Source organism: Mytilus californianus, unplaced genomic scaffold, assembly GCF_021869535.1.
Source record: "Mytilus californianus isolate M0D057914Y unplaced genomic scaffold, xbMytCali1.0.p SCAF_2, whole genome shotgun sequence".
NCBI classification, from domain to species: Eukaryota; Metazoa; Mollusca; class Bivalvia; order Mytilida; family Mytilidae; genus Mytilus; species Mytilus californianus.
Window position 1 is genome coordinate 27,387,443 of NW_026262668.1, and position 144,179 is coordinate 27,531,621.

Sequence of the window (144,179 nt, forward strand, 5' to 3'; positions counted from 1 at the left end):
ACAAGTTTGACTACACCAAGCATTGAATTAAGGAATTACATTTTTTTTAAGTTTAAAAAGTCAAAAGCAGAAAAGGTAGAAAATTAACTTTCATACTGCTTTATAAAAACTATGTACTGGGGAGTTTTTGGAATGACTTTTGACATCATTCAGATAAAATCTTAGGAGGTTTGGAGAACATTGAATTGTACAAAAATGGATTGTGCAATGAAGGTTTTAGTCCTAAGCTATTAGGTAATAGGCTGTACTTAACTGTATGTCTTTGGTTTTCAAATATAAACGGATATATGCTAGAAGATATGATCTAATCATCTACTAGTACAAGCTAATGCTAACAGTTAACCTACATTAGCACAAAGATTGTCCTAAGTTAGTGACAGACTGTCAAAAAAAATAAATTAGTGTCTACTGACTCGATTAAAGGGGCGTTCTGTAGTCTTGGGGGTAATTGTCTCATACTTAATATTACAGTTTTTTGGAACATATTTATAGGAATATCAAGTTCATCTAAATAAAATATTAAATATATGGTGAAAAATGAAATTATATTCAATATTGTTGAAGAAAGAGTTTTTGTTTATGTTTATGTCTTCATATGACAGCTGTGCATATTTAATATGGTCAGATGTATTGAAAAGAATTTTTTTTTATGATTAACTTCTCAACCCCAATTTAGAGTAAATTTCTAGCTTATTTAATGCATTCTGTTTTTGTTTTGATTCACAGAGCAATCGAGAACATCAGCATAAAGAAGGCAATCAAATGAACTATTTGATAACAATACTAGTACACAGGTTTCATCTTATACAGTTCTAATTTTTTTTTTATAGAATTGTAAGGAGACTAGGGCTTTATCCCCTTCTCATACACCAGTAAATGATCAAAAGTCGGATATTAACATGTTGAGTGTTTTATTAAAAAAAAGAGATGATACCAAGCCAACATTTAAAGCTCACAAGTCTAGAGAAACTGAAACGCAATGGCAAACGTCGAAAACGACAAACAGATCCACAAAACACTGCATAGAAATTGAGACTGAGCAACACAAACCCAACCAGAAGACTAGAAGTGGTCTCATGTGCGTTAGTAGGATCCTGCCCCACTAGTGACATCCTTCATGTTGCTCATGGCGATTTTACCACATCTTCTTATCTTTATAAAAATATGGGTGATGTCACAATCGAGTTTAAGAGAAGGGGTTGTGATTACGAAATTTGATATACTGTAAATTCAGAAATTATTGCGTGCATTTATTATTGCGATTTTGTCATTTTAGACTAAAATGCGATTTTAATTTTTGCGATATCGAGAAAAATCGTGTTTAATTCATATAAAAAATTTCAAAATGCGAGTTTAAATTATTGCGATTATAACCCTGTCGCATTTGTTGCAATTATAAAAACATCGCAATAATTTCTGAATTTACAGTATAACCGTGGTCATCTGTGGCACAGATATTCAATAACGGTCATCCAACTCGTGATGGCGTCCGTAAAACATTTCGAAAGAATGACTTCAACCTTACCACTTGGAACCCTTTGCTTAATAGCTGCCTTCTGAACAGCAACCATGACCAAGGACACTGTGAAAGTAAATGAAAACACTGAAATATTGCACCTACAGGGAGATTTATACTCCATATGCAGGCGCTGCTGGAATGTTGTTTTTAATAAAGTTCACAATTTGGAATCTGAAATTACCTCTATTGTCGTCAAGATTTTTTTCCTTATTGTCAATTAATATCTTTCTAGTCAAAATATGGGATGGTGACCGTAATCTTTAGGCATTGTCGATTTCAGTCGATCTTCTTCATAACTCTGTTGGTTATTTTTTGTGTAAGGAACACAAATGTCTACGTCATACGAAGTGGTACATGGTATGTTACTGCTGAGAAATGGAAAGTTGACGATTGGAAAGTTGAAAGCATCACGTTTTTATAGATTATAGTTTGAAGTCGAAGGTTATTGAGTGACAGGATATCATCAATATATCTAAATGTGAAATAACGAACTTTATAAGAAGTGTTTTGTCTACTTCATATGAGTACAAAAGCAGGTCGGCCAGTAGGGGTGCACAATAAGTAACCATTTAAATACTGTCTGTCTGTTTGAATATCAATCCATCAAACTCAACAACTATGTTGTTGATATAAAAAAAATAAAAATAACAAAAATACCGAACTCCAAGGAAAAATCAAATCGGAAAGTCATTTATTAAATAAAACATTCAAACACATCAAACGAATCGAAAACAACTGTCATATTTATGACTTGGTACAGGCATTTCCTTATGTAGAAAATGGTGGATTAAACCTGGTTTTACAGCTGACCAAACCTGACACTTGTATGACAGTCGCATAGAATTCCATTATATTGACAACAAAACAAACAGACATAATAGTTAAAAATGTCAAAAATAGGGGTACAGCAGTCAACATTGTGTAATAATCTTAATCACTATAAAACAAACAAATATGTCAATAATGAAAAAACAAAATGGCATATAAACAAAAATGAAAGACAAGAATACAAAAATTACCACAGCACAACAACACATTCGCGGAATGCATAAGTACCCATCCACGCTAAAAGGATACATATAAACGTTCAACCTTTTATCAAATTGTACAAATACCCTATATATTGAAATGTAGAAAAATATTTATTTATAAGATAAGGATGTCTCTCTTGTATGTATTCTGAAATATAAATTAAATCTATATTAAGGATAGTTAATTTTCAATATTCAGAAATAAATTTGATTTTCTTTTAACTATTTCACACTAGGTATGCAGTACCACTTATTCAATAAACACAAGGTTTAACACTAATTTCACAGAAAATGAAATACCTCCTTTATGAAAAACCAAAAAAAAAAAATACCAAGGGGAAATTTAAAACTCATACCTTTCACCTAAGGAAAAAGTTAATAACACATAAACATTGAGAAACGTAAAGAAATCAATAACAAAATCTACTTTCTTTTAAAAATTATCTTAAAAATTACGCAACCGATTATCCACGATCATGTGGCATCAATATGGCATTGCAAGCAAAAATCATAAACCATAACGTGGATCGTGAAACTTACTTGTCCAGCCCTAATGATGATGGCAATGACAAGTATTATTGTTACATGTACCAATATGAGGACTGCAATGTGCCGCACACTCTGCATTATTATGACACATAACTTGTCTTTTTCTACAAAATAAAAAAAGGTTAACAGCACAATTTAAAAACTTGGTATCTTTGATGGGTTTTTGTGTCCACATTTTTTTTTATGTAGGAATGTTCTTGTCGGTATTTAGGAATGTGTACTAACATGAGATCTGATCTGATTAGCCTACCAGAACACCCGAGATCACTCCATGTTTTAGTGTGGTTTGTGTTGCTCACTTTTAGTTTTCTATATTGTGTTTATTATACTGTTCTTTTCGTCGTTTTTCGTTGTCAGGTTGTCTTCGACTTAACAGTTTGAATATCCCTTCGATATCTCCCACCTCACTTTGAAGTATTTTTACTATACATGTTTGATTGATTTAAGTCTTTTTAAGATGCTAGGCATCTGGATTCTGTTTCACAAAAAAACTTACGAATAAGATTGATCGTAAGTATACTGAATTGTTCATGACTTACGATCAATCTTAGTCGTAAGTTTTTTGCGAAACCGACTCCTGATCATCTGTTAGTATCATAAATGTCAATAATATGCAAGATGATTTGTAAGAAATTTATATTTGGAAAAGGCGAAAATGTGCATCTGAAATTTGCTTCAGGGCTGTATTTGAAATGAAAAGATACATTTATGTCTAAATTGACTTTCTTTCCGGTACTTCTCAACCCTCGTCCATCATCTGTCTGTCGTGAAACATTTTCAGGAATCGCTTTTCATATCATATGGTCTATTTGTACATGATTTGCGAATTTCAAATTGTTTTGGTGTACGCAAATATACATCAACTCAACGACCCAGTTCACGTTTGTTTACCTTTTCGTTTACCACGGTTTTCCCTCGGACGTGCGCTTTGTGGTTGCCGAATTTCTAAGGAGAGGTCTTGTGGTTCAAGTCATTTCATAAGGAAAAGCTTTCTGCGAATTAGAGTACGGGAGTACATTTATCCAATAGCAATACATTTCTGACGATTTTGATAACAAAGGATTTCGTTTTACGATAACAACTATGTACACTTGTTTTACAGTAAAACTTAGCCATTTAAGTATATGAAACATATTCAACTTAAATTTGAAGTATCATATAACTTTTACTGTCGTCCTAATGTAAAAGAATGGCAACTTCGTATATTTTTTTTTGAATTTTTTAAACTTACAATATTTAAGAAATTTGAACGAGGGGATATGAAACAAATTAAGAAAGCAAAACAAATTTAAGAAGAACAGACAAATGCAAGCTCATCAGTGTATGGCTAATGAGAAAGAAAGTCGCAATTTTCATGAGAAAGAGAAATAAACATGAAAATCGTTATTTGGAGAAACAGTGAATCAGCATTAAAATCATGCTTTTTTACATGTTTTTCATATTTAATGAAATTAGATCTCGAGGGTGGGAGGACGTGGGTTTGATCCCCGACCGGGTCAAACCAAATACTTGAGAATAAGTAGTTTCTGCTTCTCAGCTAAGCATATGCATTTATGATTAAACGCAGAGACTGATCGGCTCGATTTCTGAATAATGTATTCAAGAAATGTTTTCCTTTGAAATGCTACTTTGTGAACTAGCACATTAAAAATACAGCTCATCGTGTCGATCTAGTACAAAACAGGGTTCATATTCATATTACATTAACATGTTCCCATCCTAAATATGCATCTAATTTACCTCTGGACGTAAAGCAGTCATCTACTACCAACACTTGCCGAACTTAAGATAAGGATAGCTGTCACTGGTGTTATATATAGAGGTTCGTGAATTAAATATCACAATGAAATTATTCTAAATGTGTCGTACTATGTCAATGAATGAAATGAGAGCTTTGCATAATCTATACTATTAAATGAGAAGACCTCATTTTGTGTGTCGCATCTCTTCCTTCCACAATAAATTAATCATCATGCCTCTGTGTCCTATAGGTACCATGCATAGTTGCATTTGTCATCCTCGCTTTTGATTACTTATGATTATTCAGTTTGGGTTATTTGGGAGGAAAACGAAAATTAAAGGTATCCGGATATTGTTTCCGTCATCGGACAGACTTTTAAGTCATAGACAAGACTTCTGTTTAGAACTGTTTTAAAATTACACATAATTTTCATAAGTACTTGGGAACAGGAAAATTATTTTCGCGTTTTTCTGTATATTATGATCATACATATACTATAAATAAAGTGTATTTGCTATTTACTATCAATTCCAAGTTTACTATCAGTGGCGGATCCAGAAATTTTCATAAGGGGCGGCCCACTGACTGCCTAAGAGGGAACCCGCTCCAGTCATGCTTAAGTGATTTCCTAAATAATCAAGCAAATTTTTCCCACAAAATGGGGGCCCTGGCCCCCTGAAAAACCTTCTAAATCTAATATCTAAATAGTCTATCCACGGCGGTCACTGATATATTATATAGAGAGTCTCTATGGATAGTAAACTTGGAATTGATAGTTAATGGCAAATATACTTTATTTATAGTATATGTATGTATATAGTATACAGAAAAACAAAAAACAAAAAATAACGGACTTTGGAAAAAAGGGGAGGGCTAAAAAAAATTGTCCTATCACCAAGTTCCTGTGACTTTTGATACCTTTCCTGAAATTCTCCAGTCATAAATTCTTTTACAAAAATTCATCCTACAACAGTTTATATACTTTCAATCACGCTCTAAATGCCCGCGATTTCGCGGGTATGTTCTAGTAGAGATTTAAAGAAGGTTGGTTGAAAATACAATTGAATGTATAATATGTGTCGATAAGGGCTGAACTCTCTCAAATAAAATGAATTAAATTCAAATAGTTTTAAAAGAATGTTTAAAATACATATGTGCGGATTACATAAGTGGATTACATCTTCGTCTACATCTGAACTTACCCTACTGGGTGACCATGGTCATGTCTACATTGACACTGATGGTGTGCATCACATTCTGCTATTGTTCCATGAGGACAGCTCACACAGTCAACATCACTCGTGCAAGCTGCTCTGCGTGCTCTACATGTATATATAAAACAACGTAAGTTTGAGTATAGTTATGTAATTTATTACTGGTTGAGATTAGGTAGATAAGTTTATAACTGCTGAAACTAGTTATGTAATTTCATAAATGGTTGAGTTTAGGTATGTAATTTTATTACTGGTTGAGATCAGTTCTTTAGTTTTAAAACTGGTTGAGATAAGTTATGTAGTTTTATAACTGGTTGAAATAAGTTATGTAGTTTTTTTAACTGGTTGAGTTTAGGTATGTAGTTTTATGTTTCATATTAGTTTTTTTATGTAGTTTGGTTGAGATCAGTTATGCAGTTTTATAACTGGTTGAGATAAGTTGCAAGGCACTATAGCATTAATTTTATTTTTCAAACTTTAATACATAACTAAACATATATTGCTATCCAGTTATTTAACTCTAATGATCATGTCGACACTTTTAATTTGGCATTGTACAAAGTAATGCTTTTCCCTGATTTTTGTGTCTTTACTCCCAATCCGTATGCTGATTGGTATTAATATCTGGGAAACATGGTTAGTTGATTTTGGACTTTGAATAAGCTGTAAGTAACTGCGAGTATTCTTAGATCAGTATTTTGTGTCTTTTTTATTTGGTTAGTTGCTTCATTTTTTAAGTTGAACTGATGTGACTATTGCCTATTCGACTGATTTTGACAGTTTGTTCTATTGGTATACTGGTAAATCACTGCCCACGGTTAGTGAATTTAAGCGCTCACAAACATGTTTAACGCCGCCACATTTTTTATGTCCCTTTCCCAAGCCAGGAGCATTTAAATCAGTGGTTGTTGTTGGTTGCTGTCTGTCATAATTGTTTTTTGTTTATTGATGTTTGCATAAATGATGTTGTTGGCTTTCTCTTTTGAATTGTTTAACATTGTGTCATCTCGGGGACAGTATGGGCTTTATTTATATAAACATGATGACCTTTTGCTGTTGAAATTCTTGTCCTTTAGTCTTTGGTGGATTGTTGTCTCAATGGCAAGCATAACACATCTCTTTTTAATTACTTTTATAACAAAGTTATTGTGTAAACGCATCTTCGCGCGTCTCTAAAATGCTAACTTACGAATGCTCATGATGACAGTGGCACTTGTCATGTTTACATTCACCAATGTTCGGGGCACAATGAGTGTCACAAGTTGTTGCATTAGTACAGGCAACATTTTCCCTTTTCCTAAATATAAGCGAAATTTTATGTAATGATATATTCACGATATCGATAGCAACAGAAAATTCCCCTTCCTTTACAATGATTTGAATATCCTCTGCCATATTAAAAAAGGGATATAAAAAATAGTCCTCCAGAAATGAAACATTCAGCTTATGTCCTTTGTCCTAACATACGATTTCTCTTTTTCATTAAAACCGATCTATTTAAAATATATCGAACAATAGGTGAAAAACTATAAACAATTTGCTGATTGATATACAACTCATTCGGGCTATGAATTATTAATAAAAAGCATTACTGCTTATTAAATTGAGAAAGCCGTAAAATGTCCAGCACACTGTACAGATCTGCTATTGAAAAGTATATTCAGTTATATAACATCAAATGTTTCATTGTTTTTATTGTAACAAGGATATGTTTAAAAACTAATTTCATTGGACACATAATAATGACACGTGTTTTTGTGAGTCATGAAGAAACATCGAGTGTTAGATTAAAAAAAAAGTATTAACTAGTAAATGTGGAGTACTGTATCCAAAATTATGCGTGCAATGTCAGTGTGCATGAGAACACTGGGCGGTTTCATCTGCTCCACATATGCAGTCTGCTTCAGAAGTGCAAGTTATTTTAATGAATTCCGATCAATGTTTTGATTTTTTATCACTACTAAACAAACAGATACGGACTACTGGGATAATAAGATAAACAAATTGAAGTATTTAAAAACATTTAGTACCTTAACTTAAAAAATTACAATAAGTTTTGAAACTTTGAGTTTCGTATAATAAACAATATAACTTGAATTGTCTTACAAGTGAAACTTCTTATCATCAAGCTCTTAAAATTAACTATTTTGTTATTTGATTGTTATTAGACATATTTTTGTCTGTTAAAAAATCTGCCCAAAGATTACACTTTTTTCTTCAAATTCAAAGGCGTAATTATCTGTCTCTTTTGTAATACATAACGTAAAAGGAATGACAGTGTTTGTTACATAAACAATTCATGGTACTATTTAGATATATCATGCCATTTGATGCCATTTCTGATTTATTAATAGTCTATTTCATTTTTTTCTAATAAGGTGCGACCCGAGGAAGCCTTTAAAATCTCACGCCTGGCTGTTGTAAACTTTTCCAGAGGCAATACAAAGCTCAGAAACAGTACAATGTAAACTTACCCAACAACTCCATGATCGTGTGAACATTGACACATATGGTGGTTACAAGATGCAATTTCTCCATGGTTAGGACATGTGCAGTCAGCGTCTACATGACATTCAACAGCTTGTCGACTTAAATTACACCAAATAAGATATATATATCAAAATATTTTGAAAACATTAAGTACCTACACTTAGAAATCTGCAATAGTATAGTATTGTGTTGTGTCGTAAAATCAACAATAAAACTGAATTGTCCTGCATTGGACCTTCATATGCTATCAAGCTCAATAAAATATCATATTTTGATATTTTATAGTCTTTTCAGATAGTGTTGTCTTCTAAATAATCTGCACCAAAATAAGAATTCTTTCTTACAAATCATAGGTGTAATAATTTGCAGCAATTTTAATTCATCATGTAAATGGAATGACAATGCTTATAACATTAACAATTCATGGTACTATATAGATATCACATGTCATTTGATGGCATTTCCATGATCAAAATTCATCATGATCATATGGTTTATAAGTCTGTTCCAATTTTTAATATGGTGTGACCCGGGCAAGCCTTTAAAATCACAAGTCCTGCTGTTTTAAATCTTTTCAAGAGACAAGACAAACCTGCGAAACAGCATAATGTAAACTTACCCTTGACCTCCGTGATCATGTGTACATTCACACATATGGTGGTTACAAGATGCAATTTCTCCATGGTTAGGACATGTGCAGTCAGCGTCTACATGACATTGAACAGCTTGTCGACTAAAATTACACCAAATAAGATAAAAAAAAATGAAGTATTTTAAAACATTAAGTACATACATTAAGAAAGGTACAGTAGTATGTTAATGTTTTGAAATTTCAAGTTTTGTAAAATGAACAATAGAACTTGCATTGTCTTCCATTAGAAACTTTGTGCTATCAGACTCAATAAAACAAAGAGATATTCTTATCTTTTGTAAACAATCTGCCCTACAACGCACTCTTATAATTCAAAGGCGTAATACTAGTAATCTGTTTCTTTTTTAATTCATAAAGTAAAAGGAATGACAGTGCTTTATACATCAAATTCATGATACTATTTAGATATTTCATCCCATTTTGGTGTCCTTTCTGATATCAAAATTCCTACAGTTGATAAGTATGTGTCAATTTTCGAATATGGTGTGATCCGAACAAGTCTATACAATCACAAGTCCGGCTGTTGTAAACTTGTCCAGAAGAAAACTGTACAATGTAAACTTACCCACCACCTCCATGATCGTGTGAACATTGACACATATGTTGGTTACAAGATGCAATTTCTCCATGGTTAGGACATGTGCAGTCCGCGTCTACATGACATTCAACAGCACGTCGACTAAAATTACACAAAATAAGATAAATAATATAACAGCTTAAAAACTAATGCTTAACTATCATTTTTTTTTAAACTGCAACGAAACGAGGTATAGTGAGTGTATGTCTTCATATATCAATTTCGAGTCAACATTGAAAATTATAAATAAAATAATGCTTTTATACAAAGAAATCATTCGGACTTCTTTTTTCCATTTATCTACGTTTGTTTCGTTCTTTACTCTGCTGTACTCGTGGTGGTTTTTTTATTGTTGTTGAGAAAAATTAAAGCATGATACTAAAACTTTGTTTTAATTGTAGTCTGTTTTCACTATTTATAATATAATAAAATTTTGTTTTTTTCACGAATTTATAACCAAAAAAATAACCTTGCAGAGAGCAAACCATACATTAAAGACTTCCGTTTGCCAGGGCGATAGTTTTCAACTGTTAGATGATAAGAAAGACATCTTAAAATCGTTGTATGAAACTTTATCATCGTTTACGACTTTTCGTTGTAGTTAAACATTGGTGACGCGATGGAGTTTTATCAGTGGAGCAGGAACTGCTTACCCTTCCGGAGAACCCACATATTTTGTTAAAGTTTGAGTTTTTTTATCTTTAGTTTTCTGTGTAGTGTTAATGACTGATATTTTTCTATTCGTCGCTCTTTTCGGTTGCGGTGGTGTTGTTTTTCCTTCTGCAACGTATTTATTGTCCTTATTTTCAGATGCTTCCTTTTATTACTTATTCACTTTTTATAAACAGTATTGTTCCTGTTCTGTCTAACGTCACTTTGAGTATGGTTGTTTTTACCATAGCCAAAAATTCCTACAGAGCAGACACATCACGATTTAACTAAAAATATCAAAGTATGTCGAATTCAAAAAAGTAAGGCCAATTTAACTTATAGCCTGAAAGTGATCAAAACTCCTGGAATTTGTATATTGGCGAGTCTATATTAAACAATTTAATGAGCTTTAAATAATTTAACACATTTCCACGCATTCAAAACGTAATTACTTAGGGCTACATCCTGCTTTTGAAGAGATTTTAGACAGCTAATGTTACATGTTTCCGCTCAATCGAAAGAAATCTTTAACCAATTAATTATTTGATATGTATCTGCAAGACAATATGATGATTTCAATAGAATTTAGGTGTTTGTTATGAATGTCTGTCTTATACATTTTAAAAACTTATCAAAATTGCAGTTATAGCCAAGTCAAGCAATTTATAATTTGGTCATATATAAGAAATAAGCTTTACTATTGTGATAACATAACCTCTTTTTAAATACATAAAGCTGTTAGTCAACATAAAATGTTTAGTCAACCATGCATCATTATGGACAGCCTTTATTAATATTCATATACCTATAAAACCAAGCTAATATTGTATGCATACCTTCCCTCAGCAAATGCGACAGCAACTACAAACAAAAATTAAAGAAACTTTTAAAACAAAATAATGTGGTACTCAGATAATAGTAATATTGAATATTCGATAACTATGGTTCTATGTGCTTAAGTTCTAAGATATATAATACATTTGTAAAATAAGAATTGAACATAGAAAAAAAATCGGAATCCTACCACAGCAAGCAAGTATGATCCACTTCATGGTGCAACGAAGAGACTATCAACTAGATTAACCTTCAGAAATCTATCAATTTATATTTATACATTGTCCAACCATGCAGTTCAGTCGAAACATACAAAATCGTGATTTTCATTTGAGAAACATGTAGGGCATGGTTCCAATATGATCAAAATTCAGATCTATCTTGAATCGCTTACTCGTAAAAGCATATAAGTAATAAACATAGCGAAATCACAGATCTAATTTTAATTAGATTGTTCATGGTTAATAGATATGCAAAAAAGAATACTGAAATGGTTAAATGACAATCTTCACTTTAGGCCATATATGGCCTTGATTTTCAACTTTATCATAAAAGAGCAAAAAGGTCATACTTTAGTACTTACATGGATCTATTTCAAAAGCCTTATTACTAGAATGAACAAATCTTTTCATAAGAGTAGATGTTATGATTTAAAAGCGGGATATTTTTGATATATTGTCAAAATACGATGATTTTGTGTATTTTTAGGACCTAAAAGCTTGAGGAAACCCTGGTTCTCAACCTACAACCCAAAATGTTCTGTAACCAAAAGATTTAAATGATCATATTAAATCCATAAACACAAACACTTTCTAGATCAGGGGTGGCGGCCAAAGTAAATTATGCTAAAAACTGTTAAGAATTATTGAATAATTTGACCAAAACTGACGTTACAACACAAATAATGCATAATTAAAGGGTCACTTCTTCGTCACTTGTAATGTGATTTGCCAAAAAGAAGTTATTTAAGGAATGATTGTAACATTTGTTCTGTCTATGAAGAAATAACATCAAAAATGTGGTGCAAACTGAATAACCTGTGAAGCGGGTTATTTAAAAGTGTGCGCCACATTTTTGAGGTTATTTCGAATAGGCAGAAAAAATATTACAGTCTTTCCTTATAATTTAATTCTAATTCCAAGGAGTAAATCATGAAAAAACTTTGATGACGTCACTATCACATGACAAAATTATGTCTATGAGCTGATAGACAAACAACTTTCAGTCATAATCAGAAGACGTGTTACATCCAAAATTAAATTATTTTGTATTAATTGTAATATAACAACTATCTCTATGTGAAAGTTGTAGTATTTTGACCTGATTAAAAAAAAACATCACAATCTACGGACTAATTATAATCCTTCGTGAACTTACTTCTTTGTATTAGCTGTATAAGGATTTGCTTAATGATTATTTTTTTGGAGGCTAGATTTTTAGTCGTACTTTTGAGGGTTTACATCTTCATCGTAGTTTTTGTGCTTGTGATGGAAAGAAGTTTTCATCAGTTCAAGTATCATTTAATAATGCCAACATTCAGCAGTTCTTTGATCCAAATAGTTAATCTATCAAGTTTGAATTTCGCCATTACCTTGAAAATTTACTTACAAATTATTTAATCATATTTAAATAAAAACGTAAGCATATCATTTTTATTTTACTTGAAAATGCAAGAAATGTGATAATTAATATTACAATCATTTCTCATTTCCTGATGATTTAAACTAGTCAACAAAAGTAACGTTACACAAGATTGAACCCAAAGGAGAAGGTTCAAGAAGGGCTATTATTGTTGACCCTTATATTTTTATGTTGTTTTTTTTCAATCAGGCCAAAATAATACAAATTTAACAAAGACTTAGTTGTTATAGTATTACTATTCGTTTAAAAAAAATCTTTTTGGCACCTCACATTATTAATTACGAAGTAATGATTAAAAGCCTGATAAGTGTTGTAACTTTAGTTTTTGTCTTTTTAGCAAAATTTACTTTGGCCGCCAATCCCGGTTCGAAGTCTTTTTGTGTCGAAGTATTCACCATTAATATTGGTACCTTTTGGCTACAGAACATTTCAGAACGTGGGTTGTGGCCAAGGTTTCCCTAAAGCCTTTAGGTCCGAAAAATGCACAAAATCATCGTATCTTGACAAGATCTCCAAAATGTGCTGACCATAGAATCTATAATGTTATATAATGTAGAAATGTGTTAACTTAGAAATAAGGCATTCGAAATAGGTGTATGTTAGAACAACATTGGGACCTTTTGGATATTTTATGATAAATATGAAATTCAAGGCCATATAGAATGTCAAAAATGCATTGTCCTTTACCATACGATATGATAAATAAGAAAAACTATTCAAGCATCCAATGAAAAGCATGCATTTGATGATTCAGAAAATCTTTTCAAGCATCCAATGAAAAACATTCATTTCTGATGATTCAGAAAATTTTATCAAGGCGGAAAGTATACGGTGTAAGTATAAGTGTAAGTGTTATTGGATAATGGGGTAAAATTCATTTCGGAAAATGATGAAAAAATCGGAATATAATTTCGAAAAAGTTTGCGTATACAAATATCTGCCAATGAATTAAAAAAATTTATGAGACCGTGTTCGTGTTATTGTTTTTTTTTAAATTTTGAGTGAGAAAAAACATGAAATCAATTAATTACGTATAAAATGTTTCGAATTTTTTGCATTAAATCAACGACTTTGACGAAGAAACATCACTCTGTATAAACATTAGACAAATTGAGCAATTTTCAGCTTGGTACCACGTATGCAATTTCATCATAAAAGGAATATGCATTTTCATGTATCGTTTCTTTTGTTCACTAGTATATTTAAAGGAAAAGTACGCCTCGGTCTTTTTCACCATGATAGGTTGAACATGTTTTGTTCTTTGTTAAACGCCCGCTTGCTGGTAATTTTTGATAAACAAACACGAGAAATATTTTAGAAAATTAAGAAATTGAAACTTTAAGCACTGTTCTAGGTAAGGGCAGGGTTGAGCGCTCACAAACATGTTTAACCCCGCCACATTATATATGTGCCTCTCCCAAGTCAGGAGCCTGTAATTCACGGTTGTCGTTGGTTGCCGTCTGTCATATTTTTTTTTCGTTTATTGCTTTTTCATAAATCTTAACTTTTTTTTGTGTTTTAATTGTTTCACATTTTGTCATGTCGGGGCCTTTATAATAGTTGACTATATGCTAATGGTTTTGTTCATTGTTGAAGGCCGTGCAGTGATATATAGTTGCTTAGACAAATACATCCACATCATTTGGTCTCTGTTGGATATGTGTCTCATTAGCAATCATACCTCATCTCCTTATTTCATATCTAACCATATGTATGTCCTAAATCATTATTGATTTCAAGATAAAAGCATTGTATGCTTATGTGTAGCTTAATTACTGGTTAATATAATTGAACATTAATGATTTTGATGCTCAAAATGATGTCAAGCTGTATGACATGTCTAGTCTATTATGGGTGTGTTTTAATTTTTGTGTGTGTTTACTTTCAGGCTTGCTGATAGTTTATTTTACTTGACGCGAAACAAATTAAAAAATCCAGTCATGGCCTTATCTACAGAGCTTAAATTCAACACTATACGATCAACTTCGTGATATAGATATGTAAACCATGCATACATGACATCGCATGAAATTTCATGTCCTAAAATGGAAATGATTTCCGATATTTAGATAGGCCATTGAATTGTTTTAGATTTTGTCATACCAAGGCCTCTTATAAGGTACTATACAAGGTACGTCTTTTGATTATCATAGTCATTGAAGGTCGTTCAATGCCTTATATACATGTACGGTTGTTTATTTCCTCGTTCTTTGGTCTCAGCTGGATAGTTGTCTCATTGATAATTATATCATATTTCCTTATCTGTAAATAAACTGAATATTATCAATGCGTTACCTACCATCGAGACAGACGAGGCTGTAAATTTAAACTTTTTTTCTCTCCAGGAAAGAAGATGTTGTCAAAGACATTTGGTATATTAAATCTTCGGAAATCAGTCCTGTTTTTCAATTCGAAATTATGTTCTAGAAATTCATATATTGTTTTCAATTTAGACTTGTATATTTATATATATACATGACTGATCATTTCTTGGATCATTATATCTATTCTTACACCACAACCCTTCCAATAATAAATTAGACAAATTGTATAAATACCGGTATTGTTTTGAAGACCGTAACTATAAAAATTATGTTGAAATCTAGTTGTCTTTTAGTTTTAGTTGTTACGTTGCTGTCTCGTTGATTTTATATACCCAGCATCCTCTGCTGAATTAAAAAAAAAAGGTTGAGGCTAGTCAAGTTGTTGTTTTATATACTGATATCTTCTTTATTCGTATGAATTAAAGTGCATCATACGACTTCTTGCGTTTGATATGGTCCCAATGAATTGAATGAAGAATGTTGTTCCTATACCAAATTAGATTTCAATAAAAAAAACTTTCTGTGTAGACAAATAATAAAAAACAAACAACAAATACCTCAATCATTTCATTTTGTGTGTATTAATTGGGATAAGGAGTAAGTAACTCATACTACTTCCCTTGATAAACGACCATTCCAATGTGAAAGCAATTGCAGAAAAAAAAAACACGTAAACAGTTAACTTTTTTTCAAACTTAGATCTACAATAAATAATGACATGGTTTAACAAGCTTAACAAACACATAAACGAAATGTGCAAATCAGCATACAAAGGCAACTGGCACAGATGAAATATAATAATATTCTTTATTTACAGAGGGTAACCCAATATTAGTTTTCACTAATCTTACCGTTGGGGCCCTCATTAATCTTCGAAAGAATCGGAAACATTCTGCTCATTAAATTACAGAACTTCAAACAAATTAATAAGTTAATTATTCAGAACATTATTTTTATTCCAGTTAAGAACAAAGAGGTCACAAAAAACCAACACTCGGGTGCGGGACAATGTTTGTAAAATTCTAACAACGTCCGTTTCAGTCTAGGCTTTTGAAAATGACAGGTTTTAGGTTGCACCATTATCATCACAAGAAAACCCGCCATTTTTACAAATTTTTTTTAAAGACTGATTAGCGTCGAGAAAGTTCAACTTATCAGTTGTTCATCACTTGCATTAGTACTGTTAAAAACGTAAGCCTGAAATTTTGTGGTAGCTATAAAACTCATGTCATGCGAGACCGTAAACAAAATATGCTAAGGTCTTGACAGCACTCAGCAGGCAGCCTTTTCAGTTTAAAAATTTCAAACACCCAAATAATTTGAATAGTCCGACATAAAGCATTAAGGTTAATGACCCCTTCTGTAGGCTTGTGTATTACAAAATATTCAGAGTTCTACAATATCAAAACAGTAAAAATACAATATAAAAGTGACCTGCCATTTTGTACATTGATGTACAAATGTAGGATAACGTTGTTCAAAGCAATATACTGTTAAAATATTTCATTTCATTAATAGATATGGGGATTTGGTGGCAATTGTAGCCAAGATTTTTGCAAAAACCCACAGACTTTATTGCAAAGGTTTCATTGTAAAATTGTAAACATAGATTACTCACTTGTTTGTCTCACAGGCGCTTGGGTATATGATACAGAATATTTTTTTTTTTTTGTTGATTAAAATATTCAATTTTCTATATTTATACTACATATCTATCACTACTGCGCATGTCTCATCTAGTTTCGAGTGATTTTACCAACTTTGAGACAAACCCCCATTTTGTTTCTTAGTGAGTATAAGTGTGGATAGTAAAATGGGGGTTAAGTGTCTCAAAGTTGGTAAAATCACTCGAAACTAGGTGAGACATGCGCAGTAGTGATAGATATGTAGTATAAATATAGAAAATTGAATATTTTAATCAACAAAAAAAAATATAAAAAAATATTCTGTATCATATACCCAAGCGCCTGTGGTTTGTCTATGATGTGCTGGCGTTTATTGTCAACAAAAAGTCGTAAACAACCTTTACTATCCAAAAACCTTGAGCTGAATCACTAAAGTCGAGCATACCCTAGAAGGTGTACTTGAATAAATCCATTTATTACACTCGTTTTAGCCAATATCTTTATTTTAGGGAAATCATTGCTAGCACTGCATGCTACAATCCTCTATCTATTTAGAACTGATGATGACTTAATTGTCAAATATCATGAATATAGGAGTACAGTGGGAAAGGCTGCAGATTTTTTATACAATTTCCACAAGTTAAGCATTGAAACAACAAAAGGGTACATTATCCATGTTATCCTTTAAAGCCCCCGAGTGGGTTACTGACAATCCTTTCGATATAACTGTGCCGACAGCACTTGCCAAATCATACCCTGTTCTAACCAGAAAACATTGAAAAATATACCCTGTTCTAAACAGAAATATTGAAAAACATACCCTGTTCTAGACACGCTCAGAAAATGTAAACCATGGAATGATTCTGTTCTAGACTGTATAAAATAGATGCTGTTCTAGACCTGGGTTCTAGACTGTATCTTATAAACAGTTAAATAAGCGATCCTGTTTTAGACAAATACTTTGTTTAAAAAAAGTCCCTGTTCTCACCAGCAGGGCATGAAAAAGCTACCCTGTTCTAACCAGCAGGACATGAAAAAGGGACCTTGTTCTAACCAGCAGGGCATGAAAAAGCGACCCTGTTTTGCGACACACTTGTACCACTAAAAATATAGGAAGTAACCCCCCCGGGCCTTAAGCATGAAAGGTCTATTTAAATTCAGTGCATCATTAGCATATAAATTGATCACTCAAATACACATATTTGAAACAAAAACAAATAAATACAGTAAAGAAAAAAAGCAATAATAATGTTTACATTCAAATCATTGTGTATGTTTTATACAAATACACATAAATCTATTTATAGCCATGAAGTCAATCCTCAATCTTAAGGCCTGTTTGCACAAATTGTCTGTAATGTGCATGTTTACTCCTTTGTGCTTTATGCTCAAAATATTTTCAGATCATCAACATTTATATTTCCGTGTTTTGGCAGGTTTTGTTCATCTAATACTTAAATAACACCTATTTAACTTTCTACCAAGGTAGTTTTATTCATTGCATTATATTCTGAAATCCTTTTATAATAATTACTTAATTACATTTCTGCTTGACCAATTAAAGGCTTTCCGTTGATTGAAATATTCATTTTAATCTTAAAAGAGTAAGCTTAAGACTGTTTAAAATATTGGTTAATTAAATTGACCATATGACCATTGTGGAAAACTATTTCTTAATTTAATTGACCATTTGACTTGTGCGATGTTGTTGAAAATCCTCCATACGAAATGGCAGCTTTAACAGTATGCCAATGGGGAAAAATTTACTAGTCTCATGGGGATGACTACTTTGGATTCATTTGAAAAAACTCCCCGAAAAGTCCAACACTCCAATAGGCTGATAAAGTTGGGAAATAATATATTGACGTTTATATTTATACTCTTCACAGGATAGAGCGAGACCACTATGGTATCAGATAGTTCATTGGAATGATTTATAGGAAAAATCAGTTGCAGATTATTGAATTGTAGCTAGCCTAGGCTTTTCTCTGGCTGTTCTTTTATTCAAATTTGTACTATATTTTTTTTTTATGTAAGCTAAGCAAGCTCATGAAGCTTGTTTTATTACACTATTATAACCAACTTCTAACTTAAAAAAAAATGTTTTCTCTACAAAATTACCCTTATACATGTTATACGCACATGTTACAGTCATGACAGTAAATTCAGAAATTATTGCAAGGTTTTTATTAATGTGAATAATGCAACTGGGTGAGTATCGGAATAATAAGAACTCGCATTCTGATTTCGATGCATACGTCTGTATGCAGATTTTCTTGAAAGCGCAATAATTAATCTGGCATTGTTGTCCATTCTTCAAAAATCGCAATAATATTTGCATGCAATAATTTCTGAATTTACAGTAAACACTAATATTATTAGAGGTGTTCCTGTCCATAGGATGCTAATACAAAGAAGTTATTAAGAAAAAGCCTGAGGCATGGACCCCTTTATTTCTTTTTTTATATGGACATGGGGTTGAAATACAAAAGTGTAAAAGGAAAAGTTGCACAAAATGAATAAGCAAGACTAACAGCAGGTATATAATCCATCCACAAAAAAATCATCTTGCCCTCCCCTTCTTACAACCATTCTTTAATGATTTCCTAAAATGGCTAGGTCTAATCTTATTGGTTCATCAAATGTGTGTCAACAACTGAATGGGGCAATGTTTATTTAATATATAGTTAGAAAGGAAAAATAATCAGTCTACTAAGAATAAGTAAATTTTCAATGTTGTCACGGCTGATCATGTTGATTTATTGATAAAGAAATTAATTATATATAACATGTATGAATAAAATAAGAAAAAAATGGATTCATGACCAAGTGTAGGCAGGTAAGTGAGACAACCAACATAATAAAATACCCTTTATGAAAATTTTTGATAGCTATTATTGATTCATATTAGTATGAAAATGCTCTATTATTGTGATTTTGATATTAAAACAAATTTGTAAAGTAAAATGGATAATAAATTTTGAAACAACGAAAGTAAGTATGTGTTGTGTAGAACCAGAATACTCTGTAAAGACTACTGGCTTCTGTTGAAAAAAATTTACAATATAAATTCCAACATCTAATTTGTATGACATGAATTCATCATATAAATATGTATGTCTTAAAATATATCTTCAGAAAAAATTGAAAATGGAAAGAAATCTGTGTCGGTACTTTAACACAAAGAATGGCTGCAGAAATGGTGACAGCTGTCCTTACATTCATAGAAAGAGAAAAGTAGCAAATGTAGCAAGATGTAGATACCACAGGTACAGTATGATATACATATCTTGTATATACTACTTTTCCTCTGTCTGTCCGTCTGTTTGTCTTGTCATTGCTCCTGAAAGTTTTGTCTCATATTTTAAGAAACATTTCAAATCAGTACATGTGAGTGCTATATGGTGTGATGCATTTTCACATCCTTCAATTATTGATTTCTTGTTTTGTATTAAAACTTATTAGCTCACCTGACCCAAAGGGTCAAGTGAGCTTTTTTATCACTTAGGGTATGTCATCATCAGTTAACTTTTACCAAAATCTTCTTCTGTGAAACTACTGGGCGAAAGTTAATTAAACTTAGCCACTATCATCATAGGGGTATCTATTTATAAGAACATGAGTCTGCAAGACAAGATCTACAAATAAGTGCCTATTATCTTGAAAACTATAAAAGATAGATAGACACTTTATATCGCAAAAATGATCAACAAGACAAGATCTTCTAATAAGTCAAATCTTGATGAACTTGTTAGTAGACTTGTTATAGAGTGATTTCCCTGAAATGATGTTTTTTACCTTTTTTGTGTTTTGGGCAAAAACTAAAGAAGATAGAGAGAAACTTTAAACAGAAAAATTATCAGCAATACAAGATCATCAAAAAGAGATTTTTTGTCATGAATTCTATTCTAATCCACAATTTTGGAGAGTGTCTATTGTTGAAGATGCACATAGATCTAGGTGAGCGAAACAGGCTTTTTAGAGCCTCTAGTATATTCTTACACATAATGATCATTTGATGATGAAGCAAGAAATTTTCTTTGCATTTTTACCAGGAACTTCAAATCATAGCTTCCTGAAATTTGTGTTTCACATGTTTCAACTACATTTTTGTAAAATGATTTTACTCATTATAGAATATTGTTGAAAGGTTTACGAAAAATAATGTACTTCAATCACTTTTTAGGGGACCTGGAACATGTCGTTATGGAGACAAGTGCTTTTTTCGTCATGATGATACAGGACACAAAAATTCAACACATGTAACAAAGAAGCAGCAAACAGATTTGTCTGGTCCATTACCAGGCGATGTTGATGGGGGTGACAAGGACAATAAGTCTGTTGTATCTGGTCCATTGGATTCCTCTGAGGAAGATAAAGAAAATACAGCTACTGGCACTGTTAACAAGGGAGCAAGGTCAAAGAAAGGAAAGCATCATAGAAAATCACCTAAAAGTAAAGAAAAATATCTATCTGTTCAGGTAGGTAAGGATAGAAACTGCCAATAATTTCATCACGCTGACAGACGCACGTTTCGCCTACAAAAGACTTCTCAGTGACGCTCGAATGAAAAAAGTTAAAAAGGCCAAATAAAGTACGAAGTTTACGAACATTGAGGTCCCAAAATTTTGAAATATTTTACCATTAAACTTCTAATCTAGTACTTGTTGAAAAAAAAAGGCTACATAAGTATTACATGGTACTTAATAAAAGCACACATCGACCTAAATTTAAGTCTAAATCATCACTAGCCTTTGTTAAAAAGTTATTATTAAATCAATGAAATATATGTCTGAACATGATCAATATATTCTATAAAGATAGGTAAAAGTGATTAGAGATAATCATCCTAATATCCCTCAGTGGCATTAAAACAATAGCTTGGAGTGCCTGTGTATTACCTTACAATACTTAGTGGCATTTTTATTACTGAAATAGCATTTCAATCAGGAATTAGTAACTGATGACCAAAAAAATGTCATTTAATCCTGTAAAATGTAATAATTTATAGCTACCTCAAGCACCGAAAACCCAGATCAATACACTACTACACATACATGTATGATTAATGAATAAATGTATTCAGAATTGTTCCAACAGGAACTCTTCAAAAACACATATATTATGTTTTAAAAAAGCATTAAAAAAGATGCAAAAATTCTGGAAAGGTGAAAAATATGACAAGGTTTAAATAGATATCTTGTATATTTTAGATAAATAATAAAGTTAAAGATGATAGTACTCCCATAAAATCAGCAAAACAGAAGGTTGATAAAGTAACTGGAGATAGTAATAATAGTGCAATTACTGGCAGCATTGACGAAGCTGATCAGAGTACTGAAAATAAGACACTTACCTGTGGTTAGTACTTGAGATCGCTCTTTTTTTCTACGTCAGATTTCCTCCTGTGACCCAATACACTAATTTTTAACACTCATTTAAGTTTGATGAAAATATCTTAATGCGTTTAATGTCTGATATGGGTAAAGCCATAAAGGTGGTCTGGAAAGTGTGACATTAGGATATAAAATTGAAGTTTTTGATATCTCTATCAATTCACATTATTTTGTTAGCAACCATCTGTATCTTACTACCTCTTTTTATTTGAAACCCATGGTCTTGCTATGTTTTTGTAAAATTGACCTTCCTTGTATATTTTGTGTAAGTTATATTGACAATAGTGCAATCTTTTGTTTTAAATAGTTTCTTATGGAATTAATGAAATGTATCAATATTTAGCTGCACATAATATCTTTCAACATCATTATATCATAGACCAATTCACAGAGATATCCCTGATGTTCTGAAATGTCAGTGCTGAGCAAGATCAGTATGTTATAGATGTCCAAAATAATGTTTTCTTCTAGTAACTTGTGTAAAACGTTTTTTGAACAGCAATTATATTTGTAAACATAATTATTATATTTCAAATGAAATATTTTATGTAGTTGTTGTAAACCCAGATCTTCGTTGACATAATTAAATCCAAATTCAATGTATGTTATTTTGACAATAACCCTTTTTGATAGTTTTTCTGCCTTAATTTTAAAACAGGCTACTCAAAAAACAGGGGGGCAACACTAGCTGATTTTTTAAGTAGGGGAAAACTTATCCAATACAGCTTAATCTTCTAAATGAAGAAGATGACTATTAAATCTTGTATACCATATCTTACATGTAGGTTATATTGACGAATAGTGTTTAAATTTAACCTTTTTCAAAATCATTTTTTTAAAGATTTTTTTTCTACTATTGTCTAGGTAACTGATGGTTATTTTTCATTTTACCAAATTATGATTGAATGCTTATATTGCTCACAACACTACCATCTTTTGGTTGTTATATTGACACAATGTCAAGTAACTTACTGAAAAAAAACAGGAAATCTGGTGTAACATCTGAACACAAAGAGTTTGATCCATTATGTTTATTTTGATATAAACTTAATTCTTGAATGCATGCAGGGGTTCATATTCATTATTGTTCAGCTAATAATGAAGTCACAAGCTCATAACCAAAACTATCTGAGATCTATCAGATCAAAGTGATAACTATAGAATGCAAGAAAAATAAAGGTGCACTAATTCACAAATCCAAAAGGGGGAGGAGAAATCAAGATAAATAACAAGAAAAGAACAAACCTTAAATAACAACTCAAACCCAATTAAACTATCCGGTGCACTGCAAGAGTTAGCTTAGCCTGATGGTAAACAGACACTTAATGAGTTACTCACAGTATTTAGGGGAACATATTGTTTACTGTTGGTACTAAGGAGTATTGTTAATTAGGCTCACTTGAACTGACTTTGTACTTTGGTCAAAGGTTGCTCATTTAATATGTACAGTTATGATACTCTTGGCTGTGTCAGATGGTGACTTTATTGATCAACTGTTTTCAACAATTTTTTTTCAAGAGCTTATTAAATCAACACTTTTGAAAGTAAAGTATAAAACACTTTAATGTATGACAATACTAATAATTAAACCACTATTCAAGAATCAAACCATAAATCATTTATTTAAACAAATTAAAAACATTTTAAAGTTCATTCTGCTGTCTATTCCACTGTTCATACTCAGTTGATTTATCTCAAAGATCTGAAAAGCAATAAATAAAGTTAAAATAGTTTTATACATGATTTTGAATTGAAAAGAATGAAAATGTGAGTCAAGGCTCCATGTTGAAGGCCATAACGTGACCTTATAGGCTATAATTGTTTTTTTTTACTTCTTTAGGTCTTAGGTGGAGAGTTGTTTCTTTGGCAATAATACCACATCTTCTTATGTTTATGATGTTGTATGTTATCCATGTTGAAAACAGCATTGGAAATAAGTACCACTTCACATTGATTTGCATTGTGTCTACATTCATGTTTTTATTGTCGAAATCAAGGGTATGGGGAGGTTGAGTGCTTAAAAACAAACTTTTGGACCATGGTTATATTGACTTGCATCCTTAAGTCGTCAACTTATGCTCTATTTCAAAGAAGCAGGAAATATGCTTACAATTTCACTAAAAGGCTTAATTTTTTTATTGTAGAAGAGATTTGTAGGCTAAAAGCCAAAGTCAACATATTTCAGTAGTAATAGTAGCTTAAGGACTACTGTGGGAGTAGGAGTTATATTGACCCTAACATTAAGGTGTCAACTAACTCTCTTAATGACCATGGTTATATTGACTATGCATATAATTGTCAACTAACACCCTGTGAAAAAGCACTGAAAATTACTACACCCTTTTTAAATGTATATTAACTTTTCCCCTTTGTTATCTGTAAGTTGAAATAGAAGTTAAATGAAAAGAATGGTGCAGTATATCTCTACGAAGATCATCTACATCCTAGGTGTTATATTGACTGGCTTGACAAAATTGGTCAAGAAAAGGTCATATCGATGTTACCGTAAAAAGTGAACGAACGGTTTGACTTCGGTGTTTGAATGCGTTATTTTCATTAGTTCTTATCATTCTAAGCATATTATTTTGGCAAAAATTATATAAAACAGTGTCAATTTGACAGAATGGTTTGGTCGTTATACTTTGTTTGACGCCCTGGTCGTTATTAGTTTGACATTTTGCTCAAAACTTACCATCGAGTTCTTCTTCCATTTTCATCCATGAATGATAGCGATGCTGACATTTAGTTTCGTATATATAGCAATTTTGAAATGAAACAAAGTATTTTTTTCTCCCTGGATAAACTCTTTCCGTCAATAATAAGGAATAAACATTTACGTACGTTTAACGTTATTTTGACATTACAAACTTGCCATTCTATGCTTCTCATAAAACGGAATACGAAACCAAAACTAGAACTATTTGAAACAGCCGAGATACGACGGCGCATGAATATGACAGAAACCAATCAAATGTTCCGCAGATGACGATATCGCGGAAAACCCCGTGCGTTATTTTTACCATTGTAGTCTATTGTCAATATAACATTACTAACCCTGTCGAAATAATCGTTTATTTGATAATTTTACTGCATTTCACGCAAAACTTTGACGGAGTTATAGTGCAACAACACTTTTCTGACGATTTAACTTGCTTTCCGTTTTTCTTTTGCCCATAAAAACAACCAGGTATATTTTTTGTTAGAAGGGGGTTTCCATGTCACGCTTGGGACACAGGAACGTACAGATCTACGTTTGACAAACTTCAATAACAAGACACATTGAATTAGCTGATATTTGATATTTATCAAATCTTCTGCTTCATCATGGCACTGATGCACAATAACAAGTTGTAATCAAATAACATATATTAAATATTTTAAAATTGGGATTTAAGCTTCAGATGGTTATTTGACCAATTTGGAGCACCTTTTTGGCTTTACCCATATACATGTATGTACATTTCTCTAAAGAACTTTAAAAAGTCCTTGACATGAAATAATTTGATGGAAACTTTGTGTCTTTGTTACAGAATCATCTTGTATTTTGGGAATACACCCTATAGCTATTTTTCTGTCATCATATGGTCATTGCAGTACATATCAGAGTGTGTATAAAAAAAGGTCTATTGCCACTGTCTTAAAGTAATCGTTGAATGATTGAGTAGGTTTATCATCAGCAAAAGTTTGGGTGAAAAGGAAATATAAGGCAAAAGTGAGCAGAAGATAGGTAGGATTCAAATAACATGTATATAACAAAGTAAAATATCTTGTAGAACAGAATATTTGTTGTTAAATTGGACATAAACTCTTCTGTTGTTTTAAGTTTACAGTTTGAAGATTGTCACCTTGGTTATTTCATCTATACGTCAATTGATGACCAGTATTTTCAACAATTCTGAATTTTCCAGCTGGACAGCATTTTACCTGAACAAAATTTGAATTTGAAGGGCTGATATCTGGTAGTAAATTATAACACATTCTCATGTTGAGGTGCCTTCATTTAGTTGTGTTTATAGTGCACAGAAATACAATTCGTAATGAGAACCTTAAATGTGATGCCTTTTGTTGGAAGAGTGCCATGCTCTCTGCAAGCAATAGAGATATTGCTGTAATGTTAAGGAAATGTTGGGGGACATTAACATACATCTACCCCATTTTTCCAGTTCGCCCTTCTTCTGTTCTTCTCACTCAGCAAACTAAATAATTGGTTAATTGTTCATTTTGTCTCATCATAAAGTTGTAAAATATTTGCTACTTTGCCCAGCAATTCCCTTTCATTTCTTCTATTTATAAACTTGAGCATTAATATTTTAGGAGAGTGTGGAATTGTGTTGGAAGATGTGCCACTTGAAGACCATGAGCAACTAGATGAACTTGAGAAACATTATAAAGAAAAAGTACTGAAAATGGAGAAACACCACATAAAGTTCCTAGACAAAGATCAACGTTTCAAGTTTCCAACCTCTTGTGGTGTTTGTGCAAAGGACTTTTCTAGGTCTTATGGATTATTGAAACACATTACTGATAAAGTAAAATCGAAGAAAAATGATTGGAAACCACATGAAGAATTCTTAGAATCAGTTTTATCTGGATTGTGGGGTTAGTCTTGTTAGCTATGTAGGCTCATTAGTAAATTCATTGACCAAAATTTTGGTAAAATTATTTCATCTGCAACTTTAAATATTTTTATGCCACAGCATACAATATTTTAAGTGTACTGTAAGAGTGTCGTAATGGGGGTACCTTCATGACGAATAGTGGTAAAAATTCTTGCCAAATGACGTTTTTGGTAATTTTTGGTTCAGGACGATAAAATGTACACTTTCTTTTAGACGATAAAAAAATCAACTAATTTTGACGAATCACGTTAAATTTTTTCCAATAATAACCGTTAACGATAATTTTTTGAGACGATAAGGTTATTTTAACAAATCAAGGTAAAATTTTAACAAATTTGGCGCTAACGGTAGCCGAAAATGACTGTTTGACGCCTGACGGTAAAGGGCATTCCTACCCTCCTGTAAATTCAGAAATTATTGAGTGCATTTATTATTGTGATTTTTGAACATTGGACAAAAATGTGAAATTAAATATTGCAATTTCAGTCAAATCCGCTTACAGGTATATGTAGAATTTTTGTAAGATTTGCAAGTAAAATGAAAATTTTGTTTTATGGTGTTTGGGGTCTTAAAAAGTGCCTTCCATGCCCCCTATGCGTTAAATTCTGAAAAAGCCCTTATCAGATTGATTTGGGGACAGTCAGGGGTACTACTTGTACAAGTAATCTTTATTTACTTGAAGAAGTAAATAAAATATACTTCTATAAGTTAATTATAATGTTTGAATAATCTCCCCTTAATTTTCTAAAAAATTTACTTGTATAAGTAATTTTTTTTTACAATCCCAGAAAAATTCTCATGTTTTGAGATGTAAAAACATGCCTTTAACAATTTTTCTCAGGTAAGCTCATGATTTTTGATTAAAGTTCAATGTTTCGTCTCATTAATTCAACAAAGAAACTGATTGCGCAAAGATCTTAAGTATTTGTGCAAGGCCTTCAAAAATTGCCCCTTGGGGGCTTGTAAATGAGCAGTGTTCTGAAGATAACAGGCAAATGAGATTTTCATTGTCCATGAAATTACACTTACACTACAGACAATTAAAAATTATATTAGAGCAAAGAAGTCCTAAGAATTTAAGAAAAGAAGATAGGATGACTTTTTTACTTGTGTAAGTAAAAAAATCTGAATGTTTAAGGGACATAACTAAGCCGAATTATTTTTTACCTATACAAGTAAATAAAATACACTTGTATAAGTATCCTACAAATTTACCTATATAAATATATTAATATTTACTTCTTCAAGTAAATAAAAATTACTTGTACAAGTAGTACCCCTGGCTGGGAGAGGAAGAGGGTGGACACAAAACAAATCACAGACTTAGTCATTGCTAGAAATATGGAAGTTTGTCAATGCAAAATCTACTTAAGTTTGCATAACATTGAGTTAAACTAACTTCATCCACATTTAGCTGTACAACTTTGATTTCATTTTTTGTTTTATTGATTTTTTGAAGGATTTCCCATATCAGAACATGGACTTTGACCATTTATTCATATGAGAAATTTTGTTGATTCAAATATTGAAATGGTGAGACATATAATTTTTGTGTCAACATGCCTGTCAACCTCTTAAAGAGAAAATGTCTTAACTAAAGTGAAAATGTCTTAACTAAAGAGAAAATGTCTTAACTAAAGAGAAAATGTCTTAACTAAAGAGAAAATGTCTTAACTAAAGAGAAAATGTCTTAACTAAAGTGAAAATGTACATCATGATCTGCATTGAGTAAAAAATTATCTATGAACTTTTTGGGGCTGAAATTAGGTACTGCAAATTTATAAATTATTACCAAGTTTTAAGCTCACTGGGACGGGCCCCATGTGAGCTGATGCCATCACTTGGCGTCTGTCGTCGTCGTTGTATGTTGTCGTCGTCTGTCGTCGTAAACTATTTCAAAAATCTTCTCCTCTGAAACTACTGGGCCAAATACATTCAAACTTTAACTAAATGTTCCTTAGGGTATCTAGTTTATAAATTGTATCCGAAGTATTAATCCATCGACAAACATGGCCGCCATGGCTAAAAATAGAACATAGGGGTCAAATACAGTTTTTGGCTTATATCTCAAAAACTAAAGCTTTAAGAGCAAATCTGACATGGTAAAATTGTTCAATTGGTCAAGATCTATCAGCTCTGAAATTTTCAGACAAATCGAACAACCCATTGTTGGGTTGCTGCCACCGAATTGGTAGTTTTAACAAAATTTTGCAGTTTTTTGTTATTATTTTTAATATTATTATAGATATATATAAACTGTAAGCAGCAATAATGTTCAGCAAAGTAAGATCTACAAAAAAGTTAATGTGACCATAATTGTCAATTGACCCCTTAAGGAGTTATTGCCCTTTAAAGACAATTTTACACAATTTGTTCATCAAGTTTGCTAACATTTAAAAATCTTCTCCTCTGAAATACAGGTGAGCGATTCAGGCTCTTTAGAGCCTCTTGTTATTAATGCGAATAATGCAACTGGGTAAGTATTGAAAAAATAAGAACTCTTATTACGATATCTCAAACATGTAATTGTATAGAACTTTTCCTAATATCTCATTAATAAATGCCTCCAATAATTTCTGAATTGACAGTATTCAGAGATCACATTGATTATGATTTTAAAATATGTTTATTTCTTAAAATACTTTTTTTTTATATGACATGCAAAAAGCGGGTCAAAAATAACATGCACAAAATAATTTTTATCAATTTTTAGTTCCTTTGGATAAAGGATATCAGTGTTAATATTTCTGAATTTACAACAATAAAATAGATTATTTATAAATGTCCTAAAACAGATACAATATATTTCAGAAAGAGACCTTGGTTTGACTGATGAAAAAGAATGTATGGATTGGTTACTGATACATTTAGTAGAATCTTATGAAGGAGAAGATACAGACAGTGATGTTAGTGATGAGGAGGATGGAATGAATGCTTTGTTTGGGTAGGTAACAGTGTAAATGGAATGAATGCTCTGTTTGGGTAGGTAACAGTGTTAATGGAATGTATGCTCTGTTATGTAGGTAACAGAATTAATGGAATGAATGCTCTGTTTGTGTAGGTAACAGTGTTAATGGAATGAATGCTCTGTTTGGGTAGGTAACAGTGATAATGGAATGAATTCTCTGCTTGGGTAGTTAACAGTGAGAATGGAATGAATGCTCTGTTTGGTTAGGTAACTGTGATAATGGAATGAATGCTTTGTTTGGGTAGGTAACGGTGTTAATGGAATGAATGCTCTGTTTGGGTAGGTAACAGTGTTAATGGAATGTATGCTCTGTTATGTAGGTAGCAATGTTAATGGAATGAATGCTCTGTTTGTGTAGGTAACAGTGTTAATGGAATGAATTCTCTGCTTGGGTAGGTAACAGTGATAATGGAATGAATGCTCTGTTTGGTTAGGTAACTGTGATAATGGAATGAATGCTATGCTTGGGTAGGTAACAGTGATAATGGAATGAATGCTCTGTTTTGTTAGGTAACAGTGTTAATGGAATGCATGCTCTGATTGGTAGGTAACAGTGAAAATGGAATGCATGCTCTGTTTGGGTAGGTAAATGTGTTTATGGAATGAATGCTCTGTTTGGGTAGGTAACTGTGTTTATGGAATGAATGCTCTGTTTGGGTAGATAACAGTGTTCATGGAATGAATGCTCTGTTTGGGTAGGTAACTGTGTTCATGGAATGAATGCTCTGTTCAGTTAGGTAATAGTGATAATGGAATGCATGTTCTGTTTGGGTAGGTAACTGTGTTAATGGAATGAATGCTCTGTTTGGGTAGGTAACAGTGTTCATGGAATGAGTGCTCTGTTTGTGTAGGTTTAAACAGTGTTCATGGAATGAATGCTCTGTTTGGTTATGTAACAGTGATGATGGAATGCATGGTCTGTTTGGGTAGGTAACTGTTTTAATGGAATGAATGCTCTATTTGGGTAGGTAACTGTGTTAATGGAATGAATGCTCTGTTTGGGTAGGTACAGTGTTCATGGAATGAATGCTCTGTTTTTGGTTAGGTAACAGTGATAATGGAATGCATGCTCTGTTTGGGTAGGTAACAGTGTAAATGGAATGAATGCCCTGTTTGGGTAGGTAACAGTGTTAATGGAATGAATGCTTTGTTTATTTAGGTAACAGTGTTGAATGAATGAATGCTCTGTTTGGGTAGGTAATAGTATAAATGGAATGAATGCTCTGTTTGGGTAGGTAACTGTGTTAATAGGATGAATGCTCCGTTTGGGTTGGTAACTGTGTTAGTGGAATGAATACTCTGTTTGGGTAGGTAATTGTGTTAATGGAGTTAATGCATTGTTTGGGTAGGTAACTGTGTTAATGGAATTAATGCTTTGTTTTGGTTGGTATTAATGATGATATTTATGGCTTTATTTATAAAATTAAGAAGATGTGGTATGATTGCCAATGAAACAACTTTCCACAAGAGACCAAATGACACAGAAATTAACAATAATAGGTCACTGTACTGCCTTCAACAATGAGAAAAACCCATACGGCATAGTCAGCTATGCTTTGTTTGGATGGTACACAGTGTTTATGGTGATATTTATGACTTAAGTGCTCTGTTTAAATGGCTTACCATGTTTATTGTGAAATTTATGGCTGTAGTGCTCTGTGTGGATGGTTAACTGTTTATGGTGATATTTTTGGCTTTAGTGCTCTGTTTGGGTATGTTACAGTGTTAATGGTGATATTTTTTACTTCTGTGCTCTGTTTGGGTAGGTAACAGTGTTTTTGTCCTGTTATGGAAGGTTGCAGGGTTTATGGTGATATTTATGGCTTTTATGCTCTGTTTTGGTTGGTTGTAGTGTTAAATGTGATATTTATGGTTTTTATCTCGACCTGACAGAGTCAAAAAACGAGACATAGGTACAATGTATGCTGTTTCTGGCGGCGGTGTCAACAATGTATTAGTTTGTGATTATGTCTCGTTTATGGTGAACCACTAGGGTAGGTCAATGATATTTGGTATGCAGTTGTATTAGCATTGGCATATCTCATTTCCATTGAGATTATTTGGCCCCGCTCCCTCAGTCATGGTCTATTGACTTTGAAACTTTTGCTTAGTTTACATGTTGATGATGTATTAGTTTGTGATCAGGTCAGTTCAAAGGGAACCATTAGTGGTAGGCCAATGTTAATTGGTTTGCGTTGTATAAGCATTAGCACATTTCATTTCCATGGAGAATATTTGCCCCCCCCCCCCCCCTCTCAGTCATGGTCTATTGACTTTGAAACTTTTGCTTAGTTTACATGTATTAGTTTGTGATTAGATCAGTTAAAGATGAACCGCTAATGTTAAGTCAATGATATTTGGTATGCAAATTTATTGGCATTTGCAAATTTCGTTTCCATTGAGATTATATAGCCGTACCCCCTTATCATGGTTCATTGACTTTGAAACTTTACAAGTTAATGTTTGTGTTTAGGTTTGTTTAAAGGGGACAAATAATGATGTCAGTGGTATTTGGTATGCAGTTGTGTTAGCATTGGCACATCTCATTTCCATGGAGATTGTGTAGCCCTGTACCTTCAGTCATGATTCATTGACTTTGAATATTTGCATAACTTACATGTTAAAGTATTGCTATTTTAATTTCAACATTTGCATTATCAAAATTACAAAAAGGCGAGACATATCTCTGTGTTAACAGTTTATTATGTTCTGTTTGGGTAGGTAGCATTGTTAATGGGGATATTTATGGCTTTTGTGTCCTGATTGGGTAGGTAGCAGTGTTAATGGTGACATTTATGGATTTTATGCTGTTTCGGTTGGTTGCCGTGTTATTCATGGTAAATGGTGATATGCATGGCTTTTATGTCCTGTTTTGGTAAGTTGCAGTGTTAATGGTGATATTTATGACTTTTATGTCCTATTTTGGTAAGTTGCAGTGTTAATGGTGATATTTATGACTTTTATGTCCTGTTTTGGTAAGTTGCAGTGTTAATGGTGATATTTATGACTTTTATGTCCTGTTTTGATAGGTATTGGTGTTAATGGTGATATTTATGGCTTTTATGTCCTGTTTTGGTAGGTAGCATTGTTAATGGGAATATTTATGACATGTATGTCATGTTTTTTAGCAGTGCTTCAAAGACATTTATGATGCAATAAATGATTATTCTTCAATGTCACAAGTTGAGATGTTTACCTAGATTCAAGGTCTTTAACTAAATAAAAATATGCCTAAACTAGACATTGTATTTTAAATTACTATACAAAGGACCCTAAAAATTAGCAAAACTACCCTAAACACATCAAGTTTAGGTTTACTTGATATTTGTCTTGTAGTTTGCATATTTGTATTGTATTGTGAATTCTTTTGTCTTAGATTTGGCTTTAAATTGTGGTATTCATATGAAATTTCTTTATCTGCCTTTTTGAAAGTTTTTCACTTTTCCATATTTTATTCTAGATTTTGATGGTCTAATTGGGTTGATGTTTCATGCATAACATATTATTATATACATGTACAAATTTATGACTTCAGGTTGATGGCTTTGAGTAAGCATCTTCACGGGGGACCACATTTCCTCCATGATGATGATGACTCCTTAGACTCAGACGATGACTCTCCATACACTGTTAATTATGGTAACCTATGGGGTATGAATGACTATGATATTAATGAGCTGGCATGCCAGGGAATTATGCCATGGGATCCAGAGGCTGGTGCTGCCCTTGCAGTTTTGAATGGAGAAGATAACTATGATTACTTTGGTTAAAAAGGAGATATTTTGTGTTCAGTGTTTATTTAAAATGAGGATTATTATTAATTAATGGTGCTATGATGTCAATTAATGTATAGATTAACCAGGTTTGTTTTAATAACATACCTTACCTACCAATATTTTGGAGCTACAAAGTGGGAGATCTCCCCCCCCCCCCCCCCCCCCCCCCCTTTACAGCTTCACTAAGGGGGCAATGATGCATGATGACCTTATTTATAAAGTATAGTTAGATATAGTTTAACCTTTATCCATCATTCTGTCATTCAGCAACAAACAGTTATACAGTCTTTTTTTTCTAAAAGCCTTCACATATTGAGCTGATTTTTAGTATGTGAGTAAAAATGGCTTAAAGCATTTTTTGCAGAGCAGGGCCGTTCGTGTCATTCTGACACATCTAGTTTCATTCAAAATTTTGTATTAAGATGCAAAGTATTTTAACATTTAAGATCATTTTAAGGAAAACATTTAAATATCTATGCATGGATTTAAATACCGGTAGCTATATAGTTATTTATTAAAACAACATTTTTGATGAGCTCGGATGTCTTTTTACTATGAAAAGTAGAATTATTTTTGCAATACAGTGAAAATGAACAATAGAAAATACTATCAAAACAACTCAATGATGAAAGGGGGTATTAACAGAGTGATTTTTTTTTTTCAAAGATAGATTTTGACCACCCTCAGGTGACAGGTCCAAAAGGGAAGGTTTCAATTTTTTAAAGGAAAAAGAGGGAATTTCCCTTGTAGAACTGTTGTATTGGCAATTATGACATTCAGCAATGAGTCTATTCCACTTTTTAGCAGCTTTCTTTTATTGTCAGTTGGATTTTTCTATTATGATAAGTCAATGTGAGTTTTTGGCATCTCACGGTATAATCTATTTTCAGATCTGATGGGCAGTCATGATCACTCCACATATATTTGACAATACATTGTACTTTAAATTCTATTATTATGCATGTTATACCAACTATTATAAATTACAGAATTTTTTGTAACATTTTACTTAGCTTCTTTATTCAGGATCGATTTGATTTAGTTGTGAACTACTGAGCATGGAAATTTTGTCAATGTCAAATAAACATGTGGTATAATTTGCTGGACAAAATAATTTTTAATGTGAAGTTTATAAATAGACCAATATTTTGAAGGTTGTCTTATGAAAGTATTGATTTATGTTATTTTGATGGATAGAACATGTTCACTGCAGCTGAGGTGAATTTTGTCATTTCCAGTCAACATGATGGGGTTAAGGCACAGGGAAGGTAAAATTTCTTGATTGTTCCCTGTGTTCTCTGTATGGAGTGGATACCCCATTTTTTTCAATCATTAGAATTGAGATGTACACTACCTTGGAAAATGAGAAATTCTTTTTATATACAATATTTTTATGAAATCTAATGTTAGATTTGAGTAAACAAGAGTGATAAATACCTCTCAAATTCTAGTGTTAAATTTGATTTGGCAAGAGTGGGCTGTCCCACAGTAATGACAAACCAACTGAACTGTTGTGTTCATGATGCATGTTTCATTCTCACTCAGGGCAAGATGATTATTTAAAATTTGAGTTGATTGACATCTTATTGTATATATAGTTATGAAATATTGTATAAAATTACAAATAAACTATTCTGTGGTTAATTGTTATTTAAAAAAATAGTTATGTCTTCCTTTGAATTTTTTTTTTACTCTTTTTTTTTTTTTTCCTTGAAAAAAATACACCTTTTTTTTTTTTCATGAAAAAAAAAACACTGTTCAAAACTTTTTTTTTTACTGTGGGTAGTGTTTATATATGCCTATGAAAGACCAACATATACTTGTATACTATTTTCCTTCTAGCTGTACCTTGATTTATCCTACTGTCCTCTATTCATTCATGAAAACTAACGTTGGCTTTGCCCAGTCCTTAGTAATTTTTTACACAATGTTATGTTCTATGAAGACAAAATCTATAAAATATATAGGCTGAAATGTTGTCTTCTTACCATAACCATTATCTGTATTGTACGTTAAGCAAAAGATAACTGTTCTATCAGATCCTTGAAATATTATGAAGAGTTCACATGGCCTTGTACTTTTTGTCTCGCCTTTGACGAAATTTCACAGAACACAAGACAAAGGGATCCTTATCCAGCAGTGTAAACTATTTGTATAAAGCGTTATCTTTCAGAGGGTAAAAGACCTGGTTACATCATACCTTGAATATATAGTGGGGGCGGAAGGACCTTTTTTGGATGTTGGGATTGGGCCTTTATTTTTGCTGGAATTTGGGATTTACATTAAATGGGACTTGGGAATGGATGATTCAATTTTTTGGAATTCTCCATTCTGTTTATTTTTGCGGGAATTCAGGATTCAGTTTTTATTTTTGAGAGAAATTGGGTGGACACCCCTCCTACCCCCTGTATACAGTTGCTTTATGTTCTGAAGTTTCCTTCTGTCATATGTCAACTGCCTTTGTGGTCTCATGGCAGAGTGCTAGCCTAAAGTGCAGGTCATGGGTTCAATCTTATGGCTGGATCAAACCAGACTAAAATTGGTATTTACTGCTTCTCTTCTAAGCACATGGCATTAAGGAGGAAGAGCGAAACTGGTCATCCGGCAATCAGAATATTGTGTAATGTGACACATCTTCATGTGGACTGATGCCTAATGAACTACTTATAGCACTTTAATAAAACACAAAGCAGTGTTCATTTTCATATCACATCAACATTTTCTCTTCCTGAATTTGCATTTAATTTGGTACTGGATGTCAAACAACCAGTCATCCATTCATCTGTCCATTGTCCTTGACCTCATTTTCATGGTTCAGCAACTGCTTGAAAAATACATAGTTTATTATTAGTTTTTTATCAAGTGAATTTCTCAGTTATTATGAGCAATTTGATAACTATATTTGGTATAAATGGGATCCTTGCTTGTTCTTATAGACTGTCGGAGGATTCACCACATCTCGGATACTACAAGCAATAGATCAACTATATTTGACTGTCTCGGTGGTCTGATGAAAGTGTGTTCGCCTCGAGTGCTGGAGGTTATGGGTTCAAACCCCAGCCTGGACAAACCAAGGACTTTAAAATTGGTATTTGCTGCTTCTCCGCTGAGCACGTGGCATTAAGTAGTAAAAGCAAAGACTGGTCGGCCCAGTTTCAGAATAATGTGTCCTGGGAAGGTGACGTGTCTTCTTGTGGACTGTTACCTTGTGAACTAGCACGTTAAAAATCCGTCTCAGCGTGACGGTCTAGTACAAAGCAGGGTTAATATTCATATAACATTAACATGTTCTTTTCCTGAATATGCATATTAATTTTCCGCTGGACATTAAGCAGCCATCCTTCTTCAACTATATTTAGTGTATGGAATGGTTGTATGTTGTACATGTCGACCTGGCAGTGTTAATCTAACCTTGACCTCATTTTCTTGGTTGATTGGTCAAAGTGTTCATTTTTCAGATACTATAGGAAATATGTCAACTATATTTTGTGTATTGAATGATTGATTGTAAGGTGAAGATGTCCGTCAGCTGGTAGGGTTCTTCTAACCTTGACCTCATTTTTGTGGTATATTGAAAAGCTTGTTTTTTTATAGTCGTTTCTCAGTAATAGGTGTTTGTATTGTGGTTGCTAATCATTTTAAAGAACCCATGTCTATTTTGACATTTCAGCTGACCATGACCTCCTTTTCATGGTTTATTAATCCTTTTTTAGCTATTGTTGTTGGTATGAACTCACTGTTATTAGTAATAAGTCAACATGTATTAAAACTTTGATCTTGATGACTTTCATTCATAATCAATAAGCAGGATATTGAGTATGTCTTGTTATGACTTTATCTTATGCTAATAATGAAACTTGGGTGTTTAAAGAAATGGACATTTTTCAAGTCTGATGATAACTGTAAAGATAAGATGTGGCATGGTTGCCAATGAGACAACTCTCTACCAGAGACCATTTGATTTGTTTTGGTTTTAGTTTGATATTTGACTTTTATACACAGTACTTGTCATTGTATGCACTCAAAGATGGAAAGACATGTTATGCAAGACGGACATTTAATACACCAAATATGTATTTGTAGTGCTCCATCACTGATTGCCATTAAAAAAATTATAATTTCCAAGAATAAATGTATTTCTCCCTGGATAAACTTTTAATCTAACTTGCTATCAAACCATCATTTGGTTAATATAAAAAGGAGGATATACAATGAGAATGCATTGTTTTAAAGTCGGGATTTTTTTACTGGTTTTCCTTAAAAATAAGAGCAAATTGTAATCAATGGTCTGAAAGACTTGTCATTTTGAGGAATTTATGTCCCTTGGATTTGGTAAATTTTATGAAACTTTTATGAACAATTTTTGTCTAGCCTAAAAGAGGGACGAAAGACCAGAGGGACAGTCAAACTCATAGATCGAAAACAAACTGACAATGCCATGGCCAAAAATAAAAAGACAAACAGACAAATAATAGTACAGATGACACAACATAGAAAACTAAAGACTAAGCAACACGAACCCCACCAAAAACTGGGGGTGATCTCAGGTGCTCCGGAAGGGTAAGCAGATCCTGCTCCAAATTTCGCGAAAGCGATCCTAGATTTCGGCGTCAACATTTAGGTTCAGTCTGTGGTTAAAAGTTTTTTTTAGACACCAATAACTTTATCAAACCTTCATGGAATTTTATGAAATTTGGACAGAAGCTTGTTTTTGACCAAAATACAGTATCCAGAGCAAAATTTTGAAAATATTTTTCATTTTTCTGTATTTTACTGATAACTTGACTTATTTTTTTTTACAGTTATCATTCAGATTCAGTCTGAGGTTAAAGTTTTTCTGTCATCAATAACTTTGTCAAACCTTCATGGAATTTTATAAAATTTGGACAGAAGCTTGTTAATGACCAAAATACAGTATCCAGAGCAAAATTTTGAAAATATTTATTTTCATTTTTCAATATTTTAATGATAAATAAACTTAGTTTATTTTACAGTTAACAAGTAGATACAGTGTGGGGTTAGTTTGTTACACATCAAATACTTTGTCAAACCTTCATAGAATTTTATGAAACTTTGGCAGAAGCTTTTTTATGATTAAGAGATAATGTCTGATGCAAATTTAAGAAAATATATTTTCATTTTCAGTATTTTTCTGATAAATTGACTAATTAATTTTTTACATTAAATATTTACAGACAGTCTGAGATTAAATTTTTTTGACATAAGTTTGTAAACCTTCATGGATTGTTATGAAACTTAGACAGAAGCTAATCTTCAAGACAAAGAAATAGCATCTAAAGAAAAAAGTTTGAATTTTAAAAAAAATTCTGTATTTTACTGATAAATAGACTGACTTTTTAAGTCAACATTACACTTTTACACTGACCGCAGCAATCATAGGTGAGACACAGGGTTCTGCGGAACCCCTTATGAATATTTTATTGTAATGCTTGAAGATCTGGAGCTGATTTATGGTTCAAAGGAATCTATGCACTGCTAACACTACTGCATTTTCTTTAAAAAAAATCTTTGCACCCTTGCACAGAGAGGAAAACATAATGGTCCCCCAACTTTCATAGACATGGCATAAATTAATACATAATGAATTTTTTAGTTTCACAATATATTTTGCTGCAGGTAGAGCATTCACATCATATTGACAAATCTAGTTTATATATGATTGATTGGTGTTTAACGCCACTTTCAGTACTATTGTGCTATTTTGTGGCTGTCAGTTTTTATTGGTGGAGGAAGCTGGAGTGCCCGCAGAGAACCATGACCTTCGGTAGGCAAACTGACAATCCTAGTCAATTAAGATTGGAGTTGAACGAACCTGCCACGTGCGGGATTCAAACTCACAACTTCAGTGTTGACAGGCTAGTGATACAGTAGTTCAACTACCTGGACCACTCTGCCACTAAGGCCCCTCTAGTTTACATAACATTCTAGCACATCTGTTAAGTTTTAAGTTCATGACATATAATTCAAAAGCTGCTCCTTTAGAAAAGATTACTTAAAAATAAAAGAAAGAAAAAAAAACACAAAAAATTATATACTTTCTGCACATTTTCCCAGTATTTTGACAGTTATAAAAGATTATTTTGAATTAAAAGTGATACGTATAAGTCAATGAGACTGCAACAGACATAACAGTCTTCAAAAATAGAAAGGTGTCTTTACGAATTAGCAAGCTCTAAAAAGTCCAGAATCTAAAAACAGTAATGTTTAGGCATAAATAAAAGATATATAAAGATCAAGCATATTTATTTCACCATTAACAACACATTCAAACAACAAATAACATCATTCACTATCAGAAATACTACATTTTTACTATAAGGTGTACTAACTATATGGGCAGGAATTACCTTTAACATCAAGAGTCAATTGTGGCCTTTTGGATACAGTAAAAATAATTTTTTTTATGGTCAATTGTCACATCTGTCTATACAGATTTCTGGTAGACTGGAATCAGTGTAGACAGATTTAAGGTATATTGGGTTCAGTCTCATCTTCGCTAGCCAAGGGTTACGATCCACTTCCCTCCTCTCCACCCTTGGCAGATTGAGATAGAATTTCGGAGACACAAGGTAATGATTTTCATTGGTTGCAGTCAAAACTTGCTGCATCCAATCAAAAAACGCCTATAACATGATCACGTGTAAATGTAGAAAGTGTATGTAAACAATTGCCACGTGCTTATTGTGCAACAAGTCTTTACATCCCTAAACATGCGACTATATTTAGTGACATTTGAATGTTTTTAATCAATTAATAGAAGTTCCTGTATATGTTTCTTGCACAAATGCATGAATGTCAACGTATATTTCGTTTCCTGCTTTACCAAGTGTGTAGAATCTAGACGCTCCCGTGTTTTTACCTCCAAATTGAAGAGTTCATGTGCTACCATTGGTCAAGAATAATGTATTCGGAATGGGCGTGACTTTAATCTACCGATAGATGGCGCAACATTGTTATCACAAATGTTGGCTTAATCTGCCAAGGGTGGAGAGGAGGAAAGTGGCTTGTAACCCTTGGCTAGCGAAGATGGTTCAGTCTAGACAGATTTCACTGTTTTTGATTGTATCTCTTAAAATCTCAATTTCTGATTTGACTAGTATTGTAACCTTTGACTGAACTTCAAATAGTAGAAGGAGTGATTAATATGACATCGATCTATAAATATTTACTTTTTAATTATCTCTTTATGAAAAAATACTAATATCTTTTGTTATTTCAGTCCTGGAAAAGTATGAAGCACATAGGACTGAATTCTATATTGATAAGTAAAGATCAACAACATTGGACAACATTTATACAATTTTCACAGACAAAATTACTTGTTAAACTTTCTAAGAAATTCATAGTACCTTTTCAGAATTTATTTTACATAATATGTCCAAATGACAAATAGGTCAATTAATAAATTTATAAAAAAAAAATTTTAATCAAAAGTTGCTTCAACTATTCGAATTCATGTACTATCTGTAGGTCTACGTTTTATTGAAACGAGGTGTATTTTCTATTGGATAGTATACATACTTAATGATATCCTTACTAGTTTTCATATGGGAAGTATTAGTAAGCAAAAAAACCCTTACAAATTAATAAGATTAGTGTTTTTACAGTATTAGTAAGCAATAATCCATACACACTCATGAAAGATCTAATCTTTGAGGTAGACTAAGGATTTCTTCAAATCTTTGTTACAGCAGCTCTTATCAAACAGTATGCATATGTTCTTATCACTGGTAACATGTTTTATTTTTAATTAAAAAAAAAATGTCCACTAAGATATCCTTTGGTAAAATTATAAAAGAGAAAGTCATCTTTTAACAAATTTTTTTGCAGCTCTACTGTCAAATAGTGTTGCATTACAATAATGTTTATTATGCATTCTGAATGTTAGTGTATATACATACATGTTCTTAGTGAATACATATCGGTTATATCATGTACAGGTATATTAATTATTTTAAGTAAATATAGATTCTACCAGAGAGTAAAAGGAAGTGTGATAAGAGATATTATTTGGCCCCTAAAATGTCAAAAATACTAAACTTAATCAAGTCTTTCAAAATTATGTTAATTTTATTGATAAATGAACAAGTTTATATAATCTGGACACTTTAATGCAGAAGATCGCTTGTAATTATGTGACTTTTACATCATAAAGATGTAGCAATTTACAAATTTGATCTAATTTTATATATAGTTTTTTGGCCAATATATATAAGAGCAACAGCTTTACCCAATTTACACACTTTAACATCATGTAAAATACATTTCATAGCAAACTATCTTTTTGAGTAAAGCTGTTGCTCATATCTAAATACACCTTATCGCTATTTGGAAATCTGTGCCGGTTGACCTGGTAATCTGCGCTGCTTGAACTTTTGACGTCATACAACAATCACTTTTCCATTGTGGCGTCAAGATATTTTCTATTGTGACGTCAAAATTTTACAGGAACCTTTGTGATGTCCAGTAATGGAGGACAAATAGCGATAAGGTGTAAAGCAATGACAAGGCTATTTTGATAGGCTTTTTTCTTTGCACTAAATGTAAGAAGTTTGAAGCCCTGATACCAATACTTATGTCTTATCAACATCTGAAGGGTGTTATTTGATAGATTTATAAAACTTTTTTATTTTCGAAATTCATGAGGCAAAATAAGTGGCATTATTATACTTCTTTTCAAATGTTTCAAATTGTTTTATCAGATGTTACTATCACTCAAGGAAACCTTACAAAGACCTAAAGTACTCCGGTATTTCTAAATCACAGTTATTACATTATTCAACAATATCAATAAAGAACATCTACTTGGCTACTTTGTTGGTGCCAAAGTGATTCAAGATTGAAAAATTTCACTCAATTCATAAAATGAGTACTTCAAAAACTGTAAATTTCCTTTTTCAAAATACCATACATAAACACAATTGTCAAATACTAATTCAAACTATGACATAACTTTTTTTACCTTTCGTTCATAAACTCAATTTTTCACTGACACATATGATATAAAAGATTATAATAACACTTAAACACAACCACAAACTCTATATGTAAACAGTAATAATTTAGAGATAATTATTTACAACAACAAATAATTAAAAGAATAACAAATTGAGATTCAGTGTTAATCACATGATACTGATTGAGTCACATGATACCAATTAATATTAATCACCAAATAATGATTGAATCACATGATACTGATTGAATCACATGATACAAATGTTAATCGCATGAAAGTGACAGACAGCTGAAATCTACAAGTACTACTAAAATGTATATGTTGAAAATATTTTGCATCCTTTTGTCGAAAGATTTTAACATGAGCATTAGCCCACGGTCAAGCAAAACTGTGGTATGATTGGGTCTCTGTATCTGTCCAAAAGCTCTCTTAAAGAAATAAAATCTGAGTACAGAAAGCTAGAAATTATCTCCTGATAGATAGGATACTGAGGTATATAATATCAAAGTGGAAATTTACAGAGTTAAATTAGAAAAATCTGTTAAGTTATAATCATTATAATGAAATTTTGTATATAAAAGGCTCCCCATTCTTGTATCATTTTGTTGGTGTGAAAAATACTTGAATTTGATTGGTGACATCTTAATAGTACAAAATGGGTAATTTGCCCCAAGAAATTATTTATTTAATAACAGTCCTTGTGTGTAAAGTAATACAGTAAGTTATTATGCTTTATCTGATCTCAATAAATAAAAAGTGTATATTTCAAATAAATAAAAATTTATAGAAAGAAAGACCAGATACTTGAAACTGAGAGAAAAAACTTAAAATAACCAAAAGCAAATGCTGAACAAATGTCAACGTTTTAATATCTGCACACAATTTCAGTCCAACGATTGCATGTCCACGAATTATTTTGGTATACATTAAGCTATTAAAGCTGTAATGGTTTGGTGGGATGTTTTAATCTTCAACACTGTATTGGCTAAGGTCTTCAAATGTGAATGGTTGGAACTTCTCACCTTCTCCTTTGTAAAACTTGGATTGAAACTCAACCCTGAAATAGTTAAATTAATTTGTACATGTATTGTAAATGATTGGATCCTTTGTTAAAGAAGTAGGAACAATAAGTCCTGTTTTTGGTCGATAAAAATGAAGTTTTGAATATTTATAATATAGGGAAATGCATAAAATTAAGAATATAATTAAATTGATCAAGATTTTCAAACTCATGACATCATAATATATATCTAACCTGGGGTAATTTCACTTAATGAACAAATATGTTAATTTTATGCATTCCATCCACATGAAAACATCTTACACAATGAAGAAATAACAAAATTGTATAGCTATATGCATAATCTCACCAAAAATAAAGTTTTTTCTTGAAATAAAAAAAACACAAGAGTGCACACGCTGAAATGTATCGCCTTCTTTACTAATCATTGATATTAAGTTTATAGTCCTAAATATAAAGCTTTATTACAACTGTCACATAAACTTAACATTAACCAAGTAAACTAAACATTGACCAATGAACCATGAAAATGAGGTCAAGGTCAGATGAACCATGCTAGGCAGGCATGTACAGCTAACAATTCTTCCATACAACAAATATAGTTGACCTATTGCTTATAGTTTAAGAAAAACAGACCAAAACACCAAAAACTGAACACTGAGCAATGAACCTTGAAAATGAGGTCAAGGTCAAATAAAACCTGCGTGACTGACATATAGATCATAAAATATTTCCATACACCAAAAATAGTTGAACTTTTGCATATAGTATTAGAAAAAAAGACCAAAACTCAAAAACTTAACTTTGACCACTGAACCATGAAAATGAGGTCAAGGTCAGATGACACCTGCCAGTTGGACATGTACACCTTACAGTCCTTCCATACACCGAATATACTAGACCTATTGCTTATAGTATCTGAGACATGGACTTGACCACCAAAACTTAACCTTGTTCACTGATCCATGAAATGAGGTCGAGGTCAAGTGAAAACTGTATGACAGGCATGAGGATCTTGCAAGGTACGCACATACCAAATATAGTTATCCTATTACTTATAATAAGAGAGAATTTAACATTCCAAAAAAATCTTAACTTTTTTTTCAAGTAGTCACTGAACCATGAAAATGAGGTCAAGGACATTGGACATGTGACTGACGGAAACTTTGTAACATGAGGCATCCATATACAAAGTATGAAGCATCCAGGTCTTCCACCTTCTAAAATATGAAGCTTTTAAGAAGTTAGCTAACCCCGCCGCCGCCGGATCACTATCCCTATGTCGAGCTTTCTGCGACAAAAGTCGCAGGCTCAACAAAAAATCAAGATATTTAACAAAACATACAATTTTGTCATGGCAACTGGGCCTTATTGTCCCCACTTCTTTCGATTGAAATTCAAACTTGAAGTAATGCAAGGAACATGTTATTTTATTTTATGAGGGTACTTTTTTCATGGGCTAAGAAAATTTGTTCTTTAAACTTATGACTGAGAACATTCCTGAGTAAGTACAGAAAGCTCTTCCAGTACAGAAAATTAACACATTCCACTTATGTCTATATTACTCTTCTTCGTTGAATACATGATCCAATCTGATTAAAATACAGATCATTTGTCCATGCTTTGCTTACACTGACCTGACAACACACCATTCTTATATCTATTCTGGTAATTGTTACATCAGCCAATGAAATTCCTGCCTAAAATTTTTTTAAAGTGTGTATTATTATGACAAAACCAGAGGATCCTGAAGGTCTTTAGAACAGAAAGTATATAGGAGCATTATCAGCTAAGCGTGGACACATAATCTGTATTTTAATCAGATTGGTACACAATAACAAGGTACTTCTCTTTGAAAAGTGGAATTTTATGAATACTAACTGCATTTGATTTTTTGGTTTTTGGTTTTTGTCATACACTAATATGCAATTTTTGCATAAAGATAAGAAAAATATATACCTCAATATAAGTACAAAACAGTTATCATTGAGCTAAAAATGAAGTTAGGGGGACTTATAAACAAGGTACCATCTCTTAGAAATAATTCTGAAGGACAATATGCATAGAGGGGGTCATCTACATTAAGCTATAATAGGTTTAGTAGTCTCAGGGAAGAAATATCTTATTAAGTATGTAAGAAGTGCAATCAGACCCTCTTCATTATATAAAGCTACTAATAGAAGATTCTATCTATGCAAACTTTGCATTTAAAGTGTACAATTTATATTGTTAAGTGTGGGAAAAAAGAGAAGAAAAAATAAGAATTTTAATATTTGCAAAAGAATCTGTTTGTCTTGGATGTTTTTACTCAGATCTTTAAAAAAATAAATTTGGATGATGATGCCCCCGCTTGCATATCATATAGTTATAAAGGGACATAACTGAAGAAAGGTAAAAGTGACGCTACCCAAATTTGAACTTGATCTGAGTTTTGTGGTAATAAGCATTGTGTGTAAGTCTCATAAAATTTGGTTGAGGCTAACTTAAGTAGAGAACAGAAACTAAAAATTCAGCAATTTTTTCTACTTGTAAACACGCATAACTCTAGAACGGTTGTGAATAAGTTTTATAACATTTGGTTGAGACAAACTAAAGTTAGAGAACGGAAACAAAAAATTCAGCAATTTTTATGTTTATAAAGGGACATAACTCAAGAATGGTAAAAGTGACACCACCAAATTTCGTAATTAATCTGTATTATGTAGTAATAAGCATTGTGTATAAGTTTCATAACATTTGGTTGAGGCAAACTTAAGTAAGAGAACGGAACAAAACAATTGTACATTATCTTAGTTTTAAGGTAATGAATATTGTGTATAGGTTTCATAATGTTTGGTTGGGGCAAACTTAAGTTACAGAATGGAAACTAAAAATTTTGCAATTTTTCGATTTATAAAGGGGCATAACTCAATAATGGTTAAAGTGACACTACCCAAATTCAACTTGATCTGTGTTTTATCAGTGGAAGGCAAAATTAAACATTGCATTGTATAAAGCATTGATTGTAGTTGATTCAACTATAATCATGGACAAAGGAAGATAACTCTCATTTTAAAAATTACTTGAATAATGACATTGATATTTTTAGAAATTACATTTAGTTAAGACAAACTCAAATTAGAGAACGGAAACGAAAAATAAAGCAATTTTTTCATTTGTAAAGGGGCATAACCCTAGAACGGTAATCAAAGTGCTTGTAAGCACTGAATGGTAAAGATTGCTTTAATTTATCAGAAGGAAGTAAAATTGAATATTGCATTGTATAAAGCATTGGTTGTAGTTGATTCAACTACCATTATGCACAAAGAAGGATAACTCCAATTTTCAAAGAAGACTTTAAAATATTTTTAGAAATGAAGGGTAAAAATTGCTTTAATTTATCAGTGGAAGGCAAAATTAAACATTGCATTGTATAAAGCATTGATTGTAGTTGATTCAACTATAATCATGGACAAAGGAAGATAACTCCAATTTTAAAAATAACTTGATATTTAGAAAAAAAAAAGAAAAATTTAACAATTTTTCCATTTATAAAGGGCATAACTCTAGAACAGTAAAAGTGACGGCACTAAAATTCAGACTTGATCTGTATATTGTGGTAATAAGCATTGTGTATAAGTTTCATAACATTTGGTTGAGGCAAACTAAAATTAGAGAACGGAAACCAACTTTGGGACGTACGGACGTACAGACGGACAAGGGTAAAACTTATGGCGGGGGCATAAAAAGAACAAGATAACCTACCAATGCAATCTAATGGTGTGCAGGAAAGCAGACATCCCTTCCATCATTACCAGGACTACTACAGTTGCTCCTGCCCAGAATGCAAACAAGGGTACCAGTAAAAATACACCAATTGGAAATGCAAAATTCAGTCCGATTCGCATCACCATGGACCATAGCACTTCTGATAGCTCTAAAAAAAAATAAGAAGAAATTGAGTTCAACATCGTTTCAATACCTCATATTTTTGATAATACAACAACATGTACTGAAAAACTTTAACAAAGGGTAATCCCAAAACAATTTAATATGATGATTGTAAATTATGCATTTTCCCCCATCATTTATTAATTGAGCTTGTATTTCAAATTCCAGATCCTACAAGTTATAGGTGTAGGCTACAACTGAAAATATAAGGTTGAATGTGACCTACCGAATTAGACTTATCACCAGGTTTGTAATTACATGAGCAACATGACGGGTGCCACATGCTTACGGTACCCTTCTGGAACATCTGAGATCACCCCAGATTTTTGGTTGGGTTCTTGATGCATAGTCTTTATTTTTTATGTTGTGTCTTGTAGACTTGTTTGTCTTTTGGTCATTGTTTGACATGGCATTATCAGTATGTTTTTGACTTTTTAACTACTGTGGATTCATTATTATTCGAAGGATACCAGTTTTAGTGGGTATAGGTGAACCAAGAATTAAAATGTTCAACGAATTACCAATTTTCTATAGGCTTGTATGCAGACTGTGGCAAAACCACAACATCAAATATGTACAAAAATGCAAGTTTTCCTCAATCGACAAATATAAGTACCAAAGAAAATAAATAGATCCATAGAATCCCTTTGATATCTTCCACCTCTCTTTTTGAGATACAGATTCAATCATTTTCCAAAAGTGTATACAAAAGTATTACTACACTTTTGAAACAGAATTAAGATATATACATATTCATTTATGTACTTACGGGCATGAGCAAGACTAAGGGCCCACAATCGTAGATACGATGCAGTATGGGAAATACATCCTAGACAATACTCAATGGTATGAATAGACTGATGGATAAACGTATTGCCAAAATCAAACTCCTGGAAATAAAAAATACAAAGATTTCAAGTATGTAAAAATAAATACAAAAATCACTTTACTTTATCAATTTTTACTTATCTGACACACATATGCACACTTAAAAATGTGAGGCAAGACACATGCTACAAGAGATATTTTATTTTCATATATTATTTACGATAAATTCAAATAAAATCAATTGAATTTAATAATTTTGTTGCCAAAATGTAGTTTATATTATACTTTTTTCAAAAATTTACTTAAAAGTATGGATTGCAAGGCTTTTTTTTTTCAAAATTGTCAGATTCTTTAAGGATTATACATGGAAAACCAATTTTGTGTAAGAATGAATGAAAACTAAACAACAGAATTTTAAAACTAAAATATGAGAATTTAGCTATTATAATGTGCTTTCAGAAAATAAAAAGGAACATTTGGATCACTAAACTTAGTTTTTTTGCTACAAAACAAAATAGATCAATTTCCTATACATTCCATTATAAACTAAAATTATCTCTGACAGTTATATGGGTAAGTTCAAATTTTTTTTTTCATCAAACAAAAAATATTCCGACTTCCTTGATACAGTCGTAATAATGCATTAATAAAAGGAGTCACATCAATCAGACAACAGCAAGGCAGAGACACACAAAAAAAGCAAAGCCAACTTCAATCATTCAAAAGAATGATAAAAATGCAAATTCATTAAATATTACCTTACATTGTGAATAGTAATAAAAAAATCTGATGTAAGAAACAAGTTGAAGAAAATTCACAATATACAAGTTATCAACCATCAAAATTAACTTTGTCAACATAAAACCAAACTAATTAATACTTCATTTTTTATGTCTATTTTGTTGACTTCTGTTGTTGGGTATCTTTTTTACTGTCAGATATTTTCCTTTTTAATTTCAAACAATTTTTGCAATGACTCAAGAATAACAACTGTTTAGTTACCAGCAGTTTCATATGCTATGTTTTAGTTATGATCTTTTGTCTTTTGCTCAAGCAGTGAGGTGAGAAGCTGGGTAATAGTGTTGGGTTGTGTTAAAGGGTCAGTTAACATAAATTATTAATAACATTAATTTTTTTTTAACAACAGGGCAATAAAATGCATCAGAAAAGGTTTGTTTAAAATTTCATATATATATATATATATATATCTCATAACAAACAAACAAACAACATCAAACTAGGGTTTCAGTAAGAAAAATAGTGAATGACCAACAATAATGAAAAGGATTTTTTTTTCTCAAAAATGTTTATAACAGGTTAGTCAACTGTTGAAATATATTAATTAAGTAGATAATTATTTTTCTATTACCTAGAAACAAGCAAAATGTCAATTACATGCCTCGGTGAACTCATCACCACCTCAAGAGCAGGAGGTCATTTGCTTTAACCCCAATGCCTGGTCAAACAAAATACTTGAAAATCAGCATTTGCTGTGTCTAACTTCTAGTTACTTGATTCTTGTCAATTAGAACAAAAAGCATATGTCTGCATTTATGTTGTTTTTCAAAATGATGGCAAGACAGAATTTTCACGTCATTTAAAGGTAATAACATAAAAAATTTAAAAATATTTTACTATCCAACTGGTTTGTTTTGTTTTCAATCATCACTTTTTGGTAACAGATCATTCTTTCATAAAAGACAGGTACATTCTGAAGAGCATTTTTTTAAACATTTTTCAAGCATTAAAATATGTCAAAATGCATTCTTATCAATTATTTCATAAAACATAAAGCAAAAATATCCAAGGACAAAAGTAAATCTCTTAATCATTTGTGTTAATGCATAGTTGATTCCGTACATGCCCCAATTTATTTTTTTTTGTTAAATCATGCTTCCCTTAAATCTAGCTGTAAGCAAAATAAATAAAGGCTTGCTTAGTTAAAAAAATATAAAAAATTCTGTGTTCTTTCAAGAAGGCTTACATGATAAGACAAATAGTGAAACAAACTTCGTGCAGACTGAAAATGAAACAATCTAGCTATGCAACATTGTAAAACTATAGGTATGCATCATTGTAAAACTATAGATATACAACATCAAATCACCTCCTCAGGTACAGCAGGCGTCAACAGGTCACCGTCACCGTGGTGATTGACTTCAGGGTCATGACCCAGCACATCCCCGCTATTTACTGAAAGCTGATGATGCTTGAACTGAGATTTGAAAATAAGAAAAAAATATTCTGTATGAAATCAGCTGATTGTTTCAAGCAAATTTATAAATACAAAGTTTGGTTCCATGGTTTATACAAGGATTTTTTAATATGAATAAATAATAAAAGAATAATGTGTCTGAGGATACAAATGCCCCCGCTCAAACTTCAAACAAAGGAAAATGGGACGGACGGACGGTCAAGGGTAATACTTGGTGCCCCAGTCGCCTACGGCGGGGGCATAAAAAACCATAACGTATCTGATGGCATACTTTTGTTACAAGTTCAATTATCCCCTTTCCCTTTTTTCTACAATTTTTACAATTTTATGTAAATTGTCCTATTGTACATTGCCATGGAAACAAACTACCAACACAAATTTCAGGAAACTTAGAAGATATTTCTAAACTAATTCTTATCTTCTAAATTTCCCTCCAAATCCTGAAGTTAAAAATAAACATGATGAAATCATGTAATCACCTCTTCCTCATTGTCATCCGTGTGTTTTGTGTCAAATTCATCGTGGTAAATAACATCCTCATGTTCGTTGTCAATATCAATTAAGTTACCATTTTGTGTCGCAACAGGTCTGTACCGATACTGTAATACATTGTGTGTTAAAATGCAAAAATGTACAATTTTTAACTATTCTAGCTGTTTTGTAAGATTAATAAATGTTTCTGTTTTTTTATTATTTCTTGTTTTTTTAACACTGTTAACTTTTATACAATTTAAAATCTATTTTATTTTATGGTAAATTTCTGGTATCTTGCAAGCTATTCAACTATATGTACTTTTAAAGTTCCAGACTTTTTTCTTGTACATGGTCAGTTAAAAATAGCAGGAATTTAACCAAGGTTCTGCTCTCCCTTTGAAATTTTAAAGATGGGAAAATTCATTCAAATATGGTTGTTGTTGTTGTCAAAAGAAAACCTTGACAGGATAAACATTTTAACTTCAACATCAGTCATGTAATGTTTCTTAAACTGAAAAATTCATCAAAATTGGAACCATTTGATATCAGGGATGGGCACGATTACTGACAAATGTAATCGATTAATAATCGATTACATGAAGGATTTTTGTGTAATCGATTAATAATCGATTACTCTGATTTTTTTATGTAATCGATTGCAATCGATTACTTTATCAAAAGTAATTACATTACTTTTCGATTACTGTCAATTACATTTTACAAAATTACAAAACAAATAATAAAGTAAGTTAAAGTTAAACACAATTACGTTGCTCAACGTTTGTATAGTAAATATTTAGAAATTTACCAAAAACAGCATTTAGAGCATTGTTTTCAAATTTTAAGTTGACATTTTTTTTCTAGATGGAATCTCTTACTGAGGATCAGAAATAATCAAACATTCTTGAAATTTGGCTTTCAACATGAACGAGAGATGACATCGCATTGCATCAATTACTTATTTATATTGCAAGTTTTTTTTCAAAAATTTTGCTTTCATACTGACTTAGAGTAGCTTTTTTGTTTTTTACTCATTAAAAACAGGTATATTTTTATTCAACATAGTTAATTGCAATGTTGGAAGTTTTCCTCTGAAAAAAGTAGAATAATTAATTAGTTCAGCTAATTTCAAAGATCAATATTTATAATTATAATGTCATGCATGAATTAATCCTTTTGTTTGGATAACCACCCCAATTACAGGTTATAAAACTGCCAATGGAGTACAATTTATAACCTGGGGCAAAATAATGTAAATCTCCCTCTTAATTAGACATAATTGAAATGAAAACAAAGTCTACATCTTATTTATTAGAAGTCTTTTATCATCTGATTAGTAAAGACAAGAATTGTGTTTAGATTTTTTTATTCTCTAATCAAATTATAAACAATATATATTCATAGTGTCAAAATGGGAAACATGTATCTATTTCTCCAAAAGAATTTCAGTGCATAGCCAATGGTTCATTGTCGAAAGGATTTTGTGTACTTTTTGATATTTACATCATAACATTATAAGGAATCAACTGATTATCTATTCTAATCTAAAATTCCAACTCTTATTTAAAATTATGCTTTAAAGAATGTTAATACAAATAAGCTTACTACTTTAATGTAGTACAGTACTTAACTTAAGACTCATTTATTATTTTAAATCTATTTTCTTATTTCAAATCTATTTTCTTATTTTAATATATAAGGTCTTGAATTATTGACAAGCACATAAATCCATTTTTTTTTCAAAAGCTAGATATAAAGTAAAATTTGGTAGGGGATCTGGTTGGTCATAATGCAGCTTGTGACAATAGATAGATATAAAGCAGTTGATAAACTCTTAAATCATATTGATACATTCTGTTTAATACATACATACTTTCATTTAGAATAGGTTATATTTCATCAAACTATTTTACTAAAGTAATCAAAATGTAATCGAAAAGTAATCGATGATTACATCACAAATTTTGCTGTAATCGATTAAATTACGATTACATGTAATAGAAAATGTCTTCGATTACAGATTACTGTCGATTACTGGAAAAAATGTAATCAATTACAATCGATTACGATTACAGATTACGATTACCCCATCCCTGTTTGATATACTCTTTTGATTTTACTGTGTAATGTGGACTCATTTACATTTGTGGGTATCAATTTTGGTGGATTGAGGGAAATAATGTATTTTTGTTGATATATGATTTCAAGGTTTTGCCCAGGTCTGTATACAAGCCTATAGAAAATTAGAACTTCTTTATAAAAATAAGGAGATGTGGCATGATTGCCAATGAGACAATTATCCACCAAAGTTCAAATGAAGTGGATGTTAGCAATTATAGGCAACCGTACCGGCCTTCAACAATAAGAAAACTCCATACCGTATAGTCGGCTATAAAGGCCGTGACGTGACAAATATGAAACAATTCAATTGAGAAATTCTTTGACCATTAAAATTCATCGTTCACCTTCACTCAAGAAATCCATGATTGGTATCCCACGATCAATTAAGAATCAACAGTAATTTGAAATAACTAAGTGTATAGTTTTTCCTAGATAAATGTAACAGTCCAAATCAACTAAGGGCTATTCCATTAAAATGTATATATGTGGGAGGGTAGGAAGGGACTTTCAAAATATCCCTACAACCAAGGACCATTTTTTAGATAATTTTGCATAATGGTAATAGATGCATACTGAAAAAAGACCCATGACCCACATTCAATAATTCCACTTCCCTTCCTACCCTCCCACATACATTTTAATGGAATAGCCCTAAGCAGCTTAAACAAACATCTTCGTGGTGTTATTCCAAAGCATATTTACTTCTTTTAGATTATCTGAATACATCCTAAGATATTAAACTATTAGGACAGTTCCATTGTAACATTTATGGGACTCAAGGAAGACACTTTGAAAATACAGTAACCACTCATAGAACAATTTTAGAGACATAAAAACATTTCAAACTGGTACAACATAGTATTTCACATTCCATTGTGGGAAATTAAACTGCCTTCCCTGGGTCCCATGCATGTTTTTATGGAACAGCCCTTATTTGATTAGAAAGCATCAATTTAGAGATTCCTCATTACCACCATTTACCACAGATCTAAAAAATTGGAATATAAGTTTTTATTACTTATATGATTACTGTAAATTCAGAAATTATTGCTTGCATTTTTTATTGCAATTTTATGAAGAATGAAAACTAGAGGCTCTAAAGAGCCTGTGTCGCTCACCTTGGTCTATGTGCATTTTCAACAAAGGACACTCTCCAACATTGTAGACGGGAATAGAATTCATGACAAAATTCTGTTTTGTTGATCACTTAAGTCTGTTTAGTTTCTCTCGATATTCTTTAGTTTTTGCTCAAAACACAAAAGAGGGTAAACAAAATCCTCATTTAAAGGCAATCACTCCTATAAAGAGTGACAGTCTACTAATTATATCGGCAAAATTTGACTTGTTAGTAGATCTTGCCTTGCTGATCATTTTTGTGATTTAAAGTGTCTATTTATCTATTTTAATTTTTATCATATAAGGCAAAACGCAAAAAAAAAAAAAAAAAAAATCGTAATTAAAGGGCAATAACTACAATAAGGAGTAGTCAGACGATTTCCTCCATATTTGTCTTAATTGTAGATCTTGTTTTTCTGATCATTTTTGATTATTTAAGTTTCTATCTACTGTGTATTCATTTATTTTCGTGGATACCAATTTTCGTGGATTAAGAAAAACTTACATGTTCGTGGATATTTGATTTCGTGGTTTTGCCGAAGTCTGCTAACAAGCCTAAAGAAACTTTGTTATTTGTTGAACATTTAATTTTGTGGTTCACCTGTACCCACGAAATCCACGAAAATTGGTATCCAACGAATAATAATGAATCCACAGTATCTATTATAATTTTTAAGATATGACAAAAACGCAAAAAATTGGTAAAAATCATCATCAAAGAGCAATAACTCTAATAAGGAGTCGACTGACAATTTCGACCATTCAGACTTATTTGTGGAACTTGTCTTGCTGATCATTTTTGCAATTTAAAGTTTCTCTCTATCTATTATAGTTTTCAAGATAATAGGCAAAAATTAAAAAAAAGTAAAATTTGTCATTTAAGGGAAATAACTCCTATTAGAAGTCATCTGACATTTTTGGCGGGTACAGACAATAGGTAGAGCTCAACAGTCTCAATATTTTTGCTCATGTCTGATTTTCTCTATAACGGTTTTCAAAATAATAGACAAAACTTGCATTTTGCCCCTTTTGCCACTATGTTATATTTTAAGCCATGTCGGCCAACTTGGTTGTCAGGCGAGGTCATTGGACATATTTTTTAAACTAGATACCCCAATGATGATTGTGGCCCAATTTGATTTAATTTGGCTCAGTAGTTTCAGAGGAGAAGATTTTTGTAAAAGTAAACGACGAAGACGACGGACGCCAAGTGATGAGAAAAGCTCACTTGGCCTTTTAGGCCAGGTGAGCTAAAAATGTGAGTATAATTATTGCGATTTAGGAAAACTTCATACAGATATATGTATCAGGAATCAGAATGCGAGTTCTCATTATTGCAATACTCAGAGAGTTGCTTTATTTGCATTAATAAAAACCTCGCTATAATTTCTAAATTTACAGTAATTGTTTACCAACTACCCCATTAATAAGAGTCTCTATCGTAAGTACAGTTAACTTTAAATTCATTTTAATGAAGAACAAGCTTCCAAAATCCTCAGTATCTTTATGAAAGGTATTAGCTCTAACATGATCAGCTTGATAATATGCATCTGTGGTAGAAAGAAGCTTCGCTATGTGATTCTTAGATTATGCCAGAAAATTTTTGGAGTAAATAATTGAATGAAATTTAGAGAGAAAAAAAAAATTACTTAAGCTATATGTTTTAACTAAATCTGCAGTATCTGTTAATGCACAAATTAACACTTAAATTAAAGTGAGGTTTAACTTTATTGTTCAGTAACTTGGTTCTGATTATTTGTTTATTTTGATGGAAGACCAGAGAAATCTGATTATCCTTTGATTACTATTCAGTAATTATACTATTCAGTAATTACCTGTCCATATTTGTGTTGGTGTCTCAGCCACAAAGGTTTAGCTAGCCACATCCATGGAACACAGATAGCAGCCAGGAAAACTAAGAACTTCTCAAAGCCATACTGAAATGCAAGTTACAGTCATGTAAATAATTAATATAGGAATTTGAGTGGTTAAAAAAAAATTACATTTATTTTTCTTTGTTTTTTTATTTTTAGCTATTTAGAGACCTCTAGGTCAGTATTTTCTCTCTATTATGTAATATCATAAATTTCTTTTTTTTTAATCTGCAATTACCTGTTAAATTAGAAAGTATAGTCTATATGGACATTCCTCAACAATAAATTATACAATGCTAAATATGTACTATATACAATATCAATCTCAGTCAAATTTTCTTACAGATCTAATTAAAAAAGATTTCACAGTATTTTCCAATAGTATGGCATAGAATTATATATTTATTTCATAGCAACAGGTTAGAAAGTTAAAATGCTCTCTCAGTTTAAAATGAGAAATGTATTGCATATGAAATAAAAGTCACCTATTAAATGGCTGTTATGCTTACATTAGATGCGTTTTCACTTATATAGAAAAGAAGTAAGTTGCTACTGGTGACGGCATCTGTGTAGCATGGAATTTACATCTTATCATTAAAAGGCCACAATATTCATTTAAAAAGATGCAAATATGGCCAACAACTGCTGGCCCAACCAGAAGGTATGTATTTTAAACCAATTTTCATTGTTTTAGGGCCACAACTTTTGCAAAAATGGTCCTACCCCACACAAAACAATGGGAAAGTCTATGATTAGCCTTAGGGAAATTCAAAATAAAATTCTGATAGAAAAAAAAGTGCAAAATGGTATTATATGGTTAAGTTTCTGAGAAAGTGTTTTGGATGAGTTGCCAATACAAAATAAGTACTCCCAAGATGAAGAAGTGGCAAAGTGGAAATGGGAATCCTCAAAAATAATTTTGCATAAAAAAATCATAAATGGAGATACACAATGGCATTGTCTGGTGGAGATTTGGACTAAATTTCATTAAATTCTGATGAGGGGTTTAGGAAAAGATGCATATACATTTCAGATCAAGCTTACATTAAAAGGAATGTTAAAGTACACCCATTCATTAGTTAACAAGTGGCTAACCATGCTAACAGAGGATTAAAATCCCCTCACTATACTTAAGTCTTCACTGAGCATGGATCAACACTGATTCTGTAGATAAAACCTACCTGTCCGGGATACATAGGAACGTCTGTCTTTTTTCTTTGCATCAGAAACATGTTGATTAACCCTATCAAGGTAAATGATAACAACTATTATTCAGAGTATATATCTAGAACATGAATAGCTTACAACAATACAATATCTAGAATCTATAACTACTGTAAATTCAGCATTACTGCTAGATTTTTATTTATGCAAATAATGCAACTGGATGAGTATCACAATAATTAGAACTCACATTTTGTTATTTGATACATACATCTGTCATGTCTGTATGCAAATTTTTTAGAAATCGCAACAATTAAACTCACATTTTTGTCCATACTTCAAAAATCGTAACAATAAATGCATGCAATAATTTCTGAATTTACAGTACACTAAATGAGAAGACCTAATTTGTGTATGCCACTTCTCAAAATAAGAGATTTGATTAATCAATACGGCTATGTGTACTTTTTTTTGTTCATAAATATTCTATTAAGAGTCCATTGTTAAACAACTGTTGTAAGGAACAAGTTGTCTTATTTAGTCAAGCTGTTCAAGAGAAGTTTTCAATATTAAGGAGAAATCTTATAGACAATGCATATTTTACGGTTTGTCTTGTTGTATAACACAGAGGGATGTCAGTATAAATTATTATAGCCCACCCTCCATTAAATTCCGTGGCTACTCCCCTATAGAGAAAGAAAATATTTGGTCATTTGATAGTGAAAGGTATATATAAATTGCTTTTTAATAATCCTAAACAAGAATGTTATTAAATTTGGTTTGGTTTAAAAGTGTTATAAGAAGTTTTGCATTAAATTTATCTCACTTAAGGTGGTACCTAACACTACAGGGAGATAACTCTGTAAAAATCAGCTAAACGTTTTAATTACGTTGTATTGTTAAGGAAATATGAAGCTTCTCAATGATCAAAATTAGTGTTTGTCAAACTGCTATATAACCAACGAAATTTTTCTGATAAAGTGGTTGGTTCAAATTTTTTGAAATTTTTATATTTTTGTCAAAGGGTCAAAGTAAACATTTTGTCAAAATTTTATGAAAATTAAACGAGCCAAACTAATATTAGTCAAGGTGTTGGGTACCACCTTAATGTCCCTTTGTTTTAGTGAAAAATTGTACAGTAAAACCCTGATTGGCAACAACACACGATAAATATCAAACTTTACATGTATTTTGCATTTTAATCAGGGCAAATAATGACCTTACACAGGTCATTATTTTATGCGTTGAAGCACATTTTATTGAAACTTTGTATCGTCCACGTTGTTTCTTTAAAAGAAAGACCTATCGTTCTATAAGGAAATAACTCCATGTTGGAAGATGAAGATTACAAATTCCAAACATTAAAAAGTAATAATTGCCAGTAATCTAGATGTTTACTAATATGACTTGTTTCATTTTATCACATCTGGTACATTTCTACATGAATTTACCTATAAGAAGATTTGGATCTTTTCCTAAATCATTAACTGTAAAATGTGTCCACTTGTAGAAAACCAGGATACACAAGTAACCAAATATACTGCACATAAATATCACTTGAGGAATGAACTCACATATAATGTTCAAGTTGTTTTTAAAGTGTCTGAAAACAAATAATGAAACATACAATTGTGTAAAAAGAAGATGTTTTAAAAGATTTCCATTCATGCTGAATTACTCGGAAAATTTTCCCTTTATTTCAGAAGCATGATTTTCTTTAAATTTGAATGCTTATTTTCCATAGGTTTCTGAATATTTAATTTTTAATTTTTAAGTACTTTCATAACTGTACAATTATGATACATTTTCAACACTTGTATAAAAGAACATTTATAACAAAAGGATAATTGTCTATTGAATTAAAAAAAAAGGTTAAGGGTTCTGTGGAGTCTTTTCTGTGATTGCTGCTGTCAGTGTAAAAGTATGATGTGGGTAAAAAGTGAGTAAATTTATCAGTAAAATACAGAATTTAAAAAAAAATCAAACTTCTTCTTTAGATGCCATATTTTGATCTTGGAAGATTTATAGCTTCTGTCCAAGTTTCATAACAATCAATGCAGATTTACAAAACTTATCATTAAAATAAATTAATCCCAGACTGTCTGTAAGGTTAACTGTAAAAAACTAAGTTCATCTATGAGTACAATACTGAAAATGAAAATAAATATTTTCAAAATTTTGCACTGGATATTGTCTTTTGGTCATAAAAAAGCTGAGGACCACCTCCGGGTGTGGGATTTTCTCGCTGTGTTGAAGACCCATTGGTGGCCTTCGACTGTTGCCTGCTCTTTGATTGGATTGTTGTCTCTTTGACATATTCCCCATTTCCATTCTCAATTTTATTCTGTCCAAATTTTTTTTGAACTCCCTAAAGGTTCAACAAATTAAAGTTATTGATGTCTAAAAATCAATTTTAACCACAGACAGAACCAAAATATTTGTGCACAAACCTTAAAATTTACTTCATGATGATAGCTGTGTAACATCAATTTCATAATACATACCTATGATTAAAGAGACTAAGAATTACACCAAACAACATCTGTGTGACTCCAAATATGACTGAGAGCTTCATCTTCAGAGAGTTTGTTGCTGTGATTTTGTTAGTAGACATCTGCCATATCTGTCAAACACAGAATTAACAACATTAATACACAACTCTTTTATTGATGACAAGTTCATTAGCTTATCCTGTCATTCAAACACTTACATGAACAAGAAATGTCAATGTATTTTGCATCTGTAAAAATGGTACCGGTAATACTATTTTACTATGGTAATTTTTTGTATTATTGTCTTTCCTTTTTGCTTATGTGCTTTGTTGATATGACATTTTGTTTTTCTTTGTTGACATATTTGTTTGTTTTTATAGTGATTAAGATAATAACACATTGTTGTACCCCTATTTCTGACATTTTGACCTATTATGTCTGTTTTTTTTGTTCACATTGTTGTCAATATAATGGAATTTTATGCGACTGTCTTACAAGTGAGAGGTTTAGCTAGCTATAAAACCAGGTTTAATCCACCATTTCTACATAAGGAAATATGACAGTTGTTGTCCATTGGTTTGATGTGTTTGAGCTTTTGATTTTGCCATTTGATAAGGAATTTTCCTTGGAGTTCGGTATTTTTGTTATTTTATTATTTTACTGAATCAAATTCTGATTATTCAATGTACCCTCGTAATATTTGTTCTACAAGTCTGATCATATAGCCTTTTCCAGAAACACATTTCTGGAATCATGAATTTAACTCTATACCTACTCTGTGGTAGAACATTCAAGTATTTGGTAAATAAAGAGCAACTAAGAAGTAAAATCCAGCTTACAATCGGTGCAATTTGAAGAACAGATTATAGTAGCTGTTTTCTGTTTTCTATGTATGACAAAATCATCAGAAAATAGTTATTCCCCCCCCCCCCACAAATTGTAAGCTTGAATTGACTTCTTTTAGTTGCTCTTGCTTGACTTAGTAGCTAGTAAATAAGTGTATACTTTTGTGTTTCTGTCCCATTATTTGATTGGCTAGTATAAACTATTGTGTTTCTGTCCCATGATTTGATTGGCTAGTATAAACTATTGTGTTTCTGTCCCATGATTTGATTGGCTACAACATTCAAGTGAAGTTAACTCCATTGCATTTTTGTACACCATCAGGTATATATGCTTTAACTATAATATTTGTGAAGTTATATATATATAAGATTCAATAATTGAATTTCTCTAAATTTGACAAAAACACACTTTTCAACTTGTTTGTAAGTATCTTCAATTGTTTAATACTTACTGGGTCTAGTCCAAATGGATATGGTCCACTTCCAACAAAAGAAGTATTAGGGTCTAATTGCAAATTAGAAGATCCATGTAAAGTTGCACTTGTATATGTTCTAAAACAAACAAATTTAATTCAATTAGGCTGAAATTGAAAATTAATTCAGGCTTATGGATGTTCGCTGCTGGATTTCAAAATAACAATATTGTTAATAAACAACATTAATTTTACAATAGATAATGCATAATACATCAAAATTGTTGAAAAATAAAGATAGGTGGAATGATTGTTTTTTAAACATATTTAAAAGGTTTGATTTTGTGGTGGAGAATGTAATTTCAATTGATCTACCCTCAGTTCTAATGTAAAATTAATGCAATTAATATACTCTGTGTTCTAGATAAACTATTGGAAATAATATCCTATTTAATAGTGTTTGTCTCAAGTGCTTTTGTATTTTGTTATATTAGATTTCAAAACGATATCATTAATTCTTTATTTCAAATATACTGAATTAAACAATTAATTCATGGCAATAATTACAATACAGAATTGATGTCCATTGCCAAAATATGACACATGAAAATTTAACCACTACTGTTTTGGGGGAAACTGCCAAAATACCCCTACACCAAAATATCCTGATTTGCAGTTTCATGGTGGTCAGTTTATATTGGTGGAGGAAACTGGAGTAACCGGGAAAGAACTATAATCTTTGGCAGGAAAACAGCCAATCCTTGTCCATTAAGGTCGGAGTCAAACGCACCTCTCCATGAGCAGGGTGCTTACTCACAACTTCGAAGTTAACATGCTAGTGATTACTACAAATAAACTAAAACTATTTAGACTACTCTGGCATCATGGCCCAATACAGCTTCTAAGCTGTGCATGTTTTAACCTCTTCAGGTGGTACATACTGTAAACCGACTAATTTTTGCAAGCAATTTATTTTTCGCGACTTTCACGATTAGAAAAATAACGCGAATATAAATCATAGCAAACATGTAATACTTGGATCTTTCTTAATTTGACTTCATCAAGTAAATTTGAAAACTGCGATTTTAAATTGCCACGAAATGTGCTAGAAAGGGCTAAACCCGAAATAAAGTAACCGCGAAAATAAGTTGGTTTACAGTAACACTACACGAAGATAACTCTGTAAATATCAGCTGAACGTTTTAATCACATAATGACATTCAATTGTTAAGGAAATATTAAACATCTCAACGATCAAAGTTAGTGTTTGTCAAACTGCTATATAACCAATGAATTTTTTCCGATAAAGTGTGTGGTTGAAGTTTTTGAAATCTTTATATTTTTGTCAACATGGTCAACATGGTCAAAGTAAATATTTTGTCAAAATTTTATGAAAACTAAACGAGCCAAATTAATTTGAGTCAAGTTGTTTGGTACCACCTTAATGTAATATTATATTACTAGGAAGAGGAAGATAAACAAATACTACATAGGAACGAAAGATTAATAAATAAATATACAACATATCAAATGAAACTTACTTGTGTGTTTGTGGATCAATAGGAAACCATGACGACCCAAACACGTTAAGTGACTTTGAAAACACATCATTATACAAAAATCCAGTGTAAATAGAAAATAATCCCATCATCGTTATAATGTATCTTCCACCAAAAAATGTGGCAAAAATCTGTAAAAGAAACATATATTAATGTATTGCCTTTCAAATAGGTGATGCAAAATTTCAATCACAAAAAAACGTAATAATATTGTGTCCACCAAAAAATGTAAATAAAATTTGAAACAGTACATTCTTAATCAAGTTATAGTTGTCTGAATATGGCTCAAGATTTCCCACTGTATGCCGTATGCCCATCTGCATGCGACATGAAAAGGTTTATTACTCAATTTTATCACTTTAGCCTTATAGTTTTTACTAAAAATATACATATATTTTTGACCAAATGTCATATTGTTCTTACCTCATCTTCAATCTTTTTAGCCATAAAATATTTCTCCCTTACAATAAGGAATATTCCAAATATTGCCATAATCAAACCATGACCAATGTCTCCAAACATCACAGCAAACAGGAATGGAAATGAAATAATAGTAAATGGAGCTGAAATAAAAATAACAAGCATTCTGAGAGTACCGGTTAAAAATTCATTGTACTGGAACAAATGCTTATTTGATCTATAACTTGTCATGGTGTAAACTGTATAACAAATATCAAGTCAATATCTTCAAGCATGACAAAAAAAAGTGTGGAAAACTGATTATTTAAGTGAATTTTCGAAGTCCAAGGACCATAACTCTGCACAAAATCATCAGACCAGAACAAAATTCAATCTTGATCTGTAACTTTTGTCATGATAAAACAATACACCAAATATCAAATCAATATCATCAAGCATGAAGAAAAAAAATGTGGAAAACTGATTTGCCGGACTGATGGATAGACAGACAGATGGAGTGCAAACCTTAAGTCCCCTTTGACTTCGTCGGTAGGGAACTAATTATCAGTTAATCGTCTCTGTTCATGAGAGTTTACAGAATAGAGAATAATGGGCAATAAGTGCAGAATAAAGGGCAAAAAATATGAAGAATGGAGAAAAATAGACCCAAAAAATAAAGAATAGACAAAAGAAGACAAAAAAAGAATAGAGAATAATGGGGTGCTGACCTCATTTATCCTGGACTGTAATACAATAATTTTCAGATATCTTCTGAAGACTGGTACGGATTATTCCATTAATGGATGTGGGAGGGTAGGATAATCAGTGAAAGAAAAGTGATAAAACCCAAATAAATTCACCTTCAGTTAAATGATAAACCAAGAATGTGAGAAACGCATAAATGTATTGGGAGTCCACACCTGATTTTTACCATTGATGGTTGTAAAGAGTTCTCTTTCCTCAAATTTTCGCCATTTTCATTTTTTTTTCATTCCAAAAAATCTGTGTTCACAATATGCTATGCAAAGGTATTGAAAAGTAGAAGCTGACACCCAATATTTTTACCTTCTTAACAAATCTGTTTGAAGAAGCTTGATTTAGAGCTATTACAATAATAAAATATTAATAAAAAAAGTCCTGGAAATTATTTTGTTGATTGTACCTAGAACTAATGATGGCCTAAAATCAATCAGTTAACAGCTCTGTAGTGATAAAACATTTCCCTCAAACGTTTCAGAAAATTTTACCAAAGTAAATTTCTCTAGAAGAGCTTGAATCAATGAATATTAAAAATGTTATAATACTATTTTCCCAGAGTTAAACTCTCAGTCAGGAGTAAATGATGGCTAAAAATGTTAAAAAGAAATTTACACTGAGTTAACTTTTCTGTGGGGTCATTAACGATAAAAAATGTTTCAAACAATTTAACTTGAGTTAACAGCTCTGCATGGAGTCCATGATAGCCTAAAAATTCTAAAGAAAATTTTACTCGAGTTTGTTTCTCAGTAAGATATCTGAAAATGTTTAAGAAACTTTTTACTTTTGTTAACCTCTCTGTGAAGAGTCAAAGATGTCCCAAAATATTTCATAATTTTTTCTGAATTAATCTAAGAGTCAGTGATGGCTTAAAATGTATCTGGTGGATTGTTGAAACCACATCTCCTTATTTAAATAAATAAATCTAATCTGGGTTAACGTTACTATGGTGTCAATAATAGCCAAAAAATCCTTAAGTAAATTATATATAGATTAACCTCTGTGTAAGGAGTCAATGATGACTCAAACATTACAGTAACTTTTATCTGGGTTAAACTTTCTTTCAGAGTCAATTACTGTTAACAGACTGAAATGTTTCAGTATATTTTACCTGGGTTAATCTCTCTGTAGGTAGAAACTCCATAGGAGTCAACAATGCCTTGAAATGCTTCAGTGAATTTATTTGTTCTGTTGTAAGTTGGAGGAGTCTGTTTGGTACCCATTTTGTTCAGAATTGATGGTACAGAACTTCCACTTCTTTCCTACAATAAAAGATCATGTTAGCAAGATGAGAAAATAATTTGAAAAAAATGCTTTTAATGTAAAATTCTTTATATAAGTTTTTGAGTAAATAATTAAACATATTTTCTTGTGTTGGAAACCTTGTTATTTCATCCCTTCCAAAATTATGATATAGTTCAATGTGTCAAAATATAATTTTCATTCTTCGAAGGGAGTTAATCAAAAGTCAAGCTTTTAAGAAATTTAAAAAAATTAACACACAATTATTTTTTCTTCTTCAAAATTTGCTTTGAATGTTTCCTTCCTATATCATATTTTTTTTTTTAGAAATTTTTGACTTACTGTTCCTCTCCTTAAAGCTTGTTGTATCCTATCTAAATCTTCAACAGGGCACCAGCATTCTGCTATCAAGCATTTCTGAGTTACATCTATATTAAACTGGTTCAGTGTATAGTAAATGGCTTTTATTTTTCGTACTTTGATGAACCAGACTTTTATGTTTCGAGCTGCTGCTACTAAAACTCTATGTCTATGGTCCTGGGTCTGTCCTAAAACCTGATAACAGAAAATAACAATGAACTTAATTTGTTAGGTATGGTTACTTCTGACAGGACCTAGAAACAATCAAATGAAAGCTAATGGCCTATTAATTTTAAGCATCTGATAAATATAGATTCTACCACTGCATCGAGTGTGATATGATATTTATCCACTCGAGACAGTTAAATTTTCAAATTTAAAACGCGAGGCTAACCGAGCGTTTTAAATATTAAAATTTAACTGTCTCGAGTGGATAAATATCGTATTACACGAGATTTGGTGGTGGAATCTGTTTCTCTAATGATTTTCAAACAATACGCAGGCAAATTTATTCATTCTTTTCGAATGATCTGCAAAAAGATGTGCTCTTTCTATGTGACGTCATCAGGCATGTTCGCTTTTTTTCATGCCGTCACAATAGGAAATTCAGAGGAAAGCAAGAAAATTCGACGTCATAATCGGATTTTAACCAATGAAGAACTGAGATCAAACGAACCACACGTTGATTAAATTTTTTTTATACAATGGGTGCAGAAAGGGATAAATTGACGAAGAATTAGAGAATATTTTTTATCTAAGACTTGCGATTTTAAAAAATGATTTTCTCCTTGAAATGGTTTCAATATCAATTTTCTTTTTTACTTGAAATTGGTGTAAATGTAACTTACAGTATTCAGATCTTCAATTCTTGTCATTACACCTATAGCCATTTCCCTTCGCTCTGCTGGAGTCTCTGGACAGGGATACAGTGTAGCTCTAAAACCTTCACAAATTTTCTTCACTCTTGATTTCAACTGGTCTCCTTGGAAAAATATGATGAACACCGACTTGTACACTTGATCTCCCTGAAAAAAAACATAAATCTTCTTTGTCCTAATGTTTAAATACATATAATGTGTAAAAGGAAAGAAATGCATTAAAAAACAATGAAAAATCAATTTCCTTTTCTATGTGTGAATGAAAAGTGATAAGCAGTAAATGTCAATAAATAAAACAAAATAAAACACCATAAGGTTGAAATAAACTTTTACAGAGCACCTGACAGTTTAACCCTTTGACTGTCAAGTCCCTGTCTGTATTTTTTCTCACTGAATATGAATCAAATTGGTTACTGACATTGCCATAGTCATTTTATAATTCCTACAGGAGATTAATTAACAAGAGTAAAGGTGCTTTATATATCACTAGTCCTATTGCTCTGATGTTTGATGGCCTATTTTTAGGACTGGTTGGGGCTGTCAGATTTCAGAGTGCTGTCCATATAGAAAACAGAAAAATTGCCCATCCAAACTTTGGCCAACAAGTTTCTATCTCAATATCATAATAAATCCATATTAAACATACATTTGATTCCTTATTCATTTTTACTCCACGAATATGTAACTTTAAGTTAGAGCTTTCATTATGTAAAGCAAATTTGAAACCCTGTATTAAGTCATTATGATGGCATTAAAATTCTCGTAATTATAAGCCAGCAAGTTTTTTTTTAACTTTGTTGTTTTTGTAAAAAAATAAGCGTGATAAGAAAAACCATAGATGATGACAACAAACATTTGCAAGCTGTTGTTTAAAAATTTTAAAGGTTTGTGCACCTTTTCAAGCCCTTACTGACTTTGTGTGTAGAATCATTAAAATAACTTTAACAACAAGAATGTGTCCGTAGTACACAGATGCCCCACTCACACTATCATTTTCTATGTTCAGTGGACCGTGAAATTTGGGTCAAAAAACTAATTTAGCATTAAAATTAGAAAGATCAAATCATAGGGAACATGTGTACTAAGTTTCAAATTGATTGGACTTCAACTTCATCAAAAACTACATTGACCTATCGTAGGTGGGGCATAAAAATTATTTTCCAGAGAGACACACTGTTATTATCTCCCCACCTATACATACCGTAACAGGATCTTCAAGTGGGTTTACGATTTCAGTCTGACGGAGGAAAACATTGCCTCTACAAACTCGCCACAACATCTTCTCAAAAGCTGGTATCTTCTCCCTCAGTATAACTCCAGCAACAAACCTACAGTGCAAACATTGACAATATTTCTATCTACTTTTTCTACAATTACTTTTACTACATTAGTTTTCTAAGTTATGTTTTGTATACTGTTTGTCTTTTGATAGTTTATTTTGTTGCCATGGCATTGACAGTTTGTTTGCGACTTTGAATATCCCTTTGGTACCTTTTTCCTCTCTTTCACATTGAAGATAGCAAAGTATATTTAAGAAAAGAGACATTTTAGGCTAAGGAAAAAAATTAGTTGCTTCAATTAACATATCTCAATACGGGAAAAGTCTGCCCAACAGATATTTTTTCAAAACAATTTTAATTTAACTGAAGCATTGTATGTAGGAAAGGATACATAGAAATATAGGAAATAAACTTTAAGTTCAACTCTCCATATGCATGATATATGATTCTGTGTTGATGGCTATCATGGTACTTTTTAACCAAATTTAACATAAACAAAAGGTAAAATATTAATGTTCAGTATTCAAATTTGAAGTCATAAGTCAAAACATTTCTTGCTCAAAATATGCAGAAGACAAAAATAGATGGAATTTTTAGGAGCAAAAATTTCTTTATTTTTACAATAGGCATTAAAAAATTTCAGTCAAGGGTAAAATGACATTAGCCAAAAAAAATTATATGTCTGTTTACAGTTACCGGACCGACCCTACTTTTGAGCGCCGACCCTAAGTCATTTTATTTCCGTCGTAAAGTGAAAAATAAACTGAAATCGTGTCAAAAGTGAAGTTAGTGTTGCAAATAATATAAATCAATTGCCTGATACATCCCAATTTTCATAATCGTGAATATGACAACTGTTTTAAGGAAATTCGCAACTCGTGTGATGAAATAAACACTTTGCCGCCATTTTTTTCCAACCAAATACCAAGGGAAATAATCCAATTACTAAAAATAATGGTAAACTCGGCCCATGATCAACTCGGACCACGACAAGACGAAACGGCATGACTCAAAATCATGTCACAAAAAATAAAATGAAAATAAAATAAAATGGAAATACCGACCTACCTACCCTATTTTTTTAAAGTATGTAACCTTAAATAGGCATATAATTTTTTTTGGGCCTTAGCAGTAGAAATGTTGCACTAAATTTTTTGAATTAGTATGACAACTAAATAATACATGTATGTAGTATTTCCATAAGTCTTTACCTCTTACAACAGTCATAAACTCACCCTACTTTTATAGCCAGACCAGTTGTCTTCAATTCTTCTTCCAGTAAACCGATGGTTTCATCCTATATATAATGAAAAGTAGGTTATAAGACTTACCCGAGCTTCAAGGCTTGTCCAGATCTGTATGTTTCCTCTCCAAGGAGTCCCATGGTCTCGTCTGTCAGTGAGGGATCGTGTATTGCCTGAGTATGATGAATTTCAGCCTGATGTGAATGATATACACAAAAATGGTAAATAATAAACCCTCCCCTCTAAAGGAGTAAAATAAAAACGAAGCAAAACTAAATATTAATGTGCAAAAGTTAAGGCATCTTATAGTTAATGATCTAATAGGTTTGAACTTAAAAGTATTCGAAATGTTAGAGTTTAACGTCCAAATAATTGATTATCATTCATTCATTATATCGTTATAATGGTTACTATAAACAATTAAACAGAATTTTTATGGTTGTTTTTTTTATTAAATCTTTGTTGTACATATTGTCATTACATTAACACAATATCTATTTTTCGAGGAATCTCTTCCATATTTTTATTACATGGACAATAAATTCTTAAAGCCATTTATTTAAAAATTTTCTATAAAATGCCTTAAGTTTATAAACAATGTAATACACAAAAATACAGATACATTCAGATACAAATTCTCATGTGCTCATGCAAATTTTTATGATTCCAAAGCATTTATACCTGTTTGGTTCTAAAAATTGATCTTGTGGAATATTGAATTATTAAACGTCTGCCACAGTTTTTGCTTTCAATCACTTGACAGAACTATATCATGTATATACGTAACAAATGTAAATTCATAAATTTTTGCCTTCATTTAATATTGCAATTCATAAATTTTGAACAAAATTATGAGATATAATTATTAAGATTTCAGAAAGTGTTATGTTCAGATAATGATAATGCTATCAAAATTTACAATGCAAGTTTTAACTTTTGCTAAACCTATCCCGAGGCAAATTTTGCAATAATAAAAACAAAAACATACCAAATTTCCCAATTTACAGTATGAGGTTAAAGATTATAGAAATGAATCAATGAAAATTAGTATCCAAATAATTACAAATATTAGAGAAGACATATCAACTTTTTTTTGTTTTTTTTCTTTATCTTCTCACTAGTACATGTACAGATCTGTGACACATAATTAAAGAGATAATGCATGCACAAAAAACATAACATGTATATATCCTTTTCTATACATTCAATGACCACAGATCAAATAAAAATCCTGAGAGCAATCATATCTTACAACCAACCAGTATTATTGGAGTCAACAGCAAGCACACAAGTTAAATAAATTTAAAATAAATAAATCTCAGTTTCTCAGGCATATACTCTCAAGTTTTCTATATAAACTGTTTACACAGAGATATGTCTCGCCTTTTTGTAATTTTGATAATGCAAATGTTGAAATTAAAATAGCAATACTTTAACATGTAAGTTATGCAAATATTCAAAGTCAATGAACCATGACTGAAGTTTGTGGCAAAAAAATATCCATGGAAATGAGATATGCTAATGCTAATACAACTGCATACTAAATACCATTGACTTATCATAAGTCATTCCCTTTCAACAAACCTAAACGAAAACATTAACTTGTAAACTATGTAAAAGTTTCAAAGTCAATGAACCATGATGAGGGGTGGGGCTATATAATCTCTATGGAAACAAGACTTGCAAATACCAATACATTGGCATACCAATTAACATTGGCCTACCACTAATGGTTCCCTTTGAACTGACCTAATCACAAACTAATACATGTAAACTAAACAAAATCTTCAAAGTCAATAGACCATGACTGAGGGGGCAGAGCTAATTAATCTCCATGGAAATGAAATATGCCAATGCTTATACAACTACATACCAAATATCATTGACCTACTATTAGTGGTTCCCCATAAACTGACCTAATCACAAACTATTACATGTAAACTAAGCAAAAGTTTCAAAGTCAATAGACCATGACTGAGGGGCCAGGGCCAAATAATTCCCATGGAAATGAGATGTGCCAATGCTAATTATACAACTGCATACTACATATCATTGACCTACCACTAGTGGTTTACCATAAACTAGACCTAATCACAAACTAATACATTGTTGACGCCGCCACCGCCACCGCCACCGCCACCGCGCATACCTATGTCTCGCTTTTTGACTCCGTCAAGGCAAGACAACAATGGCATACTGTCTTCAAATATCTTAACTGTATAAAATAACGGGCAAGTCAAAATCATTTTGAAGTTTAATTTTACTGCGAAGTTGTTAATATCCCAAAAATATTGTCCTGTCAAAACTTTGGTAAACAGTGGGATTACGGTAAGTCTTTTCCATCGATTGTAACTCCAATGATACAGGTCAGTTGTAAAGTGAAGCAATGTCAACATTGTCATACTAAATTGTAACTTTGAAGCTGAAATGATTTGTTAGTTCAAAATATATAAATGCTAAAGCTATAATATTCATTATTGATTTGATATCAAACCAAATCAATATAAATTTCAGCATGCTCAACTGTATATTTTTTTTTTATTGCAGCAATGATGTGTAAAAAGAAACTTGTACCATATTAATTGACAACTTGCTCACTTAAAAAAAACCAGGACAATAACTACAAAATGAACAATGATGTTTAGCTTAACTTCAAATTTTGTCTGCAAATTTCAGAAATAGCATATACTTGCCTGTGAAATTTTCAATAGACTATCAATTTTTATCTATAGATGCTTAAATTGGATTTGTTATGTTACAGTGAAACCAAATATTTACTGACTTTTGACTACAGGGTATATAATTTGTTGACAGGTTACCTACTTTGTGGTAGGACATTCTGGTATTCGGTTAAGTAAGAGCAACTAAAAGAAGTAAAATCAAGCGTACAATTGGTGCAATTTAAGGAAAAAATAACTGTTTTCTGATGATTTTGTTGTGTCTATATCTACCTAAAATTGCACTGATTTTAAGTTTGATTTTTCTTTCTATGAAAATAGTCTATTCAACCATCTTTTATTTTAAGTGAGTACTGGTGAAAATTAACAGGATATACTTATCAATTTTAATTACATGCTTGCTTTTACTAGTGCACTTCTGAAGCAGTTCTACCATTGTCTAACATTCAAGAGACACAGAAAGCAAACCGAAAGTTTTTTGGCATGCAATATAGAAAAGATCCCTTCCCAAATACATATTATCCACATATAAGCATTAAGTACTAAGCTAATACTGTGAGGTTATGCTTTTCCATACATACTAATTTTGTCAATAGTTTATGCTGTATTGTACCATTAAGTGCATACTAAATGACACATTGGGGGTGTTTGAGTAGGAAACAAACAATTATATTTCTTGACTACTAAAAATGTTGGCATTACATTCATTTAACATGTAGCAGCAAATGCTACCATTTATATCATACTATTCAGACAAAAAAGCTGATATTTCATTAATCAAAAATTATTGTAATCATAAAAGAATAAGGTCTTTAAAAAAAGGGGGGAAAATAATTCTGAAAGCTTTGCAATCTTAAAATATGTGAAATGAATACCTCAACAGCCATATATACATGTATAACCATTCTAAGATATATTTTAAATCATATTGTATTCATAAGTACATGTACAATCATTTAAAAACAGCAGTTCAAGTTTTTAGAAATGTACAATTGTCACCTGAAGAGTATGAAAAACAGTTGTATCAGGGAAAAAACTTAACGGTCGCCCAGTCGCCCATGGCGACCAGAAATTGACCTGGGCGATCTTTTATTCAGTTGTGGTAGCCCAGGTGGCGAATTGAAAACAAAGTACTCGACAGACGGAAATCCGCTGTTTATTGTGGCTTCAAGTGCCGGCTACTTCACTGACAAAAATATAAATTCAAAAAGAAAAAAAAATCTTTTTAAAATGTATACAGGCAAGTGTCTAGAGTCGTATTGTCGCAAAGTCGCGGTCGCGATAAACAAGGATGTAAAATCAGTGTTTACCTTTGACTAAATATAGTTCACGTTAATTTAGGTCACTGATTGGTCGTCTATTTAAAGTCCGGAAAGTATCGTATGTTTGCAAGGATAACAAGAGAGACGTTCCGATGGTCATTTACAATATGAAGCGATCCAATACCCTGTTCGGTTTTGGCTTTAAGAAAGCGAAGAAATTCAGAGAAGATGACAATAGCATGTTATGAAATAATATCAGTCAAATAAAAGAACGTATAATATATAATGTTGTTAAGAATCTGGAAAACAGTACCTTTTGTAGTTCCCTTTTCAAAGCCCACGTGGTGTCCAGAGAATGAAGGTCAAAAACGAAAGTAGAATATTGTCGACCACAAATAAATAACACTAGTTCAAAATGATTTTAGTTTCCTACTTACTGAACAGTTTACAAAAAAGAGAAAATCAGAGGAGATATCAATTTTATGACAATGCTTTTAAAATACGTGTACAAGTCTTTTGAGAAAAAAGGGGGGTCATTTGTTTACAAATGTACGTATAGATACGCAAAATAAATCGATCAAGATATTTAATAAATTAGATTATTAAAGAAATAAAATTAAATATTTCATCGATCATCTACATGTATTTAAGGACAGAGAATTCTTTAGTTGTCTTAAAAAGATATTAAAAAAAAACTGGTACACAGGGTATGAAGATTCCCATTTTGTAAATGATTTTTTTTTATTAAATTTGATTGAAGTCAACAACAAAATTAAGACAAAATTTACATTTTCCCAAGCATCTAAATCACCTCCAGATATGCTCAGAATGCAGGGTTTTGAGTCTAAAATTTCAAAATTTTCTTGGGGGGGGCATGCCCCCAAACCCCCCTAGCAAGTTCAGCCCGCATTCGCGGGCTTCACCAGTGATACTCATAGTGAAATAAAGTGGGCTACTAACTTTTTGTCTGGGCTAACTGATTTTCAAGTCTAGTAGCCCAGCTGGCTACTGGCCTTACAAAGTTAAGTTTCACTCCTGTGTATATATAAAACAATGTAAATCAACAAATATTTGAAATTTCCTACTCGCTTGATACAGGTCTGAATTTGGGTTTCTCACACCGAATAACTGTAGTCAAAGTACTTAGAATTAGTTATATGATTTGAATTTATATTCAATTTTTTGTTTTTGTGCAATACACTATGCTGTTGTGAATTGACCCCCCCCCCCCCAAAAAAAAAAAATTACCCCCCCTTTTTTTTTGCTTTTGTGCAATACACTATGCTGTTGCAAATTGACCTCCCCCCCAAAAAAAAAATAAATAATTTATTTTTACCCCCCTTTTTTTAAAAAAAAAAATATTTGAAGAAATTTTCTTTTTGATTTCTAAAATCTTGAGAAAAAATTGTCCCCACCCCCCACCACCAATTTTTTTTTACCCCCCACCCCTTTTCCAAAAAAAAATTCTTTCCCTCAAGATATGGCCATAATCTCAATTCAAATTTCCAATGGAGTTTGCAACCATAATAACCCATTTAAATACATCATAAAAGTCTTAAAATAGAAATGACATACATAATCATGGCTAAAATTAATAATCCTTTATCAGCATTTTTTAAATTATTAAAATAGTAACTTCTAAAAATAAATTGACAGCTAATCACCTCAAGACAATATAACATTTCTTTATACATAATTCAAAATCAGTGTAAGGGAGGTAATTCAAACACAACATTGTACTTAAGTAATTGTCCATTAACCAGGACACCCTTGTTTTTTCTCGCTTTTTTACTCCTAATTCCTAAACGGTTTGAGCCATAACACCCAAAAGCCAATCCTAACCATCCCTATGTGGTATGGAAATTTGTAATTTAATTTCAGAGAGATCCATACACCGTTCCACACATTATTGTCTGGAAACTAGAAAAAAGCTTATTTGGGCCCCTTTTTGGCCCCTTATTCCTAAACTGTTGGGACCATAACCCCCAAAATCAATCCCAACCTTCCTTTTGTGATTATAAACCTTGTGTTTAAATTTCATAGATTTCTATTTACTAATACTAAAGTTATTGTCCGGAAACCAAATGTCTACGGACGACGTGATACCAATATATGACCGCAAAATTTTTTGCTGTCATATAAAAATTGATACTGAAATTAATTTTACACTCAACTATTTCATATGTTAAAATTAGAATTTCCTTCTTGTTTTCACATGCAATATTTTGCCATAAGTATTTCAAATTAACTGACTTTGAAACATGTTTTTATAAAAAAATCAATATCAAATTTTTATACATTGCAATTTTAAGATAATTATAAGAATGATTTTTTTTTATTTGCACCAAAATTAAACTGAACTGATTTCTTTTTCTTGAATATGGTCATAAATAAAATTTAAAAAATCTTCATACATTGTACATTGTTGTATGGTACATATGCCTGTGGTTGTGGAACCGTTTCTCTGAAGTCAAAAAGCTAATTGTACGGCTACACATGAATTTAAACTTGAACTGCTGTTCGATCATTTACTTATAAATTATGAGTTAAATGCTGAACTCCTAACATATAATTTCCATCGGATGTAAGCTACATATTGCATAACGTGTTCAAACATTCGTATACTTCAAAAATCATATAAATTATAAGTTTTGACATTCAGATCAGGCATCAAACTCTTTGTTCTGTCTTATTTAACAGCCTGAAAGGGTCTTTACTTTTTTGTTCCAATGTCTAACAAACTCATCCTAGGAGTTCTTTGGAAGGTGATACTTGTTGAAAGTCTAAGGTAACTTCACCCAGCATGCACTACTCAAAATCCCCTTAATTTCCCATTGCAGTCAAAACTATCTTGACCTCATAGTCCATTCATTATTTTCATAAAAAATTAAATAAACATGTATAAACACACTTATATGAGATTTTTTTCCATATAAGAGTGCATGAAGCAATTTTTTATCCCATGTACCATGAAGATAATAGGCCACACATTTATTTATCCACCACCATTATAAAATTTGTTTTCCATATGCAACTTTTTTCTAGTTTAATTTTCCAAAGAATACCAGTCGAAACTTATAATTCTTAGCAAAAAAATAGTTTATTACAGCTCAACAATCTGAGCTTGATCTTTATAAGTGCAAAAAAAAATATGTTTGCTTATTTAGTTTTTATGAAAAATCTTTTGTTTTTTAGCTATCTTCTAATTATCCAAAATAACTTGTTAAATGTTTATTTCAGTCATCTTAAGCTTTTTGCAACTGGTTCCATGATTTGATTGGCTAATGATATAGATTGTTAGCAAATGCAATACTGACTTCATGGTCCACCAGGCAAACAAGCAAAGTAAAATTTCATTGTCTTTTCTACACACTAAAGTAGATTAGCTGTAAAGTGCTGTCTACAAAGTGAAATAAAATGCTCCGCAGGGCGCAGCTTGATACGACCGCAGAGGTCGAACCCTGAACAGTTGGGGCAAGTATGGACACAACATTCAAGCTTGATACAGCTTTGCATTTGGATTGTGATTAAATTTTGACACAGCATAGGTTTCTGACACAGAATGAATGTGGTCTAAGAACTTAAAAATTTAAAATTGGACATTCACCTATTATGGTCCAATATCCAAAATCTAAATGCATGGTTAGATTCAGCATATCAAAGAGCCCCAAGAATTCAATTTTTGATGAAATCAAACAAAGTTTAATTTTGGACTCTTTTGACCTCAATGTGGACAAAGTTGATAACGGGGCCCAAAAATCAAAATTCTAAATACATGGTTAGATTCAGCATATCAAAGAACCCCATATATTCAATTTTTGTTGAAATCAAACAAAGTTTAATTTTGGACCCTGATTTGGACCAACTTGAAAACTGGGCCCATAATCAAAAATCTAAATACATGTTTAGATTCAGCATATCAAAGAACCCTTAGAATTCAATTTATGTTAAAATCAAACTATGTTTAATTTTGGACCATTTGGACCTTAATGTAGACCAATTTGAAAACGGAACCAAAAATTAAGAATCTAAATACATGGTTAGATTCGGCATATCAAAGAACCCCAATAATTCAATTTTGATGAAATCAAACAAAGTTTAATTTTGGACCCTTTGGACCTCAATGTGGACCAATTTAAAAACGGGGCCCAAAATCCAAAAACTTAATACACGGTATGATTTAGCATATTAAAAAACCCCAAGAATTGAAGAATAAAACCCCATTGAAATTGGTCAAGAAATAAGCAATTTATACGAAGTATCTTCTTTTGCACAATACTGTGCAATTAAATATTTCTTGCTATTGTGCAATACTGTACAATTGACAATTTCTTGCTATTGCGCAATATTGTGCTATTGGATATTTCTTGCTATTGCGCAATACTGTGCAATTGAAGATTTCTTGCTATTGCGCAATACTGTGCAATTGAAGATTTCTTGCTATTGTGCAATACTGTGCAATTGAAAATTTCTTGCTATTGCACAATACTTATTATATAATAATTTACACATCCTGTTTGGTGTGTATCTCCTACCATATCATTATTATTTGCTTTTAAATATAAATCAGAAATAACCAACTTAAAATCGAAAATTTTAAAAGAAAAAAAAATGAAAAAAGAAAAAAAATGAAAAAAAAAAAAAAATCCCCCCCCCAAATTTTTTGAACCCCCTTATGATTCATCACCCCCAAACTCAATCCCAGCCTTCCCTTTGTGGTATGGTACCTTGCAGTTCAATTTCAGAGAGATCCATACACTTGAACACAAGTTATTGTCTGGAAACTAGAAAAATGTGTTTTTTGGCCCCTTTTTGGCCCCAAATTCCTGAACGTTTATGGCAATTACCCCCAAACTCAAACCCAGCTTTTCATTTGTGATATGGAACCTTGTAGTACAATTTCAGAAAGATCCATACACTTACACACAAGTTATGGTCCTGAAACTAGAAAAATGCTTGTTTTTTGCCCCTTTTTTGGCCCCCAATTCCTAAAATTTTGAGGCAATTACCCCCAAAATCAATCCCAGCATTCCTTTTGTGATATGGAACCTTGTGGTACAATGTCAGAGAGATCCATACACTAACACACAAGTTATGTCTGGAAGTTACAAAAATGCTTATTTTTGGCCCCTTTTTGGCCCCTAATTCTTTACTGTTGGTACCATAACCCCCAAAACCAATCCCAACCTTCCTTTTGTGGTATTTAACCTTGTGGTAAAATTTCATAGAGATCCATTAACTTAAACTAAAGTTAGAGTGCGAAAACCAATGTGTCTTCGGACGACGCCGGACGACGCCAGACGACGTCGACGCCGACGCCAACGTCATACCAATATACGACCACAAAAATTTTTTTGCGGTCGTATAAAAATTGTAACTATGATTTGTTATGTTTGTGTTTCTATATAAGAGTTACATAGTAGCCTACAAGAAGGTTACAAATATCTACTAACCTCTTCAAAAAAGGTCTGTGTCTTCCTGAGTATGTGTTTCAATTCTGTTAGTTCTAAGAAATTTCTCTTCAATGCTTCAGAGTTAGCATTCACTTCCTTCATCTCATTTTCTAACTTTTCAAAGGTTGCCTTTAAAGGAATATCACATTTGCATGATGAGAAAAACACTAAACGTTAATTTTTGTTTTTTTGTTTTTTTGGTCCATTATAATTAAATGATAACTCTGCAACAGTACCATAAATTTGATATTTTTTTAGAAATTTGACAGGGTCGTCTTATATACCAGTTAAATTTTTTTTTTAAATCCGGTTCAAATCATAAAACAATTCCTAGACTTTTGACCTATCTAGAGATTTTTTCATGATTTTGGCGAAAAGTCGGCCTTTAGTGCAGCATTTACTGTACATTCAGTGCTTATCTATGTAGGAATTAAGAATTAATATAAACAAGCATTCTGTGAGTATTACATGGCAATACATAGTCTCCTACTGGTTAAAAATTCATTGTAAGGGAACGAAATTATAACTTGATCTATAATTTATCATGGTGTAAACTTCATAAAAATATCAAGTAAAAATCTTCAAGCATGACGAAAAAAACTGTTGAAAACTGATTATTTAAGTGAATTTTCTATGTCCAAAGACCATAACTCTGCACAAAATTATCAGACTGGAACAAAATTCCAACTTGATCTGTAACTTGTCATGATAAAACTATATTCTAATTATCAAATCAATATCTTCAAAAAGGACAAACAAACCTAGCACTAAATTCTTCAAACAATTTACCAAAGAAAAGGAAAAAAATCCAAAATGTCATTTTGTCTTTTACAAAATGAGTTATTTCCCTTTGAACAGAAATCTACTAATTAATAAGTATTTCATAAAAAATTTAATTCTAGGGAAAGGGCTTTAACTGAACAAAGAGAAAAGCTAAAATCGTGAAGATTGAACTTGACCTGTAACTTGTCATGATAAATCAATAAACCAAATATCAAATCAATATCTTCAAGCATGAAAAAAAAGTCTGGAAAACTGATTTGCTGGACTAACAGATGGACAGACAGACAGACGGACGGAGTGCAAACCTAAAGTCCCCTTTGACTTCGTCGGTAGGGGACTAATAACTAGGCAAATTAATCATGTTGGATTCTGTCACTCAATTCTAAGTCAATACCATTATAGCCAAAAAAAACAATGTGTTTTACACTTACCTCAAGATCAATCATTTCTCTTGGTGCAGGAGCATCAGGATTATCTCCAGTATCTAACATTGGTATACCATCTTTCTTTATTTCCTTTTCAAGAAATCCTAATAATAGAAAGAAAATATGACATTATGTATTACAAGGTATTTTGTGTAAGAAAGTTAAACAATTATTGACTAGGTTTTTTTATTGACTTTGTTTTACTTTTACAATATATGATTAATATTGGTAGGGGGATGTTTGAGAACAGGAAAACTGGTTTAACCCCACCACAATCTGTTGCTGTACAAAGTTTATAAATCTAACCTTTTTTCTCTATTCTTTCACAATGATTCACTCTACACAAGCCAGGGTAACATTTCATAGAATCATCTTGGTTGTACTGCATATGCATGTACTTTACATTTTTTCACATTAATTATACAATATTTTATTTTTTGAGACATTTCCACTTTGAATTTATTTCAAAAGTAGAGGTACAGTGATCTTAACTAGACACCTATGTAAACATTAGAATAATTTCCGTATTTGACATGAAGTAAGTAAGAAAGTAAAATATTCATTATAGTGACATGTGTAAATATGTACAAGTTATAAAGATATAATATACAAGACATATGAATACACCTGGCCTAATAAACCTATAAGTCACCCAATAACATGTTAAATAATATTAAACACGTTAAAATTTTCACGTTCTTGCAAATTATTAATGAATTTATCTTCAATACTGTTAATCAATCTAATCATTGTTTTAGATATCTATTTGTAAATAGAATTATACCTTTTGGAGTATGCCTGGACAATGTATTTGTCCAATTTTCGAGTATGATTCAGTATCAACATTTTAATTTTTTCATTATTGTCCATAGTTAAGAAGATGTTGACAAAAGTTCACCAAACAAATGTTCTCTGATACCAGCATAGAATGAAACAGTCCAATAAAATATGAGTCTCAGATTTGGTCACTTCATCAAAGCAAAATCTACATGAATGATATATACTGATTTATTCAGATACTGTAAACCAGCTTATTTTCGAGGAAACTTTATTTTGCATTAAGCCCTTTTTAGACCACTTAGAAAAGTTTGTTTACAGTATTAGAGAGAAAATCTGTTACTACATGTATACATTTACAACATACTTAATTTTCTTTCCATTTCATCACACCTTCTTACTTCATTCACAAACTTTCGCTGAAATGCATTTACATCAGGATTCAGCTGAAACAATAAGTAATCAATAGAAATAGAAATAAATCATTTTTTATGTCATTGCATGTCTAAGGTAAGTTTCTGGTAAAAACATAGAAACATATTATTAGGATAAGGTATAAAACCACTGATGAGGGTCCTGACTATGGGACATGCAGTGTTCTCCCCAGGGCCTTTATATGATATAGAGCATCATGGTAATGTGATGCTATTAAAACACGATTCCCTTATAGAAAGTGTTATGGATGTGATGCTATTAAAATTCTAGAAACAAGATGGTATTTCATGGGTTCTCTGTTTACCAGGATGCTATATGAAATTTGTAGGGAGAACACTGGGACATGCATATTAAGCGTTTTAGTTAACATATTTAAACTACATTTTTTTAAATCTTGCATCGAAATACATTTTAAGTTGAACTCTGCTATTGTCAACACACAACCCTAAAAAATTACTACATGTATACTGTATTAAGAATGTCTCCCCAAGGATAACAATTCCAACAATAAATAGACTAAATTAAGTGTGTTACACACATTAATTACATAATATCTATATCATGTAAATGTATGTTACAATTAAATATCTTAATCTTAAAATCAAATAGATTTAAATGTCTGTAACATATTAATATTAATTTATAAGCTGCATTAACCTATATTTTGTAATTCATTATTTGAGTAAGTTATTAAAGCATTTAAAACAACTAAGGATCCACCCCCATGTAAATCAAAGTCAAACAAATTTTCTGTATGAACTGTATGCCTAGATACATGTAGAATGAAAACATGAACCACCATTGCATTAAATGTTTTTTGTATAAAAATATCTATGAAATTTAAATAAAGAATTTTATTTTTAAAAATGAGAAAATGTAAAATAAATTAAATTAAACACATTTTCTGTGTTAATTAAACTATCTGAAAACAAGGTTCCCCATGGCATGATCCTTACTTTAGACCAAACTTCAGAATTATAAATATAATACTACATATGAATAAATGATTTTTATTTAGTAAATATGGAAAATTTGATGAAAAAAGAGTTCACCTTTCTCTTGGTATTTTCTTTATTACTTTGCATTAAGTTGTTTGTTATATCTTATATTCCTTGCAATTCATGAGAACTTAGGGAAATCATTTTTCATAATTAACTGTTCAGTCTAAAGTACATGTACATGTAAAGTGTGAAAAATAGGCAACTATATACACAACTTCTTATTGTCCTAACAACTATTTCATACATCATTTTTAAACAAACAAATGTTCCATAAAAAGAAGAATTAGAGGTTCTCAAAAGGTTTGACCAGGTCAATTTATTGATGTACATCTTACTGATAATTTGATTAATGGTTAAAATTGGATAATTTTACCGGCTTTACTGGAAAAAAAAAACTTTTATAGTTTTTACTTACATCTCTGAATTGTACAAGTCCAAGTTCTCCTAACTCAGACACACATGTGTAAGCAGCTTCTGATTGGAGAAATAACTGACATAATGTCATCTCTTCACTCCTTAGTAACGCCCCCATTTTGAGTTCGCTCTGATCACAAGACTATGGATATTATTGTTCTAACTCTGAAATGAAACAAGCACAATATCTTCAGTTTATGTTCAATAAAAGTCAAAAATATTGTTAACGCATATCTACATGTACATGAAAACCAAAAACAACACAAGAATATGCATCCACGGGAGACTTTGTTTTGCTTAGCAATATTCAGTAAACCTTAAAATCTTGGTCAAAACCTTATTTTTTAAACAAACATGTACATTGTATATATATTATACACATTTTTTTTACTTTGATTAACATGGGGGTGGATCCTTAGTTGTTTTAAATGCTTCAATAACTTAGTAGTAGTGTGTTTCGTCTACAGAAGACTCATCAGTGACTCTTGAATAAAAACCGTTGAAAAGGCTAAACTTACCTGAAAGTCATCCTTATATACTTAAAATGTTTCTTATATTTAACCTACGTGTATATGTATTAATGTCCTCATAGAATGCATAAACTTATATCAGAATTCCAAGTTTTAAACTTGATCATATATCTGTATCTGTATCTATCTCTATGAATGGAAACTTTTGGCTAGAATACCAGACTTACTGCTTTTTACAATTTACATGCTTCTACTTGCTCAAAAAACATGTGTACATGTAAATGCATACAAAATCACAACGCTATAACTCAATCCCAATAATGTGGATAATAACAGTATACAAATGCAGAAATTTGGTCTAGAAAGATACGTTTATTTATATTTGCATGTATGTGTCTTTCGCTTTAAAACTTATTACATTTTGTAGTTTGTACAAATTATTTAGTTCCCATAAACTAGAGTATGTTGAGATTTAAATTGGAAATGAAAAACATAGAGTTTTGTAAGTTGGTTGTATATTTTCAACAAAGTAAACACGTGTATACATTAAGAAATAAAATATGAGCTTTCTAAAAAAAGAGACCATTCTAATACCAATAAATCAATCACTTCAAAGTTAACAATTACATGTATTTTGTAACAATAATTGTATAAATCATGTGTGGTCAAAAGCATTTCACCTCTTGGAAATTCCTCTGTATACATGTGATGATGATATATTCATAAAAGAACACATTTTTTCTAGTCTGATTTTAATGACATTTTTACTGTTAAACTCATAAATGTGCTCAGTATTTATGCTAATTATGAAATATTTATTTATCTTCCAATTTTATATTGAAATTAAGTGTCATATTTTTCTTATATCATATCGCCATACATTTTTTTAGTGCAGAATTCATATGCCTTAACATGCTTAAAGGCCCTTTACAGTGATTTCCTTAAAAGTATACAGTACATCTTACATTTATTTCATAATTATAGCAAGAAACCACAGACATTTCTATATTTAATGCACAGGCACTTGTAACTGAAAAAAATTATCTTTATACCTTAATATAACACATATTAAGGTATATAGTTTAGATAAAAATTCAGAGACAAGAGCCTGTGATTTAATGGTAAAAATTTCTTTCAATTCGTACAAAAAGTAATTTTATGAGAATTTTTATTAGAAATGTGTTTTTGTATGAAATATGTAGCAGAATTTTCTAATGGTGAAACACTTTTGACCTCTAAGTGAACTTGTAATTTTTATGTCTACACTTTCATTTTAACAAGTAACTGTTTGCAAAACTTATTTATCAATATTTAAGGGGAATATTTTATACTACAGGCATACATGTGTAAATAGACTTGTGTTCTTGGATGCATAATTATATACACATGTACAGTACTTCAAAACAAATGTATGTGTACTGTGGATTATGATTGTTTATGTCAAAAATAATGTGGCCGATTTTCGATCTTCTTTCTGATTCTTAGTAAAATAGCTTGTTCTTCTTGTTATTACCACACAAATTTGTTATTGTTCATCATTTGTACCAATATCATAATTATGAATATTATTAATTTCACTTTTAGAAAGGATGTTCTGTAGAAAAAAATTGATACCAAAATCTATGAAAATAACAATACCTTATTGATTTGAAATACAGTAACATAATAACAATATAAGGATTCAACATGAAACAGATACAGTGCTTGACAGAGCCTCACATTTCCGCCATTTCTAAGCCTTAATGTTATGATTATATCAAGTCAATACTCTATTATTGTCGATATATTATTGCTATTTTCGAACAATCAAATGACTTCATATTTTTTCGAAATTCATATCAGTGGCATAGTTTTAGCTGCTTATCAGTCATGTCATGCCATATAATGGTAACATAACATTTATAAAGAAATATAAAAGATTAAAACTTTAAACAGTCTGTTGGCAGTGTTGTGTAACTTGTGTCTGTACCTTTGAAAATTCAAACAGGATGTTAACATGGTTAAATGATGATGATATACGAAATTTTCAGTTTCAAATGACAATGGATCTTTAATATTGGGAGGGTTGAGCACTCACAAACATGTTATACCAGCCACATTCTTTATGTGAATGTCCCAAGTCACTAACCCGTAGTTCAGTGGTTGTTGTTGGTTCATGTCTGTCATATTTGTTTTCGTAAATTGTTTTGTTATAAATTAGGCTGTTAGTTTTCTCAATTGAATTTTTCATATTTTTCATGCCGGGCCACATTTCCTTATTTTTATAAAAGTGCATTTCTTTTTAATAAATAAATTATAAGTGTTGGGAATCAAATGGAAAAATATAATCAATTAATCAGAATAATAAAACAGCATGGTTTGATTAGAATTTTGATTAAAATTGGTTTAAACTAATCAATTTTATCTTTCTTTTTTAAGGATATATAAAATAATTTTCAATAACTGTAGTACACATGTATATTGAATAAATAGATTCCGGGCACCTATAACTGTTTATACATGAACCATGTTAATTTCAACTCGCTTGTTTGTAATAAGTAAGACTGAAAACCACATGACAGTAGTGTGACCTGAAGATCCAGTACGCCATAGTTGTATGTCAGGTAGCTCTTCAGGATTTTTTCTCAACTTTTCTAGAGAAGCATATTTTTGTCATTTAAAAAAGTATGGCTGATCACATTTGATAAAATGTGTACTTGTAATGTCTTAAAGCTCTTTAAAAGCAACTTTGAACATGTTTGACATTTATCACATTATAGTGTTGTTGTCATTCCAAAAAAAACAAAAAAACAAGTCACAATGTACATGATGCATGTGTGCACAATCAAAAGTGACAAAATATTGTTGATACACATGATACAGGTACGAAAACATATAATATGACATGTAATCTGAGAGAATGATTTGCCTTCCAAAATTAATTACTATCATGACTGTGTACTAGTGAGGATCAAACCCAGGACCCCTGGCACAGTAAGCATGGTAAGCCTGATCGCTCTATCAAATGAGCTAAATGAGTACTCCACCAGCATACATTTTAGCTAATGGAGAGCGGTTATAAATCTACTACATGTAGATTACTTGTATGGGAAACCACCACTACACTTCCCCCAATTCAGGAATCGTTATACAATAATGACAAAATCTTTATCACTTTTCCCTGGCTAGGTATTTCATCTAACTCTGGGTTATTTTTGGGTGCCAATTTTTTAACCGAGAACATGATTTGCCTTTCAAACTGAATTACTGTACCAGTTGGGATCCAAACCTTGGGACCCCTAGCACAGTAAGCCACCACACATCAACATAAATAAGAAGATGTGGTATGAGTGCCAATGGGACAACATACATGTATAGATCTACAATGTATATATACCCTAAATCATAGTCTTTTTATCATTTATAAAGCCTTTTGGCGAAAGTTTTGCAAACTCTGATCATATGCAAGTGCTACAATAGCATAACAGTGACTTATCTTACTGTGATTTTAGGGGGCTCTACATATTGTCCAAAGGGATTACATAACAGTCAGGATGGAAATTTTTGAACTATACAAACCAACTGATCATATGAAAGCATATAAGTTAGACATTTCTACGACAGTGTTTGCACTGTTCCTTAATGATTCTGAAAAAAGAAAACTTACACAATTTTTTTTTATTAGCAGCTGCTTTTCTAACACGACGAGCATAACATCATACCGGTTGTAATTTTATACTAGCTCACAGATCAAAAACCGAGGTCCGAACCTACCTAAAAGCTGGATGTGGCAGCCTGGGAAATCGTTTTACTAAAGACTTACAAATATGATCCTAGGATTTTTGCATTCTTTGAGTCCTTGAATAGTTCCATACAACAGTCTATGCGAATATCTACATAATTTATTACAAGAAAGCACGTCTTTTCGTCATATGACAACAACGTCACCAATCAATGACTGAAGAACTTTAAAGGGAGATAACAAATCAAAATAGTTCTTTCCTAATTAAAAATTAAAGGGCCCTTAAGGTCATATCAGTTACAAACAAGTGAAAAAGACACAAAAAAGGTAAACATAAATATTCATTGACATTACATGCAATTAACATCATTATATGATTTATCTAAAGAAATACAATATTTGTGAAAGGAGAGCCAGCTGGGTGAAAGAAAGATAACTCCACTCTTAAATATTCTATGTGAACTTATTTAGATATTGCACAAATCCATAAGATACTAGTTCATACCTAAAAATAGATAATTCATTTAAAGGTTGTATAAAAACAAGTACTAAAAACTACTTTGAAAATTGGATTTATAGGCTTATAAGATGCAAACCGTGTGTCAATTTGGTAAATTTATCAGTTTCCAAATTTTTGTCTCGCTCCAAAACTTATTTGATAACATGTCTACAGTAAATTTAGCTGCGCTTGTTTGATATATTTTCGGAGTTTTATTAAGGTTTTTTTATGATTAGCGTTTTTTTATTTTAAGAATTTAGATTTAACTCTTAAACCAAGGAATATTAATTTATACAATTCCGTACTAAAACCAATGTTTAACCAATTGCATCAGCACATTGCTCAAAACCTACAAAGCAAAATTAAAAAAATACTGATTCTGAAAAATTAGATTAAAGTTTTTGTAATATATAGATGAAAGTGGAACGTACACCTTATGTTGACCAACTTTCTATGAAATCATGGCTGATCGATCTATTAGAAATGAGACTATTTAAGCTCTCATACTGTGATCTCGGAAGAGGGAGATATACGTCATAGAAATAAAAGATTTTGTAAAGAATGTTTGCAAAATAAATGATTGCAAACGAAAAACCACTTGTGCGAACAACATTTCACTCTAGAGTGGCCAGAGTTGTATAAAAGAGAGGCGTAAGATAACAAAGGGATATTCAAACTCATAAGTCGAAAAAAAAACCAACTGACAATGCCATGGCAAAAAAAAAGAAAAAGACCAAAAGATAAACAACAGTATACAAAACACAACATAGAAAACTAAAGACTGAGCAACACGAGCCCCACCAAACACTGGTGTAACATTATAGGTGTGAAATTGACAAAATAAACTTGTATACGTCACCTATTGATATTATAGTTGCAAGTCATATATTGCATGCCGTATAACAATGCAATGTGCTTCGTATTCAGCCTTTACCGATCTTTATAATAATTATTGTGTTTGTGCTAATAAATATTGTCTATTATCTTTAATATGTCATTTTATTCATTTTTAGAGAAAAAGCCTACTCCTACTCCATGGTCCATGACTTTCTATGACACATTCTACAATTTCAAGCACTATTAGCTTTTATGTTCTTCTGTTGAGCAAATATGCGCAAATTTAACCAAAAGACTGGAAAATTAGAATCATTGCAGGCTGGGACTAATAGACGTATTTTACATTTGAATGCATTACTTAAAGACACACACAATTTCCGTTATCCTCTATACCTCAAAAGTCCTTCAAACAAAAGTTGATAGATAGATGTCTGACTGTAAATCCGATAAAACGAAAATCTAAATTAAGCCGGAAACTGAAATTTAATTATAAAGTGTTGTCAACCTTGTTCTTACTACCGTAACTTTCTTTTTATTATTTAATGTTATCTTTTATTGTTAGATAAAATTTAACTACAACTTTATATTTTGTCTGTCTTTTGTCTACAGAAGCCATGTTTGAAAATATCCTTTTATTTAATTAAAAAAAAAATATATCAGCATAAGATACCGCAGGCAGAATAAAAACTTATAAGTCGATGAAAGACCGACAGAATTGTGACAAAAGACGAGAAACGACGAAAAGCGCCAGCAAACTAGTTTAACCCCGCCACATTATATATGTGCCTCGGTCCAAAGTCCGGAGTCTGTAGTTCAGTGGTTGTCGTTGGTTCATTTCTGTCATATTTGTTTTTCGCAAATTGTTTTGTTATAAATTATCCACATTCGAGGAAAATACGATTGGAGAATGGCTTAGACAATTTACTGACATAGATCTGGGACATAATATATTAGTATATTAGTCCCAGCATAGATATATTCCATAAGCGTCAACCAACTCACGATGGCGTACATACAACTTCCGAAGGAATGACTTCAACTTAACAACTTTGAATCCTTGGTTCAATAAGCAACCCTCTATCAAGGAAATCATGATAGGAAACACTAGCCCTGGAATATCGTGTCATGAAATGTTGCTACACAGAAATGGAAAGTGTACAATGGTTAAGTTGAATTCATCTCTTTTGTTATAAAGTTAAGCTCTCATCCGACCCATATTGTGTATTTCTAGATGTAAGTCAATGTAATTTGTGAATATATCAACACGGTCACAAAAGTTTGATTTATTCAATAAACGGACATCATCGTAGCGCAATATGAAGTATTTTTTCTTGAGAAGCCTATTTCATTTTAGGTGAACTTTGCTTTAGGGAATTGGCATATATTTGGCGTTTATAAAAAAAGAGGCGGAAGAAACCAACAGGAGAATCAAAACTCATCAGTCGAAAAAAAGACTACAAAAATTATCTGATAACGAAAAACGAATAAAAGACAAACAGTCTAAAAAAAATCAAAACAGAAAACTAAAGACTGAACAACACGAACCCCACCAGAAACCGGGGATGATCTCAGGTGCTCCGGAAGGATGAGCATATCCTGGTATACATGTGGCACCCGTCATGTTGCTCATATAAATACAAATTCGGTGATAAGTCTCATTCGGTGATGAAACATTCGAGGAAAAGAGGACGGGAATGTGGTAACGACTTTGAGTAGTTTTAATCATTATAAAAAAAATACAATTTATGAAAAGTTGATTTATCATTGTGGTTTTTTTAATGAAGGAACTTGAGATATTATAAGTATTAAATATTACCTGAAGCAGACAAAAAACTCCATTTTAAAACAATTTATCTTTTTGTCCTCACAAAACTACCTCAATGCTATTTTATTCAATCTGTTGAAATGATCATTAAATTTGTTTTACATCCCTTTTATTAACCATTTTTACAACTTTAAAGTAAACTCATATAAGGTTTGATTAATAGCCATGGGAAAGGATAAATTTGTAATGTCACTCGAAGTCGGAATATGTTCTAAATTTGTCAGACATTACTTGGTCATGATTTACGACTCGGACTTTAAATATTCATAAAACAAGACCAAGTATACCCAGTCTGTGGAAGGTGCATGGGAATCCACAAAAAAAACGTTTCTTTTGTGGAGTAGCGATATTTTCTATTGTAAACGAGATGCATTGTGGGAAAATCGCAGACGAATGTTTTCATTTGTAAGAAAGAAAGAAGATTTTTCGGTGAATTGTTGTTTTTACCTTTTTAAAACAGAGACGTATTCAACAGGACATACGTCTATATAACTATCCATGAATTGTGTACATCTAATCCCAAGTATGTTGTTTTTATACGAGAAAACCTGCATATGAATTAAATGAAGCCTATTTGCACAATCTAAAATTCAAAAGTGTACAAATACTATGACAATCATGTAGCAAAGACGGTGGCATACACATTTAATGTGTTCGGTTCCATTCTACGTCATAGACGCGTGTAGTAGAATAATACTGTTATATTTTATTATATGAGTGCGATATTTTCATAGTAGAAAAGCGATGTTTATTTTATTATGAAAAACTGATAAATGCTATATTTTTTTCATAGAAATGCGATATTTTTTTCATATGAAAAAACAATTACAATAATATGGCACAATTCATTCCAAACAAACAAGACATCGGCAATAACTCATCGGTGGTATAGGAAAATTATCGCTGGCACTGAAATTTTGTACCTGTTATAAAATAAGGAGATGTGGTATGAGACAACTATCGGCAATATGACGTGGGTTTAAGCAATTGTATGTCACCACGCGGCCTTCAACAATTTTGCAAAAAACGCATAACGCCGGTATACAGTCAGATAAAGGTTCCGACATGACAAAATGATGTGAAACAATTAAAAAAAACCTCCAACGTTCCGATTCATGACAAAGGAATAAACGATAAACAGATATAATAAACAGCAACCAGTAACAACCACTGCATTGCAGCTTCCTGATTTGGGACAGGCACATACATACTGTGGTGGGGTTAAAATGTTTGGGAGCACTCAAACCTCCCCTTTATCTGCATATGACCGCACTGTAAAAAATATCAAGTATTGGAAATGACTTGACTGCTCATATCGGCACGAAGCACAAAACAACTAACGTAAAGACACAAAGTACCTATCTAACGGTACTCGAAGTTACTGAAAACTTGTAAAAAGCAATAACATCTAATAAATAAATCATGTTCTTCCAGATTTAAGTATCAATAAGTACACATCCAATGTATATATATAGTTTAAAGACGCCGTAAACAGTCTGAGAAAAGCATGCCTTGTGCAATGCCAAAATATAAGTACAATATATCGATAGGATATTGGACCATAAGTTTTCATAACTGTATAGCGACATATTCAGTAATGTTTTAATTTACCAAAAACAAAATTAATTAAAGTCATATGAGACGAGTTTCTTTAAATTATAATGTTAAGAAAATTGTTGAACCAATGCGTGTATGTAAACTAAAGTAATTCCTTTGTGCATGATTTTTTTTTATTACGAAGTCATAAAGTATAATCGAAAAAAATGCTTCATTCAGTGAAACTTTGCCTGCTAGTTAGCTTTCGGGTTTAATAGCCGAAGTTAAACGATCGTAACCCTAATAAACAAGCAACACATAATCCTAGAGCACGTGAAAAATAAGTGAAATTATATATATAGACATGCAATAGAGCGATGTTTATTTGTTTTCAATTATTTCCATGTGCTTCCATTTGTTAATTAAACTTTGATATAACAGTTGTTAAATTATTTTGTGTATTAAATGTTCTTCTTTCAAAATCAATTAACAGTATCTAAATTCCACGTATGTTTACCTTTTCTTTCATCACGGGTTTCCCCTCGCTCTTGCGCTGTGCGGTTGCCGAAGTACTAACGAGAGGTCTCGTGGTTAAAATCGCTGCATACGGAAAAACAATCGTCGAATCAGAGTACGGAAGACTTTGAAGTTTTTATAAGATAAATATTTTTTTTAAATAAACGGTTCACATGTTTAATAGTAAAACTTATCATCAGCTCAGTAGTCAGTACTTCGGTACTAAAATGATTTATAACAAACCTTTCTAAAATTGTCCGTTTATAAATTCAGAAATTGATAAGAAACTAAGGTTTCAACTCCCTCAGGCAAAGTTGAACTCAGATGGAATTGGCAATTATTTTTATGTCTTTTTGTGGTCACATAGTTCATGTTATTCATTTGTTTTAGCCACAAGTATATAGAATATATTCAACTTTTTTTTTCAAAACGACCTTGAAAGGCAGGTAATTATCGATTTCAGACTATTGATTTATTGTAATAAACAGTAGGTACAATGTATAGTGTCCGGCTGGGATTATGGCATGGTATTGGTTGCAAAAATTTGATATTTTTCATTTAAATGCAATATTTCTTATTTAATTGTTATATTTCTTCATTTAAATGCAAAATTTTTTTATTTGAATGGTATAATTTTTCATTTAAATGCAATATTTTTTATTCAGATGGTATAATTTTTCATTCAAATGGTATAATTTTTCATTCAAATGGTATAATTTTCGTTCAAATGCAATATTTTTAATTCAATTGGTATAAAATGCCATTTGAATGCAATATTTTTTATTCAATTGGTATAGTAGTTTTTTTATTTATATGCAATAATTGCATTATTGGAAATTCTTTGACGTCATAAGGGAGCTACTATTTGATTTTTATGGGGGGGGGGGGGGGGGGGGGGGGGGGGGGCTAGGATGAACAATTTTGTCCTGCTTTTTTTTTTAGTTGTAATCTCTGTCCTGCCTTTTTATTTTTTACTCTATTCGGTCCTGCTTTTTTTTTTACTAGTTTATCCTGATTTTTTTTACACAAATTGTCATCCTGCCTTTTTTTTTTACTCAAACTCCTGTCCTGTCTTTTTTTTTACTCAAAACTCCTGTCCTGCCTGTTTTTTTCAAATTTCATCCTAGCCCCCACCCCCGTAAAAATCAAATGGTAGCTCCCTAAGGTCAAATTTGCAACAACGTTTGTGGTTGGTCGGTAATTGTTTGGATTTCTCCCCTTTCTTTCTAAACTTGAGTGACCAAGAATTAAAAAACGCGTCAGAATATCGTTCGTGCGAGTTCGTGCACTGGCTGTTAATGCCAATAATGGCTAGGACGAGCAAAAAATGCGAGTGACAAGTAATAATAATTAATTTGACACACAACTTGTTCATGGATAGAAACAGATGACTGGCGCATGGCAAAAACACCTCCAATGAAAACCTTTTCTGAAGAAACTCTCCTACAGTCTACACATTGAAATAAAAAAAAATACATAGCTAGCCCCCCCCCCCCCTCCCCCTTCTAAGTCCAGATACATGTAATCATGACGTTCTTTAGTGCTATATCATTTTTTACTTTTCTTGATACTCAGAGACGTTGCAGGAAGGCACACATGAAAAAAGAATAAAAAGCATCCGGGACGTTACAATTATTTGGACTAAGCCCCCTCTTTTTTACTACATGTAGAAAAAAAATCACCTAATTACGACAGCAGAACCAGAAACCCACAAGTAGAGACATAAGCTGTTATACTCCGGAACTAATTCTTTAATAAAGACAATTCAGGATAAATTGGAACCAGTTACTAGCCCATGTTACATGCAACAATTAATAGTCCTATGACATAGGACTTCACTATTTGAGGCGTGAACTTCATATTTAATACTATCTATAATATGTGCTCTCATGTCTTATGCTGCAAATCATTTTACATTTAGGATTCGTTGCTGAGCTTTTTTTTACTGTTCTCGTCTCCGAATCCCTTAAATATATTTTTTTTTCAAGCCCCACAGTAGGTTCAAATTTAGATATTTGTATAGAGATGTATATATATGCGAGTATTGGCAGTAATGGTTATGGTGTGTGTGTGAGGGTAGGTGTTTCAGATCAAAGATCGTTTCTATAATTCTATATCTTTTAGTTTTTACCATTTCACTCTATTATTTATCCTTTGATCTCTATTATATTTGTCCTAAACATGCGTGACATATTTGGCACTGGACATAAGGCAACCAAAAGTCAATCAACGTATTCTGTATATTTCATCATTTCTTTATTATGTTATCTATAGGTTTGGTCCTGCCCCTTATCTATTTTTTTGCACATTAGAGACGACATAAAAAGTTCAATGTATAGGATAAAAAAAACTTAATTCATATAGTTTTTTTTCACTGACCCCCTAAATCCCCCCCCCCCCCCCCCCACCCCTCTTAACTTAATTTGGGAAAAATTGATTGACTAATAAGGATATATATAAAATCGATGTTATTTAAACTAAACTTGCAGCAATTTTGATCCCCCCAAAAACTATTTGAATTAAGTTTTTTATCCTTCATTGATTTTCTGATGTCGTCCCTTATCCTCTCTATGTAAACCCAACTCATGTCCTGATAGATGGTGACTCATGCATAGCATCATTAAAACAAGAAACATATTCATATTATAATAATTAATGGATGCTAGGACTTATAGATAGATGTCATTAGTCCCAGGTCATATAATAAAGTAGGTCTTATAAAAATACAATAGCATTTTAATTTTGATGATTATATATATGTTTATATATTTAATAATGCCATTTTTTTGGAAAAAAGGGTAGGGCAAGGCGTTTTTAAAACATATCAATGGGGCGCGTTTTTTTTTTTGTTCTTCGGAAGTGAGCCAGAAGAAGTCCATTTCTGTTTTTTTTTTTTTGCATTGGGAAGATCTTCTGGCTCTCTTCCACCTATTCTTTTTTGATAGGTTGACGGCAGAGGCACATAACAAACATGGCGTCGTTTAGTCTAAATGAAATTAATAAATTTATGAATGCAGATATATTAGGTACCTGTCTTTGTAAGAATCATGCAGGTTCCTGTTGATGGGCGATTCATGACCCCTCTTCAAATGTCTTTTTATTTTGTTTATGAAGAAGGTATGGTATGAAAATAAGTTTTATATATTATTTTTTTTCTTTTGAACCTTGGTTGCCATGGAAACCATCCTTACAAAATTTTGCCAAAATACGTACAAAAGTAGCCTTTGAAAATTGAAATATAAGAGATTTTAAAGAACCATAGAAATAAAGTTAATCAATACAATCAATGAGTATATTTACAGTATTGACAAACAAAACCCCAAACTATACAAAAAAGTTAAAATTTTGAATTTACTACATAGTTTGTTTCCATAGCAACCATTTAAAAATGTGTTAAAATTCGGAAATGAAAAGTTTCAAAAACTCCTAAATTTTAAATCTGTTTATCTCCCAAGACCAACAATACAATTACATGTCAGTGACAAATTTTGAAAGACAACATTCTATATATTCATAAAATAAAAAGAAAGTCGTGTGTTTTTTTTTCTTTAAAAAAATAATTTTAGTCAAAAATTGTCAATTTTCACCAAAATTCAGATTACCAAACAGATGAATAATCAAACATTTTGAACTTAAAAAGCTAAAATATTCCATTTGTATGTGCAATTCTGACACACATTTGTTAATTTTAAACTGGAATATATGATTAATGAAGATATACTTGTACAAAACGAAAACCCATCACTCTGGGTATGGTGCACCCCCCTTTTTTTGGAAAAAAAAAGCATTTTTTTCAAAATTATATAAAATTTGTTGAAAAAAATGTAGAATCTTATTGTGTTTACTTGTGAACTAAGCATTTTAAGAATTTTAGCATAACATTACTTCTATAGTTATATGTAAGATTTCTCAGAGGGGCGTAAAGGGGTATCTGCACGGAAGAACGCGAAATAAAAATGCCATTTCACGATGAACGAACAATTAAAAATTTCTTGCACGTTGATCTTTTTACCGATTTCACGAAACACGGTGAATACCGATCCTTTTTCACGGCTGCACGTAAAATAAAAATGACAAAACACGTTGCACGAAAATAACCCTTTACCACCCTCTTCTCAGAAGTTTGAAAAAAATGGTAATACGCATAACCCGTTGTCGTGCCTGGGATTGATGCTGTTAGTGAAAAAGAATGATATTGAACTCCAAAAATATTTAAGTCTGTGTATAAAAATAAGAGGATGTGTTGTAATTGCCAATGAGACAACTCTCCGCAAGAGACCAAATGACATAGAAATGAACAACCACAGGTCATCGTACAGCCTTCAACAATGAGCATAACATGATTGTCTGTAAAACAAATCTTAATGAAAAATTAAAAAAAAAAATGCCCTAGACTAAGATCTGCTAAACAAGAATGCACACCCTGAAATGTCTAGTTGGTTTTATTTATCAATGAATTACTTTTGAAACTCTGTTATATAAAGATTTTAATACAAGTATCATATTAACTTAACATTATCAATGTTCTAAGAAAATGAGGTCAGGGTAAGATGAACTATGTCAGACAGACGAAAGAGAGAGAACGGAAACGAAAAATTCAGCAATTTTTCCATTTTAAAAGGGGCATAACTCATTAACAGTACAAGTGACACCAATAAAATTCAAACTAGATCTGTATTTTATGGTAATAAGCATTGTGTAAAAGTTTCAAAACATTTGGTTGTGGCTAACTTAAGTTAGAGAACGGAAGAAAAAAGTCAGCAATTTTTATATTTGTAAAGGTGTAGAAAACTAGAACGGACGTACTTATGAACAAGGGTACAATTTAATGCACCCTTCGCTACGGTGGGGGCATACAAATTCTACGTGTTCTATCTGAGGAAATATATACCAACGATCTATCTTAAACTGTGCAAGACTTTGTCAATGTTTGTATGGTATATGATGGAAAAGGACAGCTTGTCTATCAATTTTTTTTTAAATAACCTAACTGAATTATTATTTGTATAAGGCAGAGTTATAGCATCTTTATAGTTCTCAAAACATATTCTCCTTGTGGGCCTTGAGGAAAATTTGCTGGTCCTAAATAGTATATACTGTTTTGATTCTCAAAACCTTAGGACCACAATGTGCAAAGATCATTCATGGAGTTTTGCTCAATTTTATCAATTGTTATATTTGCACATTTGTATGCCCCTGCCGTGGCGGAGGGGGCATTAAGGTTTACCATTGTACGTCCCAAAGTTGGTTTCTGTTCTCTAACTTTAGTTTGACTCAAGCAAATGTTATGAAACTTAATCACATTGCTTATTACCACAAAACACAGACCAAGTTTGAATTTTGGTGGTGTCACTTTAACCGTTCTAGAGTTATGCCCTTTTACAAATAGAAATATTGATGTATTTTTCGTTTCCGTTCTCTAACTTTAGTTTGTCTTTACCAAATGTTATTTAAATTATACACAATGCTTAAAACCACCAAATACAGATCAAGTTTGAATTTTGGTGGTGTCACTTTTACTGTTCTAGAGCCATGCCTGTTTACAAAGGGAAAAGGTTGCTGAATTTTTCGTTTCTTTTTTCGTTTCTTTAGTTTGCCTCAACCAAATGTTATGAAACTTTTACACAATACTTATGACCACAAAACTTACATAAAGTACACTTTTGGTTAGTGTCACTTTTACCGTTCTTCAGTTATGTCCGTTTATAACTTTTATGATATGCAAGCGGGAGCATCATCTGTGTCCAAGGGACACATTCCGCATTTATTTCAAGCTCTTTTTCATAAGTTAGATTCATTATATATTATATTAGAAAAGAAAGAACGGTTCTGTAGTTCTTCTTCAATTTCAATTTTGACACAGTTAAATCGACATAGTGGCAAATAAGTTTTTGCATAAAGGTTTCGATACATGTCGAATTACATGGGAGGTAAATAGTAACAGCCATTATGTGTACATAATCTGACTCTACGCAATAGTATACTAGTCAACAAAAGAAACGATACAAGGCAATGTATTAAACTTTCCATATATAATGAAATTGGAACACTGTATCATACTTAATAACTGTCCCATTGGTCTAATTTTTACAGAGTGTTATTTTCTTATCAAAACCACTAATTTAAGACAAAAGACCGATTTTTTGTTTTTTTTAATTTTTTTTGCCAAAAAAATAATAATCAATATTATAACTTAAAATTTTAAACTTAAACATGGTCTGCTTAAAATTTTGATAGGCGTCCGTCCTTGTGTCCATCTGGCTGTCCGTGTGTCTGTCTGTCCGATCCTTGCAGCGCTCTCACATGTACAAATCTTGTCAGATTTTTACGAAACTAATACTTTAGGTTAATATAAGCAACATCTCAAACAAGTTATATGAGCTGCGTCGGATAGAAATCGACCTTATGCACATTAATATCAATATATCTATTAACCTACCTCGGGATCAAAAATCTCTACGGAAAGTCTGTTACTGTTTGAAAATTGAGTTGTTATAAGAACCCTACAAACCAGACTGACATTTATCTTTTATTTCGTATTTGAATGTTCCATAATTAATCAAAGTCGTATACATGCATGTACACGTACAAATGTATATGTGTACTTGCATAAGGTCGATTTCTATCCGACGCAGCTCATATATTGGTGGCCAATCGACTTTTTTCAGAGTTATTACCCTTAAAAATATAAAAATTTATGGAAAGTGGCCTCGTTAGCGCTCTCGAGGGTACAAGTTGTTTATTTTTCAGTATATTTCTGATAGAACGGACGTAGTTTTTTAGCTCACCGTTCCATCACTTGGCGTCCGTCGTTGTCCGTCAGGTGTTAACTATTTCAAACATCTCCTCTGAATCCACTGAACTAATTCCAGCCAAACTTAAGCTGAATGATCCTTAGGATATCTGAATAAAGTTTGAGTTTTATTTTCTATTTTGTCAAAAAACATGGCCGCCATGGCTAAAAATAGAACAGAGGGGTAAAATGCAGTTTTTGGCTTATATCTCAAACACTAAAGCATTTAGAGCAAATCTGATGTAGGTAAACATGTTCATTAGGTCAAGTTCTATCAGCCCTAAAATTTTCAGATGAATCTAACAACCCATTGTTGGGTTGCTGCCACTGAATTGGTAATTATAAGGAAATTTTGCAGTTTTTGGTTATAATTTATTATCTTGGATATTATTAATGACAAAGATAAACTGTAAACAACAAAAAAGATCAGCAAAGAAAGATCTTCAAATAAGTTTAATGACCAAAATTGTCAATTGACCCCTTAAGGAGTTATTGCCCTTTAAAGATTGTTTTCACAATTTGTTCATCTAGTTTGCTTACTTTAAAAAATCTTCTCCTGAAACTGCTCAAACTTGGGAGTATTTAGTATAAATTTTGTATTTTATTTCCTTGTAATTCAAGAAACATAGCCACTATGGCTTAAATGAAACATAGGGGTAAAATGCATTTTTTTTGCTTTTGGAGAAAATATGACAGATACAAAGAACATTTAGATGGAATTTTTAAGCCACTCATAGATATATATTGAAAAGCATAAATAATCATTGATAAAAGATTTAACCAAAATATTACAGGTGATCGATTCAGGTTCTTGAGAGCCTCTTGTTTAGAGTTAAAATTTATTTAAAGACAGTCTGAGACTAAGTTTTTATACGACCGCAAACATTTTTGCGGTCGTATATTGGTATGACGTTGGCGTCGTCGTCGTCTGGCGTCGTCCTGCGTCGTCCGAAGACACATTGGTTTTCGCACTCTAACTTTAGTTTAAGTGAATGGATCTCTATGAAATTTTACCATAAGGTTCAATACCACAAAAGGAAGGTTGGGATTGATTTTGGGGGTTATGGTACCAACAGTTAAGGAATTAGGGGCCAAAAAGGGGCCACAAATAAGCATTTTTGTAACTTCCAGACATAACTTGTGTGTTAGTGTATGGATCTCTCTGGCATTGTACCACAAGGTTCCATATCATACAGGGAATGCTGGGATTGATTTTGGGGGTAATTGCCTCAAAATATTAGGAATAAGGGGCAAAAAAAGGGGCAAAAAACAAGCATGTTTCTAGTTTCATGACAATAACTTGTGTGTAAGTGTATGGATCTTTATGAAATTGTACTACAAGGTTCCATATCACAAAGGGAAAGCTGGAATTGAGTTTGGGGGTAATTGCCCAAAACGTTTAGGAATAAGGGGCCAAAAAGGGGCCAAAAATAAGCATTTTTCTAGTTTCCAGACAATAACTTGTGTGTTAGTGTATGGATCTCTCTGACATTGTACCACAAGGTTCCATATCACACAGGGAATGCTGGGATTGATTTTGGGGGTAATTGCCTCAAAATATTAGGAATTAGGGGCAAAAAAAGGGGCAAAAAACAAGCATTTTTCTAGTTTCATGACAATAACTTGTGTGTAAGTGTATGGATCTTTCTGAAATTGTACTACAAGGTTCCATATCACAAAGGGAAAGCTGGGTTTGAGTTTGGGGGTAATTGCCCTAAAAGTTTAGGAATTTGGGGCCAAAAAGGGGCCAAATAACACATTTTTTTAGTTTCCAGACAATAACTTGTGTTCAAGTGAATGGATCTCTCTGAAATTGTACTGCAAGGTACCATACCACAAAGGGAAGGCTGGGATTGAGTTTGGGGGTGATGAATCATAAGGGGGTTCAAAAAATTTGGGGGGGGGGATTTTTTTTTTTTCCTTTTTTTTTCTTTTTTTCCTTTTTTTTTTTCTTTTAAAATTTTCCATTTTAAGTTGGTTATTTCTGATTTATATTTAAAAGCAAATAATAATGATATGGTAGGAGATACACACCAAACAGGATGTGTAAATTATTATATAATAAGTATTGTGCAATAGCAAGAAATTTTCAACTGCACAGTATTGCACAATAGCAAGAAATCTTCAATTACACAGTATTGCACAATAGCAAGAAATCTTCAATTGCACAGTATTGCACAATAGCAAGAAATATCCAATAGCACAATATTGCGCAATAGCAAGAAATTGTCAATTGTACAGTATTGCGCAATAGCAAGAAATATTCAATTGCACAGTATTGTGCAAAAGAAGATACTTCGTATAAATTGCTTATTTCTTGACCAATTTCAATGGGGTTTTGGGGCCCCGTTTTTAAATTGGTCCACATTGAGGTCCAAAGGGTCCAAAATTAAACTTTGTTTGATTTCATCAAAAATTGAATTATTGGGGTTCTTTGATATGCTGAATCTAACCGTGTATTTAGATTCTTAATTTTTGGTTCCGTTTTCAAATTGGTCTACATTGAGGTCCAAAGGGTCCAAAATTAAACTTAGTTTGATTTTAACAAAAATTGAATTCTTAGGGTTCTTTGATATACTGAATCTAAACATGTATTTAGATTTTTTATTATGGGCCAAGTTTTCATGTTGGTCCAAATCGGGGTCCAAAATTAAACTTTGTTTGATTTCAACAAAAATTGAATATATGGGGTTCTTTGATATGCTGAATCTAACCATGTATTTAGATTTTTGATTTTTGGGCCCCGTTATCAACTTTGTTCACATTGAGGTCAAAAGGGTCCAAAATTAAACTTTTGTTTGATTTCATCAAAAATTGAATTCTTGGGGTTCTTTGATATGCTGAATCTAACCATGTATTTAGATTTTTGATTTTTGGGTCCCCTTATCAACTTTGTTCACATTGAGGTCAAAAGGGTCCAAAATTAAACTTTGTTTGATTTCATCAAAAATTGAATTCTTGGGGTTCTTTGATATGCTGAATCTAACCATGCATTTAGATTTTGGATATTGGACCATAATAGGTAAATGTCCAATTTAAAATTTTTAAGTTCTTAGACCACATTCATTCCGTGTCAGAAACCTATGCTGTGTCAAATATTTAATCACAATCCAAATTCAGAGCTGTATCAAGCTTGAATGTTGTGTCCATACTTGCCCCAACTGTTCAGGGTTCGACCTCTGCGGTCGTATCAAGCTGCGCCCTGCGGAGCATTTTATTTTGACATAGACTGAAATAAAACTTAAACAGAGGCTAATTTTCAAGACCATGAAATAGCATCTAAAAATTTCAATTTGCACAAAACAAGTGTATTTCATGTATTTAGGGACGCAGCAATCCTTCATTCAGTCATCAGCCTTTCGGCTGTTTTCTGTTGTTTGGTTGGGTTGTTGTCTCTTTGACACCTTCCCCATTTCTGAAAAAAATCTAATATCTAAAAATGGGGAAGGAGGTACTATCATTGCCCTAACCCTTTGAAGAAATTTCATGCTTCAATGCTCAAAATGTTCAGAATTTAATACCATCTTTCTTTTAATTTTTGATAAATTTTATAATTTTGAAAAAAATGATTTTTTTTCAAAAAAAAGGAGGGAGGGGGGGGGGGGGGGGGGCACCATGCCCAGAGAGAAAAGTTTCATTATCTACCAACATATCTCTATCAATAATATATTCTCATTTATAATTACTAAATTTGTGTCAGAAATGCACATATAAAAGGAATGATTTAGCTTTTAAGTTCAAAATGTTTGATTATTCATCTGTTTGGCAATCTGAATTTTGGTGAAAATTGACAAATTTGCCTCAAATTATTTTTTTAAAGAAAAAAAAAACACACGACTTTCTTTTTATTTTATGAATATATAGAATGTTGTCTTTAAAAATTTGTCAATGAAATGTCATGGTATTGTTGGTCTTGGGAGATAAACAGATTTAAAATTTAGGAGTTTTTGAAACTTTTCATTTTCGAATTTTAACACATTTTTAATGGTTGCTATGGAAACAAACTATTTGGTAAATTCAAAATTTTAACGTTTTTGAATAGTTTGGGGTTTTGTTTATTAACAATGTAAAAATCCTAATTGTTTTTATTGATTAACTTAATTTCCATGGGACTTTAAATTCCCTTATTTAAAATTTTCAAAAGGGTCTTTTTTTCACATATTCAGGCAAAATGTTGTTTTGATGGTTACTATGGCAACGGGCAATATACAGGGGAAATAAAGACAGAATTTTACGTATCTACCAAAGTTCTTATGATATAGGGTCAAACAAATTACTTCTGTGACATGTCATGAATCACCCTCTGCATGATTTTTACAAAGACAGGTACTTATCTAATGTGAGCTGTTTTATAAACGTTTTTATCATATACTTGTATAAAATATTACTAAAATTTTACAGTTCAATAATATGGAAAGCCTCAGCTGTCATATATTAGATATTTACAAAACGTTATGCTGAAGCTTAAAATGTAAAGTTAAGACAGCGTGATGTTGAATTGAGTCATCAAAATGCTAAATCTAAATTACAATATGCTAAGTTGAATTTGCACAATGTTGACTTGCAATGACAAGTGCTTTAGTCGTGATAGTATAATGATAAGTCACGATGTTGTGATGATATGCCAAACACACGTAACGTTGGGTTTAAAGTACATGATGTGAAGTTGACGTTGCATGATGTTAGCTTGCAGATGGATACTGCTCAGTCATACAATTCGATAGCTATGATAACAAATAAAATGAATAGCTAAAATGTATGGTGCTGACATGTTATTAATAAATGTTGAGCTGAGAATGTACGATGTTATATCATTGTGATATTACGATAGGTCTATCATGCCATCTGTTGATTTAAAACACCATGATGCACAGTTGAAAGTACATGATGTTAAGTTAAGATAACACGATGCTACACTACTATATTGAAACGAAAGGCTTACCATACAATTTGTTGACTTAAAACAACACGATGCAACGTGTTAAGCTAAGATGCTCACTTGAAACTACACGACGTACAGTTGAAATTTTGTAATGTTGAGTTACGATAGTACGATTTTATATCATTATAAAGTCACAATAGGCTTATTATACAATTTGCTCATTTAAAACTACACAACGTACAGTTGAAAGTACGTGATGTTAAGTTAAGATGGCACGTTGTTATATCATTAGAATGTCACGATAGGCTTACCACACGATATGCTCGTTTAAAACTACACGACGTACAGTTGAAAGTACGTGATGTTGAGCTATGATAGCAATATCTTATGTCATAATAATATCACGGTAGGCTTGCCATACAATATGCTTATTTAAAACTACACGACGTACAGTTGAAAGTACGTGTTGTTCAGCTAAGACAGCACGATGTTATATCATTATAATGTCACGATAGGCTTATTATATAATTTGCTCATTTTAAATTACACCACGTACAGCTGAAAGTGCGTGATGTTAAGCTAAGATAGCACGTTTTCATATCATTAGAATGTCACGAGAGGCTTACCACGCGATATGCTCATTTAAAACTACATGATTTTCAGTTGAAACTAGATGATGTTAAGCTAAGATAGCATGTTGTTATATCATTTGAATGTCACGATAGGCTTACCATACAATATGCTCATTTAAAACTACACAACGTACAGTTGAAAGTATGTGATGTTGAGCTATGATAGCACGATGTTATATCATAATAATATCCCGATAGGCTTGCCATACACTATACTCATTCAAAACTACACGACGTACAGTTGAAAGTACGTGTTGTTGAGCTAAGATAGCACGATGTTATATCATTATGACGTCACGAGAGGCTTATCATACAATGTGTTGACTTGAAACTACACGATGTAAATTTGAAGTAGTTTGGTCTTGACTTGAAACAGTAAAATGTTAAGTTATAAAAACAGAAGGTAAAGTCAAAATAAAACAATGATAGGATGACATATACTTGTGCAGAGTTGAAGATTTTTGGTGTTGACTTCGAATATAGTACAAATATTAGCTCGGTTTATGTTAAATTGAAAGACAATAATGATGCGTAAAACATTACAGAATTATGTGAATTGAAACTGCAATTCTATGGAAAAGAATAAGGGACAAATCCCCAGGATTTTTTCTTCTTCATTTGCAAGTTCGGAGGCAAAATGATATACAAAGAACGTTTTCCATAAATTCATAAAACAAATGAATTATCCATCGCTATGTATTACACTTGAATACAGTTTTGCCGTATATTTTACATGTTTTGTTTAGATTTTTTTTTTATGATTAAAAACCAGACTTTTTTTATGAACAATATTTAAGAAAATATTTATCTATGTTGTGTGTTAATATATACAACATTATATTGTGCTTATAAGACTTATGATTGTGAGGGTCAAATTTTACTCATATAAAATCACATCTATGAAAGAGTTATCGGAGAACTTGTATTTACCACTCCCGTATTCCCCCGAAATAAAACATAAAAATCTGGAGTCTTAATCTTAAAAAACAAAGATCAACTAATATGACAAATAATAAGGACTGAGAGTGTCAGAGCTATATGAGAATGTGACTCCCCCCCCCCCCCCCCCACCGCCCCCCCCCCCCCCCCCCCCCCCCGGCCTTGTTAGAGGTATCTGAAAATTTGAATTTTCTTTTCCACGAAATCAAACAAAAAGAATTGATAGGTGGAAGAATCCTACTGCATGGGGCCAACCCAAATATAAAGTATGGTAGATTCTGTTGTATACTTTCCGCTTATACATGAAGTCTATATGAAACCTAATGAAATTTGACCTAGAGCCTCCAGTCTAAATCGTCAACTTTAAAAAAAACAAAACAAAAAAAAACATCATTTACAGCAGTGCCAACCATTTTTCCAGCACCAAGTAAGATAGTGCCCAGGTTTATGTATATATCCACTCGGAGAATATTTCATTTTTTTTTAAATTGGTAAAGTCATTAATGGACAATGACTCCTATAACTTATAATAAGAAGCCAATAGACCAGTTTCACATAAGCGACTTATCAACCCTGCTCTCGAAATCAAATGCGCGTTTTAGTTTAAATCCCGCGATAATTAACGATATCATACGTGACAGGGGGCTAACTTACCCGAATAATTCGGTCGGTATATTCCGCTGATCTACGATTGCTTCATTAACGCAAGTAGGAGAGATCGATTACGGGGAGGGACTGAATCATTCGGGTTAGGGGCTATCCAATTTACCCTTATATTTGGCAGCACAATAATAAATACCGATAATACACATCTCTCTCTTGGTGTGTGCTGGAGGCAGGTAAACAGATGATACCAGTACACAGTATGTTTGTCACGGCGAACGTAGCTATTATGTATTGTACATATACAGGGATTTTAAACGTGTAGAAAGACATGCACATTAGATTTTTGTAACAAATGATGTAGTTTTTTTTTAATTTTTATTATACAGCTGTCATTACTTATATTGATTAACCAGCATGCGTTCATGTATACATTTACTTCCTCATAACATATTGTATTTCAACGCTCTAACATTTTGAGTGTCTCTAAGAACAAGTACTAGTAATTCAATTATATATTCTTTAGAACATGTATTTGGTTTTATAAATAGAAAATGTGGACATATCCTTCGGACGTAGTACTAGTAAAATCCTTGTTATGTAAAAATTATCTATTTTCTTATTCTGATTAATAATGAATGAATTTACATTAAGATATCATTATCAGTAATTGAATATCCTGCTTTACCATAAAATAAGATCATAATTGCTGAATGACCCCCTCCTGAATTATTAAAATATATCTAGTTGCATTAACCGTAATATCTCAGTGTAAATTATGTACATGTATCTTATACAGAAACAGGGTTTACATTTTTAACATCTGTATTACAAAATGCAGGAAATAATTGTGTACAAAAGTTAAATAAATTTTTCGCGCAGCAAAAAAAGAAAAAGAATGCGTAGCAACTGGGACATTAAATCGTGATTGACAGTATAATATTCCCAGGTAGCAACAGATGACGATGAATATTCAATCCGAAAAAATTCTTCTGTCTTCCGTCAGAATATCATATGGTCGTCCCCTTTTCAGCAACTGTATGGAGAAAAGGGTCATTTTTATCAATTGTCACCTGGTGAGATTGTACAAGGTAAAACTAGGATTCCACATGGCTAAGGTGTTAATTGACTTCTTAATTGATCAGTGACCTAATATATGGATATGAAGTGACCCCCGCTTATTTTTTCTATGTTATTCTTCCCGCTAAGTGAACGACCTCAGCGGGAATCCAAGCATTTCTTCGTGACAATTAAAGGTACAACGTCAGGCGTCATATTAGATCGTCTGTTACTCTACAACACAACAGTAGTCCGTTTAAAAATCTTTTAATGTGTCATTGTTAATAAAGTTGTCTCGTCAATATATATTTTGATTCAATTGTTGCTCGTGTACATATAAACGCAAACACTTAATCAGGTGATTATTTTTCCAGGTCTGCATGGTCACTGCTTACATCAACCGTAAGCCCCCAGTCGATGAATTCTCGGGAATTATCGCGTGATTTCACAGTTTGGCTAATTAGGTTAGACATGCGCAGTTAAATGTGAAACTGGTGTATTAATGATTTCCGTCACTTATTTTCTTGTCCATAGTGATTTTCTTGGTTCTTTGCAGCTTCTCTCTATCTATATGTGTTTTCAAAGAAAAAGAAAAAAATCAAAAATCTGTTAAAATTGTTAAAGTCCATGAATTATTTTGGTCTTGCTTTGATTAATTTGTAGATATGTTTTTTTTTTATGTCAACAGTTTCTCTCTCTCTCTCTTATAGTTTTCATGAGTGTGGTCTAAATTAAAATCGGTACATTTTTTTTAACTATTTGCCAAAATGTAGTTTATTCTTTTTTGAAAAAACATAATAAAAAGTTTGGGCCACAGAGCATTTTGCAAGCTATACAGGTTATGCAGTATTGTCAGATTTTTTATAACTATACATGGAAAACTCAATGTTGGAAAAAAACAATAAAAATTGGGATCACGAGACTCGTTTTCTGTCTACAAAACAAAATAGATAAAGTCCCTACACATTTCATCATTAAAGACGAAATATGCCAAAGGGATTTCAAACTCATAAGTCGAAAACAGACTGACAATGCCATGGCAAAAAATTAAAAAAAAATAAAAAACGACAAAAGATAATGTTATCCGAGTTATCTCCCCTATATGGAAAAGTTGAAAAACATATGCAAAAAACGTTCTGTATTCAAAAACAAATAATCGTTTTAATCAGATAAATCATATAATTTTCTTCATCAAAATGAAAAGTGCTACTGTAACATATGAATGACATTCCTCTCTCAAAATGTGTATATTTTTTTAGATCTAGACCGATTGTGTTGTGCTATATGAGAATCTAAGGGAGCTACCATGTGATTTTTAGGGGGGAGGGGAGGGCTAGGATGACAAATTTTGTCCTGCCTTTTTTTTTAGTTGTTATCTCTGTCCTGCCTTTTTATTTTTCACTCTATTCGGTCCTGCATTTATTATTATTAGTTTATTCTGATTTTTTTTACATACATTGTCATCCTGCCTTTTTTTTGCCAAGTTTTCCTGTATTTTTTTAACTCAAAACTCCTGTCCTGCTTTTTTTTTAAATTTCATCCTAGCCCCCCAATAAAAATCAAATGGTAGCTCCCTAAGATTGCGGAAGATACCCGATCTACCCTAAGGGCAATATATCTAATGAGGAAGAAATTTACAATTTCGGTCACGTCGAGTTACTTGTAGATCTCCTTTTGTTGTTTTCATTTATCTATCTATTAGACTGTTCAGGGGGAGGGGAGAATCGAAAAAAAAATACACAAAAATGGACAAAAAGAAGGCGAAAGATACAAAAGGGATAATAAAACTATTAACCAAACTGACAATGTCATGACAAAAACTCATCTGCCGAAATAAACGAGAGAAAAAAAAAATAAAAAGCCAAACAACAGTATATTAAGCGCAACATATAGAAAATCAAAAACTGAGCAACACGAAACCCTAAAAAAAAGGGGTGATCTCAGGTGCTCCAGAAGGGTAAGCAGATCATGTTTCATATGTGGCACCCGTCACTTGGCGATTCTGCAAATAAAGAAGGAATGTGTTATAATTTTCGAGGAGCTCCCAAAAAACATGAATTACAGGGTGTCAAATCGATGAACGTGCTTAAAGTAGGCTCCTTTTCATAAAAAAGAATTGATGAAAATGTTTTAGTATTTAGTGTACAATGGCAATTATTACATGCATATAAGGACGAGAATATGTAAGTGTGATATGAATATGAATAAATCTTGGCTCTGTACAAGACATATTTTGCTTGCTTAGCTGAATTTTTAACAAACTAGTTGACAAAACGTCTCTGACAATCTATGGAAATCCAAATAGTATCGGTTTTGATTAAGTCCAGATTTTTTGGTTTTATTTCGGGGAAAAGGGGTGTGTTTTACGTACAGTGGCAAATATTACATGCATATCAGGACGAGAACATGTAAGTGTGATGTGAATATGAATAAACCCTGCTTTGTTACAAGACAATATACTTTACTTGCCTAGCCGAATTTTCAACGAACTAGTCGACATTCTATGGAAATCGTAATCGCATCGCTTTTGATTAAGTCCAGATTCTTTTGTTTTATTTCGTGGAAAAGAAAATTCAAATTTTAAGATACCTCTAACAAGATCGGGGGGGGGGGGGGGGTCACATTCTGAAATAGCTCTGACCCTCTCAGTCCTACGCTAAGCGTAAGATATTTGTCATATCAGTTGATCTTTGTTTTTAAAGATTAAGACTCCAGATTCTTATGTTCTATTTCGGGGAAAACGGGAGTGGTAAATACAAATTCTCCGATAACTCTTACATAGATGTGATTTTATATAGGTAAAATTTGACTCTCACAGTCATAAGTCTTATAAGCACAATATTATGTTGTATATATTAACACACAACATAGATAAATATTTTCTTAAATATTGTTCATAAAAAAAGTCTGGTTTTTAATCATAAAAAAAACATCCAAACAAAACATGTAAAATATACGGCAAAACTGTATTCAAGTGTAATATATAGCGATGGGTAATTCTTTTGCTTTATGAATTTATGGAAAACTTTCTTTGTATATAATTTTGCCTCCGGAGTTAAATTTCATTAATATTCATCAACTTGCAAATGAAGAAGAAAAAATCCTGGGGATTTGTCCCTTATTCTTTTCCATAGAATTGCAGTTTCAATTCACATAATTCTGTAATGTTTAACGCATCATTATTGTCTTTCAATTTAACATAAAACGATCTAATATTTGTACTATATTCGAAGTCAACACCAAAAATCTTCAACTCTGCACAAGTATATGTCATCCTATCATTGTTTTATTTTGACTTTACCTTCTGTTTTTATAACTTAACATTTTACTGTTTCAAGTCAAGACCAAACTACTTCAAATTTACATCGTGTAGTTTCAAGTCAACACATTGTATGATAAGCCTCTCGTGACGTCATAATGATATAACATCGTGCTATCATAGCTCAACAACACGTACTTTCAACTGTACGTCGTGTAGTTTTGAATGAGCATAGTGTATGGCAAGCCTATCGGGATATTATTATGATATAACATCGTGCTATCATAGCTCAACATCACATACTTTCAACTGTACGTTGTGTAGTTTTAAATGAGCATATTGTATGGTAAGCCTATCGTGACATTCAAATGATATAACAACATGCTATCTTAGCTTAACATCATCTAGTTTCAACTGAAAATCATGTAGTTTTAAATGAGCATATCGTGTGGTAAGCCTATCGTGACATTCTAATGATATAACAACGTGCTATCTTAGCTTAACATCACGCACTTTCAGCTGTACGTGGTGTAATTTTAAGTGAGCAAATTGTATAATAAGCCTATCGTGACATTATAATGATATAACATCGTGCTGTCTTAGCTGAACAACACGTACTTTCAACTGTACGTCGTGTAGTTTTAAATAAGCATATTGTATGGCAAGCCTACAGTGATATTATAATGACATAAGATATTGCTATCATAGCTCAACATCACGCACTTTCAACTGTACGTCGTGTAGTTTTAAACGAGCATATCGTGTGGTAAGCCTATCGTGACATTCTAATGATATAACAACGTGCCATCTTAGCTTAACATCACGTACTTTCAACTGTACGTTGTGTAGTTCTAAATGAGCAAATTGTATAATAAGTCTATTGTGGCATTATAATGATATAACATCGTACTATCGTAGCTTAACATTACAAAATTTCAACTGTACGTCGTGTAGTTTCAAATGAGCATCTTAGCTTAACACGTTGCATCGTGTTGTTTTAAGTCAACAAATTGTATGGTAAGCCTTTCGTTTCAATATAGTGTTGTAGCATCGTGTTATCTTAACTTAACATCATGTACTTCCAACTGTGCATCATGGTGTTTTAAATCAACAGATGGCATGATAGACCTATCGTAATATCACAATGATATAACATCGTACATTCTCAGCTCAACATTTATTAATAACATGTCAGCACCATACATTTTAGCTATTCATTTTATTTGTTATCATAGCTATCGAAGTGTATGACCGAGCAGTATCCATCTGCAAGCTAACATCATGCAACGTCAACTTCACATCATGTACTTTAAACCCAACGTTACGTGTGTTTGGCATATCATCACAACATCGTGACTTATCATTATACTATCACGACTAAAGCACTTGTCATTGCAAGTCAACATTGCGGAAATTCAACTTAGCATATTGTAATTTAGAGTTAGCATTTTGATGACTCAATTCAACATCACGCTGTCTTAACTTTACATTTTAAGCTTCAGCATAACGTTTTTAAAATATCTAATATATGACAGCTGAGGCTTTCCATACAATAACATTTAAAAATATTATAAGGCTATGAAAGGATTACTAGGTTTATTGATCAGATTCCTAAGAATTTCCTCAGCGGGCTGATAAAGGAACCTTTATTAACTGCTTCCGGAATGTTATCACATGCCTTTCCGTTAATTTCCGTGACGTTTATCACATGCAACGTCGTGCATTTCCGGAAATTTGTTCGAAAACGACAACACAGTACGGAAAACCGCAAGTGATTTAAGACTTTTCACAAAATGGTTGAGGAGCAAATTGCAAACTAAGAACATGATAATTGTTGTGACAAGATAAATAAAATGCTTGTAATATCAATAAAAACAATTAAAGTTAAGAAATTTGTATTTGGTTGTCTGTAAATTATTATCCAAAAATTCATGGAAAGACAAAATTTTAATAAAATTTAATAGTTCTTGTCTGTATTTCTTCTGTTGAAGTATATGATAAAAAGATAATTACATGTCATTTATCATATCAGACCCTTTATCGGCCCTCGTTCATGATATCAGCCCTCGAGCCTGCGGCTCTTGGGCTGATATCATGACCTAGGGCCGATAAAGGGTCTGATATGAGAAATGCCATGTAATAATCTATACTTATTATATACTTAGTAGTAAATACAGATAAATTGTATGTGTAATACAATCATTGACAAGCGTGCTGTATCAGCCACCCGTGGTGATATCGATATCAGCACGGTTGCAAAGGCTTTATCACACCTTTAATCTGTATGACGTCACGTTATTGATTGCAGTCACTGTTGCAAAGGCTTTATCAAACCCCTAATCTGTATGACGTCATGTCAAACCTATAATCTGTATAACGTCATTTCAAACCTCCTTACCTGTATGACGTCATGTCACATAAAAAACATCTACGTGAGGTATATGTATATAATAAAGTGTATATGATATGGCTTTTTCAATATCACACACCGTAACAACCCTCAACCAATATAATCCCTCGAGCAGAGCTCTTGGGATTATATTGGTGTCTCGGGTTGATACGGATGTGATATTGAAAAAGCCATATGATATTCTCTATTTATGGTATGACATCCTTAGTAGGACATCCCTGTAGGACGATAAGCTGGATAAATATAAGAACTACACGGACAATAACAGTTAAGGGACGATTATTTGATATTTTAGGGAAGGGATTTTGATTGATTGGTGTGTAACGCTACTTTCAACACTATTGAGCTATTCCGTGGTGGTCAGTTTAAATGTATAGATGAAGGACGGGGAAGGGAAGAGAGGGCATTATTATTCATTTCAATCTGTCGCTAATCATGCCTATTTTTCAGCTCTTACCAGGCAACCATATTCATATATGAAATCCTTCTGTCCCCCACCCCAACAAATAAATAAATATCAAATGGTTTTCCTCTTATTTAACACATGTCAAGTTTAAATTGATTGATTGTTTGTTGCTAATTTTAACACCCAGTGAAAATTATTTCATGCTTGTTCAGGAAAACACGAGTTTAGAAGTCACGTATATAATATAAAAATGAAGAGATGGAATATGATTGCTAATAAGGCAACTATCCACCGGAGTTCAAATATGAAGTGGATGTAAGCAATTATAGATAAGATAAGATAAGATAAAAAAAAAATATTTTAAGTCGGGTTACATGAAATACTACAAACATAAGCTCTGTAGAGCTTTTTGCCGTCATGTAGACAAATTCCTTTTTGTAGACAATCGTAAGGCCTTCAACAATGACAAAAACCTGATACTGTAAATTCGTCTATAAAAGGCCCGACATGAAAAGTGTGAACAATTCAAACGAAAAAACTAACAGCCTAATTATACGTAACAAAACAATTTACAAAATATCAAAAATGAGTCGAGACAGGAACCAACGACAACCACTAAACTACAGGCTCCATCCCTGGGACAAGCAAATAAAGAATATGGCAGGGTGGATATAAAAACGAAGATATGGTATGATTGCAAATGAGACAACTCTCCACAAGAGATCAAATGACACAGAAATCAACAGCTATAAGTCACCGTACGGCCTTCGACAATAAACAAAGCCTACACCGCATAGTCAGCTATAAAAGGCCCCGAAATCAAAAATGTAAAACAATTCAATCGAGAAAACTAACGGCCGAATTAATGTACAAAAAAATGAACGAAACACAAATATGTATAATAAAACAACAAACGGCAACCACTGAATTACAGGCTCCTGACATGGGACAAGCACATACATACAGAATGTGGCGGGGTTAAACATGAGTAGTGTCAATAGGCCGATTCTGCGGCACTTTCCATTTTAAGCACAAATTCAGCATAGGAACCCCAACCCCAAACATAAAATGCAAACGCAATACGTTTCAATTAGTCTAAGGGTAAAAACAAGAATGTCTTTCAGTTTAGCACAAAACCCAAACACCTTAGAAGGATGTAATCCTAGGGTAGAAACAAAATATGGCTTTCGTACAAAAGATGGAGGAACTCAGAAGTCCACAAATCGTAGACAACGATTTTATGAACGATAATGTTTTCGAGGAAAAGGCAAAGGATCAGAGCCTGGAAACCCTGAAATGGAAGGAACTCTCAACCGGTGTGATCTATAAAATCCTGGAAGTGGTGGAAGTAGATGGTAAGTTTGGAAAGAGTAAGATCCTCACCTTGAAAAACAGAGAAGGAGAAACGAATAGGGTGTGGGCCTGCAGTGGACTGAACAGAGAGACAGGACCCATGGTAGGAGCCTTCGTGAGAAGTACAGGCTTTAAAGTCAGCAAAAAGACCAAGCAGGAGTACTTCTCTTACGACCTTGTGAGAAATTAAGTCAAAAAAAAAAAATAATGGGCCGGGTGGGGTACAAAAAATTTTTCCGATCCGACATTTCTGCCGGATTGGAAAAGTTTTTTTTTATGCTTGAAACGTCACACATCATGAAGTGAAGCGGAATGGAGCACATCGTGAAACGATGTGTGGAGTGAAGTGTAACGGAATGATGTGTGACGTTTTTTACGACGCATGCGCATTAAGGTCCTCACTAAAAGTGGTGGAAGGTTGTCGGAGCTTATCTTTTTCATCGTAGTAGTTTTTGAGGCAGGTGGTGATTTTCCCAAACTCAGCATCATCAATTTGTTCATCACCAGCCAAAGCAGTACTAATACATTGTTCAACCAAAAATTTTGCGGACTGTGCCAATTGCAAGGTGTCGCTGTGTTTTTTCTTCTTTTTCATGATACGCCTTGAGATTAGTGTGAGTACCATCACGCCAGTGGCATTCAAGCAAGCAAGGGATCCTAGGGGAAGGGAGGCTATAATACCTATACCGGTCAAAGCTGAACCCATGGTGCAGCTGGTTAACACCAAACTGCCCACAGAACAAACACCCAGTGCTACAGATACAACTTTGTCCAGACGTTTGTAGATCTTCAAGGTATGTTGATACTTATGTATATCCGCGTTGAGTTGATCTTCCATACATTCGACTCTGGTCTGTCGGTATCCAGAATCTAAATCATCCATTTATTTATAGGAGCATACCGAGGAGGGGAACATTTTTGAAGGGGCTGTTAGCACCTAAGATCAGACCAGCTCCGTCGTGGAATTGCTGACCACGCTTCGAGTAGAGTCCATCACCATAAGTGATCCGGGCGTTTGAGGGTTTGAGGTAGAGACCGTTGCCACTAGGTTTCACGGTACAAACACACCCACCACGTTTCAGGTACAATCCAGACCCTAAGGCCTTGTTGACGGCTACACCACCCAGACCGCTCAAGGCTCCAACACCCAAAGCGGGTAGAATGGTTTTTGCTAACATGGGAAGTGCCCTCATTGCCAGCCCCGCCAGCATGGGTAGGAAGCCACCCACCTTCTGCATGTTTTCCTTCAATTGGGTCGCACTCAACTCTAGGACCATACCACCAGTACCCTTTTGTAGGAGCTTGGCGATCTTTTGAACCTGGCGGGTGGTGAGCCACATCTTGTGTTCACCTTGCAGGTTTGCGTGGGACAAACGAATGGAGACCGGACAACCTTTTTTGGCAGCCCGTTGTAGTTTATCAGCTTGACCTTTTGTCAAGTTCAAACCTTGTTCGTGATAAGTCATTTATTTATACCTCACGAAGATGAAAGCGGATGGTGAGATGTTAACCCCTGAAATTGATGGGCCTACCATCTTGATCGGTGAGATACGTTTGCATGCGATTGATGGTTCGCAAGGTCACCGGCAAGTATACTAGATTCTTTGGGGTTTGAATGATCTTCATACCAGGACCGTCTGCGGGAAAAAAGCTGTAGATGGTAGACTGCTGTGTACCATTTACATAACTTCCATGGATGATATCACTATTCACCAGAATGCTGTTGATGCTGATGATATTTACAATGTGTTCCCCTTCCGTATAGCCGTTTGTGATCATATCGAACGTGTAAATCTGCCGCTCGAATCCCAAGACGGTGTTGATGCTACTGACAACGTTGAAGTCTACTTGATAGGGTCTGGCGAGGGTCAGCGTTGCTCTTAGGGTTGCCCGGTTGGCATCGATGATGATCTTCGTTTTGTGTTTGTTGAGCCGTAGCCGCCGCTGGATCTCATTGTTGATGTCTTCGATGTCATAGGAACCTATGCTTAGTGCGATGGGAAACCAGTTGGCACCATCGTCGGGGGAGTAGCGGAAGGAATTGTTACCTGCGTGAATGTTGGGGATGGAGTTATAGGTTTCCAGGTTTACCAATGCCATCTCGTAGGCCTTGGATTCCTTGAGTTGTAGTGGGGGATTGAATCGGGTAAGGATGCGGCTATCGTTTCCAGAGACGATGAAGGAAAATCCCTGCTTTGGGTCGGTGTTATCGACAATTTGCTGCAACAATGTGTTGTCCATTTATTTATGGTAGACCATTGTCACACATTTTTGCTTCCACTCTTCGATACCGTCATACTGCTCCTTGAGTTGTTTACCAGCCTTCACTACGATCGCATAGACTTCGGCGGGGCGACTGGCAAAGAGGAGTTGTAGGTGAATTTTATCCATTTACTTTTTAGTACACGACGTTCATCTTCTGACCATCGGATTCAAACTGTAGGATTCTGTCTGAAATGATAAGTGCAAAAGCTTCGGTGTCGGCTGGAACATTGCGCTCGAATTCAGCTCGAATCTGGATGTCCACCGTAGATTCTTTTAACCGCTCGGACTGATGACTAACATCGATGACAAACAGCGGGTATAGGTCAATGAAGTCAGAGGGGTTGATGCCACCGTTACTGAGGAGGGTGTCCATGTTGTAGAATTTCTTTCTGAAGTCTGCAGCATCCTTGAACATTCTTGCAACCCTGTTTTGGGTAAAACCGGCATTAAAGTCGACGGCTGGGTAGCGTTCAGCGTTGAGGGTGACATTGATATTTCACAATCGACAGTGATCGAACACGGCAGCATTATGAGTTTGGTCACCACTTCTGTCGGTTTGGAAGGCAACGATAATATATCTAGGCTTTTCACGACCACTCTTGGTAGATAGGCGCCAGTTAAACTGTGAGGCTTGGCGAACGGCTATGGAATCGCACTGTCTCATGCGATATCCACAGTGGATCTTGGATTTACTCTGGATGGTTTTGTACAGTCGCATCTTATTTTCGTCTGAGGGGGTGACGTGAGGGACGAACCAAGATAGTTTACTCAGGACGATCTTTGCCACATCGTTAACGGCAGCTGCTCTCAGGATGGCATTGTCATCTGAATCGAGAACGAGAGAGAGTTCGTGCCTGAACCCATACACTATTTTGTTGTAGTCATCCGCAAATCCGAAAATGTGTTTCAGGGGGATGGCAAACGAAAACGATCCTTTGTTGGCGGGCTTGGTGATAATGTATCCATGGCGGGCTGCAAATCCAGTGTTCTCAGCTTCGGCATCGGTGGAAGAATCCTTATACCACAGTTGGTTGAGACCTTGTGATTTGGAAAAGTCGTCGGGGTAGGTTAACATTCCCAGCATAATGGTGGCGATGCCGGGGTCGTTTATATGTTCGATTTGCTGACCGGAAAGCCTGTAACTGATGCTCTTGAAGAGATACATGATACCATTATGGGCGAGCGACACGAGATCAGCGTTGGCATATGCAGTGCCGTCGTTCTTTTGAAGACGTCCTTCTACCACGAGATAGCTCTCGGCGGGGTGTAGGAACAAATCCTGGGTTTCGATGTTGATTCGGATTTCAGAACCGGCATTGTTCAGCTGGGCACCGGCTTGTGGTTCGTATTCTCGAACCTGATATTCCTGGAGACTTTCGTCGAAGGTCAACCCTTCGGTGATTGTAAGGATGTCAGACATAATGTATGTATTTATTTATAACGCTGGACGAAGTCGTGGATGGTTTTGATACCAGAGCCGGAGATTAGATTGTTTAACCGAACTTGCTCTGGCTTCTTGCGTTGAACACTAGGCTGTTGAGGGATTTTAATACGTTTCCTGGGGCGGGTCACTTTACCAACCACATGGTCGACGGCTTTGGAAGCACCTTTTTCAACACCTTTCAAGGCTGCATTGGTGGCAGCGTTCATGGCCTTACTTCCTAGGGTTTGGGCGGCAGAGGAAGTAAACATGCGTCCAGCCAAACTGGCGATTGTGTCAAACAGTCCTTTACCACCGTAGGCGTACTTTCGAGCGTAACCTTTCTTGATTTGCAACATTTATTTATAGGATGCTACGATGCAGTGCCTTATATTCCTCGATGCTGATATGTCTACCCCTTTTCATCGCTTCGATAATCGACACAATTTCGTTGCGCACACCATTGTTTCCTGCTCGGTATGCTGCAGCACACAGTTCCAAGCGATCGAGAAGCTGCTTGAAGTTGGAAGGAAGAAACACGGTTTGCAGCCCACTGCCAAACTTATCCTTTTTGTAGATGTGGGATACGATTTCCTTCCACTTGTAACTCTTATTCGCCTTCGGGGATCTCGAGAGGGTGGAATTGCCTTGATACATGGCACCGGAACTTTTCAGGATCTCTGCATAGTCGTAAAGGTCGTCGGGCTCAAACGATTCTGGTTTCTTTTTCACCATGAGTTCCCAGAGGCCAAGGGTTCCTTTATACCTCACACCATCTACGAAAATATCATCATCGTCAAAAGTAACTGGTGAGCTTCCGATGAAGATACCATCATTTTCAGATCGCAATCCAAAGGTGTGGTCGGCGGAAGGAGTCATACTGAGCTGCAAATACTGCTGTGCTCGAGGTCCGAGGACGGTGTCTGTAGGTGGTGCGATGGGTAGTGGGTCGGCAAACTCAGGCGGTGGAGGAGGGAGGGCTGGCACTGCTGGAGGTAAATCTTCGATTGTTTTGGTGATTTTTGAAGCTGCTTCCCGCTGAGCCTCAACCACAGGCTTGAACACCCTGGAAAGGTCTCGGCTGAGTCCAATCTTGTCGAGACGATGCTGCATATTACTGGCTTGAATCTTCCGCTTGGTGTCTTGCAACTCCCTGGTAAGTGCCTCACGCTGCTTAGGGTCGGTAATCTTGATAAAAGTCATTTATTTATAAGATCGAACGCTGTCGAACGCCCCTAAGCGTTGGTGTGAACGCACTTAAGCGTTGGTTCGAACGCCCTTAAGCGTTGGTTCGAACGCCCCTAAGCGTTGGTGTGAACGCCCCATAGCGTTGGTGTGAACACCCCTAAGCGTTGGTGTGAACGCCCCATAGCGTTGGTTTGAACGCCCTAAGCGTTGGATCGAACGCCCCTAAGCGTTGGATCGAACGCCCTTAAGCGTTGGTGTGGACGCCCTTAAGCGTTAGGAGAAACGCTCCCAAGCGCCTGGGGGAAGGTTCAGACGCCTTTCCCAAGCGTCCGGTGGAAGGTTTAGAAGCCAATCGCTAGAATCCTCCTCTGTATTCTCTATGAGCCCCTTTTTCTTTGCAAGATTCAAGTGTCTGCCGCATAGGTCTTTACCAGGGCGGCATGGGTGTGTGCACTGGTGGCCTCGAATCGTCTTGGCAGGGCATTGGGGTTGTGGGGGACGCTGCACCTTACCATACAGACGGCCAGAGTTCCACGCGTCGAAATCACCTCTACTGCTATCGATCGGGCGGATGATCGTGCGACCGCATTTCCAACACATACTTGTCATATCGACCGAGTCCCACTCGTGCTTGCATTCAGGGGGTGGTCGTGAGGACTTGGGAGCATTCTCAAACTCCCGATCCAAGTCCCGTTGATTCTCCAGGAAAAATTCCTGCAAGTGATTCATTTTTTTTTTAATTTTATACCTCATAGAACTCTTCTAATTTGCGTCGGTATTTCCCTGCTGACTTGGGGCTTGTGAGATCGATGGTTACAAATCCATAGGGTTGGGACCAGCAATGCTTACACAGAGCGTCAAATTGTTCCTTGGTAAGATCGTTGCAGTGATCGCGCCGAATATGATCGAGATTCTTAGCATCTTGCTGGAAGAGACAGATAAAGTTTGCATTTTCTCGGATCGTTTGTCGGGGTAGTTTGAAGTAGTTCTGACACAGGTAGAAACAATCGACGTTGTTGTGACGACCGCGCACGTAGTAGTCTTCACACGTGTTCTGTTTGCTCAGCATCAAATCGTCGAACACCATGAGGTTCTTGCGACTGGGGTCGAGTTCCCGGGGGTCTGGTACATCGTTCCCTTGCTCGAAGAAAAAAGTGTCGATACCACTCGGGTGTCGTGGTGGTGATAAGGCGTTGACTACATCGATCAACGAGTAGGGTGAATTGCTCTTACACTGTAGGAGGTCTCGGATATCTTCCTTAGGGAAGCCTTTTCCCAGCGCTTGCTGCAACAGCTGGTAGATGGGCTGGTGAAGCGATTTTCCGAAGACGTATAATTGATCGTAGTCGAGCCATCCATCGCGCAGGAGTAGGTTGTTCAACAGCGTTGTTTTACCACAGTCCGACTTCCCAATGATCAACCCTCTGATGACCGCTGCGGTAGGAGGTAGTGATTGCTCCTCTTGGGGGCGTTGGCACTGTAGGAAATGTCTTCGACGTTCATTTATTTAAATAAAATAACGATGATCTTCTGCGTGAAATGTCGTAGGAAGACGGACACAGTTAACCCTGGCGAAACAATTACCAGCAACGGGCGACGGAGGAAGGTTGGCAACTGCAAGGTGTGCGGTGCCAAGAAGTCTCAGTTTGTTGCTACAACCGGTGCAGGGTTCATGAACAAACTAATCAACCGATTACCCATGGAAATGCATCTACCCGGACACAACTTTACCGGGCCAGGGACTAAACTTAGCAAGCGACTACTCCCCGATGGCACCCCAAAGGCTTGGTCCAAACCCATTAATCGAGTTGACCAAGCTGCATATCACCAAGATCTCTGTTATGCCCAGCATAAGGATACCGCTTCACGCAACTCCATCTGTGACAAAGCTATGCTAGCCTCGCTTAACACCATTCCCAACCCTACCACACGCGAACGCATGGACCGCAGCATCGTCGGACCCATCATCGGTACCAAAGCTCGATTCGGTCTGGGTATTAAAAAAAAAAGTTCGCTGGACCGGTGATTTAGCTGAGGAGTTGCACAAACCAGTTCGACGTAAGTTTCAAAAACGCCGTGTGGTAGTGGGTGGTGTGGATGAGACCTGGGCGGCCGACCTTGTTGATATGAGTGCCTTTTCTAGGGACAACAAGGGAAATAAGTTCATCCTGAGCATCATCGATGTCTTCTCCAAATATGGCTGGTTGATACCACTCAAAAACAAGAAGGGGGTGACGGTGCGGGATGCCTTTCAAGCGGTGTTCAAGGAGCGTATGCCCAAGAAGCTTTGGACAGACAAAGGCACTGAGTTTTACAACAAGGATGTAAATCAGCTGCTTCAAAAGCATGATATTGAGCTCTACTCCACCGAAAATGAGGAGAAGTCGAGTGTGGTTGAGCGCTGGAATCGCACCATGAAAGAGAAAATGTTCAAATATTTCTCGGCCAACTCTACACGCACCTACATCAATGTTTTGGATAATCTTGTTCGCCAGTACAACACCGCCAAACATAGATCCATTAAAATGACTCCTGTGATTGCAAGCCTCAAGAAACATGAAAACAAGGTGTATTGGAATTTGTATGGAGACCTCCCTCCCATGCAGCAGGCACGGTTTCGTATAGGTGATAAGGTTCGAATTACCAAGAAGAAAGGCACATTTGAGAAGGGTTACACACCCCGTTGGACTGAAGAGGTGTTTACCGTCTCCCAAGTTTTGGGTACGCAGCCGCCCACCTATCGCCTCAAGGATTTTAGCGGCGAGGAAATTCAGGGTTCCTTCTATGAGCTCGAACTTCAAAAGACTGATCAGGACGTCTACCGCATAGAGAAGATCCTTCGCAGGCGAACCAAGAACGGGATTAATGAGGTGTTTGTGAAGTGGAAGGGTTATCCTAAGAATTTTAACTCGTGGGTCCCACAATCAGATCTACAATAATCCTCAACAACCTTTCCGGTCTCAACCTTGAGACTGGAAAGATTTGGAAAAACTAAGCATGCTTCAATTCAACAAAAACCCTCAATGCATCCAAATCCGACTGTAGACGATCGTAAAGGGCTTTGGTGACGGGTTCATTGTCAGTTTCTGGGAGTGGGAGATTCAGCACGTGAAACTTTTGCATATCCAGCTCAGCGTTTATCTTACCACCGTTGGTTAAGGCACATTTTGACTTATCGACTTTACTATCTTTTAGAGTCATCACCTTTTTTGTGAGTTCTCCGATTGATGAGTCATACTCCTTTTGCATTCGCGTGATGGTCCTCTGCATCTGTTTACACTCAGAATCTAATTTATCAATATCTTTCATACCATCTTTCAACTCTTGGGTTACCCACCGTTTTGTCACAGCATCCGAGCTGTCCTTAGGATGTCCTAGGCTAGTAATGCGATTGTCGTTCATATCCAAATCCTGCAGCATTCGCCAAAGGGATGCGCGCTTTCTTGCATGAGATCCAAACTTATCCATTTATTTATAGAGTGAGAAGATTGTATCTTCCAGCGATTTTCCAGTCACCAGCAATTTCAACACGAATAGGCAAAAGTGACCACACACCACCGAGCCTTGCTGCTGTAATTCATCGGTGCTATATCGAATTTCAGGCTGTAAGTAGTTCACCATCTCGTCAGGCGGTGGCAATCCATAGGAGTCAAAGTAATACTTTACCGGCCCACGTTTATACCAGCAGGTCCAATGCGTTCCAGGACCTTCCCAGCTATCGTGATTCAAGATTCCACATTCGATGCGGCGCGGGCTTTGTGGTAGGGTATCTCGCATGAACACCCCTCTGAAACATGGGATTCCTAGGTCCTTGGTGGCTTTCACAAGGTCTACATTCGAAAGAGGTTTATTGGGAAGGGTTATGTTGTGCACACGTATGCTGCTCATTTATTTAATCCTGTGTTAAGGTGTTGTAAAATCCTGTAATAATTTTTGGTAAATTCCATCATCGCTAAGATCTTTTCAGCTTCTTGTTCTTTAATCTCTTCAGCCTTTCTCTTCTCCAAACGGTCTCTGAGTTTATCTTGTTTTTCATAGAGTTCCATCTTCTGGCGATATTCATTAATACATTCTTGACCCGAACCAGCATACCTGGTGAATTTTGTATAATTGTTGCGTTTACTTTTACCCATTACTTTATTTATATGAATCAAAAGTGGCCTTTAGATATCCTTTTCGATTTTGTAATGTCCATGGGCAAGAGTACTGATTCCATCCTCCAGAATATGTCGCTTGTCATCCTTGGCCGAGAGTGCTATTTTGTTGATTTCCTCGGTGTAGATCTGGTGAAGGCGGCTGCGGATGATGTTCATCGGCTTACATATTTCCAGCTGAGTGTCTAGGCATTGTTTGTACTCAGCAAAGGTGATGTTTTGTTTGATGACAGACTTTGTTACTCCTTTTGCTCTCTTGGTGGTAGTGTGGTCGTTCATCTTGTAGGAGTATAACTTTGCCCGGAGACCTACAAACTCTGTCATCACTTTACCACCACACTCGTCCTTAAACATTCCAACCACCTTTTTGTTTACACCGGTGGGAATGCCTGAAGGATGTTCGGTAGGGTAGCTGGAGGTATCGAATTTTTCTTGGACGTGTGGTGTAATGTCCTTGTAAAAGTCCTCGGTCTTAATCTCATAGGCCAAGCTGTCAGTGTCGGTAAAGAGCAGCTGGGCGTTGTCACTGTACATCTTCCTGATGAAACCGTAGTGAAAGTCATACATCAGGGTCTTTGAGATGTCCAGAATGCAGGCTCCCAAATACACAGGCTTATCAAACTTAAGCTTGGTCTTTTTCATGTGGACGGCTGCTAAGTTGTTGGTAAAGACGACCCGACGATCGAAGTTTGGTTTGGCCACAAGCTTAAGTGCCTGCTTTTCACTATTGACCAGTTTGACGTTCACCCTCTTGCGGATGTTCTCCATGGTCTTTCCGAAAACTGAGACATTCATAAGTTTGAAAAAGTCTTTCTCAGAATCGGTCTTAGCTTTGGTGCGGAGAGTGGTGTTAAGATCGATGTAGTGTTTGAGCCATGGGGATTGTCTAAACCTGATAATCCGACGTGTTTTGGTGAGTTTCATGCCCATCGTCAGGTACATTTTGAGATTTCCGTAGTGGAGAGTATACTTTTCGCGCTTACCTAGGTGAGGCACTAGCTTTCGCACCTTATTTATCTCCACATTCTCTGGAGCTAGTGGATAGTCATTGTGGGCATCATGAAGCTTTTCGGGGTACTCCAAATCACACTCCACTATGGCACCATATTCATGGTCATCGGGGTACTCTAGGATCTCCTCAATCTCCTCTGGTTCTACCCACTCGAAGTCTCCCGTGGGCAGAGATTGTACCATCGCCCATCCGTAGAGGTTGTTGGCGTCAAGATAAGCCAAATACTTAGTTGGCTGGGAGCTATCAAAATTCTTCATGTAGGGATTGTTAGCCTTGCCATGTCGATGAGAGATCATGGCGACACCTCCTCTGGTTGCATTCTCAAACATCATCAGCATATCAGGGTCCGAGAGGAGTTCTAGTCTCACTCCTGTACATTTTAGCATTGCATCGTAGGATAGTCCTGGAGATGTGAAATAGTGTGCAGGGTCGAGTTTATAGTTAGCCATACATATATTCCTGAAGTCCTCAAAAATATCCTCCAATATGGCTACATCACTTTCCATGTATAGATTGTGGTAGTCCCGCAAAGTCTTACACCTAAATTCCTTAAACACCTGCTGAGCATGTGCATAGTCCTCGTCGCTGATGTGTGTGCCATAGAGTTTGCTGAAGAATTCCTCCTTGGGTGGTAGTTGTGTTTCCTCTAGCTTGGCAGGTCCATCCATGTAATCATAGGGATATACTCCCTTCCTGATCATCAGTTCATATCGATCGCCAAAGCACTTCTTTATTGCCCCGAATTGTTCCTTTGTAAGATTCCCTGCCAAGGTTTCCAGGGAGTTCGGTAGAAACCTGTATGAATCTATGAATCTCATCTCCAATGCTCCATCTACTTCTTTCGAGAAGCTGATGTATTTCTCATCGGTGTTAGGGATGCAGTTTATCTTACCTTCTCCAACTCCTAATTCGCTCACAAAAAGATGGGCGTCTTATCCACTCAAGTTGTGGAAAACAATGGGTACATGTCTTGGAAGTTGGAAGTCCAAGTTGCACTGGTTGTGTGCTGCGCCGCGATACTTACCTGTGAGGTGATCGTGGTCGCGAACCTTGTCACCAGCTAATTCACCACCGCAAATGTGACAGTTTGTGGTTGCTTCAAAAATCTCCTTATCAGCGTCGGTCATCTCTATAGGTTTGTTTTCCTTGTAAAGCTTAGCAATCTCCCTAACTTCCTGCTCCATGCACTGTACAAACTTTTTAGCTGCATCCTCTCCACAGTAGATGACTGAGTCTTTGTAATCACCGTGAGCATATTTCACCCTATAGCAAAAACCTGATGGTCGATGTTGTTGATATGCCTTTGTGTAGGCCTGTGATGGATCTGGCTGGCAAGTGTCGACCTTCTCCGTAAAACACTCGAAATCCGCATAAATGACGAATGGAACCCTCATCAACTTTTTGTGATTATGGAAGGCTATGTGGGTTCCTTCCTCTGGCATCTCGATCCTTACTGCATCCTTCTGACTGCAATACTCCATTTGCTCATCCAGGATATCCTGTCTTGAGAAGTGAGACAAACACCTGCGGCAAAAGAACAGTTCATGACCATGCTCTGAGATTTGACAGCTCAAAAGTCGAGATAGGCTCTTAATCCAGCAATAGTGCTGCTTGCTCTTATTGGTCAGGAACAGAAGATCCACATGTCTCGAACCTGTATTCTTAGATATTCTGAGGGGATATATTTGGAGGTCCTCTTCTTCATCCTCACCCTTCTTTACACCGTCAAAGCCAAAGACGTTAATGTTTAGGTCGGTGTTCTGCCTCTCGAATTTGTCAATGTCCTTTAGCGAGACTGGAAACTCAATGCCATCAAAATTGAACTCATCAGCCCACTTTTTGTACTGACCCACCCGTTTGGTACAGTTTTTGTCAACTTCCTCATGATGTAGGGCTGAAAGAATGGCCCAGCGTAAGCATTCCTGATCAGTATTCTGCACATTGATGATAGCTTTCTTTTGAGCGAGCGGTTTTGGCAATGCTATGTAGGAACTGCCCTTGAGAGGTTTAAACTTGTTTAAGTGGATTTCTAGCTTTTCAATATGACCAAATGTCCACCCACTACCTTCACCCATGTATTTAGCCATATTTTCTTTGACCTTCTCGACCATAAATGCTATTTCCAACTCAAGGTCTGTGGATTCGGTGATGGTGGTAAGGGTTGATCTAAAGTGGGGAATGACGTAGATATTTTCTCCGGTCGCTGGGTTTGTTTTTACCATCTCCACCTGTAGTACTAATTGCACTTTTAGGGCCTTCTTTTTGGTGAGTGCATCTGAAATTGTGCTGGCGATAGTGCTTTGACTTACATTAAAAAACGTTAGCATATCATGCTGTTTCAAGGGTTCAATGGTGATTGTGCCAAATACACCTTTCAATGCATCGCGTCGGTTAACAATTTTGATTTCCTCTTCAACGGGGGCATTTTCAATGTTCTTTTTCACCAGTTCGGTCAGGTCAGCTCTCCCTAGTCGGGAATAGTTGGTAATTCCCCGTCTTTTAGCAGTGGTCTTCAGCTCCTTCTTGGTAAAGACCTCTTCGCGGGTAAATTTGTGGGCGGTTTTGGTCTCAATTAACTTTACCAATTCACCCTTGGGTTTCCTACTGTATCCCTTAAGTCCCTCCTTCTTCGCGATTTCTCGGAGTTCTTTCATGGTGTTTTTCACTACGATTTTCCCTCCGACTGGGGTATCCTCCTGCTGGCGTGGTTCTTTGCTGTGTCTCCAGCAGAGCCCATCTTTCCCCGGTTTACTCTTGCAAAACTGTCCCTTCTTCCTTTTCAGTGGAGCACCACAAGTTTTGGGTTCTTCATTCTCAAGAAAGAAATCTTTGAACTGATCCATATTCATATCAACACTATTGGATGCCATCTCTTTATTTATTCCAATTTCATCCATCTCACTTGTAGCAACACGGTCCTTTGGGGTGTCTCTACCATTGTTTACAAAAGCCATATTCTTGTTTCTACACTTAGACTAATTGGGATGCTGGTCCGTTTACATTGTAAAAATCTAGAGTTGGATTTATGCTAGATTTCCCCTTAAAAATGGAAAGTGCCGCAGAATCGGCCTTTTGACACTACTAACATGTTAGCGGGATCCCAATCCTCCTCCTAATCTGGGACAGCGGTGTAACAGTACAACAACATGTTTGTGAGCAACCCATCCCGAAGCTTGGACAGTGGTGTAACAGTACAATAAAATAACAACCTGCACAAATCAGCAAATTAACTCAAAAGATCGGTACGAGACACACAAAAAAACTAACATTAAGACAATAGACACAAAGCACCGACATAAGAGTATTTGCAATTACTGGAAGTTTGCTCAAACCTAATTACAACTGGTACTGAAATAAATCTTGTTCCCCAAGACTGAGTTATCAATCAGTACACAACGCGCGGCAAAGTCTGAGAAACGTCTGGTTTACGTTGTATATAGATATAAGAAGATGTGGTATGAGTGCCGATGAGACAACTCTCCATCCAAGTCATAATTTGTAAATGTAAACCATTAAAGGTTACCGTACGGTCTTCAACACGGAGCCTTGGCTCAAACCGAACAGCAAGCTATAAAGGGCCCCCAAAAAAATAGTAGTGTAAAACCATTCAAACGGGAAAACCAACGGCATCTAATCTATTTACAAAAACCGATAAACTTGCATATAAATCCATATACAATGAAACGGTTTTTGAAAAGTGGACCGAACGTTTTGACCATCGAAATTTTGCAATAGAAATACTAGTTATGACCACAAGATTTTAACAGCCAGTGCAGGACTCGCACGAACGTTAGATTTAGTTAGAGGGGCGATATTCTGACGCGTTTTTTTAATTCTTGGTCACCCATGTTTAGAAAGAAAGGGGAAAAATCCAAACAATTTCCGACCAATCAAAAACGTTGTTGCAAATTTGACCTTATGACGTCAAAGAATTTCCCATAATGCAATTATTGCATATAGATAAAAAAAACTACTATACCAATTGAATAAAAAATATTGCATTCAAATGACATTTTATACCAATTGAATAAAAAATATTGCATTTGAACGAAAATTATACCATTTAAATGAAAAATTATACCATTTGAATGAAAAATTATACCATCTGAATAAAAAATATTGCATTTAAATGAAAAAAACATACCATTTAAATGAAAAAATATACCATTCAAATAAAAAATATTGCATTTAAATGAAGAAATATACCAATTAAATAAGAAATATTGCATTTAAATGAAAAATATCAATTTTTTGCAACCAATACCATGCCATAATATACTTAGATATATAGACACTTTACACAAATTCTTGTTTTTGCATCGAAAGTACATTTTTGAGAGTAAATTCATTTTTATATGTCCGTGTTTTTTCGAGTGCGTCCTTGTTTTATCGAGCTCAGTCGTGTTGAATTGAGACGTACGTACACATATAGTGTTTAAAGCAGGTAAATGTGTGTGTTTTTTAACAGAAAATACATCCTAAATGTTTCATTTAATACTATTTGTCTTGAGGTAATATGTTTTATAAATCTAGAAATGGAAAACAAGTGTAATGCTCAGATGCTCCTACAATGAAGAGGAGTTTGATCATGTGTATGCTATGCTTGATCACACAGAAATAAAGCACCATCATAGCTTCCTTTCCATCAGAGATTAAAAGAATAAAAAATTGACAATGTATATTTATGAGCTGTACGCATATTATATACACATTTCGTGTTTTTTATTTTATTATTTCAAAAGGATCGTCAGTGGCGGATCCAGAACTTTTCATAAGGGGTGGCCCGCTGTCTGACCTAAAGGGGGAGGGGGTCTCCAGTCATGCTTCAGTGATTCCCTATATAATCAACCAAATTGTTCCCAAGAAAAGGGGGGGGGCCAGGGCCCCCCTGGATCCGCCTATGATCGTATTAAATCTTACATATCATTTATTTATAATAATTGTTTATTAAATACATAGGAAAAGTCCCCGAGTTCATCATCAGTTAACATGGTTATGTAGTTAGTACTTCTGTACTGATATGATTTATAATAAACCTTTCTAAAAAATTTTACCTCCAAGCGGGACTGGGGAATAGAAATATGTCACTTAGGTCCTCTTCCGACCAGCAGTAAACCCCTTGCCAACGTGGGGCGTCCGTTTGCTGTTCAAGTACGCAGCCATGTCCAGTCAGAATGGGACGTGTACAGAGATTGGCACTCTCATTGCACGTTAAGAACACTTGCAACAGCTCTTTGAGGGGTCCGTAGGTGGCCTGTCTATCCAATATATCCTCATTTAGTGGTAGTCTAATTTCCTGACCTTTATCCCGAACGTCCTCTGTTACAGGACTTACCTATTGGATTTATTGTTAATTAGTTCTCGTCCTGAACATGCATGAAATATATGCCACTGGCCGTTAATCAATCAACCATTCAAAATTGACCGTTTATAAATTTAAAAAATATAAATAAACTAAGGTTTCAACTCCAACTTAGATGATTTGGCTATTTTTTATGTCCTTTTGGTCATATAGCCCTTCAAATGTTTCGGTTCTTATACATCCTTGGCTTTAAAATATTCGGCTTTGAGTGTTCTGGATGAAGGTAAATCCGCAGAAAAAAAATCATAAAGTGTTGTTTTCATTTTTTATAAGTTATTCCATTCAATTCAAATGTTATTGTCAATATGAAATAGTACATGGGCGGATTAAGGGTGTTTGTTTTTGTTTTTTTTTGTTTGTTGTTAATGTAATTGGTTTTTTTGGGGGGAGGCCTCTTTTAGTAGAATACTTGTGTTTATTTTGCGTTTACCTTGATCTTGACTGCTATTCCTTAGTTTTATTTCTCCTATGTTTTTCCGCCACTAATATATATCAATCATAAAAAACTGTTGACTGTCAAAACAAAGGTAGCATGAAATGAAATTGAAAAGATTATGAGTCCCCTGTGCTCGGTTCTAAAGACCGTTTTAAAAAGGACCAAAACATTTCTTATATATCGTAATACTGCAAGGTTGTGGTGAAATATTTTCAGAACAGAAAATTATCATTAAATTGAAAAGGGTTAAATTTGATCAACATAGCTATATGTTTTTGTGACTTATTAGGAAATTATAATATTGTCTTTCGCTTACAGTAACCATCTAGAAAAGATCAGTTTTGAAGCCCAAAAATGCCTTCTTTCTCATTCACATTTTTTATTAAAAAATCCCGGATTTGTTGAAAAACCAGGACGTTTTAAATGTTGCCCCCGAATATCAAGCATGTTTTTCTGTGATAAAACATCTTTTTTGTCATTGAGTGTCTGCATATTTACAATTTCTTATTACAAAATATCGCTACTCCGCCATGATGAGAAACGGTTTTCTCGATTCGCACTTTCCATAGAAAGTTTAATCGTTATAACAATCTAAATATATATAATTCAAATGTTACAATGTAGTCTGGGAATACTTTGTTGAAGTATATGTTATAAATTACAATATTAGGGCAATGAATTTATTTGACATGTATATGATGTTCTTTTAGTTTTATGATATATACCTTATATATATATCTAACTTATTTTGAGGACCCCAAGGGAGATTAGCGTTGGCCTAGTGGTCATTAGCCTGGGATCCTGGCCAACTGCTTGACAGTATATTATCGTTATATATTAAAGATATATTTGAAATTTCTTAATATATACTTTATAATGAATTATCATGAATTAACCTATATGACTTTCAAGAAAACTAGATGTGTCGGAACGAAACGAATGGCCCTGCTGGCAAAAAAAGCTTGAAGCCATTTTTAGGAGTTGAAATTTGAGAATGAAAGTCTTATCGACGAAGTATTAGATTGGGTCAGGATATGCCACGCTAAGTGGTCATCAACTTTCAATGTAAACAAACAACGTACGTAGTAAAACGAGATGTATACGGAACCAACACAGGAAAAAAAACCGTCAAATGATGTTTATGTCAATGTTCTTTGCAATGCTTACACAAAGTCAACGTCTGTCTATTGTTATTATTTTTGTATATTTAGTAGTGTTAAAAAAACGGGTACAACTCAAGTAGACAACACAACTACACACCAACAAAAAACCTAGTAACCGTCTGTTTTCTATGCTTTACAAAACGATCATGAAGTTAAAAACCAACATGCACGCAGCAGGATTTTTCAAATAGCAGACGTCGTAAACACATAGAAAGATTGATATCGTGTCTAAAGTAGAAGATCAAAATTGGCTACATGTTATCAGAACACCTGTTTTATATCCAAAACCTTCAAACTATTTTTCTGCAATGCTCTGATCTACATGATGGCATCAACATTACTTGTGTGCTTGTAACTGTTAGATACATCCCCGAGGGCGTTAGCACAAACGGGAATATGCCATGATGTAACGGTTAAGGCAAAATGATAGCTTTCGGCTATTTAGAAGGGATGGGTGTCACTCTTGAATTATACCTTATTTTAGAATAAAGTATGATAAATGAAGTATATTCGATTACATATAATGACATCATAGTGTAAGAACATTTATTTTCACTTTTTGTTATTTATTTTCACTTTTGTTATTAATTTTAACTTTTGTTATTTATTTTCACGTTGTACCAGGCCAGATATTCATTTTCAAAAGCCTCAGATCCCCTTTCCCCGATATCAAATGGTTGTCCCCCAAATATAATAGCAAACAAAACAGCAATGATAACTTTCAAGACATTAGCCTATCGCGAAATTTAAAATCGGAACATGTACATAAATAGACCGTACGCTTTCTTTGAATAGAGCAAATTTATCAAAGAGGTATAAATAGTTGAATAGAGAAAAAAAATGTTAGAATAATTCTAATATTTAAACAAACAATCATAACTGGCATTTCATCAACTGTGCTCATCAATTAAGTACCCTTAGACTACCGATTTAAACTTGAGTTCTTCCCTAAAGTCCACCACCTACTTGCGATGAGCCATTGTAGAGCAGCGGAGTATAACGACTGATTTATTCGGGTTAGTTCAATCCATGGAAGTACTACAAAATCCGTACAAAATAAGTATAGTACTTCTATGTTATCGAACAGATAGAAAGACAACCTCTTTAAACAACACACTTTAACCCCAGCAGAGAACACATGTTGATTAAGTAATTATACACAAACACTTCTTGCTGAAAATGATTAGCTTTGCCATTCCAGAAGAAATTGTTATCGTATAAATATTATTATCTCTGAACAGTATGATTTATCTATTCCATACAATATAGCAAACCAATGATAACATTTGAAGCTTTTTTGTAACGAGGTATGCGACTTCTGTTATTTATAGCGTTTGAGTGGAAACGAGATGCTTTATTGCAAAAATATATATCAATAAAAAGGTAAGTTGCATTCTTTTTGAAAATATCGTGACTTAAGAATCATATCATATAGGATATGGTCAAATTTACATACTTTAGTTTTGAATGAGAATAGGAGAGTTATAAAAGACATCTTTACCCGTTTTACCGTAACGAAATAATTTGAATTTTGGTTTGGAATCAATGTGCTGGACAAGTAAAAAAGACTATGTTAAATATGATGAAAACTTCTATATCATCTTTATGGATAAAATAAATTTACAATGCTTACGAGTAGTATTTTTGATGAATATGTTTGTAGTATATTGTATGTTTTATGATTTAAATGTGATTGATAAATCTCATTTTGTTCTACAATGTAGCCGATATGATGATTTGCGTAAAAAAATATATAAAGACATAATACTGATCTAAGCCATCATATTTCAAGTAAAAAGATTAATTGCCTGCGCTACTTGTAACCTAGGAAAATATATACATTTCTCAAAGAGTCTGCAAGACAGGTTTTTTTTTTTGAAATACCCCTCCTAAACATGTTATATATCTGTCTTAAATTCTTAATTTTGCCGAATTTCTAAAAGATGGTAATAAGTTAAACATTCGAGTTAATTCCATTATTCATCATTTCGCGATCATGACAAAGCGTGCGGATGTTGATAAAGCATATCCATGTTGTGAAGGGTAAAAAAAGATATATATATTTTTTTGCAAATACGACAGGAGATAGGGTAAAAACAAAAATATCCTTGTGTATTTACCCCGGGAGTGGGGAACAATGAAGAAATTAGGGGCAGATCCAGGGTTCCAAAAATAGGGGTGTAATTGTCCATGAGATATATATATATATATATGTATATAGTCAAAATACCGCCTTCTACACAGGTGGTTAATAAGTGCTTGTCCCTTAGTCTCTAAACTGCGTAGACGATGTTATGCGAAAAAGAGATATTTTTTTCGACCAAAAAGAGGGTGAACGCCCTTTACGCCCGCATATCTACGGCAACTATATGTTAGTTTGATAGGATCATAAATCTTAATTTCAGTACGAAACCAAAACGGTGAGTGATTTTTTGACCGAGTAAATATGAAATTGAATAAATGAATTCTTGATGCCATAAAATTCGACATTTTTATTTACATTAACATATCTGTTATTGAAGAAATCTCAAATCTCCGTTCCCGAGGGGAGAAATTATTCCGTCGTCATCATTCACCCAAGGTATAGTCAATAGAAAAGTCGCAATTTCGTAACGTGACATTGCAAAATAAGTCAACCAAATTCGCTGTTTCAGAATCTAATAAATTCTGGGAAATATTTTCAATGCCAACCCCAAAACGTTATGATTAGCTATCACTGTCAAAAAACAAATTCCCTTAATCCTTTGGATAAATTATGAAACAGCGAATCAAAGAATTTTCCGTATCACTTATTCACATCACACTCTGGTAAGTGTAATACGAGCAATTTCTTTTTAATTTTTAGCAAAGGAGTAGGTCCAGTAAGACCCCTTTTTGGCCCCAAAAAATAGCAGTTTTACAAAATTGTTAAAATGAAAACTTTTAGCTATTTATTGGAAAGTAGAATATTTCTGTTACGTATATATGGGCTGTTTTTGACAATACAATGCACAAGTATCGGGTACTAGCATCATTAAGTCATGCTGAATTACTGAATTCCTCACAACTGTAGCATTTGAGTTCATTTTTAGACGGTTTTCGTCTTAAATGGAAGTAGCCGCATTTGTGTTCATTCTTAATATTCAAATGTAAGTTGTATTTGATGATAATACATAACCTGATAACATATATAAATGTTGAGGATGAACACGGATGCGGCCACTTTCATTTTTGACAAAAACTTCTGAAAAGTGACATATTGTGGCATATGTGATAGAATTTAAATATCTAAGCTTGAATTAGAGCGTCTTTAATGACTAAGTCAGTCCAAATCTTTCAAATAAACTAATTGAATCTACTAAAGTAGACACTTAAGTGTTTAAAAAGTGTCCAAAATCTTTCATCAGATGAACCTGAAATTTTAGGCCAAAATCGGCCCTTACCGGACCTACTTCTTTACACTTTCCCTGACATGTTGATTATTCTTTTAAAATTTGCGTTTGATTTCATGTCTTCATTGGTAAAATGCAATTTTGACTTTTCCCACTGAATTTGCTATATTGATGTCACGAAAAAAACAGGACCAAGTCGGATAACGTCACATAAAAAGGAAAACATCAATTTTGGAAAAGAAAGATAAAGCATAAAGTACATATCGTCTACAATTCATTAGATAAACAATTTCCATCACCAAACCTCGTGCAATACGTAATTTCTCCAAATTCGACAGTAACATTTCAAGCTCGGCAAACCTCGCGTTTCAAATTTGAAAGTTAAACTGCCTCGTGTAGGGAAATATCGCATCTCACTTGTCATAGTAGAATCAATATATCCCTTCTTGTGGGAAATACAACCTGATAAAATGTTTAACTGCCTCGTGTGGGGAAATATCGCATCACACTTGTAATAGTAGAACCTATATATCCCTTCTTGTGGGAAATATAACCTGATAAAATGTAACATTTGAATCTAACCATAACAACAAAGAACATGGATATCGGTGCCTTTCGTCGTTCTAGATACCAAAACCACTACGAAATAGAGAAAACAACAGGGACCATGCATGCGATGTACTGTAAAGGTATAATTTATATAATTATGATGTTCCTTTTTCGGCGTCCTTTAATTCCATCAGAGTTTGACATAACACATGCACAGAAATTCTCAACAACGAGAGACCAAAACGAACGCATGCCATGAATTGAAATGTAAGACGAACACATTAATCTCAATAACATTACCAAGTCAGCACATTGGTAAATCTTTAACGTGCTTGCTAAAAAAAAAGAGATAAGTAATTTATCCGGGATAGACCGATATACCTTTAAATTATTTTCTCCTACTTTGAAATGGCGGGTGTTTAGCAGTGGGTCAGCAAATGCGAATTTGATATCCTGGCTTCAATCTGCCAGTGACTGAAATCGGTTGTCAAATGGTTTTTGCTTCAACCCGTCCTGGGATCGAACCAATGTTTCCCACACTTATAAATCAGATAAATGACTATAAACTTTGTTTTAGAATGTATGCGAGTATTTTGTGTGTGTCAATGCGACATGTAAATTCAATAACTGCAGGAAACTGCATCAACTGATTCAATTACCATTCGCTACATGTCAATTTTCATGCATACAAAACAAGATAAAGAAATGCATAAACGAGATATGGTAAAGAGATTTCCTCTTGGCGTTATCACTCAAAATACACTGAAGCGTGAAAGAAAATTGATGTTTGTAGGCAAGGAGCCTGCTAAACGAACTTGTAACATCGTTTTACGAATAAAAATAACAGTAATCTTGACAAAGATCCTACAGTAAGCATGCAGTGTTATTCCAGCTTAGAATGCCATGTGATGATTAATAAGATTTAAGTATTTCAAACTTAAATACCATGGAAACTAATTTCAAGGAATATCACATTTCAATCGTAATTTGTATTTGAAGAATTACATGCTGAGATCAGAAATGAGATAAAATTCTGCACCTCTCTAGACGAGTTTATATTTTTCCTTTAAATGCTCGGAGTATATCATTTTTGATAAATGGACGTGAAAATTTATTGTAATTATTGTTGAAAGGTAAGTTACTTAATTACATATACAATGTATACGATATTCATCATTTTATTTTTAAATACCTGATTTAAGAAAGTATAATTTTAATTTTTATTTTGGGTTCCTTTTTTTGGTGTGTGTTTATGTTTTTCATTCATTCTTTTTTTTTGTTCTACAATATGGTTTTATGTTTTCTTTCCACTTCTTTTATTAAATAAATTTGCTTGATTTAATTCTAAATAATTGTTTTCTTTTTCTTTTCTTTTCATATTGTGCTTTAAAATTTTTGTTAGTAATTATTCTTTGATATTTTTAGGTTTTCTTTTCTTTTCATTTTTCTTTAATTTTGCTTGTGTGGAGTATTTCGATGCAAAATGTATATAAAAGAAAGGAATACATTTTTTTCATAGCGTTACGATAATTTTGTTTGTTTACATAGTTTGATTAACTCGCTGGTGTCTTGCTTCATGACCACTTAACAAAATCAGATAATATTAATGAAATACATCTCCCGGGAGTCATAAAATATCTTACTTAATCATAAAGGTTATCTTTTATCAGTTAATATATACTTAAAAGTAATAATTACAACTGGCATGTTTGAGGAAATGAAATGTATCAAAATGCTATTTTTACCAGATATTCAGTTAGAATTGTAGAAAACTATAATACTTCTTAAATATTCTTTTCCTTCAAATTCCTGTCATAAAAATACGATGTTTCCTTTTCTTGTTATTGCAATGAGCGAAAAATCTGAAATAGAATCTAGTATCAGGACTATTTGAAGAGTCCCAATACAAAACGGAAAAAGTAAACAGTTGATAATTCGTTTTGAGCATAAAGCATGGTAATTTATGTAATGAGCCAATGCAGCGTTAATGCCACAATTCTTGAGTAGCCATAAAGAGGTAGAGCCATGCAATTTCGCTTGTATTTGCCTCACTCCCAGGGTGAAAATAGTAAAGTTATTGTAACGTTTTAGAAGTTGAATTTTTGAGAGTCTGAAAAATGTCCCCGTAAAATAATTCTCAATAATTTAAAATACATCCATAAAACCTTTAAAAATAAACTCATTTTAAATGTCCCTGGTGTGAAATAGTTCATGATAAATTGGACTATCTCTTTCACATGTTTCGGACTGCGTGAAACATATTGTTCACCTTCTGCAATATTACAAGAGGCTGTAGTAATTCCATATTTAGAATAGTATATTTTACAGCGTATTTAATCAATTAGTAGCCTAGGAATTGTCTTCAGTGAAGAACTTGACAGAAGCGATAATTTGTAAATGACCGTTATTTTTTTACCGGAGATCATTGCGATTTTACTGGATAAAATTGCATATTATTAAGCACATCTCCTTTATATATTGTTGCAAAATATCCTCGTATTTTCAGAGAGGTGAAAAATTCATTGAAATGTTGTGTCCTCGTCGGCATAGGAATGAGTGTTGTCCTTAGTAACAGGGAAAAAGCCGTTGGCATTAATCGACAATACAGGTGTCGGTTTCACAAAAACACTTACGACTAAGATTAGTCGTAAGTATACTGAATTGTTCATGACTTACGATTAATCTTAGTCGTAATTTTTTTTGTGAAACCGACTCGAGGCTTTCATATCAATAAAAAAAGATAAAATTCAGTGGTTTGCAGTATCTGTGGGAAACAAAAATATACTTTTTACTGTTAATACCCATGTTTTATTTGTAAAGTTCTTAAAGCATTTGGTTATTATTGACCACAGAACTGACCACTGATTGACCAGATGCCAGACAGTATATATAATGCAATGAAGATTAATTTGGCAAATAGACAATTATAACCTTTTCCTTATCTGATAAGAAATACCTATGAGGTATAACGGGCATACTTATCATAGTTAAGATATAATAAAGGCTCATGTCTTAAATTCAAGGAATTGTTTAATGTTTTTGGTACATTCGCAACTGAGTATTTTGTCTAAAATTTCTTGTAATGTCAGCTAAATTTATATTTTCAAATGCCTTAGGCAAAAGCTTTTGCTGAACTATTTTGGTTCTTTTGATTTTGATGCTCATACTAATTTTTGGGTTTCCAAGTATACATGAGGGGGTTGATGAGGTTTACAGAATAATTATATAGATATTAAAATTACAAACAATAAAACTAGAGAGAAAAGGGGCAAACAATTACGGAATAGAGAATTATGGGTTCCTGAAAAAAGGAGAAAATAATTGGGGGAAAACAAAAGAGGAAGATGGCTTAAATAATTATATAAATATCGAAAAATTAGACAAAAGAGGAAGATGGCTTAAATAATTATATACATATCGAAAAATTAGACCCCCTTAATATATTTTAAAAATAGGCGTACATTACTCCTGGTAGTATGTATATATTGTACATTCTTAAATCTTTAAATCGGATAGAAATTATATTTTAATGATATTTGTATCTAAAAAACCTAACTTTCAACTATTTGGATCCAAGGCAAATTTAAAATTTAATGTACGAATTGACTTTCCGGAAAAAGATTATAAACCAATCATCTTTTAAAAAATGGCGATTGCAATCCGGACTTTACTAAACTCCTACATGTAGTTGTATTGTAAAATACGTCTTTCTATTTACAATGTCTTCCATTCGTGAAAGAACTATATCTTCATTTGTCCTCCACTAGGGGTAAAACACAATCGTGAAAAAATATAATATTTATTTATATCAATGAATATTGTTTATATACAATTCCATGATTATAATAACCAGTAAAATAATAACCCAATATTATGTTAATCATGCAAGTTTTTGTTTACTGTCTTATACAACATCGTCTCCTGGTATCCTGCTTCTGTTGTGAGTGAACGGTAACGGTCAATGTCATAGCTCAATCGCGCGTCCGAAAATGTTTCTTTTTTCAAAAAGGAAACAAAACAAAACAGAACAAAAAACCAATAACACAAAACAAAAAAACAAAAAAAACAATATAAAACTAAACAAACAAAACAAAAAAAAAACAATATAAAACTAAACAAACAAAACAAATCACAAAATTAAAAAAAAAAAAATGAAAATAACACTTTATAAATTTTAAGAGGCCGAAGCTCTTTTCTGGATTTATCGCCATCATGAACGCTCAAAGCCGAATATTCGAAAGCCAAGGATGTGTAAGAACCGAAACAGATGAAGAGCCATATGACCTAAAAGGTCCAAAATAATAGCCAAATCCATCTAAAGTCAACTTTGCGTATGGGACTTGGAATCTTATAGTTTCATAATAATTTATCAATTTAGAAACTACCGATTTAAGAAATGTATGTTATACATCATGTCAGAACCGAAGTACCGACTAATGAGATGATTAACAGTTCGATGGGAAGAGGATATTGAACATTTAAGCGTCCTTGATAAATTACAGGATATATAGAAAAATATCTATAATTGTTTGAAGTGCTTAACGCGGACCGCAAAGAGAGCCTCAAAAGGATCGGTGACGTAAGCAGTAACCTTTCGATCAACATAGAAGCAGGAAAACAGGTCCCTGCATGAAGTCTTTATTTGTTAAATATACTACTCACAGTAAAAAACTATTTGTATATTTGTGTTTTGTACAATAGTTGGTCGATTGTATGATTAAATAAATTATACTTTTTATATGGGAGCAAAACAAAGATTTCGAATTCCATGTATGCAAAACACAAGATAATCTCGGAAAGCAAGCCCATTTTCAGAAGCTTGTGCAAATAAATTTTATATTTCCCGAGAGTGCACGTATATTGAATATTGAAAAATGACCAAGCGACTCCTGGGTTTGCTGTTGTTTCGACTTTTAGATCTCTATAAAGCACTTGACTAAACTTGTTTCGTTTGTAATCTCAGGTATAAAAAAATCAGCCTTTTTTCCTAAGACTTTTTATTTCCTTTGTTTGATTTGGGAAAATATATATATATTTTTTTTATTTCTATATATTTGTATAAGTCTTTATAAAATCCGTTAGGTCGTATATACATTTAGAATTGTTTATTCATAAATTGAGTTACTACTAATTTCAACATTTTCTTTTCAGAATGTGGCGCATACATCGAAAGAAAAATAATGTATGCATAACAATACTAACATGTGTTTGTTTAGGAAATTTATTACTCTACATAGCCTTTACCAATCTACGGGCGGAATATATAAAGATAAAACATCACTCTGATGGGCGGATACAGACTAAACTAAACGTAAAAGAAACAGAGGATGGCGAGGAACATGAAAGATACATCGTTAACGAACCATTTAAGTGTAATCAACGAAATGTGGATCTAATCATTGTTGTTTGCTCAAGTCTAGATCATTTCAAACAAAGAAAAGCTATTCGAGAGACATGGGGAAATAGTGCAGAAAATGAAAGTGTTAAATTAGTATTTTTAGTAGGAACATGGTTACAGAGTCGGTTTTCCAAAATAAATATCACATTTTCCAAAGAAATTTCAACATATAAAGATATAGTGCAAGGCGATTTTATCGATTCGTATCGAAATTTGACTTTGAAATCGATATACATGTTGCATTGGGTAAAGACATATTGCAGCCATGCCAATTTTTTGTTGAAAACAGACGATGATATGTATATAAACATTCCAAATTTGTTTAAAGCACTTAATAAACAGATTTTAACGAAATTCCTTATGGGCAATTTAATTAGTGGAGCTAAACCCGTGCAAGATAAAAGCTCCAAATGGTATACACCGAAAAATACATTCCCGGAAGTTTACTATCCACCATATTTATCAGGAACTTCATACGTCATTTCTATTTCCGTTTTATCAGAACTTTATAATGCTACGAAATCATCAAAATACTTTTGGCTGGAGGATGTATTTATTACTGGTGTTTGTGCCAAAGCTGCAGGAATATTTCACATTCATCGGAATGACATGACATTCAATACGCCCGAACCATTTGGTTGTTCATTAAAATCCTTAATATCTGGACATAAAATTAAATGGCAAAACATGTACTCAGTATATCAGGCAGTTATAAACGATGATCGCATCGTCTGTGATAAGTCTAAATAAAATTACAGTATAATCTCATCTTTCCAATATTGAACATAAGTTGGGAGTGTCGATTAACTTCCAGTAGTAATGTTCGTAACAGAAGATGTATATTACTTTCAATCCAAGGTATACTCTTGATCAAATACATGGTCGTGACTATGGTTTCGAAAACTAAAGCCAATGTTCATGATGTCACACATGAAAAGTTTTCTCATACAAGAAAACAAGTTCTAAAGACTGACAAAAGCAAATACCAAATTCCTTACGCCAGCAATCATTTTTAAGGGTAAACAGTCTAGTTAAGAATGCGCAAGTTGAAGATATAATATGACGCGCTATGATCTTAACCAAGCATGCCCTTGTAATGCCAGCTTTGTCTTGGGGAGTTAAATACCAGTTTCTGTTGAAAAATACAAATATGACCATTCAAAGTTTATCAAATAGAAATAAGATATTACGCCTTACGGGATTAAAAAAGATACACACTACACCAAGGTGAAAAGAAAAACCCACAAAACACAACATAGATTTTTTTTTCACATGTACGAATATTAACCAGGAATTACTTGTTAACTTTAGCATGCCTGTGTCGAGACATTGAGTCAGATGACACGACAGGAGACTGGAAAAACTATGCAGCAATGATGACGGCAAAGCGGTAGTGAAGCAAAATCAAGTCTTAGAACACTGTGACCATATAAAGTCCTTTGCGTTCATTTGGCGCCCATCGTCTGTTGTAAGCACTTAGGACTCCTCAACAATTGACAAAGCAAATATAAATTTCAATCGCCATTCGTTTTCAACATAATGGTTGTGTCAAGTTTTATTGTGATTCCGATCTAATAATAAAGATTATTGTAATACTAGTAAATTAAACCTATAGATAATTGTAAGTATGTGTTTTGCAAACTAAATACTAGTCGTTAATTATAGACTGGTATGAAAGTGTTATCACGGTACGAGACTCTGTAAATGAAGCTCAGCATTTATTAATATGATCTTTTGTCAATATGTATTGAGGACGTTAACCCTATGTGTTGTATCATATTTACACCAATATATTATGGCAAACGCAATAGGTTAGATTTCAGTTATCCAGGAGTGCGGTCTTTCAGCAATTTCACCATAATAAATGTAGGTCAAATGACATCTTGGTTAGAGTTTTCATACAAAAGTGTTTATAGATATAATTGTTATTCTAAGTTATAAAATATTAACCAAAAAATAATTCAATCAGCATTTTATATTACTATAAAAATGAGATGGGGGTATGATTTCCAATGAGACAACTAACCACCAGAGTTCAAATGACGAAGATATATATAGCACTTATAGGTCACCGTACTCACTTCAACAATGAGAATAAATCATACCCTAGAAATAGTCTCGACATGAAATGTGAAGCCTGTACAAACTAACAGCCTAATCTATTACAATACAATTTACAAAAAAAAAAAACAAATATGACAGACAATCTCTGAATTACAGGCTTTAATTCTGACTTGTGACAAGCCCATAAAGAATGTGGCGCTCGACACTCATCCTGTTATATAATCAGTTACAAATGGCTTGACTTAATAAATCTGCACAAAACACACGATAAAAACCCAATAAAACATAAAAACAATAGACACAAAGCATAATAGTACTTGCAGTTACTGAAAGCTAGCTCAAAGCCAATTACAACTAATAAATAAATACTGTTCTCTAAGACTTGTCTTTCAACATTTTCTAGGTATATTGGTCATTTACTAAAAGTGAGTTACCCTTATGCTGAAAGCAAGATTTTGGCTAGAAAAATGTCAAAAGATATATTCAAAAATATTATATTGGATATCTGTCTGATCACAAAATATATAATTTGCTTTCATTATTTACTGTTAAGGTGCTAAATAACATCGTTGTGTTAGTACTATAAGCATATAGTGAATGTATATATTAGTTTTACATGTCCTTGGTATTTAACTTCCATTTTCGTTTGACTGCATGTATATTGTTTCATCTGTAATGCATGGTGTCTGAGAGTATGCAATACTAAAATAGACTTCAATTGATATTGTATGGTACATACGCAAATATACGAATAAAAGGGCTCCACAAATCATTATATCTTCTATGTGATTTTATTTTGAAATTATTAGTTTACATTTTTTCCTTATCCAGCTGAATTTGATATCTTCATATACAAGAGATTAAAGGGTAAAATTACTTTATTCTAACCATATATGCATGCGCTTGTCCCAAGTCAAGAACCTCGTCAATGACGCCACATTGTATTGTAATTTGACGAATTTTTATTGGTTTCTGTTTAATGCATTAAAAACTTTTTAAAACTAAGGAAAATATAGAGCTTGATATGCGGTATAGACTCCTGTCTTTTACATATATATATTTCCTTTTGTTTTTTGTGTCGTTGGGTTGCTGTCATACTAACACATACCTCACATCTCCTTTGGTTTAAAAAAAAAACAGTCGCACAAATGAAGCAACATGTAGAACCCTTACACATAAACTCAGTATTTTACTCTTAACATGAGCAATATCCACAGTAATACTGAATTAACTTATTTTATAATAGCGTGGGTCATTTTATTTATCTATACTCAACAACTTAAGAAACGGACCACCTCCATTATCTCGTTGGAACTTATTTCTATTTCTATTGTATACAACTTCTGAAAAGTGCATGTTTGAAAATAGTCAAAATGTTGAAACAATATTTCTTGAGATTTGCGAAAATGATCTTTTAAGAATTTTACATTTTTAACTCCTAAAAGACACCCATATCTAACCAAAAAAAGAAAAAGTTGAAAAATTTGTGAAAACTAGTCATGTGTATCTTTTCACCTGTAAACAACGAAAATTACAATGATGCTCAGTTCCTTAATCGATCTTTTTTTCTAATGACCAATCTGTATTTGACTAATCACCGTTTTCATTTTAACTTTTTTGGATGAAATTCACATTGTTGCCACTAAAACAAAAATTTCCGTGTAAACCGTAGATTAATTTTAAGGTTATACTTAAAAGATACTAAAGGTTTGCAATTTGTTTAATAAAAAACAATGAAATTATGAAACAACTGTATGCAGAAAGAAGTGGTGCGTTATCTATGTTGCTGAGTATAGATACTTTAAAGCAAATACATAAAAATCAAATATATTTTCAAACTCTCTGTAGTTGTCTTTTCTAGACAAGCTCTTTCGATCGTTGTCAAATGTAGATAAAAAAAGATAATTATAAATAGTTATAACGATTTTTTTTATTAAAAAAATGTAAACAAAACTGCAATCAAATATAAACAACTATACAACACAAGACTCTTTTTAATACAGGGTTATAAAAGTATGGTCATAAAATATT

General features: G+C 33.2%; 3 protein-coding genes and 2 long non-coding RNA genes across 9 annotated transcripts; 3 read left to right on the plus strand and 2 right to left on the minus strand.

Moving 5' to 3' along the window:
- Nucleotides 1–16,301: 16,301 nt before the first annotated feature.
- LOC127729604 (uncharacterized) lies at nucleotides 16,302–35,251 on the plus strand. Its single transcript, XM_052237435.1, has 7 exons — nucleotides 16,302–16,414; nucleotides 19,987–20,117; nucleotides 21,035–21,329; nucleotides 22,062–22,209; nucleotides 26,559–26,843; nucleotides 29,675–29,807; nucleotides 33,367–35,251. Exons 2-7 carry the CDS (start codon nucleotides 19,999–20,001, stop codon nucleotides 33,599–33,601), a joined length of 1,215 nt encoding a protein of 404 aa, XP_052093395.1. The 5' UTR covers nucleotides 16,302–16,414; nucleotides 19,987–19,998; the 3' UTR covers nucleotides 33,602–35,251.
- On the minus strand, nucleotides 23,840–25,202 carry LOC127729607 (uncharacterized). The gene is made up of 2 exons (XR_007994740.1): nucleotides 24,937–25,202; nucleotides 23,840–23,946 (listed from the first exon to the last, which is right to left on the minus strand). It is a non-coding gene; the product is annotated as an uncharacterized LOC127729607 (long non-coding RNA).
- A 4,603-nt stretch (nucleotides 35,252–39,854) lies between the features above and the next one.
- LOC127729598 (V-type proton ATPase 116 kDa subunit a 1-like) lies at nucleotides 39,855–86,428 on the minus strand. Of its 4 annotated transcripts, none has more exons than XM_052237424.1 (21): nucleotides 86,299–86,428; nucleotides 82,028–82,191; nucleotides 80,544–80,622; nucleotides 79,406–79,503; nucleotides 78,192–78,320; nucleotides 68,886–68,971; nucleotides 67,476–67,602; nucleotides 66,245–66,421; nucleotides 65,379–65,591; nucleotides 64,906–65,056; nucleotides 63,063–63,202; nucleotides 62,622–62,770; nucleotides 61,120–61,219; nucleotides 59,835–59,953; nucleotides 58,782–58,933; nucleotides 57,348–57,409; nucleotides 56,128–56,229; nucleotides 51,061–51,180; nucleotides 48,308–48,428; nucleotides 47,353–47,524; nucleotides 39,855–43,644 (listed from the first exon to the last, which is right to left on the minus strand). In XM_052237424.1, exons 2-21 carry the CDS (start codon nucleotides 82,142–82,144, stop codon nucleotides 43,551–43,553), a joined length of 2,508 nt encoding a protein of 835 aa, XP_052093384.1. In that variant the 5' UTR covers nucleotides 82,145–82,191; nucleotides 86,299–86,428; the 3' UTR covers nucleotides 39,855–43,550. The 4 variants fall into 4 exon arrangements, with proteins under 4 accessions (XP_052093384.1, XP_052093383.1, XP_052093382.1 ...); XM_052237423.1 differs by lacking the exon at nucleotides 51,061–51,180 and adding an exon at nucleotides 50,474–50,581 and having other exon boundaries at nucleotides 68,886–68,992; XM_052237422.1 differs by having other exon boundaries at nucleotides 68,886–68,992.
- Nucleotides 86,429–86,482: 54 nt separating this feature from the next.
- On the plus strand, nucleotides 86,483–88,137 carry LOC127729608 (uncharacterized). Its single transcript, XR_007994741.1, has 2 exons — nucleotides 86,483–86,544; nucleotides 87,730–88,137. It is a non-coding gene; the product is annotated as an uncharacterized LOC127729608 (long non-coding RNA).
- Nucleotides 88,138–132,010: 43,873 nt separating this feature from the next.
- On the plus strand, nucleotides 132,011–140,847 carry LOC127729625 (beta-1,3-galactosyltransferase 1-like). 2 transcript variants are annotated; one of them, XM_052237479.1, is made up of 2 exons: nucleotides 132,011–132,149; nucleotides 139,838–140,847. In XM_052237479.1, the coding sequence occupies exons 1-2, from the start codon at nucleotides 132,076–132,078 to the stop codon at nucleotides 140,832–140,834; spliced, it is 1,071 nt and encodes a 356-aa protein (XP_052093439.1). In that variant the 5' UTR covers nucleotides 132,011–132,075; the 3' UTR covers nucleotides 140,835–140,847. The 2 variants fall into 2 exon arrangements, with proteins under 2 accessions (XP_052093439.1, XP_052093440.1); XM_052237480.1 differs by lacking the exon at nucleotides 132,011–132,149 and adding an exon at nucleotides 135,451–135,819.
- The last annotated feature ends 3,332 nt before the right edge of the window (nucleotides 140,848–144,179 follow it).

Bases quoted from the DNA above. Each gene is read 5' to 3' on its own strand.
- LOC127729604 (XM_052237435.1), top strand. From the start codon at position 19,999: ATGGAAAGAAATCTGTGTCGGTACTTTAACACAAAGAATGGCTGCAGA. The intron at 21,330-22,061 runs GTAGGTAAGGAT...TGTATATTTTAG, and splicing joins AAAAATATCTATCTGTTCAG to ATAAATAATAAAGTTAAAGA. The intron at 26,844-29,674 runs GTTAGTCTTGTT...AATATATTTCAG, and splicing joins AGTTTTATCTGGATTGTGGG to AAAGAGACCTTGGTTTGACT.
- LOC127729598 (XM_052237422.1), bottom strand. From the start codon at position 82,144: ATGGGGGCGTTACTAAGGAGTGAAGAGATGACATTATGTCAGTTATTT. The intron at 68,993-78,191 runs GTTAGTAGATAT...CATTCACATCAG, and splicing joins CACAGACCTTTTTTGAAGAG to GCTGAAATTCATCATACTCA. The intron at 65,057-65,378 runs GTAAGTCAAAAA...CTTTTATTGTAG, and splicing joins AAGCTTTAAGGAGAGGAACA to GAAAGAAGTGGAAGTTCTGT.
- LOC127729625 (XM_052237479.1), top strand. From the start codon at position 132,076: ATGCGACTTCTGTTATTTATAGCGTTTGAGTGGAAACGAGATGCTTTA. The intron at 132,150-139,837 runs GTAAGTTGCATT...TTTTCTTTTCAG, and splicing joins AAATATATATCAATAAAAAG to AATGTGGCGCATACATCGAA.